The 101,334-nt window shown below is 32.7% G+C and overlaps 15 protein-coding genes, 1 long non-coding RNA gene and 2 other non-coding genes across 19 annotated transcripts; 9 read left to right on the top strand and 9 right to left on the bottom strand.

Annotated features, from left to right (window-relative positions):
• Positions 1-1,113: 1,113 nt before the first annotated feature.
• LOC111203919 lies at positions 1,114-1,879 on the bottom strand. Its single transcript, XR_002656330.2, has 3 exons — positions 1,645-1,879; positions 1,423-1,531; positions 1,114-1,328 (listed from the first exon to the last, which is right to left on the bottom strand). It is a non-coding gene; the product is annotated as an uncharacterized LOC111203919 (long non-coding RNA).
• Positions 1,880-9,340: 7,461 nt separating this feature from the next.
• Positions 9,341-10,134, top strand: LOC125584032 (S-protein homolog 21-like). Its single transcript, XM_048751785.1, has 2 exons — positions 9,341-9,583; positions 9,815-10,134. Exons 1-2 carry the CDS (start codon positions 9,341-9,343, stop codon positions 9,998-10,000), a joined length of 429 nt encoding a protein of 142 aa, XP_048607742.1. The 3' UTR covers positions 10,001-10,134.
• A 3,398-nt stretch (positions 10,135-13,532) lies between these two features.
• Positions 13,533-18,910, bottom strand: LOC111204220 (triacylglycerol lipase SDP1). The gene is made up of 6 exons (XM_048751694.1): positions 18,172-18,910; positions 16,547-17,998; positions 15,674-15,884; positions 15,263-15,342; positions 14,437-14,505; positions 13,533-14,394 (listed from the first exon to the last, which is right to left on the bottom strand). Exons 2-6 carry the CDS (start codon positions 17,990-17,992, stop codon positions 13,717-13,719), a joined length of 2,484 nt encoding a protein of 827 aa, XP_048607651.1. The 5' UTR covers positions 17,993-17,998; positions 18,172-18,910; the 3' UTR covers positions 13,533-13,716.
• LOC106442996 lies at positions 18,910-19,871 on the bottom strand. The gene has a single exon (XM_013884616.3). The coding sequence runs from the start codon at positions 19,505-19,507 to the stop codon at positions 18,965-18,967; it is 543 nt and encodes a 180-aa protein (XP_013740070.2). The 5' UTR covers positions 19,508-19,871; the 3' UTR covers positions 18,910-18,964.
• A 4,040-nt stretch (positions 19,872-23,911) lies between these two features.
• LOC111204219 lies at positions 23,912-26,572 on the top strand. The gene is made up of 12 exons (XM_022698459.2): positions 23,912-24,271; positions 24,338-24,402; positions 24,531-24,603; positions 24,741-24,759; positions 24,919-25,038; positions 25,349-25,418; positions 25,529-25,572; positions 25,664-25,705; positions 25,785-25,844; positions 25,927-25,994; positions 26,132-26,189; positions 26,289-26,572. The coding sequence occupies exons 1-12, from the start codon at positions 23,964-23,966 to the stop codon at positions 26,376-26,378; spliced, it is 1,017 nt and encodes a 338-aa protein (XP_022554180.1). The 5' UTR covers positions 23,912-23,963; the 3' UTR covers positions 26,379-26,572.
• A 796-nt stretch (positions 26,573-27,368) lies between these two features.
• LOC111204218 (uncharacterized protein At3g28850-like) lies at positions 27,369-29,123 on the top strand. The gene has a single exon (XM_022698458.2). It carries the CDS (start codon positions 27,818-27,820, stop codon positions 28,913-28,915), a length of 1,098 nt encoding a protein of 365 aa, XP_022554179.1. The 5' UTR covers positions 27,369-27,817; the 3' UTR covers positions 28,916-29,123.
• Positions 29,124-29,523: 400 nt separating this feature from the next.
• Positions 29,524-31,172, bottom strand: LOC106442998 (probable calcium-binding protein CML32). Its single transcript, XM_013884618.3, has one exon. The coding sequence runs from the start codon at positions 31,014-31,016 to the stop codon at positions 30,582-30,584; it is 435 nt and encodes a 144-aa protein (XP_013740072.2). The 5' UTR covers positions 31,017-31,172; the 3' UTR covers positions 29,524-30,581.
• Positions 31,173-31,731: 559 nt separating this feature from the next.
• LOC106428501 (40S ribosomal protein S28-1) lies at positions 31,732-32,085 on the top strand. Its single transcript, XM_022698457.2, has one exon. The coding sequence runs from the start codon at positions 31,733-31,735 to the stop codon at positions 31,925-31,927; it is 195 nt and encodes a 64-aa protein (XP_022554178.1). The 5' UTR covers position 31,732; the 3' UTR covers positions 31,928-32,085.
• Positions 32,086-35,623: 3,538 nt separating this feature from the next.
• LOC106368850 (protein TERMINAL FLOWER 1) lies at positions 35,624-36,922 on the top strand. Its single transcript, XM_013808913.3, has 4 exons — positions 35,624-35,926; positions 36,129-36,190; positions 36,429-36,469; positions 36,559-36,922. The coding sequence occupies exons 1-4, from the start codon at positions 35,726-35,728 to the stop codon at positions 36,777-36,779; spliced, it is 525 nt and encodes a 174-aa protein (XP_013664367.2). The 5' UTR covers positions 35,624-35,725; the 3' UTR covers positions 36,780-36,922.
• A 7,425-nt stretch (positions 36,923-44,347) lies between these two features.
• LOC106443001 (GDSL esterase/lipase At5g03810-like) lies at positions 44,348-46,358 on the top strand. The gene is made up of 5 exons (XM_013884620.3): positions 44,348-44,612; positions 44,970-45,103; positions 45,189-45,422; positions 45,527-45,785; positions 45,964-46,358. Exons 1-5 carry the CDS (start codon positions 44,378-44,380, stop codon positions 46,161-46,163), a joined length of 1,062 nt encoding a protein of 353 aa, XP_013740074.3. The 5' UTR covers positions 44,348-44,377; the 3' UTR covers positions 46,164-46,358.
• A 665-nt stretch (positions 46,359-47,023) lies between these two features.
• On the top strand, positions 47,024-50,230 carry LOC106428510 (probable glycosyltransferase At5g03795). The gene is made up of 4 exons (XM_013869276.3): positions 47,024-47,395; positions 47,788-48,029; positions 48,998-49,346; positions 49,433-50,230. The coding sequence occupies exons 1-4, from the start codon at positions 47,105-47,107 to the stop codon at positions 50,096-50,098; spliced, it is 1,548 nt and encodes a 515-aa protein (XP_013724730.2). The 5' UTR covers positions 47,024-47,104; the 3' UTR covers positions 50,099-50,230.
• A 404-nt stretch (positions 50,231-50,634) lies between these two features.
• On the bottom strand, positions 50,635-52,968 carry LOC111203954 (putative homeobox-leucine zipper protein ATHB-51). Its single transcript, XM_022698123.2, has 3 exons — positions 52,147-52,968; positions 51,093-51,451; positions 50,635-50,961 (listed from the first exon to the last, which is right to left on the bottom strand). Exons 1-3 carry the CDS (start codon positions 52,262-52,264, stop codon positions 50,782-50,784), a joined length of 657 nt encoding a protein of 218 aa, XP_022553844.1. The 5' UTR covers positions 52,265-52,968; the 3' UTR covers positions 50,635-50,781.
• A 6,255-nt stretch (positions 52,969-59,223) lies between these two features.
• TRNAR-UCU lies at positions 59,224-59,296 on the bottom strand. The gene has a single exon. It is a non-coding gene; the product is annotated as a tRNA-Arg (tRNA).
• Positions 59,297-64,659: 5,363 nt separating this feature from the next.
• On the top strand, positions 64,660-71,043 carry LOC111204217 (glucomannan 4-beta-mannosyltransferase 9). 2 transcript variants are annotated; one of them, XM_022698456.2, is made up of 9 exons: positions 64,661-65,434; positions 65,518-65,616; positions 65,693-65,945; positions 69,413-69,523; positions 69,610-69,746; positions 69,845-69,958; positions 70,110-70,309; positions 70,396-70,587; positions 70,682-71,043. In XM_022698456.2, exons 1-9 carry the CDS (start codon positions 65,105-65,107, stop codon positions 70,842-70,844), a joined length of 1,599 nt encoding a protein of 532 aa, XP_022554177.1. In that variant the 5' UTR covers positions 64,661-65,104; the 3' UTR covers positions 70,845-71,043. The 2 variants fall into 2 exon arrangements, with proteins under 2 accessions (XP_048607740.1, XP_022554177.1); XM_048751783.1 differs by lacking the exon at positions 69,845-69,958 and having other exon boundaries at positions 64,660-65,434.
• Positions 71,044-71,202: 159 nt separating this feature from the next.
• TRNAL-UAA lies at positions 71,203-71,285 on the bottom strand. The gene has a single exon. It is a non-coding gene; the product is annotated as a tRNA-Leu (tRNA).
• Positions 71,286-73,812: 2,527 nt separating this feature from the next.
• On the top strand, positions 73,813-79,144 carry LOC111204216 (serine/threonine-protein kinase CTR1). Its single transcript, XM_022698455.2, has 15 exons — positions 73,813-74,528; positions 74,951-75,252; positions 75,348-75,489; positions 75,729-75,832; positions 75,973-76,178; positions 76,521-76,784; positions 77,002-77,042; positions 77,197-77,265; positions 77,350-77,450; positions 77,541-77,625; positions 77,721-77,819; positions 78,024-78,092; positions 78,191-78,322; positions 78,414-78,508; positions 78,610-79,144. The coding sequence occupies exons 1-15, from the start codon at positions 73,950-73,952 to the stop codon at positions 78,704-78,706; spliced, it is 2,385 nt and encodes a 794-aa protein (XP_022554176.1). The 5' UTR covers positions 73,813-73,949; the 3' UTR covers positions 78,707-79,144.
• Positions 79,145-81,041: 1,897 nt separating this feature from the next.
• On the bottom strand, positions 81,042-85,157 carry LOC111204215 (trihelix transcription factor PTL). The gene is made up of 2 exons (XM_022698454.2): positions 83,607-85,157; positions 81,042-82,450 (listed from the first exon to the last, which is right to left on the bottom strand). The coding sequence occupies exons 1-2, from the start codon at positions 84,056-84,058 to the stop codon at positions 81,181-81,183; spliced, it is 1,722 nt and encodes a 573-aa protein (XP_022554175.1). The 5' UTR covers positions 84,059-85,157; the 3' UTR covers positions 81,042-81,180.
• A 12,844-nt stretch (positions 85,158-98,001) lies between these two features.
• LOC111204214 lies at positions 98,002-100,962 on the bottom strand. Its single transcript, XM_022698453.2, has 3 exons — positions 99,910-100,962; positions 99,166-99,340; positions 98,002-98,678 (listed from the first exon to the last, which is right to left on the bottom strand). Exons 1-3 carry the CDS (start codon positions 100,747-100,749, stop codon positions 98,185-98,187), a joined length of 1,509 nt encoding a protein of 502 aa, XP_022554174.1. The 5' UTR covers positions 100,750-100,962; the 3' UTR covers positions 98,002-98,184.
• Between the last annotated feature and the right edge of the window lie 372 nt (positions 100,963-101,334).

Raw genomic sequence — 101,334 nt, 5'->3', positions numbered from 1 at the left:
TCTTAGGTATTGATTGTTTAGATGATTTTTAGTTTTCTGTTTTTGGTTTCTAGTTTTTAGTTTTTGAATTTTCATTTTGGTGTAGATTTTAGTTTTTTGAAAAAATTGAATGGTAATTTTTGATTTTGGTTTTTAGTTTTCTTTTTGTTAACTAATAACATGAAATATTATCAAATCTAAAATAATTATTTTGGAAATAGTAAAACACAATATAATTTCATCAAAAATACTTAAACAATTTATAAAATTCAAAATAATTTAAATATTATAAAACAAATATTAATAGCTATATTTTAAAATACAGACAATAAATTACACACAAATAAATGTGTAATACTTATAATTAAAAATATAATGAACTTTCCTATAAGTTCTTAGTACAAATATAGTAGTGTAATAAATCATTATTTACCACTAATCTAGCTAAAATTATTAAAACGTACATCAATACAATTGTACATAATTTTTTGTATTGGCTAAATTTTTAAAATATATTTATTTTTATTAATCAGTTTTACTTTTTAATAAGTTATTTTGTAGTTTAATAAATTAAAAAAAAAATGTGTCCATCGGTTCATTATTAGATAAAATACTATTCAACTGTAATAGTTTTAGTAATATTAAGCTGTGTTATAAATATTATTCTTTTTAAATTTGATTGTAAGTTATTTTAACTAAAAATATCATAATTATTATTAACAAGGTTTAAATTTCTTTTACTAATACAGATTATTTTGTAGTTTTAGAATTTAAATTTAAATGATAGACAAAAAAATTTGTTGATTCTTAGTAATTTGGAATAGTTACTATATTATCACTAATCTCTTTTTATTTATCTATACTATATTAATGCATAAATATAGAAATATTAATATTTCAACAAAAAGAAAACGAAAAAAAAAAATCTAGTACATCGCTTAAGGAAACCAAGAAAATGTGGTTTTTAGTTTTTGCTAAGAAGTAGTTAGTTGTTTCAAAATCTGATTTCCCAAAATCTTATGACTTTTATGATACTGGATTTTCTTTGAATGTTGAGCCGGCTTTATTGGACAAGCATAAACCCAGTATCAATCTGGTTTGTTTGATTTTTGGCCGATCCTGCCTATTACCAACTTTGAAATTTTGATGATATTTACGTTAGTGGTATGGAAATAAATCTTCTTTTGAATACATACAAACACCACATATATAGTCCCCGCAATCTCTATCGTTGATAATATTAAAAGCCACTAATAGATACACAAGGAAGCTTGACACACTGTAGTAGTGTTCTTTTTTTTCCTTAGAAACACATTTCACAAATCCAGCAGCAGCATAGTGCAAAGAGACTGCATAGGAAGAAGCAAACACAAGAGTTAGTGCTAGAAAAAAACAGGAACAGAGTCTTTGATCTGTCTTCTTGTTCAGTTCTTGAAGTTTTACCATCCTTCAATGAAGCCTTTGTCTCCTCTCTGCTTTGTCTCGAGCTTCTTTTTCTTGTTCTTGTCTTGTTGTCCCCGCAGTTCAGGGACCTCTACTGCGGCTGGATATCCTGCCAAGAGAGGTAAGTACTACATATCTCTTACTTTGCTTCAGAAAAAATGTTTGATTCATTGTTATCTCTCAAAACATACAAAAAAAATAAAAACACAAAAAAATCCTGACCTGGTGGAAGATGATGTTGATCTTGTGCGATTCCCGTGTCCTTCTGCATCTTTTCTTACAGAAGACGCTCCTCTCTTTGTGTTAACTCGTTCAGTTTACAAGTGGAAACACACAAAAGGGAGTTGTGTTTGTGTGATTCGGGATTATGATTCTTATTTTGGTTTTGATATAAAACATTTTGTTGTGAGGATACCTCTTTTTATATAAGCTGTGATTTATAAAAAAAAAAAAGCTATAATAATGGCGCGCGGCAACGGCAGATGATAATATTCTTCTTTAGTTTTATTTTTTCTGACTTTCTGTTTATTCGATTATATCTTTATACCTTCCTTCACGAAGGGCTACTGCAGAATCTAAGTTTTAAACTGTGAAAAAGGAGACTTTTTTCTTTTTGAGGTTCTTTACAAATTGGTTCACACTTTTTTATATTTGTTTGGCTTTTACATCATACCTTTTTTTGGTACAAGTTTTACATCATACTTTTCGTCTCTTTTTGCTGATTGTCATCAAAACTTCTTCCATTCATAGATTTTACCCGTACATTTTCATTATGGTTCTAGACTAACGAGTTTCTTTAACCATAATAACAGAACAGTATTGATCTCTCCTTAACATGATACAAGCAAGGTATTAGCTTCTGTTTTTCATATTACTACGTTAAGAAGCATACTTAAATGCTGATTGATACAAGTGAGAACATACTTATGTGTGCAAATGTGTAATAACCGATTGGAGAAGAGAACCAACACTTTTGGACTTTGATGTCTGTTTGCAGTATTATACGTAAGATACTGCGTTACACATTAAATTGCTTCTTGTTGGCGATTAACAGAGTGATTTAACCTGGAACCGTGATCAGAGATAACTTGTGTGGATTGAGTTGTCCAACAAGTTGTTTGGAAAAGTAATTACTTTTAAATATCATCAAAATAAATTGTTATAGACAAAATCTAATGATATTAATTCGGGATTGGGATTCTTCCTATATGTTTAATGAAAATTTATGTTTAGAACAAAGATAAAAGTGAGTTTTTTTTTTGGACAACAGATGAAAGTGACTCTAAAAATTTAATTAAGGAAAATTTGCCCCTATAACCATAAAAAAAAACACAAACCTACTATATAACCAAAAAACTCTCTCTCTCCTTATTTATCTTCCTATTTCTCTCTAACTTCTTACTAAAAATCTAATTACTCTTTTTTTTGGTTATTTGACAAATAAGCCAAAAAGTTAATATGCGTAGTAAAATTGTTTTGTTTCTTTATCATCTCACAATTTGGCTATCGTGGCAAAAAAACTAGTTCACACTTCACAGTCGTAGTTGATTATATGATTATTACTCATACTAGCTTAAAACATGTTATATATAAAAATAGTTTTTATCTATTATTATTTATTTGTATTCATTTACGTATTATGTATATAAATAAATTAGAGTAGAAAAATAAATCAAAATAATACATCTTGTTTATTTACGATATTTTTTGGTAAATAAATCAAAACAATAATTTTAGTCATTTTATATGGTATATAACTAAATTTCAATGACATGGACATAGATATATAGTATATTTTAAAACAAATATTTCTTATTAATAATTCATACTCATATGATAAACACAAAATTTCTAATGTGCGATTTTTGAATTCAAATTTCAAAATTAAAATATTAATGTTTCAATACTTTTTTAATACAAATTTAGAAATTATCATATTTAAGTATTTTCTATGTTATATAGTTTAATTTTAAACTATATTAATATATGATATGAATGTCTAGTAAATGAGACTTCATATTCATACGATTTATGATCATTTGTATATTGTTATTACCAAAAAAAAGTTAAACCATTGATCACAAAATTTTAGTGTGAGGTATTTAATGTTTTTAGTAATTTATAGTCGTTTTAAAAATTCAAAATATAACATATGAAATTTTTATTATTATATGGTTAATGTGGTTGTTTAATATTTTTTAATAATATAAAATTAAAAAAAAGAGCTAAGATACAAAAAATATTATCAAAAAAATATTATCAAAAAAATATTATTTATAATCATTAATTTTCATATATACGTTAATCATATTAGGCAATCCGTAGCTTTTATTAGGAAAAATGCGAGAATATTTTTTTTGTATACTATTTATCAATTTAATAGTTAGTTTAATAAAAAATATAATGTAAGTTAAGATGGACCAACATATTTTTGAAGAATTCTGAATTTTATTTTCATGGTGACACGTGACTACAAAATAATATTGTAATATTTATGAATTAATATATAAGAGATGTATGCATGTATCCTTAAATAAACAAATTGATTCTTATAAGTTTATCTTACTTTTAGATTTCTCTTTTATTAGTTGGATTACTAAACATAATTTTCTAGATAATTAAAGACATACATCTAGAACTTTTCCAATCATTGGAGACAACTAAATCAACTTGGGACACAAGTGCAAACGTCAAATTGGCAGATAACGTGATTGTTTGGTGGACACCCATCAAGAATACAGTCACGAACTCCTAAACATTGATCGCCAATAACAGCACCATGGGCACAAGTACACTTGTTGTCTTTACATATTACATGTGTATATCCTCTGCAACCACGAGGATCACAGTCCTCGGCTTTGTTACATCGAAATTGGCCTTCACTCCTCATTATCATGTCTATGTAACAATAATTAAATTTAAGTCAAACCCAACCAGACCAGATGATTGTGTACTATTAAATTAAAGGACGGGAGGGGGGAGGTGGGAAAAAAATGTAACCAGTAATAATCATTTTCAATGTTCTTCTCTTAGTTTCCTGCTTAATTTAAATAAATTTCTTTTTTGTAAAAATGTTTCATATAAACTAGTTACAAATTTCATCATTTTCTCTAGTTGTTGTTTCTTGGAAAAAGAATATATTCGATCAATATAATATTGCAAGTAAAAGGCAAGTTTAGATTTGATTAAAATTTAAACATGTATTAATATTCACATATATAATGAATTATTTAACATCTGAAAAGAAATGACAGTTTTAGATTACTTACAAGAAGAAGTTAGGAGAACAATGACGAAAATGATTGTTGCTTTTTCCATTCTAATTTTTCTCCTTCAGTATTTTTCTTTCATTTTGAGGGTGATTAGAGACGTGTTTATATAAGTTTTCTTGGTCATCTTTGTAATGGTAATAACTCTAGCTAGATTTTTATCAAACACTTTCATGGCAATTATTGAAACGGATATTGGTCAGATCAATATATTTTTTGTAACTTAATTAACAGAGTAAATAATTTTCAACAGATTTATATCTTTGACCAAATAATAATTAATTTGACTCCACATATCTTACATCTCAGATTCAGAAAGTTGGATGTTGGGTGCGATTGGTAGTGGTTGTAGGTGTTGTCCACGACTTTATTTATTTATACATCACTAAATTCACAACAATCAAACTTTAATAAAAATTTCAAAATCACAATTCTTGAAATAACATACAGTTGTACAAGTGCTCTGTAAAGCCAAAAATTCAGAGCAAATTTTTGGTGTTTTCTATAAAATTCTAAAACATTAAAATCTAAATCCACAACAAAAAATCTACAGATTTTTTTCTACAGGAAAATTTTTAAAGCTACATCTATTACCAATCGGACCCAAATTATTGAATTTTCTTCCTAAATAAGGCGTGCATAATAAATAAATATAATCTACTCCATTAACCACATATGTTATTAGAAAAGATTGAATTATATAACTTCTATAACTAAAACATAGAACTATATTTCTAAAAGATAGATTTTTTTTGACAAAGAAACATAGAATTTTATTACTCACAAACATATTATATTTTATAAACAATTCTAATATATGAAGTCCTATATATATACATTTTTGAATATTCATTGAAATGTGATCTACAAAACATAATATTTCTATAATTATAAATAAATTTTAATTTTATTAATAAAATTATTATTATGTAAAGTATCCCTTTAAGATTAAACATTTGATGATTTTACTGCATATCATGCGGATCTTATTTAAATAAAAATGTGTATTTGTTATTCTTTTCTTAAAAATACTTATTACTTTTGTTTGAAAAAGACTAAAAACAACGAAGACACTGTAAACGCAAAAGAAAACTACTGTATTTTAGCACTGAAGTCCACAGATATTACATCTCACCTGCATTGATGAATTATATTGGACTTCTTCCTATATATATAGTTAAGACATTCATTTAAAACCATTCCAATCATTAAGTACCGGACAAATAAATCAATTTGGGATACAAAGGCAAGCGCCCTCATAAACACCAGCATAACGATTGCAGATAACGTGATTGTTTGGTGGGCATCCATTACGAACACAGTCACGGACTCCTGTACATATGTTTCCAATAAGAAGGTCACAAGTACACCTGCGGTTTTTACATACTGGATGTGTATATCCTCTGCAACCACGAGGATCACAGTCTTCAGGTTTGTTACACTGATATCGACCTTCACTCTTCATTATCATGCCTGTATGTATAAACCAGATCAGATTATACCAGATGATCGTCATTCCGTTCGGTTTGTCTTTATGAATAAGAAACCTGAACTACTGGGGCATATTTTTGCGACTTATACTTCATCAGAGGAAAGAGGACTGAAAAAGAGCAAAATATTCATTTTCTTTGTTTATGATTCATCTAAAATATACAGATTCATCTATTTTCTCTGGTCATGATTTGGAGCAATAGAATATTGCAACTAAAATTATGGAAACACACATTGATATTTATATATATATATAAATAACTAAATTACAAAATACACGTAAAGAAATGACAAAGTTTTGGAAAACTTACATGAAGAAATTAGAAGCAGAACAAAGAAAATTATTGTTAGTTTTTCCATTTTATAATTCTCTTCTGCTTCAATGATTTTCCTTTTGGAGGGATTCAAGATATGTTTATATGTTTTTGGTCATCTTTGTAACGGAAATAACTTTTAATGGTACTATTAACTTAAGGTATTGATCTGATTTTAAGGTAATTATGGAAACGGATATTCATCAAAGAAATCTATTTGGTACAAAGCTATTTAAGTACTGTAGAATATTTTATTCAAAGTAGTATATATCACTTCTCATAAGCGAAAATTATGTAAATAAAATGAACATGATTATTCAATATTCTTTTTTCGGAAATTTACAGATATTTCAACAAACGAAAATGTGAAACTTCACTCAAATGATCAAATCAATCAGTTTATAACACTACCAGACATCGGTTCTTGTAAACCGAAATCGTCTGAAGTAACAGTAACTGGAACCGAGCGGTTATGTTGATACTCTTCATCATCATCTTCTTGATCTACTTCATGTTCTGATTTAGAGCAATTATACATCTCCTTCTCAGGTATGTCGAGCTGTACACTCTCAGGTAGCTTTGTGTTATGGTTCCCTATAGACATTTCCAAATTCTCTCTTCTAAGAGCATCAGCATTAGTGAACCCCATCAAAGGGGTTCACAAAGTATTTTTTTTATTATTATTTTTTTTCTGTTTGATTTTTGTTTTTTAAAAAAAAATATTTTATTAATCGGACTAATCGCGGACCGTCACGTGTCGTGGGGCCCGCGCTACAGTGATGATCCGGGTTCAGTGCAGTGAACTCCCAAGAGACAGGTTCATTGCTTTTGTTTATTTTAATATTTTTTTTTTCGAAAACTGTGTGAACTCCCCATGGAGTTCCCTGATGCTGATGCTCTAACAACGTTCGACACTATACCATTGCTCGTTCTCTCAGGCTGTAGAAAATCACCTTCAGTAACTGTTATGCTTGAAGTGTTTGCAGCTGGAGAACTGGGGCTGCTACTAAATCCTCTAGTCAATGCAATGTCGACATCAAGACTCTGAACGAAATCAATGAACTTATTAGGAGAAGCTGTTCTCATCAAAGGTCCACCAGTTCTTGTCCAAGAACTCAACTCCACGCTCTCCGTTTCACTATCACTCAAGTTCCTGCCCGAAGACGCGTGCAGATTACTCTCAGCGACCAAGTCATCAAGAGAACCAGTCGAGTTCTCTCTGGAGATGACGTTCCAAGATGGGGTTCTTCTAGAAGCATTGAACCTTGTGGTTGAAGCCAAACCGTGATGAGACCAGGCTGCTCTCTCGGCGCTTCTCTTGAGCCTACGCATATGGTTGAGGACAGCTCCTCTCTTTGTGTTGAGTCGTTCAGTTTACAAGTGGAAACACACAAAACGGAGCTGTGTTCGGGATTATGATTCCTATTTTGGTTATGATATAAAACATTTTGTTGAGGAGACTTCTTTTTATATAAGCTCTGATATGATAAAAAGCTATAATAATGGCGGCAACGGCAGATGATAATATTCTTCTTTAGTTGTTTCTTTTTTCTGACTTTCGGTTTATTCGTTTATACCTTTATACCTTCCTTCACGAAGGGGCTACTGTAGAATCTAAGTTTTAAAATGTGAAAAGGAGTCTTTTGCTTGTCTTTTTGAAGTTCTTTTATATTTTCTTGGCTTGTTTGACAAATCATACTTTTCGTGTCTTTTTGCAGATTGTTTTTAAAACTTCTTCCATTCATACATTTCATCCCCTACATTTTTCTTTATTGTTCTAGACGTCCTCACGAGTTTCTTTAGCCCCAAGGTATTAGCTTCTGTCTTTCATATTACTACATACATTATTCAAGTCATGTGTACTAACCGACTGGAGAAGAGAACAAACACTTACTTTTGGGCTTTGATGTCTGTTTGAAGATTTGTTGGCCGTTTGTTCGGCTCTGATGTCTGTTTGCAGTATTATACGTAAGATACTGCGTAACACATTAACTTGCTTCTTGTTGGCGGTTAACAGTGATTTAACCTGGAACCGTGATTAGAAAAAACCTGTGTGGATTAAGTTGTCGAACAAAATTGTTTGGAAAAAGTAATTACTTTTATATTGTATCAAAAGATAGTAATGGTAGCCAAATAAATTATTAAGACATAATCTATTAATCTAATGATATTAGTATATTACTTTTAATTAATGTCCACAATTATGTAATATCATAAGATTGAAAGTCATACACTTCAAGTCATGGTCCAATAAATACAAAATGAAACTCTATCTATAGGATACAATTTAAATTAGGATTATTCTTTAGTAAAACTAGATATACAAGTTGATATATACATCATTATTTCGTAAGTAAAAAAGGTATAATAATAATTGATAACAACCAAAATAATGTTTAAAATATAGAAAATCTAGTAAAAATAATTGATAACATCCAAAATAATCTTTAAAATATAGAAAATAATCTAAATGTGATTACTGTTCTTTCAATTATTGACTGCATTCGTGATTATTTTTGAACAGACAGATTTGTAAAAGCAAACTTTTTTTTTTTTTTTTGATAATCCAGGGTTCCCCGCTTCGCGGGTCATTCCCTGGGCCCGGTCAGGCAGCGGGCCAGCTTCACCCGGGAGATTTTTCCCTGAGCCCGAAGGCCCAGTACCCACTTTAGTGACAGGGATGAGCAGTTCGCCTCCGGCTGGCGTCGAACCCGGAAGCATGACAATTGGCCCCCAAGGCTCTAACCAGTAGAGCTGACTCATCCCGTCAAAAAATTAAAACAATGTGGAGTTTATTTATGTATATATACATGTATTCATTCATATACGAAAGTTTATACAAATATGAGGGAAAATCTAGTATTTTTCCTGATCGTCTTCATCTCAATCCACAGAATAGACTCTATCCTACTCTTTAGGCATTTTAACATTGATATTCAAAATAAACTTGCAGCTAACCAAACACTAATGGTCTATTGTAGAGACAAAAATACATTATCCGAAGTTGGATTTCTTCGCTTCAAGACCGTACTGGAAGTTAAATTCATAATCTACCCAAAAACTTTGATATGGTGCAACTTATGGAAGGTATAATTTGCTATAATTTATATTTTTTGTTCATTAGATTTGTCTTTTTTTTTTAAAGCAAGACTTGTCTTTTTTTTCCATAATTACCTTAAAAAAAAAAAAAAAAGCAAGACTTGTCTATTTTCAATAATCCAAACTTATAATATTTAGACTATTTTATAACGCTATATATATATATATATATATATATTATGTTATTCCATATATACACACATATATATATTTATGCAGGGACCTGATTATGTGCATCATATACGATTTACTGCATTTATTGGGACTGAGGATTTCATACATGACTTATGTGGGGGTATGAAGCCTAATGTGTGTTTCTGGCAAGTGCAAGATGACGGAGTATGGTTACGTCATAATCCAAGCGGTACCCTTACGCTTATGCATGAATGGGGTGATAAAGTTTGACCTATGAATTTATTTTTTATTTTCTAATATGTTGTCATTATTTATCGAGATTTCTTATTACATTAACTATAATAAACGTAAAATATATTAAGGAAAATTTATGTTTAGATTAAAGATAAAAGTGAGTTTTTTTATCAACGGATAAAAGTGAGTCTAAAAATTAATATGTGTGTAGTAAAGTTGTTTTGTTTATTTATCATTTCACAATTGGCTATTGTTTTAGTTTATGAAAAGAAACCTGAACTATTGGGGCATGTTTTTGTAATTATATTTAGTCAAAGGAGGTGGGAGGTGAAGAGGAAGAAAAACAAAATGTAACTAGTAACACTCATTTTCTTTGTTATTGTCTTAATTTATTGCTTAATTTTCATAAGTTTCATCATTTTTATCTGGTCGTTGTGTCTACAAAAAAAGACTATCTTCGATCAAAAGAATATTTGCAAATAAACGCTAAATTAGGTCAAAGAAACATGTATTGATTAATATTTACATATATAATTAATTATTTAACGCCTAAAACGAAATGACAAATTTTTGGAAAACTTACATGAAGAAACTAGAAGAAGAATGAAGAAAATGATTGTTTTTTTTTTCCATACATTTTTATGGAAATTGTTGAAACGGATATTGGTCAAATCAGTATATTTAGTATCTATGACCAAATATGAATCCATATGTTCCATCTCAGATTCAGAAAAGGTTGGACCAATATTTAGCTACTAGGTTAAGAGTCGCGCCTTGCGTGGAATGAACATTATATATATAAATTATTTTATATATTTATGACATATTATGAAATAATAATTAAATTGGTGCGAACATATAAATAAATTTTATAAATCGAAAAAATATTTCTTCTATTTGATATAATATATAATTAAATTTAAATGATAGTAACTTATATATATGTGGTATATTTTAAGATTAATATTTATTAGATGATGCTTTTTGCTCATATTTTTTTATCATTTGTATCTGTTATAGTAAAAACTCTAAATCAGTGATAACAAAAATTTAATTGTGGGATTAATGGTTTTAAGTAATTTATAATATTTAAAAAAATTAGTTGTCAATATTTTTTCAAATTTTTTATCAAAAAAATGTTCAAATTAAATTTCAAAATTAAGATCTTTATGTATTTTTATATGCCATATAGTTTAATTTAAAATGATACATATATTTATATATCTTTTATTTTTGAGACTTATTAAATGAGACTTTCAACTTATATTATTTTTTAATTATTTGTATCATGTCATAACAAAAGTTTTAAATCATAGATCACAAAATTTGAATGTGAAACTTTTAACAGTTTTAGTAATTTACACTCGTTTTTAAAAATTCAAAATATAATATATAAATATTTTTTTTTAATTTTTATTATATAGTTATTATGATTGTTTAATTTATTTTAATAGCTTAAAATTAAACAAATATAATTATAATACACACTTATTTTTATCAAATCTTTATTATTCAAAATCATTAATTGTCATATATACTTTAGCCACATTAGGCAATTCCGTAATCTTATTTAAGGAAATAATGAAGCACATTAATAATGTATTTATTGTGGTTTAATAAAAAACTTATTATATATTTAAATGGACCAACGTATTTTTCTAATGATTCTAAGAATCATTCTATAGATGACACGTGGTTACAAAAAAATGTTGCAATACTTCTCAAATAATATATAGGAGATTTACAAATAAATCTTAATTTTAATAATATGAATTATAATTATGTAAATTATCAATTTAAAATTAAATAATTTATGATTTTAATTTACTGCATATCATGCGGATCTTATTTAAAATACAATATGTATTTATTATTCGTTTTCTTTAAAAACACGTATTACTTTTTTTTTGAAAAAAACTAAGGTCCGAATTGAAACATGCGGAACGTGCAGTTGTAATAGTAAGAAAAATATTTAGCAGTATATGTAAATGTTTTTATTATTGTTAAGTATGGTACGGTGCGGGCTGTTGGAACATTCGGAGCCTAAAAACAATTACCCCTCTCTAAAGGCAAAAGAAAATTATTTTAACACTGACGTCCACAGATGTTACATCTCACATGCATTGATGGATTTTGAACTATGTTGGACTTCTTCCTATATAATTAATACATACATTTAAAACCATCGTATCATTAGATACCGGACAAATAAATCCTATTATATAGTTAATACATACATTTAAAACCATCGTATCATTAGGTTCCGGACAAATAAATCAATTTGGGAATTGGGATACAAAGGCAAACGCCCTCATAAACGCCAGCATGACGATTACAAATAACGTGATTGTTTGGTGGGCATCCATTACGAACACAGTCACGGACTCCTGTACATAAGTCGCCAATAAGAGCACCCTGGCCACAAGTACACTTGCGGTTTTTACATACTAGGTGACTATATACTCTGCAACCACGAGGATCACAGTCTTCAGGTTTGTTACATTGAAATCCACCTTCACTCTTCATTATGCCTGTGTTTTTAAACCAAAACCAATATCAAATTCAAATCAGATTAAACCAGATGATTGTCATCAGTTAAGTTTGTCATTATGAATAAGAGACCTGAACTACTGGGGCAAATTTTTTGGTGTACCTATGTTTTATTAAAGGAAGGTGGGCTGGAAAAGAAAAGAAAAATGTAACTAGTAATACTCATTTTCTTTGTTCTTCTCTTATTAGCTTCTTGCTCAATTTTCATAGATACCACATTTTGTTAAGTATAGTATACTATCTAAAATATTCACAATTTCGTCAATTTTCTCATGTCATGGTTTCTAAGAAGAAATACTATCTTGGATCAATAGAATATTGCAACTGAAATTATAGAAACAGACATTTATGTTATATGTGTATATATATATATATATATATAATTAAAGTATAAAACACCCGTAAAGAAATGACAGAGTTTTAGAAAACTTACACGAAGAAATTAGGAGAAGAACGACGAAAATGATTGTTATTTTTTCCATTCTATTTCTTCTTTTTTTTCTTCAAAGTTCTCTTTTATTTAATTCTGGAGTGGCGTGTTTATATAAGGTTTTGGTCATCTTTGTAAAGAAAGTTTTTCAATGATATTGATCAAATCTTAAGAAGGTATTGATCTGATTTTAAGATACTTATGGAAAGTTGGAAACAGATATTGATCAAATAAATATATTTGGTTATATATATTGAAACGGATATTGATCAAATTGTTCATATCCTACACTATAAGCTAACTTAATACGGATATTGATTAAATCAATATAATTGGTAACTTAATTGACGGAGTAACATAATTTCAACGGACTAATATCTTTGACCAAAAGATAATCAACACGTAAAATGAGAACTAAAAACTTATTTCGGTAGCAGAAATAAGATTTCTACCAAAACAAATATAATTTTATTACAAACATAGAATTCTATTACTCAAAGCCCACATATCAGTTCTCTGTAAACAAAAAGTTCTAATCATAAAACGCTAATTAAGTACTGTAGAATATTTTATATCACTCACTTCTCATAAGCTAAAATTATGTAAATAAATTGAACATGATTATTCAATATTCTTTTTTCCGGAAATCTACAGATATATTTCAACACAATAAATGAATAGGTGACACTCCATTCAAATACCAGACACCGGTTCTTGTAAACCTGAATCGTCTGAAGATACAGTAACCGACCCGTTATGTTGGTATTCTTCATCATTCATCCACTTCATGTTCTGATTCAGAGCAATTATCCATCTCCTTCTCAGGTATGTCAAGCTGCACACTCTCCGGCAGCTCAGTGTTCTGGTTCTCGACAGACATTCCCAAGTCTTCTCTTCTAACAACGTTCAACACAATACCGTTACTCGTTCTCTCAGGCTGTAGAAAATCACCTTCAGTAACCGTTATGCTTGAAGTGTTTGCCGCGGGAGAACTGGGGCTGCTACTAAACCCTCTGGCCAATGCAATGTCGACATCAAGACTCTGAACAAAATCAATGAACTTATTAGCAGAAGCTGTTCTCATCAAAGGCCCACCAGTTCTTGTCCAGGAACTCAACTCCACGCTCTCCGTTTCACTATCACTCAAGTTCCTGAGATTACAGTCGGCGACTAGTTCATCAAGAGAACCAGTAGAGTTCTCTCTTGCAATAACGTTCCAAGAAGGGATTCTTTTAGAAGCATTGAACCTAGTGGTTGAAGCCAAACCGTGATGAGACGAAGCGGCTCTCTCGGCACTTCTCTTGAGCCTACGCATATGGTTAAGGACAGCTACACACTCATCAAGCGCAAGCTCGATCCCGCAGTTTGCTTTAATGGCTGAAAGCTTCTCCCCATGCACCTCTTCCTTTAGCCGCTTTCTGAAGCTCTCTAAGTGTATAATCTTTGAATACTGAGCAAAGTGCACATTACAACTGTTACATCACATTCCCACTCTTGACAAAGAGCTTTGCGAGTCCCAGTGGAAAGGCAAGCCCACTGTGTGGTTAATCTCAAAACCTTGCTGCAGATGCAATCAAGAAAGACAAATAACGGTTATAACAAAGTGCACAGCTAGGAAGTCATACCAAGCAATTTAAAGCAAAATCACAATTTCATAAACACCATCAGCAATTTCAAAATCACAAACCAAACTTCCGAAAAAAATGCAATTCAAATTATATACATAAAACAAACAAGTCCAATGCATAAATCTAGTGAAATAACAAAAACACCACAAAGTGTCTGAGATGCACAAAAATCTCTCCCAAGTAAAACAACAATTCAATCACAATTGAACAAGGAATTATCAATGTAATCAACAAATATCAAAAACAAACCACACAAAAATGGACAAAAATTTGTCAAAACAGAAGGAAGACAAACAAATCACAGTTCAAGGCAAACAGAAAGCTCAAATTACCAAATGCACCGTCCAACCAAATGCTTCAAAAATGCCAAACAAATGCAAATGTAGTGACAATGCAAAAACCAAAACAACAAAACTGCAGCAACAAGCACTAAAATGCAACAACGGACCAAGTGCATAAAAAATGTAATGCAACAAATGCTAAAAGTGCGTGCAAAATCCAAGTTGCACTTGCAAAAAACCATTGCAAACATGCATTCATCACAAAACTGGCAACAAACATATGCATCAACGGCACCAAACCGCAAAGTTCAAACAAAACAGCCACGCAAACCATTGAAGAACAACAAATGCAAAATGCAGATGCCAAATGCAAGAAGCAATGAAGCCAATTCAAAGTCATTCACATCACCAAAGCACAGGCATCAATGCTGCCATGTTCAATCGGGCAAAAACCGTAGCCAAGAATGACTGCTTTCAATGCAACAATCACTGCAAATGCATTTCCAATCATATTGTTTAAAAACACGTAAAGTGCGCATGCAAATTTCACAAATGCTTGAACCAACAAAAAAAAATGAAGTGCAACAAAAACGAATGCATGCAGCTCAAGCAATGCTTCAATCAAATAAATGGCTAGCTAATTGAAAGCCAAAAGTGAACAGTGCAAACAAAACAAATTTTAAGGCACACAGAACATGAACTAAAGCAAACACTCATAGGACAATTGGGCAAAGTTCGCAAGTTCTCACTCAACCAGCATGCTAAATCAGATCATGATTAAGCACTCTGCATGCAATGATGCCTCCCAAGCCAACAAAACCTCTTGATCCTTGTTTAGCCGCTTTCTGAAGCTCTACGTGAGTAGGGTTTTGTATAATCTTTGAGTATGAGCAAGAGTGGCATTCATTACAACTGTTACAAACCACCTCCCACTCTTGAGCAAAGAGCTTTGCGAGTCCACGGAGTGGAAAGCCAAGCTCTAGTATCTGGTTGCATCTATGTTTAACCTCCATCTCCACTAGATGCGCAAGCTACAAAGACAAGACAAGTATAACGGTTATAACTAAGCTTGGTCACATTTATCTGGAAGCTAGGAATGAACTATACCGAACAGAAATTTAAAGACCAAAATTGAACCGAATTTCATAAATAACCGAACCGATCATATATTATCTATAGAACCAAAAATCTAAAAACAAACCGAACCGATAACCTAATGGATACCAAAAAAATTGAAAATTCAAATTATATACATAAAAGTATTAACTATATTTAGTTTTTAAATAACCATATATCATAAAATACTATTTATAAACCGAATTACCCAAAAAAAATTGAGTTACCTGAATATTTATTTTGTCCGAAATATTAAAAATGAACTAACTTACCTAATATTTTTATTTGAACAACCGGAATTATCAGATGTCATTAACATATATTATGTGAAATTACCCACAAAAATGGAACCAGTTTTTTTTGTAAAAATATTAGTCGATTCCCGATATTACTATTCGGACTAAAAACCAAAATAGCTGAACAAAAGCCAAATCAAATTTTGTAAATACTCAAACGGTTCCTAATTTTCTAAAACCAAAAATACCCGAACCAAACTGAACCGAAAACCGAACGCCATGCCTAGTTAATTATAACAAAGATCGACCAAAACTGAGTAAAGTATGAGACATATACATACCTTGGCAGCGAATCTACCACCATAAGCTCGAACCAAATCCTTTATACGCAGCAACGGAGCAATGTGAGGATTAGCTTGGCTCACAATAAAATGATTAACATTAAACAGCTCCTTAAGCTGCATCATCGGCAAATCAACCTCCAAGCTACCATCTCTCCACCTGCGTGCAGACGGTTCAGTAGTACCTTCTTCAGGATCCAAATTAAAAGGTGGATGATACGGCACAATCTCTCCACTTCTATCTTTAGCCATCAGCTCCTGAGCCTCAAAGAGACCAGGAAAGGCGCAAGAAGCAGTCACCGCGCTCCATATAACAACATGAGGCGAAGTCAAATAGTTAAGACACCGTGGCGGCTCGTGCTTCCTCGGGGAGCAAACCGTTATCCCAAGTATCCTCCCCGTTAGATCATAAGCCTCTTGGAACGTGAGGTTGCACGTGAGGCTCCTAAGCATGCACTGCAGCTGTCTGATATCGTGTAACGCCCCTTGCGTCATGACACGTTTCACGATCGTGAAAACGCCTCCGAGCTGGTCAAAGAACTGTAAGGACTGCAGAGAGTTCTCGAAGAAGCCTTGCAGCTCGGGCCAGGACCTCGAGGCAACGACCGAGCAGATTATCGAGCCGACGCTAGAGCCAGCGATGATCCGAGGCAAGAGCTTGTGCTCGACAAGAGTCTTGACCACTCCTACGTGAAACGCCCCGAGAGAGGCACCGCCGCTTAGAAGCAGAGCCGTTCTACCAAAGGCGTGGCGCGTCTCGTGCATAAAAGAAAGCTTCTCATCTAAAGAAAGATCCTCTGAGGAGTCAGAGTTGTTACAAACCATTCTCAGCTGAGTAGAGACCTCGTCTATATACTCTTTGATAAGCCTAGGAACCTGGAGCCTTCCTTTGTGAAGCTCAGAGTTACACATGTTACCGAGGTTCCTCACGAGATCGGCTCTCATGCAGAACATGATGTCTCTGAGGGAACCTTCTTGGCGACGGTGGAGAAGCTCGTTGAGCTTGTTCTTAACCAGCTCTTCGTCGTAAAGATCAGACTCGTTTAACGTCTTCGAAGTTGTTGTTGTCTCCTTCTCCAGCATCTTAGCGGCGTGAGACCATTCCTCGTAAGTCAGAGCCGCGCGCATCATGTTCCTCCAGAACTTTCTTCGGTAAGCCATCTCTGACTTTATCTTCACGTTCGTGTAACGTTTTAGCGCGAAGGCGATGACTGTGACGACGGCTAAGATCCCTTGCGGGTTTTGCCGGGGGTGGAACCACGACACGAAGGGTGTAATAACCAGCTTTAATGTACGGAACCAATGGAGGAAGAAGCGAAAGAGATCGCGTCTGAGCTGTGTTATTGACTTGCAGAACAAGACTCTGAAGGCGATGGTTCGACCAATGATGGATGTTGGTCCGATTGAGAAGGGATCTACATTGGCTTCGTTGCTTATACGATCCATTAGAAACTGCAAATGTAACAAAAGTCAGAAACTTGACGATGAAGAGAAACAGAGTGTCGACAGAAACAGAGTATTATTGGAATCTTAAATCAAGTCTGAAACTTTTTTGTTTACCCAGATTTTGAATATCAATGAATCTATGAAGACGAGATCATGAACCCAGAAAATAACGAAATTACCTGAATCGAGAAGCAAGAGGAAACGTAAAACAGAGGACTTTACTTGGGAACAGAGAAGCAATCAGAAACAGAGGAGGGAAAGAGAGAGAAAGAATAATTAAATCATGGATTGCATAAGGAATCGCGACGAGATAAGAGAGAGAGATAATGGTGACGCTGACGCAAGCTCGGACACTGCCGAGATATGGCAGATCACGAGTCACGACAGCTTCTTTTTTTTTTTTTTTGTTCTGTTCTGTTCTTTTTTTTTGTTTGTTCTGTTCTTTTTTTTTGTTTGTTCTGTTCTTCAGCACTTTTTTGGATCAACGTGAGAGAGAGACGACAAGAAAAATAAGATTTACGCGAGAAAACAGCATAGTGTTGTCGTTTGAATAGGCCAAACAACATGTAGTTTAAGAAAACTGACAGATTCTTTTATATGGACGCCGAGTTTTTTTTTTTGTTTTCTTCTCTAAACGCTGCGTTTTACAACAAATTACTAATGTGGGATCAAGCAAACGCTGATTGGGAAATATTCGTGTCATTTCTAATTATAGACATTCCATTACTGTTTTAAAATTAGGATGAACAAACGATTTGTTAAGTTATTGAACGTGTAATGCAAGAGCATACGGTAACAGCAAATATCCCAGCTCTTATCTTCTAAACAAATATTAAAGTTTTATCATCAAGGGCTAGTTTATAACATAGCGTTAAAGTTTATATACAACCAAAACCCAAACCATTTTGTCCTTTGAACAAACTCAAGACTTTTCTTGTATAATATATCTATGATCTATCTGTTATATTCTTCTTAGTATTCAGATTCAGGTATGCTATCTAACACAGGTCTCCACCCTCCATTACATTCAAGATTATCATCATCATCATCATCAGTATGCAAAACTTGTTTCTCAAGAGTCTGGTACATCATCTCATGGACCGACCCTCCTTGAAGCAGCTTCTCCAACTCTTGCTTACGCACAACGATCTTCATTCTCACAACACTCACGCTTTTGTTGTCATCTCTGTTGCTCTTGCTTTCATCAGTATCACCATGATGTTGTTCATCTTCTTCACTTGGTAATCTTTCTTCTTGTTTCACCTCAGGATCAGCAAACGTCACTTTCTTGGTCTTTTTCTTGTTTATTGTTGTTGGTAGGAGGTAGTAGAGACGACCAGAGAGAAGCATAGCATCAGGCGGAAGATGACAACTAGTATTGTTGTCGAAGACAGAATGGCCAGAGAACTGAGTAAGGATGTGATGAACACAAATGGGTTTTCTATATTCAAGTACCTTCCCATCATTTCTCACTATCTTTATCAATTTCTTCTCCATTACTAAACAGTTTCCCATCTTCTTCTTCTTTCTTTGCACTTTTTTATTTTGTGTTTGTTGTTGTTTGCTTGGAGATTTGTGTTTGTATATTTATAAGAGTTTTGGAGTTTTCGTTTAGTGCCCCCGGTTGGCGGTTAGTGCCATATCAGGTAGACCCCGGTTTGATTCTTCCATCTTTTCCTTTTTGTTACTTTTATGGTGGGTGGGGTGGTGTGGTCGGGGTGGTGCATTTTGTTCATTGTTCTATGTATCCTCTATGTGATTTTTCCTTCTTTATGAAAACATATTTCGGTTGGTGGTCCACAAATACAAGATTATGGTATCGCAGCTAATGTATATGTTTAGCAATGTGATCCCAAGTTGTACTGTATTTGATAAAATGTTCGGGTGTTAATTTTCTTTTTCATCATGACCTCATGTGTAACAAAAGATGTCAGCCAAAAATAAGACTATAACGATGATGAACACACTTGGACACTGAATCTACATGTTACAATTTCAACCATTGAACCATAATTAATTTATACATAATTATGTTTGTCTATATATTGTTGCATGTCCGTATTTAATTTTACCCTCTAAATTCGTAGTAATCTAACTATCGTATCGAATTAAGGATATCAATTGATATTTGTGTGTCTTGGTATTTTTTTATTATCGAAAAACATGAAATAATATTCCAACTTTCGTATCGAATTAAGGATATCAATTGATATTTGTGTCTTGTATTTTTTTTTAGAACATGATATAATATTCGTCTCTCAGAAATACGGTAGAAATGAGTAGAGGTAAAACTAGAGGATGAGAAGTAAATTTGTGGTCAACGCAAACCATTTAAATGGTATATACGTGATGGGTGGGTGTGGGTCAGTGGGTACTGGGAGTATAAGAACTATCAAATGTTTGTGCCAAAGTGGATTCACTTTCATCTTATGTATTACTAGTAATGTTCAAGGTCAACTGTCGATTAGCAATAAACGCACACAGTAAAATAATGCGGTATTGACATGATAATGTATGTTCTAGCATATTGTAGGGCTTTCTCATAATGACGGATATACAAATTTGTTGTATATAAGGAATTAGAAACCAAAAAACTATACGTTTTCCACAATAAAAAAATTTCATCTAATAAATTATATGAGTCATAGGGAGTTAGTTCTACCTAAAGATCACATTCCAAACCAGCTCTCTTGTTGAACTTATCTAGTTAAGAAATTATTTTGGAATATAGAATGGTAAAATGTTATGTTACATGAAAACAAAAAATTATCATTCAAAGTATAGACATCAAACGCTTATAATTAGTGTGACAATTAACCATAGCTTAACGTTATAAACTTGATAAAATAAGCATGCCATTGAATTTTGCTCAAGGCATCGAGTACGTTTCCTGTGTTATAGTGGTGGTGGCAGAAAAAAATTGTTTACGGTATCTCAATGGCTGGAATTATTTTTGGAAAACTTTAACCAAAAGCGCTAAACATAAACATGTCACTAAAGAATCAGAGATTCTTTTTTCATTCTCTTTGGAAAAATACAAAGAGCCCTTTCGTGATCCCAAGTGACGAAGGAAAAAGGAATTTAGATTTCTCAGTCTTGAGTTCCCATGCTTTTGGTCGGCTCACGTGCTACCCTCCACCAAATCTACTTACGTCACGTGAGTAGCCCTCTGTTGTTGGTACTTGGTAGGCGCCGTCCAAAGACCTCTTTTTCGTTAGAGACGATCTCAGAAGGCGTGAACACAAATATAGGCCCATTAATAGTTCGAAGCCTATATCTTAATGAAGATATACAACATTTTTATTGGGACTGGGAGTTTCATACATGACATGTGTGGGAGTAGAAAGCCTAAATGTGTGTTTATGCCAAGTGCAAGACGGCGGAGTATGGCTGTATGCGTCATAATCCAACCAGTGCCCTTAGGTTTGTGTATAAATGGGGCCATAAAGTCTGACCCATATATTTATTTTTTCTTTACTAAAAATGTTGTCATTATTTACCAAGAGATGTTATTACATAAAAATCTATAATAAAATTAAGTTATTTTAATGAGAACTTATGTTTAAAATCAAGATTAATTGTAAGTCTAAAAATTAGTTTATGTAGTAAAGTTGTTTCATTTTTTTCAAAAACTATAACAATTTGGCTATCGCAACCAAAACACTAGTTCGTACCTTCACACACGTAGTTGATTATACGATTATGCCAATGCCTGCATGAATCATTAAATAAACAAATTGATTCTTATAATTTTATCTCATCTTTAGATTTCTTTTTTTTATTAGTTGGATTACTACAATTTTTTGTAGATAATTAAAGACATACATCTAGAACTATTCCAGTCATTGTAGACCACTAAATCAACTTTGGGACACAAGTGCAGTGGCCAATCTTGCATTTTACTTGATTCTTTGGTGGACACCCATCAGGAATACAGTCACCATCTCCTTTACAATTACCGCCAATAAAAGAACCATGGTCACAAGTACACATGTGGTTTTGACATATTACACCTGAATATACTCTGCTGCCCTTGCAACCACGAGGATCACAGTCCTCAACTTTGTTACATCGAGATTGACCTTCACTCCTCATTATCATGCCTTTGTACCAAGAATTAAATTTAAGTCAAACCAAACCAGATGATTGTGTACCTCTATTAAGTTAAAGGAGAGGGAGGTGAAGAAGAAAAACAAATTGTAACTAGTAATAATCATTTCAATGTTCTTCCCTTAATTTCTTGCTTAATTTTCATAATTCACTTTTTGATGTAGTATAAAAATTGCACCTAAAACAGTTACAAATTTCATCATTTTTCTCTGGTAGTTGTTCGATTAATATAATATTGCAACTAAAAGGCAAATCTAGATTAAATAAACATGTACAAATTTTCACATATATATTTAATTATTTAACGCCTGAAAAGAAATGACAAAGTTGTGGAATACTTACATGAAGAGATTAGGAGAAGAACAACGAAAATGATTGTAATTTTCTCCATTTCTAAGCTTTCTTTCATTGTGAGGGTGATTAGAAACGTATTTATATACGATTTTGGTCACTTTTGTAATGGAAATAACTTTAATTTATATCTTTGACCAAATTTAAAAAAAATTACTTCTTTTTTTACTTCACATACTTCAGAAAAGTTGGATTTTATATAATTTTCTTCCGAAATAAGACTATACATAATAGATACATAATCTCCTGTACATTAAAAGAGATGCACTTCTAAAAAGAAACCTTTTTAAAAAAATTGTATTCACAAGTTTGCTACTGTGAAGTGTCATGTGAAGTGGCATCATGGAGATTTTTTTTTTCAAAAAAAGAACCTAACGTGTCATAAGGAGAATGCTTCTCAAATATTAATCGTACAACATAATGTATTCACGTAATAATTTTCTTAATCAGTTCATTTTTAGTTCATGCATCTTAACATTTGTATTAGTGAATTGAAGTTTTTTTTTTACAGCGTGAATTGAAGTTATTTATGTGTTGAATAATATCATTCTTGAAAGAAAGAAATAACAAAATCATTAAAATTCACATCAGTTAAAATGCTGGAATGAAAAAGTTTTTAGAAATCGAAAGTTCCGTACCTTTCCGAACTTGGTCATGATTGAGGCTTATGTACACGAATACAACAAATAATTGTGATTATTTATGAATTAAGAAAACTGAGGTGAAAAATACCACACAGATCTCTAATTTAGCCAAATATTGATTTTATTTACAGAATTTTCATATTATACCAAGAATTAGAAACATAATTAGATTGCTGAAAAAAATAAGAAATCAAAAAAGCTTTAAGAGAAAAAAGAAAATTTGCGAAATCGATTAAAAACAGATTTTTCACTCGATTGTATCGTGTTTTTATTATATTTACCAAGATTTTTTTAAATAAAAAAGTACACGCTATTAGTTATATATCACGTAAATTTTACAATATGTTCAACAATATTGACACGATGTCCAACCATTTTGATTAATATTTTTAAAATATGGTCAGATAATTATGTATGTGAAATAACCTCAGAATATTTGTTATACATTTTATTTTATTTTGCTTTATATTAATGGAAGAAAGTATATATAGGTAAAATATTTGGATCCGAAGAACCGAACGAACCGAACATGATTTGAAAGTAATATTAAACACAAACTAAAACCGATTAAGACTCAGATGTATCTACAATTTTAATATTCAAATAACCAGATCTGAATCCAATTCATTTACGTCTAAATCACAATTATATATTTAAATATATTAGTTATTTCAAATTTTATACTTATCTATCAGATATTAATAAATAAATATGAAGATATCTAAAGATAGGCCCATTAATTGTTAGGGACGATCTCAGTAGGCTTAAGGCCCAAAGATAGGCCCATTAATTGTTAAGATCAGAACTCGCAGCAGTAACGACATCACATCCCTCAAGTTCATCAGCGAGAAGAGAGAATCGAATCGATGGCGGGGATGCTTGCGAACAGTGTCCTCCTCCCTCAACCTTCGATTTTCCTTCCCGTTTCTTCTTCTCGAAGCAGCAGATCAATCCGAAAAACCCCCCTAGTCATGGTCAAAGCCTCCTCCAAACCTTCCGACTCTGTCTCAGCGTCCACCAAATCCAAATCCAGCGACGCTGTGTTCACTGCTCCTCCCGGTTTCAAGCCTCCCGAGCCGAAACGCTTCGCCGTTAAACCGGGAAAGCTCTTAGATGTACTGGGTGCTGCAATCGGAGTGCTTCTCCGACTCGGCACTGGCGTTTTCGTTTCTGGGTAAAGAAGTTGTTTCCTTTTCTCTCTTGAAATGAGTGATGGTTTCAGATGATTTGATCTGAGCAGGTACTCTGCTTCTTTCGTGTCTAAGGATGCGATTCCAGCTGATCAGTATGCGTTGCGAATTGGGGGTAATCGTGATCAAAGTTCCAACCTTTCTATCACTCTCTGTTTCTCTTCTTCTAGTTAAAGCTGTGGACTTTTTTATTCAGATGGGCTTGTGATGGTTATCTTAAATGTTGGTTGATGCTATGTGTAGGGATCACGGTGAAGGAAACCTCAAAGCTTGGGCCTCGTCCTGAGAAACCCATTGAGATATATGAGTTTGAAGGGTATGTATGTATATGCTCTATTGATGATTGTATGTGTTGTGTTTAGTTTATTCATTTAGACTGTTTTGGCTTCTATTATCTCTTGGTTATTGAATGAATATTTTATTTTTCATCTGTTTCCGGTATTCGAATTAAAGCTGTCCCTTTTGCCGTAAGGTAACAGTGACACTATCTTCTTCTACTTAATCGGTGTTATTAGCCTAAAATTCTGAAGATTTGGTTTTACTTAAAACTTTTGCTTGGTACCATGAATCATTATATTCTTGATGTATTGCAACAACTTAGGGTAAGTCTACTAATGTTGAGAGGTTGCAGGTTAGGGAAATGGTTACAGTGTTGGATCTTGATATTCTCTACTTTCCTTGCCCAAGAGGGAGTCCCAATTTCCGCCCTATGGTTAACCAGATGGGTGGCAAACAACAGTTTCCTTACATGGTTTGCCTTCTTTATCCTAAGATTTTTTTCATTTTCCCACCAAAGCCATCATTGAAAGTAGTTGTCTTTGCCCTGTTATGTCCTTCTTTGCTTTGAGTTGAATTCATGATGTGGTTCAAGAATACATTTATGAAAACATAAGTCTCTTTTTTGCTTATGAACTCTTGAAAAATCTTAGAATTCATTTTCACTGTTTAAACTTATGGCATAAACAGAAACTTATATGTGTTGTCTTGACACCACTTTACTCAGTAAAAGTGATTTTTTAATGTTCAGTGTTTAATTATACGATGTTCTCTTTTAATTATAGGTTGATCCAAATACGGGAGTGTCCATGTATGAATCAGATGGAATCATCAAATATCTGTCCGAGAAATATGGTTGGTTTCTGCTTCCCAATGGCTTTTTGACAATATTATCATCTTTTCATTATTATTACTATTCAAGTACTAATGTTTTTTTTCTCTAATGTTTGGTTAAACTTTTTCAGGAGATGGAACAGTTCCTTTAAGTCTGTCACTTGGTCCTTTAACGGTTAGTTTCTTTGCACAATTTGCCGATTATTTTCCTATTGCTTCGAAATTCAAGAGTAATATTAGTATCATCAACCACGTCGATGTTGTAGGCTATAACAGCTGCCTTTGCAACGCTTGGTCGTCTAGGAAAGGTAACAAGAATCTCTATTTGCATTATCTGGCATATATTCTCAAAGACACCAGCAAAATGCGTGAGTTTTTACCATGCAGGGTAACTTGTACACACCAGCAAAACTACCACCTAAGCCACTTGTATTCTGGGCATACGAGGTTTTGGCCTTATCAGTTTTCTTCGATCTTCAAAAAACAAAATCTTATTTAACAAACAATCTCTTTTTGAATTGCTCTGAAGGGTTCTCCGTTTTGCAAGCTTGTACGCGAAGTTCTTGTGGAACTGGAGTTACCACACATTCAACGCAGGTATATCAACAACAACAACATAAAAACTCTTAGAACAGCCACCATCTACTGCTTTATTTTATTTGTTTTAAAGAATCAAAACCAAAGGAACAATAGTCTTTTGTTGATATTAGCTGTCTTTTGTTAATCTTTACCAGTTGTGCTCGTGGTAGCCCCAAACGGCAGGAATTGCTTATGAAAGCTGGTCACTTTCAGGTGGGCTAGAGACATACATATGTGTCTATACAATATAATATACATAGAGAAAGTTGTCAAATGTGAAGAAATCTGTTTGTTTTTCTATGTAAAAAACAGGTGCCTTGCCTGGAAGATCCAAACACTGGAGTAAATATGTTTGAGAGTGCAGAAATCATAGAGTATCTGAAGCAAACTTACGCTGCTTAAAAGTGGATCTTCTTCACTTAAAGTGAATGCGTGAATGGGTAAGCAAACTTATGTTGTTTGGTTCAGGTACTTCCGGTTAATCAACTCAACTCAGTTATATGTAAGTGTAGGGTTTAATGATCAAGAAATGTACCTATACATAAACCAAATGTACTGTGACATGATTATCCAAGGGTTGATATTCTTTTATACAATTTTCAATCAGTTAATATAAATTTTAAAAAACTCATGTGATGGAGAAGGAACTAGAGAGAGTAGCATCATGTGATGTCCGAGTATATGATTACACCCACTAACACATTTGTGGTCCGTTTGTTTAAACTTTAGTTTTGCATGGCTATTTTTGTTTCTTTTCATGTGTCCTTTTGTATATAGATTTTGACAAAATTAGTTAATTAATCATCCATAAATTCGAATCTGAAGTTTCAAAATGTTTTCCCTGTAATTGTTTGTTTAGTTGTTAGTGGTTGTATTGTCGGCTTTTGCACTTTAGTTGCTTGTTGTGGACGGATAATGTTAGTTAATTACTTGTTATGATTACTACTTTTTATCAATATCGCACGTTAAATCAATCATCTTTATATATAAATGGAGCGAAAATAGTTTATATGTTTTATTTTTTTAGTATTCTTGTCCTCAATAGAGTGTTTCTCTTGCTCTCAATAGAGTAATATACATTAGAAAAAGGCCAAGGACGGGTCCTTTCTGTATGATGGCATTATGAATTAGATATGCAATTGATTTTATATATTATCATGATATCATTTCAGTCTTTTTTTAATTTAAAGAGCAATCTATGTCTAGATTTCTATTATTTTAATTTTAAAATAGAATAACCTCCTTTACCCTTAATATAATGTCTCTCAAATATTGTTCCACATAATTTTTTTTGCTTCAACAGTATAAATTTAATTAGGTTATTAGATTAATGTTTAGATATTTATTATTAAGTGGCTATAGTCCCAAGTTCCCAACCAAAGTATAGATAAACAAAAGGGTGGTCAACTATTATAATCTCAATATATAAATTCATATGCACATTGGCACATTGCTAAAAACAATTGGAAAGCGTTAACGGTCGCTTAACGTACAATAATAGACCGTTGCAGTCTGCAATTCCAGGAATCTAGGCAAAGAGAAAAGGTATAAAAAGCTTTACAGGTAAAATTCGAAGACAAAAATATTTTTAGGAGGCAAAATGAAATAAGATAGGAGTTTAATGAGGGCTAGCTAGTAACTTGAAAAGGTTATACGGTAAAAACTAGATAAAACATAAAGATCAGGGTCTTCCGACAAAAGTCTATCGATCCACTTAAAACACTTCCACAATGTCCGTTCGAAAAAATATGACCGTTTGAAAGTAAATAAATTCAGAAATAATAACTCCCTTCCTCTACTTCAATCTCTGTTTCTTCCCTCAGTAAAAAATCGAGAGAGAGATGGGTTGTGTTTCTTCTAAGCTAGTAAAGAAGAAACTAGTAAGAGAGATTCGAGTCAACAATGGCGGCGATCACATTGTCTCTCTTACTTCCACTACTTACGGTCATCTCGATCTCGACCAACGAGCAGAGACGACTTCTCCTAAGTTACAGGAACTCACTAAAGGCGAAGCCTTTGAACCAAGGAGATCTAATGCACAGAGAGATGATCCAGAGATAATCAACACATGGGAGCTTATGAAAGATCTCGAAGATCCGACGAAGATCAGCCCCAAATCTCGCGGAATGTTCGGGAGATCGTGGAAGACTCCGGCGAAGTCGAGCCTGGAGTCTCCGAAGAGGAACGGTAGTAGTAAGAGATTCAGAGGAAAAGAAAACAGAGGAGAGAAACAGAGTCCGAACCAGGTTCCGAAGAGAGGCGTGATGCGTTTGAGTTTCCCTCTCAAATCAGAAGAGCCTTTAGCGGTTACTACGCAGAGGAGGAAGAGTTTCAGTCCAACGTTCGATCCGGAGCTCGTAGCTTCTTACGAGAGAGAGCTCTCTCAGGAGAAGGAGCAGATCAAGATGGTGATAAAAACAGAGGAAAAAAACAGAGGATCGGAGAGGATCCTCGAGAGTTTCCCGGAGAAATGCCCGCCGGGAGGAGAAGACTCGGTGGTGGTCTACACAACGACGTTACGAGGGATAAGGAAGACGTTCGAGGATTGCAATAAGGTGAGATCGGTGCTGGAGTCGCACGAGGTTAGATTCTCGGAGAGAGACGTGTCGATGCACTCTGTTTTCAAGGAGGAGATCAGGGGCATTTCGGGAACGAGGCAGGTGAAAATACCGGCGGTGTTCGTGAAGGGGAGGATGATAGGAAGCGCTGAGGAAGTGATGAGGTTGGAGGAGGAGGGTAGATTGGGAATTTTGCTTGAGTGTATGCCTAAACAGAGGATGGGAGGTGGTTGCTGCTGTGGGTGCGGTGGGATGAGGTTTGTGATGTGTGATGTTTGTAATGGAAGCTGCAAGGTTAGGGATGTTGAGAAGAAGAATAATACTGTTAAGTGTTTGGTGTGTAATGAGAATGGTTTGGTTCTTTGTCCACTTTGCTCTTAGAAGAGCTTTTATTCTTCAATTTTTTTCTAATTTTTATGGTGAAATTGGGGGAAGCTGGAAGAGGATTGACTTGGTTTTGGTTTGTAATGATTTGATTACAGAGTTTTCAAAGTTGGGTTAAGGGTTCTTGGTGTGTGAACAAGTGATGTAATCTATTTTAAGTGTTTGTAAAAGTTCTTTTAATCAAGTATTCAATTTATTTTGTTTAGACCCTTTTAAATACCACCTCAATGGCCTAGTTAGTATTTGACAGACCACATACTTATTCGATTGATTTTTTTTTTGGTATTGCTCCTTGGTTTAATTTGCACTACAAAACTTGAATTACAATTTAAATAATACAAACGAATTATATTAATGAATAAAACGAACAAAAGAAAATTAAGAGATACAATTTAGTTTTGATTATTCTTTGCTTTGCTTACACTAAGTTGAAAATATATTCTTTGGAAATATGCAAAATAGGTTTTTCTTTTATTTATAAGTATTGGTAGGATTGGCAAAAGAACAAAAAAAAAACTCGATGTTACATTATGAATTAAGTACATGTTGGTGTATCGGTGCGACAGATGACTTCAAAGTTTGGAAAGCTAGATAAGAAAGAGAAAGAGAAAAAGATTCATTGTTCAAAGATCATCAAAGACTTTGAAGAAACACATATAAACACAAAAGCTCTATTTGTTTCTTTTGTATCTTAGCCTAGAACAAAAGTGAGATTTTGATTGTTTTATCTTACAAAGAGATTTCGTGTAACCCAAAGTTTGGAATAGGATCGAAATACTTTTTAAAAAAAACACGGTGATTCAATCATTATCCAAGTATATCATTCACGATTTTACGGGTTACAACCCTTAATAACCAACACTTATTCTTTCCAAGACGCTTCAACACAACATGAAGCTCACCCGGTGAAATCTTACCATCACCATCAATGTCAAACAGATCAAAAGCGCCTTTCAGATCAGCTTCTTCCTCCTCCTTATCTTTGCTAGCAAAGCACTTGGCATATTCTGTGATGTCGATTTGAGCGTCACCATCAGCATCAAGCTCTTTGAACATCTCATCGATTTCTTTTAGACGTCATCAAAGGAGAGAAAACACGGATCCATTTACCATCTTTGTTTTTGTCGATACGTTCAAAAACCTTGACGTTTATAATCATATTGTAGCTCAATACCCAACCAATGTCTCTAGGCTCTAAACGATGGAAGGGAAGAGAGAGTTTGAGATATGAGTTTGTGCTTTTGTTTTGTTTTTGCTTCTCAGATGTTTTATGTTGGTATGTGTTATAGTAAGCAAAACAGATATGAGTTTGTGCTTTTGTTTTGTGTTTGCTTCTCAGATGTTTTATGTTGGTATGTTGTATGTAGTAAGCAAAACGTGTTCTTTTTATTTTCAATATTAAATAAATGTTCGTCTCATTATAGCTTTAAACTTTAGAGATTAGATCAAGGTTTAATTTGATAATGTATATTTTCCTTTTAATTTAATCAAATCTTAATTCATATTGGAATAAAACTAAATATTGAAAACCTTTTTTTAGGTTAGAAAGAGATAGATTCAAATCCAAACTAAATCATTCATGTGCACGATAACTTTGAAGTTAATAAAACTACATTCATAAAAGAGAAAGCAAAAGCATAAACTAAAGAAAATATAGGTAAAATCATAGTAACTTCTTGTCAGAATTCATCATAGTCTTGAATTCTTCAAAGCTAACATGACCATCTTGGTCTGCATCAACGGCACCAACCATGCTAGCACATTCCTCCATTGACTTATTCCTTCCAAGACGCTTCAACACAACATGAAGCTCACCCGGTGAAATCTTCCCATCACGATTAATATCATACAGATCAAAAGCTTCTTTCAGAACAGCTTCTTCTTCTTCTTCTTCTTTTTCGCCAACCACATAGCACTTGGCGAATTCTACAATATCTATTTGACGGTCACCATCAGCATCAAGCTCTGTGAACATCTCATCGATTTCTTCAGACGTCATCAAAGGAGAGAAAGCACGGATCCATTGAGAGAACTCGTCCCATGAAATTTTACCATCTTTGTTTTTGTCGATGCTTTCAAAAACCTTAACGTAAGACATTGTTGGTTGCTAATGAAAACTATATGAATGATGATGTAAAGAAGTTTATGAAATAAGTTGTGCGAGGAGATCTATATTTATAGCGAAAATCTGTATGGAGATTTCCTTTTTAAAGAATCCTAATCCTTAATGGTTTCCGTATTATCCTTTTATTAAATTAAAAACACGCGTTGAATTAAACCGGCTAGAATCACTGAACCAAGCGAGACAACTATAAAGCCCAGCCCATATAACTTTCACTGGGCTTTATATGGGCCGATCGGATCAGCACCCCTTATAAAATCTCACGACAACAACTCTCCTTCTCGCTTCTCTAGAAATTAGGGTTTTTGCATCGCCGCTAAGCTCTCTCACCTCCGCCTCTCCCTGAGCCTTCGTCTTCAGGTATCTTCAACCTTCTGATTCTCATCTTATATTTGATTATCGCAATCTTGTAGAGATTTGTCGTCTTCTTTTTCATTTCTCTCGGAACTGTAGTTAGATAACTCTGCTCTGCTTGTAAGATAATGCTTCAGACAGCGATTAGAAACAAGGATTGTTAGTTTGTGCTGTCTTAATTCCTAATTAGAAATCAATAATCACGTGCTATGATCTTACTATTATGTAACTGTTCCATGAATAATTATAATCGAAGCAGATTGAATATATCCTAGCAAATGTATTAATAAATGTGAAATTCTGAGAAAACTTTCATATTTGTTGTTTATTGAATCAGAATGGATTCTCAGATTAAGCACGCCGTGGTGGTGAAAGTGATGGGTCGTACTGGATCCAGGGGTCAGGTGACCCAGGTACGAGTGAAGTTCACAGACTCTGATCGTTACATTATGAGGAACGTTAAGGGACCAGTGAGAGAAGGTGACATCCTCACCTTGCTCGAGTCTGAGAGAGAAGCTAGGAGACTTCGTTGATTCGCCTTGTTCTTTGTTCCTTCTCCACTAGTAGAAACAAGAAGACAGAACTATGTCTTGCTTTATCTCTCTTTTTTCTGTATTCTGTGTCTGGACTAGTGATTATGCTTTCGAATTGAATTTTGATTTTGCTATAAGACATTTCATGGATTGATTTATGTTCTGGTCTTATCATATTTTTGTTTTAAACTCCATATTATCAGTACATCATACTCGTCCCGTAACCAGGCCGTGCGTAGCTTAGTCTTAACCCTCTAAATCTCTCTGATATTAATTCATCAACGGAAATGATGTAGAAAGCTCTAAGCCTTTTTAGATTCTATGATCACTTATATTAATTTTCTCCAAGCTATTCTCTAATGTTTTAATTTTCAAATTTTTGCTTCAAAGTAGCCTTTTGGCTTGATCCATTTCAAGCCTGACCATGGTTTTATCCACTGGGTGGAGTTCGTCCAGACCATAGGCGCTTAGACATGAAACGGTTCAGTTTGGACTTTTCCAAACGTGTTCAAGTGTTTTTTTGGCTTACCGTAATATCGTTACTTGACATGGATGAACCCCACGCTTTGTGTGTTTTATTTTGTGGCTCTTTATCATCAGATGCGAGGATTCCAAAAAGATCGTTTGTTCATTTTCAGATGACCGTCGAAGATGCAACAGCAAAAACTCTCATGAGATTGAGAAGATTCAGTTAGTAGCTTTTGGGTTATAACGCATTCTCTGTTTCTTGCTACATCTTTTGGTTTAAATCTTCATCAAGCTAATTGATACGTTGGCCACTAGTCTAGTTGATGTTCTATTGTTCTTCTTTGAAATATATGTTTTGTTAAATTTATGATTAAATTCTCAATCAAATTTAGCTTCTACAGGGCTGGGATTGGTGACCACTAGATGAATGGCAAAAATGAACAAAATAATGAATCAAAGTTCATGTGAGGAATTGAAAAAAATAAGAAAATAGGATTTTTTTTTTTCATTTTGTTCCTCACCAGAATTGAGAGGAAAATTTTTCTTTATAATTTCATTTATCTATCAAGAATTTAGATTATCTTCAATGGCGTTTCATTTTTCACTTTTTGCTTCAATGATGCTTCATTTCTTGCTTCAAAATGAAGCAATGAACAATATGGCTTCAAATTTGAAGCAATATTGTTCATTGCTTCATTTTTTAAGCTGAACTTTCTAAATTATAAATTGGTCATTAACTTTTGTTTGTTTCTATCTTTTACTGAAATAAATTATATATGTCAATATTATTCAATCAATTTTAAAATTTTGACAATTCTATTCATGTAATTAGATATTTATATTGAAAAACATGAGAATATTCATTTTAAGAACTTTAATTCGTTTAAAAATAATGAAAGATAAATAATATCACATTTTACTTATAAATACTTTTATTAATCATTTAAAGAAAAAATATATAAAATATGTCTTTTTTACAAAATATGGTGTTCTGTGTTTGTTTATTTATGTTATGTAATAATATTTTAATATGATAATGTTTGATTTATATTAAATAATAATTATGTTAGATCTTATATATTAAAACAGAAGTCACAATCTTGATTCATGTGTGATTTTTTAAAAAATAGACCTAATAGACCTATTCCTAGAAAGATGTTATATTTAATCTATAATCTTATCAGTTAATTTTGGGTCTACCTGAATTTTTTATTGGGCTATCAATAATTGGATTTAAACACTAGATGATACACTGGATTTATAGATATTATAAATTAAATAAATATAATTTAATGTTGTAATATTATACCTCTTATTTAAATATTTGTCGATGTTAACTTTTAAAATTATAAAGATTTTTTTTTTAAATAGCAAAAATCATATTATCTAACAATGATTAATCTTTACTACCTTAAACTAATGAAAACAAATTTTAAAATGTATAGTTTATTATAAAAATTAAACAAAAACTAAATGTTTAATTATTTACTCGATAATATAAATCTATGAAGCGAAAAGTTTAATTTTTAAAAAACTTTCTAAATTTGTAAAATGTTACAATATTTTTGAATATGACAATAAAACAATATTTTATTAATCTTTATATATATAGTTACGATTTTAATAATAAAATAATAATCCGAAAATATATATATAGAAGAAGATACAGATACATGTGAAAGTTTGAAACAATCTATTCAATGAAAAAATATACCGTAAACTTATTATGTTTTAAAAATTGATAAACACATATATATTATAATATATACCAATTTAGAATTGAAAAAAAAAATGTTTATATAAAAATAAATGAAAGCAAAACTCTGTGCGGTTGCGCGGATCGAGATCTAGTTATTGTTAAAACAAAACACTTGGGTAAAATTACTAAATATGAAAAAGTTAAGATGTTATTAATAATTAATGATAAAGTGGACATAGAATATACGTAGAATATTTCTTTTACAAGAAAGAAATGAAGCAAATCATTGCATGAGATGTACTTCATTTTTTGCTTTATTTTGAATAAAGTGCATTTATGAAGGTGAAAATGAAGTCAACCATTAAAAATGCCCTATTAGAAAAAAAGAATAGGACCCGCACGTCAATAATTTGACAAAAAATTCAACACAACTGGTACAAAATCGAAAGAACAAAAAAATCACCATAATTTTTTTCATTCGATCTGGTCACCACTTAGATATATAAACTCTTATTTGGAGTTTCCACTAAAATAGTACAATTGTATTTTTATACGGCTTTTCTGTTGATTCCATAAGACTTGTTACTTCGCTGTATGATTTTCTAACGATTTTTGTTGTTGTTTTGTTGGAACTCTTATTAAGGTTTTACAAAATTACATTATACATGTACAAATCATTCAGTGCAATCTCCATTTAAGAATCGTTTCTTCAAGTAAACTCTTGGTTATAATGATAATGTTTTTATAACTAGTGTTCTTTTGAAGATCCAATGCGTTGTCGTTCCAGTAGTGGGGAAGTAAAAGTCCCCAGTAGTGGGGAAGTCCCCAAATTCTGCGATTGGTATATTACTTTTTAATTAATATTCATTTGCCATACGTCTACATCTTATTAAAATATGCCTTTATATGATCTATAATTACTGGTATTATATAAATTCATAATAGTTATCATCTGTTTTTAATTAGGTTTATTCTTAATACATATTCATAATATGCCTAATAAAAAATCCCACCATGTTGATCCCGCGTAGGACCTATTATTTTTTAAGAAACCGGTTACCAAAACTATCAAATAGTAGTCGGTCCTTAAGGGTTTCTTACACTGTTCGCAACTCTCACTGACACGTGGCGGTCCGCGATTGGTTCGTTTTATTTTATTTTTTTCTAAATTTGAAAAAGTGAAAAAAAAAATTAAGAAAAAAAATTAAGAAATCTGGGATAATGATGGTCTTAGTATAGAAATTTCTTAATCATGGACGAATGAAAAGAGCTCCTGAGTTCATTTTTTCAGAGAGATATCTAGCTAGGATTTTTTTGGTCGAACTTTGAATGGTTTTTGTTCTTGATGCCGCTAAAGATTATATGATTCTGTAAATTAATGGACTCAGTTATTGATTAGTTTAAGACACTAGTAACATAAACCATATTAGTTATAAATGTCTTAAGACAACACGAGAGAGAGCGCTTGCCCCTAAAGTGTCTCTCTCTCTCCCAAGTTGGAAAACCCCTATAAATAGATGTCTTGGTCATCTTTGTTAACCCACACCACTACAAATCTCTCCCGTAGCTCACTTTAAATCCCACAATTAGTTAGAAGCAGAAAGAAACTTAATAAGTTAAAAACGGAGAATATGGGAGAAAGAGTGATAGAGCCATTGATAATGGGAAGAGTGGTAGGAGATGTTCTCGATTTCTTCACTCCAACAATTAAAATGAATGTGAGCTACAACATGAAGCAAGTCTCCAACAGCCATGAGCTTTTTCCTTCCTCTGTCTCCTCCAAGCCTAGGGTTGAGATCCATGGTGGTGATCTCAGATCCTTCTTCACCTTGGTATATGCATATATTAAGATTATTCTGAAATCATCCCTAATGTTGGAACGCTGATTGTTTATGGTCAAAACATATAAAAGTCTCTTTCTTTTTATCTTAAATTTTTTACATGTTTTGTAAATAACATGATGCTGTTATTTAAATTTTATCATTATTACTTTAAATTTTTTATTGATGGTAAACACAACTTAATCGAAAACAGGTGATGATAGACCCTGATGTTCCAGGTCCTAGTGACCCCTTTCTAAAAGAGCACCTGCATTGGTACGATCATTTTCGTTTGTCGTTTCATTTTGGGCCAATATTCAATATGTATTTCATTAGAATTTTCAACCCTAATGATGTTTTTGTTTTTTGTCTCTCGACTGATTTTATATGAACTTGAGTTATTTTGGTCAAAATCTCTTCCATCACAACACGGGGATTTCCCTAAACTTTTTAGTAGAAAGATAAAGAAATTAATTCTTGTAAATGTTTTTTTTTCTTGTAAATGTTTAAACAGGATAGTAACAAACATCCCCGGTACAACCGATGCTACATTTGGTACGGACTTGTCATGAATTTTGCGATACATAATACTTTAGTAAAATATTTTCACATATTCATTAAAGACATTTGAATTGAAATAATAGGAAAAGAGGTGGTGAGCTATGAGTTGCCAAGGCCTAGCATAGGGATACACAGGTTCGTGTTTGTTCTGTTCAAGCAGAAGCAAAGACGTGTTATCTTCCCAAACATTCCTTCGAGAGATAACTTCAACACTCGAAAATTTGCGATCGAGTATGATCTTGGTCTTCCTGTCGCTGCTGTCTTCTTTAACGCCCAGAGAGAAACTGCAGCTCGAAGACGTTAATCACGTTTATGCCTATCAAATGCCAAAACCAAAAATTAATAAAATGTTTATTTCTGTTCTAAATAATTAGCCATGTTTGTTTTTATGTTCTGAATTTCTGTACTTTGAATAAAGACTGAGAAAAATGAGTTGAATCCGAAAAAGTATAATCTTTATTAGAACATGATTTATTGTATACACAGTATACAGTAAACCCATAATTATGGTTTAATAGGTCACGTCGAGTTGATTTAGCTTGTTCTTATATGATATATGATAAACGTGGAAACAGAAGAAAAAATTATAAAAGGACAAATAACTTTTAGTTCTTTGGTCAAATTGACAAGAGTTTGATGACCGCCTAAAATTGGACGCTTCTTCTCTCTCGGCGAACGTGATATTATCATCAGTTCATTTTTTTTTTTTAATGACTGTTAAATTTATTCAGATCAGAAATTTTTTTTACAATTTGTGTAACTTGGTTTTGCGAAAAATAATAACTCAAAACTACTGAAACTTCTTCCAAATATCTATCGTGAAGCAAACCATATCTATTCATATCATATATATGTTCAGTGTTTGATATTGTGAAAATGTATATACAAATATATACGTTGATAAAGCAAAAAAAAAAATATATATATATATATATATACGTTGATAAAAAAATATATATATATATACGTTGATGCTACTGCAAACTTGTGTATATTTTGAAAATGGGTATATGTAGTGAATTTATCCAAGGTCCTAGTACAATAGTTTTCTTTCAATATCGTATTTTCTTAGTTTTATTGGGTATTATGTCACTATTATGCCTAAGTAGCGTGCATGGTATAAGGGACGTATAATTTCAACTGATCAAATCAAGTAGCGGTTATTTTGCAAAGAAAAAAAAATCAAGTAGCGGTGACAACGCAATTACAAAATTAGAATCATAAAATGCTTTAAAAAAAAATTAATTATGGTTTTATATATATATATATATATATATATGTAAAGTTTCTACTAATTCCACGTAAAGATTAATTTACATCTACATCCAGTGTTCAAATAAAGAAAAGAACTATTAAAATGGATTGGCCATTTTGGGTCATTGGGTGCATAGTAGTACTGCGGCATGGATATGATTGCCTCACGTTGAGGAGATGCAAGTGGGAGAAATTACTTTCAAGTTTCAACGGTACACTCAAGAAAGACAACGTGTTGTTAAATGAGTGGTTTGCAACTAAGTACTGTTACACTTATCCTCAACCCATAGCAACTACTTCTCTACAATTATATTCGCTATCATATCAACAAATCTAGCAAACTATTACTACTACTTGTTTGGACTTTGTTAGATTACTATATAGTTTGGATTCTTGTTTAAGAATAAAATACTAAATAGTATATCATCTTCGTTCACCAGATGATTAAGGGTGATGATACGAAGTAGATTTTAATTCAGTTTTGGACCTTTTGGTTTGAAAAAAAATATACTGGTTTTGTTTGCAATTTTGCATGTGTAAGTTAGTGTTAAACATTTTATATAGCTTTTTGTAAAAAATAGTTTTTAATCGGCTTTTCAGCCAAAGTCCTTTCTCAAAAAAAAAATCTGTCTTTTTATCTAATGAATCACTTTTATAAATAAAATAAAGATGTTTAATACTCTTTCAGTTTTATAAAGATAGATTTTTTAATATTTTTATATATGTTAAGAAAACACATTAAACTACCATAATAAATATATCGTTTTCTGTAATTTTTAATTTTCAATAATTTTCAACAAATAGTAATTCAATAAAATCAATTAATTTTTTCGAAATTTATATTTTTTCATAGAAAACACAAAAATACATATTTGTGAAACAAACTTAAAAAATATATATATATATATTTTAATGTAACGGAGGGAGTATATAATATGTTATAAAATGTCTATTTCTTAAGAAATTAATTATCATAAGTATATATAGTTTAAGAGCTAGAATGGATAAGGATACCTACACATGTGTCGTAACAGATCTCATGCATGCAATTATTGTTTTCAAGACTTTAGAAACTAAGGGCATGATTAACCCGGGATTCTTACGATAGAGTTCCTATCGAAAGTTAAAAAATTGTTTCTTAACTTTTAACTAAAAAAACTAAGAATCGGTTCTTCCCATTAGAGTTTTTAAACTAACACCACCTCCAACGAGGGATTTTAAGAGCTTTTGCATATGAGGTTCCACACAAATGGTGGATCCCACAAATACTTATACCTATGTAATATATATATATATATATATATATATATATATAATACATATTTTAAGAACTCCAATGGGAAGAACCCCCATTGGAAGTGCTCTAAGAACATGATTAACTCCGGTCTCTTAATTGAGGTTTTTAGCTTCAGATAAGAGACGGTTCTTAGTTTTTCTTAGATTTTAACTAAGAAAAGCTAAGAACCGTTCCTTAAATAAGAGATATAAGAGCCGTTTCTTAGCCGAAAAATGTAAAAAAATAATAATAATAATGTCAAATCATGAGTTAAGAACTCTTTCTGTTCCCGAGAGAAAAATTTTCTAGAGTATTCACGCATATTAAGAAAACAATTAACTTTTTACAATTGAATTTATTATTTATTTTACTATATTTTTTTCAATAAATATCAACCAATAGTATTAAACCAATTCAAATATTTTTAATTAATGTTTCTTAAAAGTATACAATTTTTTAACATTAACTACTAAAAATGCCTTAAAATTTTAGAAAATCTATCATTTTGGAACAAAAAATAAATCTATAAAATCCTACTTTCAGAAACAGATATAGTGTTTAAGAGACAGTTATTAGTTTTTCTTATATTTTAGCTAAGAACCGTCTTTTACCCGAAACTAAAAACCCCAGTTGATATGTTCCTTTAAAAAAATATTTTTAAAAGGATTTACACAGTACACCTACGTCGGTAAATGATTCACTATCAAATCAAGGGGATGCAGAGACTTTAGTATTTGCCTGAAAAAGAGACTGAACTATACGTTACATAGAGTGTTAGGGTATCGGTAAGAGTGGAAGACACAGTGTGCCTCTGCTGTGTTTAGCCACTTATGGTTATTTTCATAGCTAGATCTTTTTCAAGATAAAACATCTTTCAATAGTATGTTTATTTGTATAAGGACCGGCCCTCTTTTGTTGTTCAAATCAACACGTGCTCTGTTCCATCCCTGGTTTTACTGAACATTTGCTTCATCTAAATTTATTTGTCATTTGCCAAAAATTGTACCAGTGTTCAGTGTTTGGATATGAATCGTTTTGAACTTCGCTTATACATGGGTCGGGTCATAGACCTAAAAATGTTAGCTAACGTTTTTCCCTAAGACATGTGAATTCGGTACACATAAATCACATCATTCAAATCGCACATTGATTAAGAAAAATATATCTACCGGTACATAGATCTACAAGTACACTGCGAAATATTCAATTTCACCGGTACGAAACCGCAAACCTTGTGATTAACCAGCAGTGCAAATAACTAGCCGCCAACTTCGGTTTAGGACGAATCTCAAGGACAAACCAACATGCAATAACCTTGCGATTAAAAGAGACGACCTGCCATGTTTCATGTAATAACAAAGAAAAAAGAAGAAGCAAGGGACATACTATCCCTTGGACCAAGTCCACTGATCCGTATCAACACAAACATTATATACTTTTAGGGGTTTGTAATATATAAACGCTGTCTAAATTTGATTGGTTTACGTGTCGTAGAATCGTACCAGGCCCCTCTCAAGAATTATGTGAAGGTTTAACATATCCTCCTATTGTTTTGGAATTGGCGAGTTTTGAATGTGCTTCAGATATATTATACACTCACAATAAGTAAACAACATATATAAAGCGAAGAGTAAATACATTTACCCATGATGCATCCTACCTCTATATTCTCATTGTTAATATCAATCCAGTGTTAAGAGAATAAATAATACCTTTACGCATACATCTAGCATATAAGTAAATTCAATGAAATTAAGATGTACATCATTTTAGTGATTAATGCAATGCATGACATTGAATTGTTACAACAAACGCTAGGGATGTTCGATTATACTCGTTTTGGTTTTTACGTTTGGTGTTTTTTCCGTCTCAAATAAAGCAAGCGTTTTGTAACAAATTAAAAGGTAAAATATGTCTGCGTGAGTTTAATATTATTTTCATACTCATGCAGGGACTTAGGAAAATCGTATAATATTTTATAAATTAATACAGTCGTTACTCAATTTTCACAACTAATCAACTAAGATGATTTATACATGAAAACGTGATTATAGATGTAAACATAACGATTTTCATCAAATAAACATAAATATTTGTATAAAACAAAAAAAAAAAATCAAACAATATCTGCTTTTGTAAAAATATCTTCAAATTATAGGAGCTTCTTCTGCGATGCTTTTGTACTGGAAAAAGCTGCAGAACAACATGTGTCTCCTTTCTCTTTATTTATTTTATCCGAAATTACTTTGTTATGCAAACTGCGAAGTAGGGGTGGGCGTTTCGGGTACCCATTCGGGTCCGGTTCGGATCTATTCGGGTTTTCGGATTAAAAGATTTCAATCCCATTCGGATATTTTTAAATTTCGGTTCGGGTTCGGTTTGGATCTTTGCGGGTTCAGTTCGGGTTCGGATAACCCATTTAAATTATTTTTAAAATTTTAATATTCATTATATGCTTAAAATTTCTCAAAATCTATAAAACAAAATAATATATTACATATATATTTGTATAATATAGGTTAAAATACCTAAAATTAACATATAAATTGGTTTGATTTGAATATTTGGATAGAAAATCAATAGATATTTCAAGTATTTTGGTGTTTTGAATATATTTTAGCTATTTTACACATTTACTTTTGACTATTTATGTATATTTTCAAGTATTTTAGACAACTTAAAAGTATCTTATATATTTTGTATGTTTTTAATATATATTAAATCTAAAAATAAGTAATATATGTAGGTATATAAATCTATTTCGGTTACATTCGGGTACCCGAGATATTTCGGTTTGGGTCGGGTTCGGTTTCGGTTCTTTAGATACCAAAATTTTGAACCCGTTCGGATATTTAATTAATTTCGATTCGAATTCGGTATTACTTTTTTGGATCGGGTTCGGTTCGGTTTTTCGGATCCGGATTTTTTGCCCAGCGCTACTGCTAAGACTTTCTTTTGGAAGCGTCTATTTGCGACCAAAAATAATAATCACAAGAAAATTGTCTTTTAGAAGAGTCCAAAGGTAAAGGAAGAGACTAGAGAACAGCAGCCACACCTCCTCTGTTCACAATCTTGGTTCTGATTTGCAAAATCTAGCACGAAAGTTTGGTTAATAATACAGCTTTGGGATCATTCGTATACACCAAGTGGCCAAGTATATTGTTCATTCCCAATTAACCACTGTATTTCCAACTCGGTGTGAATGTGATCCACAGATTCATACTTGAGTGTATATTTGTTTGGTCAACATTACTGTTTCTTGTCCACAGATCCAAGAACCCTATACCATGTGAACTTAGAAATAATTAGTCCGTACCGAAATTATTTTCTTATCTACGTATCGGGTCGGTTTGGGCATATATTAGAACATCTTTATCCAAGGATACTAGAGGGGTTCTTAGCGTGTGGGCTCCGCGTAGGATCCATTTTTTTTTAAGAAACTGGTTACCAAAACTACCAAATAGTAGTCGGTCCTTAAAGGTTTCTTACACTGTTCGCGGACTCCACTGACACGTGGCGGTCCGCGATTGATTCATTTTTAATTTTTTTTTCTAAATTCGAAAAAGTAAAAAAAAAAAAAAAAAAAAACAAATTAAGACTAAAACCTTTTGACAAGCTAGAAATTCCGTAGATTTGGGGTTTCTAGGATAACGATGGTCTAATATTCCATCCAAAAGCCCAATCTCTGTTCCCTCTCGACTCTTCTTGTTTCTTGATAGTTAGGCCTTGTTCTGCAAAAGAACGCTAAAACCTTTTGACAAGCTAGAAATTCTGAAAATAGTGAGACCAAGCAAGTAGATGGCTACTTGTTAAACAACCTTTCCAATATGTTAAGTGTAATTTATCATCCAAGATTGCTGTGGACCAAACTGGAAACTGACCCCGTAGAAGCCAGGACCTGAAGGAGAACATGTTAAAAGGTGCACGTGAAATAATAAGAACAACAGTAAACGTGTTAAGGTTTGGTGTAGTGTTTTGCGATAATGACAGCTTTAAGATGTCGGTGTGTGCGTCTTTAGTATTCAAAGTTACTGTAAACATTCACATGGTTAAAACTATTTTGCACAGAGCGCATACCTTGAATAATATAGCTCTCATCAACTGGTTCAAGATACGATGACTAGATATCGATCTTACTGGTGTATTCTTGATCCCAAATAAATGCACTCGATTACCCAAGAAAAAATAGAAATTCTGAAAATATTCTATCTATTTTATAGTTGTGACGTGACAGAACAAAAAACCAGCTTATCAGGTTATAAGTTTTGGTTTCATTCGGTTTAGTAAGACACTTGTTGGAAAAGGGAACCGAAATGAGGTATGAGACTCAAGGAAGAAAACAAAAAGGTTTGTTAAGAAGAAATTTGGGAGGTACGAGTTTAGTTAAAGTTAGTTTCATTCAAATGATAAAACATGCATGTGATCTCTTCGTAGATCTTTTGACCGATTAAGTCCCTGAATATTAATATTTTTGTTTATGATAATTGCATGAAAAATGTGAGAGGTATCATATGCAGTATATGCCCACGGGTTACACTGATTACACATTCTTCTGGATGCATTGCATGTCTCTTATCCCAATAGAACGTTAGTACCAGGACTGTGCCTCAGAATTTTAGACCCTAAAGCCCAATTATTAATTTGTTCCTCCCAAAACTATGAGAATTTAAAATGTTACGGAGAAGAATCGAACTGAATACCTTATATACTTCTAATAAGTACATTACCAACCTAGTCACTTAGTTATTTCTGTTAGAATTTGATCCTTAATATTTATATAATTTCTCAAGACCCCAAACATATGCTTGATTGGCTTTTACTCAGGCACGGCCCTGGTTAGTACTATATCAAATCTACCAAAAAGTTAAACTAGAAGATATTGTTTTTTTCTTCTTTTAGTATGTACAATCTGTTAACTTTCACATAATCATACTATAATTAAGATGTTCTAACAAAAATACATCAAAATTAGCAAGAATGATGGTTGAAAGATTTTTTTTATGCATCCTTTTCTACTCGATCCACGGATTTAACTCTATCCACGAATTCAGAGCCTAACCATTTTGAGTGATCAATTAGTCCTTGGAATGTGGAAATGATCTAACTACTAAACATAATAATAATATGAACGTTATTAACTGGTTTGAAATCCAATGAAAATGTAACAGAAAATTCAGATTGGTCCATGCAGCTTCGAACAAATTGTTTATCCTTTTTTGGTCTAAAAATGGTAGTTTGTTTGGTTTGTTTCTTTATCCTTTTTCAAACAATTTCGCTACTTTCTCGTCCTTTAAAACCCGTAACCATTCACCACCTCTTCGTTCACTCATCTCTTTATCTTTTTATATCGTATATTCAAAGAGAAAAGGAAAATGTTTACAAGGCTGATCAGCTTCTTGGTTCTTACCGGTTTCTACGCCGGCTTTGGGACCGGTCAACCTCTTGTACCGGCTCTAATCATAATGGGAGATTCTGTTGTAGATGCCGGTAACAACAATCTTCGCCTTACCCTCGTCAAGGCCAACTTTCCTCCCTACGGACGCGACTTCTTAGCCCACACTGCCACCGGTCGTTTCTCTAACGGAAAACTCGCCATCGACTTTACCGGTTTGAACCAGCCTAAAATTATTTACATATATAATGGCTCATAGATGCCACAAATGCAATCGCATAATTTGTGAAAATATGTTTAGTCATTCCAGTGAAACTATGTTTAGTCATACTTTATGTTACTTGAAGACTTAATTTTTTTAATGATTCCGTCATTCCATTTTTTATTAATCCTATTTTTCTTTTTGAGAAAGGGCTTACTGATTTTTTATTAGTTATTTTGTTTTTTAGTTCTTTTGTTTTGTTTTTTAATTAATTAATTGATTTATATTATTTTGTAATTATTCATTTTATCAATTTTGGATCCATAATGTCTTACTCATCAATTCATATATCTTGTTTTTTTTTGAGCAGCTGAGAATTTAGGGTTCACTTCTTACCCGGTGGCGTACCTTAGCCAAGATGCAGCAAATGAGACTAATTTGTTAACCGGAGCCAATTTCGCTTCTGGTGCTTCCGGTTATCACGACGGAACTTCCTTATTATACGTAATTAACTCTTTATTCTAAACTCGGTTAATAATTAGCTAACCCGAATGCTTTAACATTTTATGGTGTATCGTATGTTTTGTAGAACGCAATCAGCTTGACCCAACAAGTGGAAAACTACAAAGAGTACCAAAGCAAGGTGACAAGCATTGTAGGGAAAGACAAAGCCAACGAGATATTCAAAGGCGCGATTCATCTTCTTAGCACCGGATCCAGCGATTTTCTTCAAAGCTATTACATTAATCCTATCCTTAATGTGATAGTCACGCCTGATCGATTCTCAGATCGTCTCATGAGATTTTATTCAACCGTTATCCAAGTAACTAAAAACATTACCATAGTTTTTAATTATCCTAACGTAACGGTTTACTATGTATTCACCTTATACCAATATTTAAAAAATGTGCTTTATCTTTTTTGCAGAATATGTATGATTTAGGTGCTAGAAGAATTGGAGTAACGTCGTTACCACCCTTGGGTTGTTTGCCAGCAGCGATAACGATGTTTGGTGGTATTGGGAGCAATACGTGCGTCGAAAGACTAAACCGGGACGCGGTCTCCTTCAATACCAAACTCAACAACACGTCTGTGAACCTAGCCAACAAGCTTCCTGGTCTAAAATTGGTCGTTTTTGACATTTATAATCCTCTATTGAACATGGTCATGAAGCCTGAAGAGAATGGTACGGTATTTTTGACATTCCTTTTGTGAAACCATACGATTTTTTTCAAGAAATATCATAACTCTTCTCCTGATTTTATGAAATCCAACATTAGACTTTAGACGACCAACAGTAACATTCTTTTTCCATTATTTTTGTTCTTACTAAATATTTTCAAATATTTGTTTTTTGAATGTAGGGTTTTTTGAATCAAGAAGGGCGTGTTGTGGGACCGGAACAGTGGAAACTTCGTTTCTATGCAATGCATTATCGGTGGGTACATGTTCAAATGCTACCAGTTACGTGTTTTGGGACGGTTTTCATCCATCAGAAGCAGCCAATCGTGTTCTAGCCGACAATCTTCTTGGCCAAGGATTCTCTCTCATTTCCCAAACCTAAATTAAAAGATTCAAACAATTAAGATGACGTGACCAAAATGTATTATAGACTAATTAGCCTAAACAATGCTTGCCTGCTTGTTTTCTTTTAGTCATTCGCATTCAATGTATTTACCATCTCATGTAAGAAAAATTCAAAATATAGTGATCCACCAAATTATGCTTCCATAATCACTGCAAAATGTTTGTTTGACAAGCATTTTTGGTCAGATATATAGTAAATGTCAATATTTGTAAGCTTTCAACAATTTAGTCACCTGAAGTGAATTTCTCCATTACAATATCAAAATAGTTGGACAAAGAAGGTTTATCCATGGGCGCTCATTCATTCATGTCCACCGTTGGAGAGGTTTCTATGGGAGAAATATTCTAGCTCTTGAACCTTATTGATACAAAATGGAATTAGCTCTATGGAGCTTTTGTTATGCATAAATGTTAAGAGAAGGAAAAGCTTTTAGTAGTCTTCAATAAGCTAAGGGATTTGATATATATTTCCTAGATGGGAATGTGTATAAACTCCTCACCGCAGCCTTGGTTACAAGAGGTGAAAGATAACACATTTGTATAATATGAAATCACTTGGAAAGAAATATGACATAATATTGGGCTACTTAACAATGGGTTGGGCATGTGGTTAATAATTTGTTGGGACGGGGTGGAAAGAGATAGAATTAAAAGGTTTGGGGTACACACAGGAAATAGAGAAAAGTTTGCATGTGAGAAGTAAAGAGAGAGTGGAAAGACGACGCTTGGCACGAGGAAGCAACCACTTATTACCAAATGTTATTCTACAATTCACCATCTTAAATTTCTCTTGATCTGCTGATAAAACCGAAAGCATAAAGGTAAATTAATTATATAAAAAACTTCTTTAATTTGATTCTTCGTCTTTTCTTCATTCTTTATCATCTTTCTCATAAAAAAATTGAGAGAGAAAGAGAGATGGGAGATGAAGATGTTGATGGGAAGTGTAGAATGTCAGCATGTTCCTCGGCCAAACTCTTTCTCTTCATGGTTCCTCTTGTTCTCGTTTCTGGTTTCGCCTTTGTAAATATTGGTCCTAAATGTCCAACACCTTTCTTAACCTCTTTGTCCACCACTCATATTTCTCCTCCTCTTCTTCTTTCTTCTCCATCTCTGCCTCCGGCCCCGGCACTGGCACCATCTCCACAGGCGGCGAAGGAAGTGTCCTTGCCAACATCAGCTTTATCGACTAAAGTGGAATCTGTTCAGGTTTGGGAAATTACTCAGGAATATCAAATTATTCTTTTCTTGTTTCTCCATCTTTGCATGTCTTTCTTCTTTTTTTTTATTCTGTGGCTTCTGCCTTTTTGTCTTTATCTATTTATTTTCTAATTGTACATTATACCAACAAATATTTTTTTTAAAGATTAGTATGTTTCAAATTACATGGTCAAACCACAGTCATCTGTTTAAAACCGCAAACTAATGAAACAAAAAGATAATAGAGAAATGTTCTATGATATGTGTGCGGTTGGGTGGTCTTAGATTTAAGTAATTAATCAATAACACATGTCAAATTTTAATTGTATTAAATTCCAAAAAAAAATTGTATTTCTTCCATGTGCATAATCATCTAAAGAAAAAACTGATGTTGTTAACAGGGTGATAAAAATCGGACAATTCAATTGAACCCGATCAACATTACTTTGGTAAGTAATAACGTCACTTCTACGGCATCGTCGGAACTAATGAAGAAAAGAGTTACTAAAAAAATAGACAAAATCGAATTCGAACTACAAAAGGCTCGAGTCGCCATTAAAGCCGCTTCGATGGACGATCCCGTGGACGACCCGGACTATGTACCTATTGGTCCGATGTATTGGAATGCCAAGGTCTTTCATCGGTAAGTAGTAGTAGTATAATATTCTTTTTGCGCATGTTTTCAATTATAATTACTTTCTTTTAAGTAGTACTAATTTTAATAATGATGTTTGAAGTTACAAAACATTAGGTTCGCTTAGCGTTTATTGAACTAAAGTAAAGGCTAACGGCTTAGAAATATGAATTTATTCGTTTTCTAAGAGTTTATTTTAATTTAATTTTAAGTTAAACGGGTCGGAGCTTTGAATCGTAATTAATGCTGGAGAATATGGAGTTATTATTGTTCTTTACCAAAAGTGATGTTGGAAATATGGCATGGAGACTTCTAGTATTAAATTTGAATATCACGTCTTAAATTTCTATCTTGATATATAATTGTTGATTTTATTCGGAACATTTATGAGAATAGTACAGTAGTAGATGATTTGCTCCATATCATTTCATGATTGTATGTCTAGATCATTTCACTTTAAAGAACTTTTTATCCTACCACAGAATTCATCGGAAAACCTACATTTGAAAAAAATACTAAAATTGAACATTATGACGACTAGATGTATGCAGTATGTATTAATACATATGAACCTTGGTGATGAAATTATTACCTACCTTATATAATTTGTTACTATTCTATTTTTTGCGGTCCCATATTAAATGCTTAAGAAAAGTATCACATACCTTGATTTTTTCTTGGGACTAAACTAGTAAATTCAAGAGATTCAATATTGGCCCATCTTGTATGGTTTAGCAGAATAAGGTAACGTTTTTTTCTAAGAAATGATGTTGAAACTATTGACGTAGACTGCACCAGACAGTTGATACGAGACGACTGTCGGTTTGCGTACTATAGATGTTGATAAATACGATTTTGTATATACAGATTCTTGCTGAAGTAGATAATGGCAGTGTCTTTTTGGCATGACTATTTCTCCTAACATGACCACGATGTGCTAATGTTTTTTATCGTCTTATTTGTATTGAATTGCTTAGGAGCTACTTGGAGATGGAGAAACAATTCAAGATATTTGTGTACAGAGAAGGTGACCCACCGTTATTCCACGATGGTCCATGCAAAAGCATATACTCTATGGAAGGAAACTTCATCTACGAGATGGAAAGGGATACCCACTTCCGTACCAATAATCCGGACAAGGCCCACGCCTTTTATTTACCTCTCAGTGTCGTAAAGATGGTAAGATATGTGTATCAACGCGACTCCCACGATTTTGGCCCCATCCGAAGAACCGTGAGGGATTACATCGATCTTGTTAGCGATAGGTATCCTTATTGGAACCGTAGCATCGGAGCTGACCATTTCATACTCTCTTGCCATGACTGGGTACACTAGCACGTGACTTTACTGAGTGTTGTATATATCATCTGGTTAGTTATTACCGTTATAATCTTGGACTTTTTTTGTTATAGGGTCCTGAGGCTAGCTTTTCTCATCCACATTTAGGACAAAACTCGATCCGAGCTCTATGCAATGCCAACACGTCTGAGAGATTCAAACCGAGAAAAGATGTCTCCATACCAGAGATCAACCTACGGACCGGTTCCTTAAAAGGATTAGTCGGTGGCCCATCACCTTCTGTACGTCCCATCCTTGCCTTCTTCGCGGGAGGTGTACACGGACCGGTAAGGCCGGTCTTGCTCCAACATTGGGAGAACAAAGACAATGACATTAGAGTGCACAAGTATCTCCCTAAAGGAACGTCTTATCCAGACATGATGCGGAGCAGCAAGTTCTGCTTATGTCCGAGCGGCTACGAGGTTGCGAGCCCTAGGATCGTCGAGGCGCTTTACTCGGGATGCGTTCCGGTTTTGATAAACTCAGGGTACGTCCCACCTTTCAGCGATGTGTTGAATTGGAGATCGTTCTCGGTGATCGTTTCCGTGGAGGACATACCAAAGTTGAAGACGATCTTGACGTCCATATCGCCTAGACAGTATCTAAAGATGTACCGGAGAGTGTTGAAGGTAAGGAGGCATTTTGAGGTGAATTCTCCGGCTAAGAGGTTTGATGTGTTTCATATGATTCTTCATTCAATATGGGTAAGGAGATTGAATGTGAGGATACGTGAGGTGTAAGTTATGGGTTGGTTTGTAGATTTTTGTTTGTTTGGGTTGTGAAATGAAAAGTCCGGGAAATTGGTCCTGTATAAATAATAACTTCTCTTCGCTAAATCTGTAATAAACAAATAATGCATCGTTTGTTTCGTATTTCTTATTTTATTTATCTAGAAATTAATCAAAGAATCAGTATGAAAATTTGTTGATTCATTGAAGAACCGTGACTATTGATCAGATAATTAGGTGGAATGTTGGTGTTTATTCTGTTAATTAATTAATTTAGAGTTTACATTACATATAGATGAAGTTTGGGCGTGGGCTCAACTAAACTGACCTTTAAATGGGCGAAAACCAGAAAGCACTAGTTTTTCTGTAAATCAATGAGAACTGGATGGATTCCTCATGGGCTTTCCTCAATGGGTTTAAGTTTCTTGCTTAAATTAGGGTTCCACTTGCATATAAAAAAAATGAAGCAAAGAAGCCAGAAGTTGCATGCAGCCAAAGCAAGAGAAAACACAAAGGCAAAAGCAACTTTCAAATAAAGATACCATGGAATGAATATATTGATCAGCGTGAGACACAAGAACGTTACATTTATGTTTTAAGATCGTACAATGAGCAAAAGCTTGTCTCTTAGCAACACCACTTGAAAGTACCATGACTAGTCTAAAGCTCTCTGTCTCTAAGATCAGCAGCAGCTATCACGGGTAAGACGGCCAGCAAGAGGAAGCGACAACCATCTGATTGTTGTATTGATCAGTACCGTACACTTTGGTGGTCACCACAGATGGAATCTCAGTCGTGTCTTCCCCACTGGTCACATTGGAGATCTGCTTCTTGATTAGCCCATGGTCTCTTAGTATAGCTCTAAGCTTCTTCACCTGCGTTACAAATCAATTTTTTTGGAGGGAGTTTCTCTGATTGAATCAAGAACTAAAGTATAAAACAAAAATAACGGATAGTATTTAATTAGACCCTATAATTTTAAATGAGTGCAATATTGTACACAGACCTCCTCATGTAGCATCTGCTTCTCTCTAGAGACCACGTCGTACTCTTGCCTAAGCGAATCGTACAGCTGCTCGAGCTGTTTTGCCTTCCAGCGTGCACGGCGGTTCTGGAACCAAACCGCTATCTGACGTGGCTGCAAACCAAGCTCTCTTGACAGCTTTAGCTTCCTGGCTGAATCAAGTTTGATCTCATCTTGAAAACTCCGTTCAAGTGAAGCTAATTGTCCACTCGTTAGTCTCTTCTTTTTTGTTATCTCGTTGTTGTTGCTTGGTAATCGGTACGCATTAATGATCTTGTCTGGTTCAGGTACAGAGATAACCGGTCCGGTTTGCGTATCGGCAGGCGTGTATGAATTTCCTGCTGTAACACTAACAGTATTATTTTTTAGCAAACGCCTAGCTAGAAAAAGTTCGGAATAAACATTGATAAAAAAAGTTTCCGTGTTTTTTTTTATAAAAGTGAACATAAACGAGTCTCAACTTTTCAGAAGTGACGTTTTAGCTTCATAGAATTTGGATCCCGAGGAAAAGTTTGGATCCCAAGAAAAGGGAAAAAAAAACCCGTAAAATCTTTTTTTTTTGTAGAGTGAAGATAAGAACATCTCAACTTCTCATCTCAGTTGTTAGAAAAAAACTTATCATCTCAGAAGAGTAACGTTTTTAGGTGGCATATCTCAAGGCTTTGGAATGATGCCTGCGAACACGTTCTCAAATAATTCGTAGGAATAGTGCTTAAGATTACTTGAAAAACACTTGAAAGTGTGAGAAAATCAAGTTTTTTCTACTTACATGGATTTGTTGTGACAAAACAAAGTTAATGGATCCGACCAAAAAATCAAAGTTAATGCATGGATTTGTCAAACGCGAGACTAAACTAGCACTTACAATACAGACCTACGTCTTGGTAAATATACAAGGATTTAAAACCTTACCCCAATAGAACAACGCCACAAAGAGATAAGACCATGAATATAATCAAGTTAAAACTGTATAGAATCGAAAGCATATAAATATACAGTTTGAAATGTATATATATTTGTACATCAGTATATATACCTGCATAAGGATCATAGTTGAAGCTATGTAGTGAGTTAAAGGAGCTCGACTCCGGCCATGTCGGCGGCATAAAAGCAACTCTCATGTTTTCTAAGTTGTTTGTCGTTGACCATTCCATTTCTTTTATTTTCTTATTCGTTCTTGTGAATCTTCATGTATATAAGAGGATATGAGAGATAAGTAAAAAGTATGAAAGTTGTAGGATCTAATATAGTGGAGAAACTGACGAAAAGAAAATTAGGGTTTATTGGACCACAAGACAAGAGTAAGAGAGGCGTGACAAGAAGGTTCTCTTCTATACACTTTGTCTTTTGGAGGTGCAACAAAGTTTGAGAGCATGCAGCGTTCAAAGCAAGATATTTATAATTGGGATATGCATCTAGAGGGATATATAGAGATAGTGATGGAAAGAGAGCGAGAGGTATGTGTACTATTCTGTGAGGATTTTCATCTAATAAGGGAGCAACCCAATAGTGCTTTTTTTTGGAATTTAAAGATGGAAAAGGAAAGTGTGATATAATTTTGTCTTACTTGCACATCATCAGTCATCATCCATCATCTCTCTAACATTAATATAGGTTGACATATTTTGTTGTATCCCAGGAATTTTAAATATTTCGTCCAGCTATTTTTTGTCGTCTGAATTGCATATTTTCTTTATATTAAGAAATTATAAACATATAAATATCATCGTTTACAAGTATTGTTACAAGCTTAAACACAATGTGAACCAACCAACACAGTTTGGAATTTTTGAGGTCATGTGCGAGATATTTAAGAGAATTTTTATTTTACTTAAAAAGGATAAGAGGTTCTCTTAATATAATTCATAAAAATATCTTATATATTAAAACAGAAGTCACAACATTGATTCATGTGTGATTTTTTTTAAATAGATATTCTTATAAAGTCATGTTACATTTAGTATCTAATCTTATCATTTAAATTTTGGGCCTACCAGAAATTTTTATTCGGCTATTCATAATTAGATTTAAACAATAGATGATCCATTAGATTTATAAATAGTATAAATTAATATAATTTAATGTTGTAATACTATATCTCCATATGTTAAATATTTAAATATTTATCGATGTAAACTTTTAAAATTATAAAGTTTTTTTTTTAAATGACAAAAATCATATTATCTAACAATGATTAATCTTTACTACCTTAAACCAATGAAAATAAATTTAAACTATATATTTTATTTTAAAAATTAAAAAAAAAAACTAAATGGTTAATTATTTATTCGATAATATAAATCTACGAAGCGAAAAATTAGTTTTTTTAGAACTTTCTAAATTTGTGAAATGTTACAATATCTTTGAATATGACAATAAAATAATATTTTACTAATCTTTATATATATAGTTACGATTTTAATAATGAAATAATAATCCGAAAATATATATATAGAAGATACAAATGCATGTGAAAGTTTGAAACAATCTATTCAGTGAAAAAAATATACCGTAAACTTATTATATTTTAAAAATTGATAGACATATATATATTATAATATATACCAATTTAGAATTGAAAACAAAATATTTATATAAAAATAAATGAAAACAAAAATCCGCGCGGTTGCGCGGATCAAAATCTAGTAGATATTTTTACAATCCTAACCGTGTGTCAGTGCACCAAAAAAGAGGATTGTATAAAACCAATAAATGGTAATTCACATTCCGTCTGGACTAAATATATATAACGGATTTTCTATAGTTTGAACTTTTTAACATTTACAAAACCCCAATTGTGAGCATTAACTAGGTAATGCATCAAAACCACCGTCTCATTGGACTGATTTTTATAGACGTGGAAAATAAATGATGTAGAAGAAAGGAAAAATGAATGAACATTTTTGAGCTTTTATATATTAAATCTATTGACATAGGTGGGGATGTTTATTTTTGTCAAAGTTAAGCTTGAAGTATGTGAAAGAGAAAGAGTGAACAGGGATAAATGGTCCCAAAAACTCCAGAAAACTGACAATGTAGTTCCCCTCCTTTGGCTATGCCTCCATTCTTGGTATATATATATATATGTGTGTGTGTGTATGTGCGAGCGCGCTTGTGCTTGAATTACTACATTAATATGCAAAAGTTGTCACTAGTGGCAAATTCATAATGACCATAACCATGTATATGTGCAGTAACCTGTATAGAGTATAGGGTGAGGCCAAAAGCTACCTTTGAAAGCTAAGAATCAACACAGAGAGCTAAGTAGATCATATATATATATATAAAGAGTGCGATATGACCAATAAAAGCCAAAACAAAGAACAAGTTAATTTGAAAACTAAGTCTCATTGTCTTCATCTACTGTGTACTCCTCTTTCTCTCTTTACCCCCACATTCTTTTATTAACTTGAAGTTATACACACAATCTCTCTCTCTCTCATATTCAATTGCCACTCAACAAATAGTTGATGTGTAACAGTGTAATAGAGAGAGCTAGAGGTGAAGAGGAAGGAATCTTTTTGTATGTTAAAAGCAGATAGGGCTGAACGAATTGATGATAAGTAATGAGTTTTAAAACTAACGACATTGTATAAGAGAAAGGGAAGCTTTTGAGCCTAAACTCTTGAAAGAGATGAGACATCACAGTTTTCAGAGTGTTTGATTTTGTTTTATTTTTTGAGAAATTTTAATGGATTTAGATGACTGCATTCATTGTAAAGGATTCTTTTGACAACTACTTACCATAGTCTCTTTTTCTTTATGAAATTCTACTATTTCAGCTAAAGACCCTTCATAAAAGTCTTCGATCTGGACTAAAAGTAAGATGTGTTTTCAAAACTCAAAATAATAATGTTCTTTGTGTGTTTATACTCATATATGGTGTCTTTTTAATATTATGTATGGATTGGAGAAACACAATCCACTTTGTTCTCAAAATAATCTAAATTCAGATCAATTTCTCGAAAAAAGACATCGGTATTTATCATTAAGCTGAAACTCCAAAGTTCCCCTACCCAAGTTAATCTAGTTACTCGTGAATTGTATGATATGATCGCCAATCCTTTCAACTTTTATGTATCATTATATATTCACCTATGAACATATAAAGATATTTTTATTTATTCAAGTATATCTTATATATTAAAACAGAAGTCACAACTTTGATTCATGTGTGATTTTTATAAAAATGGACCTAATGGACCCATTCCTATAAAGTCATGTTACATTTAATCTCTAATCTTATCATTTAAATTTTCGGTCTACCACAAATTTATATTGGGCTATTAATAATTGGATTTAAACAATATGATCCATTGGATTTATAGATAGTATAAATTAAATAGATATAATTAAATGTTGTAATACTATACATCCATATGTTAATTATTTAAATATTTGTCGATGTTAAATTTTAAAATTATGAAGATTTTTTTTTAAATAACAAAAATCATATTATCTAATAATGATTAATCCTTACTACCTTAAACCAATGATTTTTTTTTAAACTATAAGGGTTATTTTAAAAATTAAACAAAAACTAAATGTTTAATTATTTACTCGATAATATAAATCTGTGAAGCGAAAAGTTTAATTTCTTAAAAACTTTTTAAATTTGTGAAATGTTACAATATTTTTGAATATGACAATAGAACAATATTTTATTAATCTTTATATATATAGTTACGATTTTAATAATGAAATAATAATCCGAAAATATATATATGGAAGAAGATATAAATACATGTGAAAGTTTGAAACAATCTATTCAATGAAAAAATATACCGTAAACTTATTATGTTTTAAAAATTGATAGACACATATATATTATAATATATATCAATTTAGAATTGAAAACAAAACCCACGCGGTTGCGCGGATCGAGATCTAGTTTTAATTGAAACTAAAGACTAGCGGCTCTTAATTTTTCCATATAATAAATGATATATTATTTTTTTTTGTAAAATGTTAAATATTATTACCGGTTTTCAATTTTTGACAGAAGTTATAATAGATGACTAGTAGCAGAAAAAATAAACAACAACACCACACAAGACACACTACGGACAGCAACAAAGGATCAGACCGAACAACAACGCAGCGCAAGCGTTCAAACAGAGCAATAGCGAGACGAGGACAGACCTTACAACTCCAGAACTAGATAGAACATCGACTAGTTGCCGCGAGCTACCGAGAGAAGGACACCCTCAAACCCTAAATACTACAGTTCCTACAGTTTTCAACCGACAACCCAGAGCGAACTAAAGCGAAGAATCCAACCACGGACCCAGAGCAAGCTTGATAAAATAAACCACTGGTGGTACGAGGAAGAGTCGAAGACCGACGATGCCGTCGTTCAGTAGTTTGCGCCGGAGATTACCGCCTCCAATAAATGATACTCCCTCCGTTCCTAAAAGATCCATGTTTTAGAAAAAAAATTGTTTCAAAAAGATACATTTTTTACATTTTCAATACATTAATTAATGAAAAATTATACTTTTCAAAAAAATCAATTGTGTTTAATAAAATATCATTGGTTAAAAGTTATTGGGAATAGTTAATTAAGAAAAATAATGTATTGAAAAATACAATTTTATATGTTTTCTTAATAAGTGTGAAACAACTATAACATATAGGCCTGGGAATTTAAATCAAAGCCCGCGGGGCCCGCCCCATTTGACCCGCCGCGGGGCGTGTGCGGGTCGAGCGTTTTGAAAAAATCAAGTCGCGGGTGCGAGTGCGGGTTAAGACTATTTTTTGCGGGGCGGGTGCGGGTTGGTGGATTTTGATTTGCGGATATCCGCCAACCCGCAAAATAAAATAAAAAAAAAAAAAAAATCTTTTTTTGAAAAATTCGACTTTTTTAGAAAAATAATTAATTTTTAAAAAAATTAAATTTTTAAAAAATAATATAAAAAATTACTTATAAATATATTATTTTATAGAAAAACTAATTAAATAATTATTTTTTTAATTAAAAATATAATCCGCGGGTCCTGCGGGTTACCCGCAAAATAAAGCGGGGCGGATGCGGGTATTAGTTTATTTCTTTGCGGGTTGAGCGGGTCGAAATTTTAACTAAAAAAAAAGAAACGATCCGCGGGTTGGCAGGTCGTGCGGGGCGGGTTGACCCGCGAACCCAGGCCTAATAACATACGTAATAAGAACCAGAAGATAATCTATTGGGTTCATGATAACGGTTTCTTCATACAAAATTATATTACAGAAGAAGAACAAACACAGAATTCCTTTAACAAAAAAAAGAAAAAAAAAACACAGACAAAATAAAAATTTACTATATAAATATGGTCATGGAAATTAAATAATATCCGCGCAAAAACCTTTAACAGTCTCATGCATGCATTAGAAAAAGATAAGAAAAACAGCCAGACAGGCTTAAAAACTCAGATATTAAAAGGAGAACCCAACCCGTTCAGAGACGAACTAGTTTTTTGGGACTTTCCAGAAATACTTTTATTACTCTAAAATTATTTATTTTATTACGTAATACTCCCTCTGTATCAGTACAAATGGATTTTAAGATTTTTGCACATGGATTAAAAAAATACAAATTTCTATAAAATTTACATTGGTTACATAAAAATATCATTAAATAAAACTAGTTTAACCAATAAGCAAAAAAATAATATTTTGTAATTGGTCATAAAATTCAAATGCTATTAAATTTTATCTAGAATAGTGAGAACATTAATTATTTTGGAACAAATTTTTTTTTTTTAAATATCAGTTAAAGTGATACGGATGAAGTATTTTATTACCCATTAGTTACTACGATCGGTAATCAATAAAAAGGTCCCCACTCTTCTTGGAGCTAAACGTTACTTGTCACATGGATGCTTTATATAGGGTCAGAAGATCCTAGAGACTATATCTATAACACTGTTTGCTAAACTTTCTAACATTTTATACACTTGAAATTTCACAAATTATTTTTAACAACTAAAACTTAAACTGCTCATAAAATATAATACTTTTAGTTACTAGATTCAAGTGATTAGAATCTACTGGTTAATTTATACGTAAAGTATAAAAGAAATATAAGATTGATCATATTATCAATATATAAGCCATAAATTATATATAGAATATACTAATTTCTAATTTTAATTAGAAGATCCCTTAATATATACAAAGACATGTTTTTTCACGTACGTTGATCATGATAATTAATTTGTTTCTTACTACATGCACATGATCATTCACTAATTACTATACTCACAAGATATAAACTAATATCTTTTATACCTCCAATGAGTAACGATATGTGGAAAGGTACAGTATTATGAAGATTCTATAGATGAATATAATAGTGAACTTTGTAATAAATAAAACATGCATATATACAGCAGTGAACTTTGTAAGAAAAAATCAAAATAATTAACAGTGAAGCCGTGAAGGTTAAAGTTGGTACAGTACCTCCCTTTACTATTGGTTTCAATTCGTAATACGTAAGAATTGAATCCCGCCGTTAAAGTCAGACACTAAATAAGACTGTGCACAACTTAATTGTTCCTATACAAATTCATTGTGTGTAGAAAATTTACCAGACATATATAGTAAAAAAGGGGGGAACAAGTTCCATAAGACTAACCCACTTATACATTGAATATTTATTAACGAAGTCACAAATATATTAAACTATTCTTGTAATAAATTGATGGATAAAATTTTGGATCTAAATAATTATATGACAAAGCTATAGTAAAGCATTTAACATGCTAACATATATTGATGATGAATAATAGGTAAAGAAGTTATTCTTCCACGATAAAAGTTCTATATACATCTGAATTTAAAATTTAAAATATGTATCTCCACATATTGAAAGATCAAAACAGTAAACCCTCCAAAGTTAAAGTTTGAAACTCCATAACCCATATACCTTAACTACAGTTTAAAGATAGTTACAAACCAACAAAATGAACATTTTGGAAAGGCCATTTGAAGAATCAGAGTAAATAAATTTGCAGTAATTTACTTAGATAGCAAATTCGAAATCCATAGGATATGAAGACTGACAAAATGGTTTGTAGGAAGAAACACACAGATATCCAATTACATATAGAAAGAATAAAAATAAAAACGAGAATGACACGCCCGGTGGGACTCGAACCCACAATCGTTTGATTAGAAGTCAAACGCCTTATCCATTAGGCCACGGGCGCTTTGCTTGACGGTTGAAGCAAATAAAATATTATCTCATAATCTCTTTTGTTTATAGTGTCAATTATCCAACACTAGCAATTCAGTTCCCTCGTAAAGATATGGAGACTGAGAAGATTCCAAATGCTAGAGACAATGCAGCTCGATAGAGATTCATATGCCTCTTTAGAAGCTCTCTGATTCGCTTCCAAGATCTCAGGGTTACTCAGGAGCAAGTTAATTATCGCTTCTTTGAGCTCTAGTTTTGTTGATACCTGTGTGATCGATAAGGGATTCCCGTGCTGCATTGCCTTCGCCATATGAAAGAAATGTCCAGCGTAATAACCTATCAAAACATAACATAAATGTTGAGAGAAAAGAGGGAAAGAGTGGACTATATACTTTTTTTTTTTTTGAAACACTAGAGTGGACTATATACTATATATGCATCTTATCAATGAGCACTTGTAAGTTGTAACATACTTCGAGGTGAATGAACGGTGAGACGCTGTAGTTTAAAGCTCTGTATCATCTGTGCACAAGCACTCCAAGCTCCATCACGCCTCCGCACCACCCAGCGACGGCGCCGAAGTCACCGTAGATTACTGCCAAGACGTCGTATTGCTTTGAGTCCGTGTAAGGCCACTGTATTAGTAAATTATTTTCGAGCCAATAAGGCCCAACATTGGCCCAATTAGAATAACCGCTTCCAACGTATCTATACAGTAACAAACGCGAATGTGAGGTTCACATGGAATAAAGATTCTCCTTTTAGCGTTTACGTTTGCAAAATAATCGTAAGCGTTTCAAGAGTTTAGTGCAAGTGTCGGTCCATTATTTCATAAACTCGAGTATTATTCATTACTTATTCATTACTTGATTAAACGATCTTCCAAAGGTAACAACTAACATCATCAACTTAGATAGAAAGTTTAACTTCCCACGTGCCATGTTGCTTGCTGTTGAGCCTTTATCTGTCGTTTCAGATTAATCTGGAACTCACATTCGTCGTAACTGATATTAACTAGCATCGTAGTTTTGTTTCAGCCTACCTTAAGTCTAGTCAGCTTATGTACGTAAAATATTGTAAATGAAAAGATATTAGTATGATTGTTCGATTAATGAACGAAGAACTAATTAATAGAATATTAAAGATGGCTATGCTTTCGTCAAAAGAGGTAAAAGTAATTAATATATATGATAATCCACCTAAAAGTTATATATAAAAAAACTTGACCTATGAACTTTCCTGTTGTATATATAAATATTAAAAACAAAATTAGTATTGGAACATGGAAGTAGGTGAGAAATAGAGAGATGAAAACTGGTCTCGAAGACTGAGGTGTGGTGTCTCCTTCGCCTTCTAGGAGCAAAACTGTACACATTAAGTAAGTGGTTTAGAGCATTTCTAATCTCAAAAATGGAATGATGAACAAAAAAAATAAAAGCATTACCCTAAACCTTAACCAGATCCAGTGATAGCTTCTGGAAGTATTATGTAATGCAAGCACACCCAACATAAATAGGGTATTTTTAAAATTACTTTATAATTTTATATCATCGAAAAGAAAGAAAAAAAATCTTTATGGTTCTTGTTTATTGTAAAAATATATAAGGGCAATCTTTTAAAAAAGGATTAAATATATCATTAAAGATTTTCTTTTGTGACTTGTTTATTTCAAGTTTCATGCAACTACAACAATTATAATGAATGACATAATGATCGGGTTTTATGCTAATTAAGTATAGCCACTAAACATTTAATTAGGAGGCTCAACAACCCCCTCATAGCTTTTAAAGGGGATGAAGACTAAAAGAATCATTCTACAAAATCAACATATACATAATGTAATAATATAGACACATAATATATATGCCGACAATTAAAAGTTTTTTTTTTTTTTTTTTTTTGAAAAAGGACAATTAAAAGTTGAAATAACACCCTAAAATAAATAGAGAGAAGGAGAGTTTCAGTGGCAAAGTAGATAGGATATCAATTCTATATCCCATCGGTTGTTATTTTTTAGTTCCTTCGATATGTTTTCTACAAAACTTGATTGATTCTTTGAATATTTTCATAATTATTATAGCTTATTTAGTACAATATAGTTATCATAGCTAAAGTAACATATATACCCATTCTTTTTGAAAGACTAATTATAAAATAAATGTACAACCTTTTCCTTTGAAAATCAAACAAATATTCTAGCAACATTCTATTTGTAAATGTTTTGTTCATGGGGGTAGAGAGCAACAAGGTCGATCACATATTTTATGAGTAGGAACATTTACAAATAGATACATTCCTAACCTTCTTCGAGATATTTCAATCTTTTAAATTTTCAAAACCCAAAAACCAATAAAAATGTTTTATAAATTCATACAATCCAGTTGGTTTTATTTCCCTTTTACAGTTGAAATTCATAGAATCTATCTAGTTTTCTGTATAAAAATCGTATACATTTTTTTGTCTAATAAAGTGTATACATTATCATCAGTTTTCAGAATAGGATTATGTGTCTCTAGCTATTTACTGAGAATAGCTGTATGTTTGATTTAGTTCAATACACACGTAACTTATTGATATAAAAATTGAAGATTCAGAATTATTTAAAATGATGAAAGATGAAACGAATAGTGATAACTGTGAGTGAAAGAAGCAAAGTTCAATTGTAAGAACCCATGTGGTATTTGGTCCCTTTATATTATGTTTACTTGCATGGCACTGCATGTTACTTCCTTGCTGCATGCAACTACATATGTAGTGCTATTTTATTTCTCCAATTATTTATTTTATTCATTTATTTGTATTATCATTATTATACCTCAGACCACAATTTTTATTATTGTTTAAGTTACCATAATAATATAGAGATATAATCATACATACTTGTTTCACATTCCAAGAAATCAAAAGCCAACTATAATTTTTTTTATTTTAAGAATGGCATATATGCAATTCAAATTAACAAATTGCTAAAAAGCAATATATGAGTTATGTCACGTACAAAAGTTATATTCTAATAGTGAATATTTGTAAGAATATTGGTGAAGACATAAGAATTTATATGATTTTAATAATTATGTAACAATTAACTCAAGTTTGTTTAGATTATCACAAACTCATGTATATATTTTTTTTTTGAAACTAAAAAAATATATATACATGAGTTTGTGATTATATAAATAAACTCATGTATATATGCTGGATTATTATCTCGGTATGTGTTCTCACATGACATGCCAACTAAGTACAGACTTTAATTTGTCAATCTACTGACTTAATAACTGATTATAACACAAAGTACCCTATCAGAAGCACGAACCCAAAAAAGGTAAAAGCTTCTAAATTATTTGATTTTTTTAATATTCCATGATATTTTTAGATTTTTTTTCTTGTTTCACAAAGATAAATTTTATATATTGTTAAGATATTTTTTTATATTTTTGAAAAACATTAATTGAGAATATTTGAATTGATTAAATTTCATTGGTGGAAAGTTATTGAAAAGTGTATAATAAAATAAAAAATAAATTAAATTATAAATATTTATTAAATTTTTAATAATCGTGTATACTCTAGAAAATCTTACTTTCTGGAACAGAGAGAATATATGTTTTGGAACTGGACGGTCCGAAAATGAATCATTCCAAATAAAGTATCCTCGTGAAGTGAAATGTTTGTTGCCGTGATGACTAGGAAATACAAGTCTTTGATCCACAAACTATTTTGCATTCCATCGTAGATGTCAAGTTCACGTTTTCAAAAGTTTTGAATAAATACGTTTTTATTTATTGTGTTTTAAAATTTCATAACGACATAGAGTCTCGTAGTAAGAACTACATAGAGTAATGCAAGATAACTACAAAAAAAAAACTAATGCCCATCTACGTTCTAAATAGGTAACAGTCAACGTCGGTTATTGGGCAGTCCTTTCTTTCCAGCTGTGTGTTCCATCTTACTACCGTCTGAAAACAATCGAGATCCATCTACCTTTTTTTTTTAGAACGAGATCCATCTAGTAACATTAAGTTCATGTAGTAAAAATAATTGATAAACAAAGATGGAAACGTGCGTCGAAGTTTATGAAAGAATTGACTTTTTTGTTTACTAAAATGTTTAGTCAATGTTTTATTTGTTTATTTATGATAGCTATTAAAACTGATGATGTATGTATACAAACAAAATGGTACCGTCGGTGCTAGATGAAGCGGCATCATCGCCAATTAACAATAAAACAAATGTGCTTTGAGTATTCTTTATCAACTCTGGAGCTTTTGGTCAATTTTTATTGGTTAGCAACATATTTTCTTTTCAGTTTTGAATTGTTGTTCATTATTATCAGATATTTTCTAAAACAATAACTAACCTACTACAAGCTGTCCAAGAAAAAAAACTGACGTACTACAAAACCAATACTATCAATTATAGATCATAATCCAAATTAAAGTTGGCGAGCTCTTTCATAATTAACATTGTTTCTTTTTCTTATTGATTCGTTAAAAGAGTGTAAATGTATATACAATATTTGTTACTTATTCGACCAATACACATATAATATTGTTACATATAACAGCTTAGGACTTCACAGACAAAACTGGGACTCCTATATCTGTTCCTCTATATATGGACCACTGCATGATTTCAATACTTGTACTATAGAATTGATCATTCTACAATCGTGAGTTTTACGTTATACTTTAACGAGAGGAGGACAACAATACGAGATATTGTTTCCTCGAGAAAAGAATAAATACAATCACTTTCCTATTAGAATAAACTGGTTATACAAGTTATGTGATTTGTAGAACATTGGTGTGCACCATGCATTATTTCTTCATTTTGTATTGAACCTCACACAAAATGTTATTTGGCCTTTAATTGCTAGTTCTAAACTACTAAATTACCAACTATGACATCTACCGAACTCTTTTGACCTATGTATATAAACATCCAAAATGTTGTGTTTAATAACAGTATACAAACGAGGTCAAGAAAAAAAAACCGTTATTAGTCAATAACATTTTGGTAATGTCAACTGGAGAAAAAAATAAAAGTCGTATAAAAAGTTAAAAACTAACAATAAAGCACAAAAACAAAAATAATATTACAAATAACAATTCGATAAACTCCCATCCCGGGCATCATTTATGTTTTGTGATGTTTTAATTTTAACTTAAATAATGATTTTGATGTTCAACAATGTTAACTATTACTTATATAGATAAAGCAAGTTTATGGTTGATGGAGCAAAAAAATAATTTATATATAATAACAAATACATACTGTAAAATAAAATAAAGTAAAACCAAAAGAGAAAATGAAAATGATTATTCTAAAACAATACAAAGGCAGAGAGGCTTTATATAAAGACATTCACCTCTGTTTATTTCTCACACACACACACTCTTCTCTCTGTTTCCGTTTATAGATCTCTCTCCTCTCTTCTTTATTTCTTCCCAAGAATCATCTTCTCCTTCTCCACCTTTCGTTATTATTAACTTTCCTCTCTTACCAAACCATATAAACATTAAAAAACAAACCCAAAAAACAAAAGTTAAAAAGTTTAATTCTCTTTGTTCCCGACAATCTGAGTGTTTTCAGGCAGAGAAGACAGAGATTTTTCACCTTGCCGGAAAAAAACTTTGTCTCTCTGTTCCGTCCTCTTTGATTTCTTTACGCCAAAAGAAACTTCTTTAAAGAATCACATTGCACCTTCTTGCGTGTTTCACAAGGATCACATATATTCTAGGGTTCTTGCTTCCTCCTCTGTTTTTTCTTTTCAATTTCTCCTCTGTTTTTTTTCTTTCTGTCGTCGGAGTAAGAAGAAATGGAGCTGGGAGATTCGTCGGCGGTGATTCCGGACTCGTTCATGGGATACAGAGACGACATCACAATGCAAATGTCAATGATATTGGATCAGATTCGAGCTCCATTGATCGTCCCAGTCCTTAGGCTCGCAGTTTACATCTGCTTAACAATGTCGGTGATGCTTTTCGTCGAAAGGGTTTACATGGGAATAGTAATCTCTCTTGTTAAACTCTTTGGTCGGAAGCCAGAGAAACGTTTCAAATGGGAACCGATGAAAGACGACATCGAGCATGGTAACTCTGTTTATCCTATGGTTCTTGTCCAAATCCCAATGTACAACGAACGAGAGGTACCATCAACTAATCAAAACTCTGTTTTGTTTTTTAGAGTTTGGTATGTTGTAATTTAATTCTTTAAATGTTGTCAATGTAGGTTTATCAGCTGTCTATTGGAGCTGCTTGTGGGCTCTCATGGCCGTCTGATAGAATCGTTATTCAAGTTCTTGATGATTCCACTGATCCAGCGATCAAAGTAAGCTTCTTTTTTTCACAAAGATATAATTTTTCGAAGAGTTACAAGCTTATTCTTGTTCTTGATGTTTGGGCAGGATCTAGTGGAGAAGGAGTGTAGCAGATGGGCGAGTAAAGGAATAAACATAAAGTATGAGATCAGAGATAACAGAAACGGGTACAAAGCTGGAGCTTTGAAAGAAGGTATGAAGAAGAGTTACGTCAAAAGCTGTGATTACGTTGCAATCTTCGACGCTGATTTTCAGCCTGAACCGGATTATCTCTGGAGAACCGTACCGTTCCTCCTCCATAACCCTAAGCTTGCTTTAGTTCAAGCTCGCTGGAAATTCGGTAATTTTTTAAAAATTTCTGGTTATTATTTGAAAATGTTCTTTTATTTCGAGATACATAGTTTTGATTTTAGTTGTTTTAGGCCAATTAGTTTGTTTGTCACGTGATTGATAAGGGCTAATAATCACTGATCACTGCTCAGTTAGAAAGTTAGAGACCGGTTTGATATATATATATTTTTTTTTAATCTCAATTACTACTCCCTTTTTAGGCTAAGTACTTTAAATTGTACAACCTTTTGCAATTATACTCAAATCGGATAGTAATAATAATTACAAAATCATGTGATCAATGCACATTAGTTAATTTAGATATACTTATGTTATACTATGTGTGTCGATAATGTTCTTCCTTTTTGTTTATTGTGAATTGATGACATTTTCAATGGAAGACTATTGTGGAGACGGTTCGAATTAAACTAATACCTATAGTTAGATTTAAATATAAGTGAAACCTTGTCAGAACTTAGGTACGTGCCATAAAACACCATAAAACAATAACACATGATATGATTATGAGGTTTAAATTATTTAATAAATAAAATTATGTTCGCATAAAGAAAGTTTTAGTTACACTAACAGAAGTGTCGGTGGGTGTTTTATTGCTAGGTCCCAATTATAGACCTACATAGCGGATCTTGATGTTGAGATATCGATTATGTTCGTCATTACTTTGTGCTTTAGCTTTAAAATGTGGAACCACTTTCTTCAACTAGAAATTACAAATACTTTTATTAGCTATTATTCATACTTTAAATGATCTAGGAAGCATATAATAAGGGAAAATCACTTTCTAACTACTGCCATATTTAATGTTTTTTGTCCTTTGTATTTGGTATGTCTGCGAGAGTTAGTAAAAATAGATTTTCCAAAAAGCTGCCACACATATAGTATTTAACACAGTTTTTGAACAAGAAGCTGATTTTCTTCGTTAATTTCTTAATTTTTGCAGCAACCAAACATTAGTTGACAACTCGACATATTAAAATTCAGAAAACCAACAACAATAAATATGTTTTATGATCAAATTAGAGAGTAGATTTAGTGGTGTTGCTTCACTGGCCTCGTCGTCGTGTCCCATAATGAGTGCAGAGAACATAAGAGAATTTTTATCCTCGGATACTAAAGGGATTCTTAGCGTCTGGGTTCCGCGTAAGATTCATTTTTTTTTAAGAAACCGGTTATCAAAACTACCAAATAGTAGTCAGTATTTAAATGTTTTTTACACTGTTCGCGGATCCCACTGACACGTGACGATCCGCGATTAGTTCGTTTTAATTTTTTTTCTTTTCTAAATTCGAAAAAATAAATAAATTAAAAAATTAAAAAACCCCAAATAATGATGCTCTAATGGAAAGGGTAGGTCAATGGGGCTTGTTTTGTGATATAGTAAAATCTGATACGACCAATTATTGAAACCAGTTTTATTAGTCTCTCTCACTCTCATTCTCACCACTCACTTTTTTTTTAAGTAGACTTTGTTTTTTGGTATTTTCTTAATTGCAAATCTGATACGACCAATTATTGAAACCAGTTTTATTTTATTTGATTAGTTATACTTGTAGACAAGAACAAATACTATACTAAAATATAGTAGTATAGATCATGTGAGCTAAATTGACAAAATTAATGTTGAAATCTAATTGTAGTTCTGAGCCGTCTAAGGGGGTTATTGGAACATGAATTTCGGTAGAATTTTATGATTTTAATAGTTGAGAAGATTTTACAAGTTAACTAGATTTAACAAATTTTATCAAATACTTTTACATAGATTTCAATTACTTATGTATAGAATTATATTGATTTTTATTAACTTTTAAAGTAAGAAATTAATGGTGGTAGAAAAAAAAAGGAAAGAAAATCATTTCAATTAAGGCAATTCTTAAACAACTTTTAAAAAAGTTTTTGTCACAAAAAGATCTCAAAAAATAAAATGACCAAAATATATGTTTTAAATTTGAATTTTTGTAAAAAAAATTGAATTATTATTTTTGAAATGCTTTTTTTTTTAAATTCGAAAGTGCTTTTTAAAACTATTTTTAAAATTTTTATTTTAAATTTTTAATATTTTTTCTATTTTTTAAGTTGTGAATTGTATTATGTTAAAGTTGTGATTTGTATATTATTTCATTCTTCAATTTGAGTTTTTGTATGTGAGTGTATTTTATTACATTGATTTCAAAAATCTCATGGGTATAGATGATATTCTCAAAGTTGAGTACTAGGCCTGGGTATTCGGGGTCCCAATCGGGTTTCGGTTTTATCCAATCGGGTTTCGGTTTTTCGGGTTTATCAAAATCAGCCCCATTCGGATTATTTGAAAGTTCGGTTCGGGACCGGTTCGGGTTCTATCGGGTTCGGGTCGGGGTTAGTAAATCTTCAAAGAACCGGTACAACCCAATATACTTTTGAGTTCGGGTCCCAATCGGTTTTTCGGTTTAAAAGTACCTGATTTTTACTTATTTTATAACCAAAACATGAGTAAAACCGGTTCTTCAGTTTTAAAATACCTGATCTGTACCTATTTTGTAACCAAAACTTAAGTAAAATCGATTCAAAAATAAGGAACATCAACCGTGATCATTCAAAATCAAACGAAAAGTAAACATATTTACTGATAAAAAGAAAACCCAATAAATAAAAGCATAAAACGAAAACCAAGTTCTCATGAAATGAGAAACATTGTTTAACGAAAACAAAATCAAAATCTAAATACTTCAAGATTCAACGGCCATCTTCAACCATCAACCTTCATGTAATAGAACCACCAACCTTCATGTAATAGAACCACCAACCTTCGTGTAATAGATAAGTATTTTAGATGTTCAATATTTCTTAGTGTATTTTGGATATATATTAGGAATTGAGATCATGTTTGGTACAAGATCTTTTAGAGATTTTGAATGTTTCGGGTTCTATCGGATATCCATTTAGATTCGGGTTCGGTTCGGATAATACCCATAACCCGAAATACCACAAAACAAGATCCATTCGGTATTTACATCGGGTTCGGATCGGTTCGGATTCATTTTTATCGGATCGGATTCGGTTCGGGTTTTCGGATTCGGTTTATTTGCCCAGCCCTATTGAGTACTATGAGTAAAAACAAAGAAAATTTACATCCCAATAACAATAGATTTTAATAGAATCTTAAAATCAATGAAAACTAAACTTTTCCAATAACAAAGGATTTTGAGTGGAATTTAAAAATCATCACCCCAATAACAATGGATTCTATTTAGATTTTAAAAGTTCACAAAACAATAACAATGGAATTTCAAAATTTAATAATTCTTCTAGAATTCTTTAACCAATAACCCCCCTAAGATTTGATCATTGAAAACATTGATTTTAATGTCACTAACTTGTTTTTAATGTCTTCATCAATGCCACATTAATTTATGTTTGCTATGCATATACTTATTTATTAAAATTACATTATTCAACTCTAATTTTCTAATATTGCAGTGAATTCGGATGAATGTTTGATGACAAGGATGCAAGAAATGTCTTTGGATTATCATTTTACGGTCGAACAAGAAGTTGGTTCTTCTACTTACGCCTTCTTCGGTTTCAACGGTAGTTTATTTTACCTTCATTAATTTTTTTGTATGTCTTTAACTTATTACAATTTCATATATAATATTTGGTTATAACAATTTTAGGAACTGCGGGAATATGGAGAATATCGGCATTAAGCGAAGCTGGTGGTTGGAAAGATAGAACGACCGTGGAAGATATGGATTTGGCCGTTCGAGCTAGTCTCAAGGGTTGGAAATTTTTGTACCTTGGCTCCTTGAAGGTATATATATATATATTACTATCTAACAATGTGTATATGTGTCAGTTAGTGGCTGAGTAAGCAGTTTAATTGATATATATGGTTTTAAAAAAAATTAGGTTAAAAACGAGTTGCCAAGTACATTCAAGGCTTATAGGTATCAACAACATAGGTGGTCATGTGGTCCAGCAAATCTTTTCAGGAAAATGGCATTCGAAATCATGACCAACAAGGTTTTTTTAACTCTTTATGTATCCCTCCACACTAAATCGAACCGGTTATTTAACCGGAACTTACATGGTTAATAAGGTTCAAACTACTAATTAAACATATAAAGCCTTCTCATGTTCCCTGAGCTAAAAACTTCGGTCTTCTTATTGGCAGAACGTGACATTATGGAAGAAAGTTCATGTCATATATAGCTTCTTCGTGGTGAGAAAGATCGTGGCACACATTGTTACCTTCATCTTTTATTGTGTGATCTTACCGGCTACGGTTTTTGTACCGGAAGTAACCGTACCGAAATGGGGAGCGGTTTACATTCCTTCCATCATTACTCTACTAAACGCTGTCGGTACACCAAGGTAAAAATAATATTCCAAGAGTTTCTTGCTGCTCAAGTGACGTCTCATTTGGCCTCTTATTGTTGCTTACATATGTCTTTTTATAGGTCATTGCATCTTATGGTGTTTTGGATTCTGTTCGAGAATGTGATGTCTCTTCACAGAACAAAAGCTACCTTCATTGGTTTACTCGAAGGTGGTAGAGTCAACGAGTGGATTGTTACTGAGAAGCTAGGAGATCTTAAGGCTAAATCCGCAACCAAGACTTCAAAGAAGCTTCGTTTTAGATTCGGAGATAGGTAAAAAATTCTCCCATTTAAAATCAAACCGAATACTTAAATTTATTGCAGTTTTGTTTCATTCTAATATTGTTTTCTTGGTGTCTTTTGGCAGGATTCATGTGTTGGAACTCGGCGTAGGAATGTATTTGTTCTTTGTGGGATGCTATGACGTGTTCTTTGGGAAGAATCATTATTACCTATACCTTTTCGCGCAAGCAATCGCTTTCTTCATTGCGGGATTAGGGCAAATTGGGACGATTGTGCCTAACTCTTGAAGGGAAAATGAGTTTTCTCGAGAATAAGAGGATGATTTACTCCTTTTTTTTTTCATTTGGCTTCTCTTTTTTAAAATTCTTGTTGGTGTGAATAGAGAGAATTGATGATGGTGTGTAGTGTTGAAGATAAGAATACTTTCAGATTTCTCAAAAGCAATAGAGTATTGGCTTATGGCAAGGCAGAAAATATTTGGTTCCATTTTCTTTGTATTGAAATCATCATACTGTATGAATATGGACGCGGTAGACCTAGTTTTGATACAAAGGTTTCAACCGGAGGATCAGAGCAAACCAATCTGTAGACAAATGATCTTTGCACTCTCTTTTTCATTGGACATGTACACTAACAAAAAAAAGATGCAGGCTGTGGGGTTCGAACCCACGCGCACTTATGTGCAGAAGAACTTAAGTCTTCCCCCTTAACCACTCGGGCAAACCTGCTTGTTGATACCGTTATTCTTATAGTTAGTATTAATATTTTGTGAACAAAATAATTATACCATGCCCTTTCTCCGAGCCCATAGGGCTACATTTGATTGATCGCTTTTGGGCTACTACTATCTTAAAATCTCAGAAGGCATGTTTTCATGAGAAAGGCCTCGAGAAGACTTAGTAATTTAGTATTATGTATATATCCATATTGGGAAAAACTCCAAATAAATCCTCGACTTTCAAAACTAGACCAATAAAAACCTCAACTAATTAGTAGTCCTTTTAAATCTCATGATTTTGAAATTTTCCCATTTAAATCCTGAATTTACTTTGACCAAACCATTTAAAGCATCTTAAAAGTCAACTGTTAAAAATATATTATCATCGTTAAACATTGAGATTACATCGTTTTAGCCTAATGAAACTCTCTTAAATCCCCAATTCTCAAGCCCTGATTCCCAAAATTAAAAATTTTCTTTTTTTCCCAAATCATAATTCTTCTCATCAGTGCCAAACTTATGTTTTGATAAGAGAACGAAAGTCTTTTTGATTACTTGCGTGTTCGTGAAGTTCTGAAACAGAAGCCTTTTTGGCTATTCTTTTGAATATGGATTCGTGATCTTTTATTGTTTGCGTTTCTGATCATTTTTCTCTTCGTGTTGAAATATGTTAAACTGTAGTTAAACATTGCGTAAGTGTTGCTAAAAAAAACATTACAGTTTACACTCTTTTAACTCACATTCAAATTCAAAGACAATGTAGCTACATTAACTTCTGTTGTGTTGTGTTAGATCACTAGAACATCGCGGTGAGGTCCCACCTGATTGTGATGATGTTGTATATATGTTCCTCTTTTGCCTTGGCTTGAAAGCTGGTTGTGTTCTCGTTCATAATATCCAACTAAGTAAGGTTATTTGCAATTATTTTTTTAAAGAAATTTATGTTTAGTTCAACGTAGTTTTAATATCTAACGGTGTTAATATGTTTTTAATAGTTGACTTTTAAAGTGTGTTAAATGGCTTCGTCAACAGAAACTTGGAACTTAAATGGGAAAGTTTTTAAAATATGGGATTTAAAAGGCTTGCTAATTAGTTGAGATTTTTATTGGCCTAATTTTGAAAGTTGGGGATTTATTTGAAAGTTTTCCCTATCTATATTAGTACTACTTAGGTATATTTTTTTTTTCCTTATATACAGTTGCATTCCACCAAGAAAATCAATACCAAATTAATTGTTTGAGTAGAATATTACTTTTGGTCAAAAAGTATAGAATATTACGTTCTCTTTGTTTGAAACAAAGATCACGTACAGTAAAATAAATTTAAGCAAAGAATATAATTTACAGACAATTAAAAAGTATTATACTCCATTTACATAACTTCTCAAACTAACCCTGGTCGGTTGAAAAAAAAACAAATTGGTAAACCAAATTCATTATTTCTCTGGACAAAAAAAATCATATAGATATTTGAAGAAAATCGTAGAAAAAATCTTAGAAATATGTTATTTTCAATTTTTTTGGTTAGCACTTTTAACCTTCAAAATAACGTTTGTATTATAAAAAACTTTCATCATTTTTTAATAATTATTTAATAAATAAAATAAATAAAAATTAGAAATTAAATAAAAATCAGAAAAGTAAACAAAAATTTCAGTAAATTAAATAAAAATTTAGAATCTAAATAAAAAAATCAGAAAATTAAATTAAATTAAATTAGGTTAAAATACATAAAATTTAAAATAATTAATTAAAAAACCAGAAATTTCACAAAAGAGAAGTACATAAGAGGAATATCAACAAATAGGCATGGGCGTTCGGGTATCCGTTGGCATTCGGGTCGGGTTTTTTGGGTTTTCGGATTTTCGGGTTTACGCTTCTAGGTCCAATACTAAAATTTTATTAGTATGGGTCGGGTTCGGATAATAACACTTCGGGTTCGGTTCAAAATTGTATTGCATCATAAAACCCATAAAGTAATCATATATCGTACGGATTCGGGTTATATCGGTTTGGTTCGGATATAACCAAAGTAAAAAACAATTTTTTTGAAGTAAAACATAAAGAAAAACATCTAAATTAAATAAAAATTAATCTATCACATATAAAATTGATAAAATAACAATAAAATGTTAAATCAAACATGAAAACAAACATCATTTGTAAACAATATGTATTGCCTTATAGAAAGTAGACTTTTTATTTCAATGAGCAAATTATAAAATACTTATTTATAACTAATTGTGTACTTAAAACATTTATTAGAATTTTAATATTTATTATTATTTATAATATTAGCACAAATATTGAATTTAATAATTGGAATACTTATATATATTTCAAAATATTTATATTGACTATTAATTTCGGATTTTTCGGATTACCCGTTCGGGTTCGGTTAATAACATTTTGGGTTCGGATATTTTTTGTACCATCCTACAAGACCCGTTCGGATATTTTTACGTTTCGGATCGGATAACGGGTCGGATTTTTCGGTTACGGATTTTATCAACAAACTATCAACAGAAGCGCAACCAAAAGTTTCCTCAACTGAAAGAGAATTTTAAAAAGGTTGAAAAAATGAAAAACTAGAGAGAGAGAAACAAGTGGCTAGCTAGCTCTCGCCCAACAATGGCGGTTTCCTAGGGTTCTGAGATCTCATCTTTAGATCGCGAATGGAAATGCCCGGTAGAAGATCCAACTACACCCTCCTCAGCCAATTCCCCGACGATCAGGTCTCCGTCTCCGTCACCGGAGCTCCTCCCCCTCACTATGACTCCTTCTCCAGCGAGAACCGGAGCGGCGGCGGGAGCAACGGGAAAACTAAAGGCGGATTCGATTGGGATCCGAATCGCGGGGCTGGGAACACGTACGCTTCCCCTCTCGGGCTGCAGAGGCAGTCGAGCGGGAGCAGCTTCGGCGAGAGCTCGTTATCCGGGGATTACTACGTGCCTGCTGCGGCGGGGAGTAGCGAGATCGAATCTGCGGGGTTTCCTCTAGATGTGGGGTTCGGCGGCTGCGGCGGAGGAGATTTGAGGATTCAGATGGCGGCGGGGGAGGCTGGGGGTTCGGCTTCTGGTAAGAGCTGGGCGCAGCAGACGGAGGAGAGTTATCAGCTGCAGCTTGCTTTGGCGTTGCGGCTTTCCTCTGAGGCTACTTGCGCTGACGATCCCAACTTTCTGGATCCTGTGCCTGATGAATCTGCTTTAAGGACTTCGCCTAGTTCTGCTGAAACCGTTTCGCATCGTTTCTGGGTACTCGTTTAATTGCATCTTGGTTTACAAAATTGTTCAATCTTGGTTTATTAAGGCCCTGGTCGTTTATGTGTCGACACAACCTGCGACTAATATACATATCGCCCGGCCTGCGATCTGCAACTAAAAAATCATCTTCGTTCATACCTGCAACCTGCTACTAGTCACAAGACGAATAACAATCTGCGACTAGTCGCAAGACGAATAACAACCACGAATAACAACCTTCGACTAGACTAGTCGCAAGACAAATAACAACCTGCGACTGGTCACATATCGCAGATCGCACGATTGCTAAACGAACATGGCCGCTTTGAACAGTTCCTGAGTTGGCTGATAGTGAAAAAAAAAAGATTAGTAAGAGATGGGATATAATGTTTTAGACGCATTGCATAGTATAACTGTTTTGTGTACTGCATCAGGTCAATGGATGCTTATCGTACTATGATAAAGTTCCTGATGGGTTTTATATGATTGATGGTCTGGATCCGTATATTTGGACCTTATGCATTGATCTACATGAAAGTGGCCGCATTCCTTCGATTGGATCATTGAGAGCTGTTGACTCCGGTGTTGACTCTTCGCTCGAAGCTATCTTAGTCGATCGGCGAAGTGATCCAGCCTTCAAGGAACTTCACAATAGAGTCCACGACATATCTTGTAGCTGCATAACCACAAAAGAGGTTGTTGATCAGCTGGCAAAACTTATCTGCAACCGTATGGGGTTTGTACTCGCACAATCCTTTTGAAGTAATAGTTTTATTTCTTCCTCTTGACTTATTATGTTGTCGGTTAATCTGTAATTGTCACCTCCTTCAGAGGTCCAGTTATCATGGGGGAAGATGAGTTGGTTCCCATGTGGAAGGAGTGCATTAATGGTCTAAAAGAATGCTTTAAAGTGGTGGTTCCTATAGGTAGCCTCTCTGTTGGACTATGCAGACATCGAGCTTTACTCTTCAAAGTGAGATCCCAACTCGATGATATCTATGGCCATGTCACTTTAGACATATCTTTTGGAATGATCATATTAATTATCCTGTTTCATCAATTTGTTTGTATAGTAACACTTGTGAATAATTTTTCTTGAACAAAGATTATTAAAGATTTCGTTTTTAAAGTGGTTTGATTTATTTCGCTTTGTTATTTTATCCCATTTTGTAGCTCTTTTTAAGTGTTAATCTCTGCATTTGGTGCATGCAGGTGCTGGCTGACATAATTGATTTACCCTGTCGAATTGCTAAAGGGTGCAAGTATTGTGATAGAGACGATGCTGCATCTTGCCTTGTCAGGTTTGGGCTTGATAGGTACGTGTCCAAGTGATTTCTCTTGTGCCTTTTTTACGTTTTTACCTTTTTGCTTATGCTTTTTGTTTCTGTTAGAACAGTTATGGCATCAAACGTTTCTCATTAGGTTCTAATGTGGAAAAATATTGTTTTGGTTTCAGGGAGTATCTGGTTGATTTAGTCGGAAAGCCAGGTCACTTGTGGGAGCCCGATTCCTTGCTAAATGGTCCCTCAACTATCTCAATTTCGTCACCTCTGCGGTTTCCGCGACCCAGGCCAGTTGAACCCGCTGTCGATTATAGGTCACTAGCCAAACAATACTTCACCGACAGTCAATCTCTGAATCTTGTTTTCGATCCTGCATCAGGTTAGAAAAATAAACATGAACAGTATTTTTACCATTTGCATGCTTACATCTCATTTTGTGTTTCCCTATAAGTGGATTCTCTCTTCATTTAGGGTATTTCTTGATTACGTCTTTTGATATCTGAAGGTACCAATCTTAGAATGATTCCATAGTTTGTTTTCTTGTCTCGTTTGTTTGTAATGAGTTTGGTTGTATTGGTGAGTGCTTTGCTTTGGAATTAGATCTTGTAGTGGAGTTTAAACTCTTTAGAGTGCTGTTAGCATATAATTTCTGATGCATTTTTGTGAATAATTTGTCTTCTGGACTCTGATTTCTTATATCTATTTGTTTGAATTTTTGTAGATGATATGGGATTCTCAATGTTTCATAGGGGTGGAGAAAATGACGTTATGGCAGAAAATGGGGGTGGGTCTTTTCCTCCCAGTGCTAATATGCCTCCACAGAACATGATGCGTGCGTCAAGTCAACTCCAAGAAGCAGTACCTATAAGTGCCCCACCAACCAATCAGCCGTTTCCGAACAGGGCAAATAGGGAACTTGGACTTGATGGTGATGATATGGACATCCCATGGTGTGATCTTAATATAAAAGAGAGGATTGGAGCAGGTATTATTTTTATCCCCAAAAGCAGTGATTTAGTTAATGAACGAAAAGTTCTTCGGTAAGTGGATTTGCTTTGGGATCCGTTCGCAAACAAAATAAGAAAAGTGCTTCCCGTTTAGAGATTACTTTTTTCTCCGAGAGTTCAAGATTATCTTAATCCCTCCACTTATACTTGATTATCTTAATCCCTCCACCTATACTTGAGCTAATGTTCTCTCAGGTTCCTTCGGTACTGTTCACCGTGCTGAGTGGCATGGCTCGGTAAACACTTTTTCTCTGAATTTTGTATGACTGATTTTTCTTGGCTGTTAAAGTGTGTATATCATAAAGATATCTTCCTCTCTGGATTTTCCAATACTATCACGAGAAGAATTCTTATTTTGATTATTGCATAATTGTTCTCCACCACTTTCAGGATGTTGCTGTGAAAATTCTCATGGAGCAGGACTTCCATGCTGAGCGTGTCAATGAGTTCTTGAGAGAGGTGCACAACTTTAATTTTTATCGTTTTTTTTATGGTAACGAACTTGGTGTACTGATGCCTTTCATGCTCTTGATTCACTGTCAGGTTGCAATAATGAAACGCCTTCGCCACCCTAATATAGTTCTCTTCATGGGAGCGGTCACTCAACCTCCAAATTTGTCAATAGTGACAGAATATTTGTCAAGGTACCATTCACCTGGATTTTGAAGGTTGTGTGCGCGGAGTGTAGAGTTTTAGCCTAGTCTATTGCTAATACATTTCTCTCTTTGAAACAGAGGAAGTTTATACAGACTTTTGCATAAAAGTGGAGCAAGGGAGCAATTGGATGAGAGACGCCGCTTGAGTATGGCATATGATGTGGTATATTTGACCTCCTTTCTTTATAATTGAGTTGATTACCTTGTGATTATGGTGTGTATCCCTCCTCGAACGTTCTTGTCATATCTCTCTTGCAGGCCAAAGGGATGAATTATCTTCATAATCGCAATCCTCCGATTGTACATAGAGATCTAAAATCTCCGAACTTGTTGGTCGACAAAAAATACACAGTCAAGGTTTGATTAAGAATTATTTATTTTGTCCATTGTCTTGATTTTTGGTATATATCATTCTTGTTGCGAGTTCAGCATAAAATGTTATATGTTAAATCATTTTGGGGACATTTTGAAAAGGCAGTAATCTACTGTAACCTAGGGAAGCATTAGTCCCAAGCTATTTTCTTAATATCTCGTTTACAACATTATTGTCTTAAATTTCAGGTTTGTGATTTTGGTCTCTCGAGGTTAAAGGCCAGCACGTTTCTTTCGTCAAAAACGGCAGCTGGAACCGTAAGTCCAGTTTGTTGACGCTAAAAACAAGCTGAACAACTTAACTCTATTTTTGCTCAGTAGAAGAATAAATAAACTGATTGGCTTTGATATATCAGCCCGAGTGGATGGCACCAGAGGTCCTGCGCGATGAGCAATCTAATGAGAAATCAGACGTGTATAGCTTCGGGGTCATCTTGTGGGAGCTTGCGACGTTGCAGCAACCATGGGGTAATTTGAATCCAGCTCAGGTACTTTCCACTCCAAAAGATATCTTGCATTTTTGAAAGTCACTCAGTCACAAGTTTTCAGAAGTCATTAATCAAAAAAATGGCTCCATAGGTTGTAGCTGCGGTTGGTTTCAAGAATAAGCGGCTTGAGATCCCACGGAATCTGAACCCTCAAGTTGCAGCCATAATCGAGACTTGTTGGACTAAGTACGTTACAAAATATCTTTCTTTTTTTTCTTCTGAAAATTCGTTTATTGATTCCTCCCATGAATCGTTTATGCATATTATTACTTTTTTATCATTGCCAGTGAGCCGTGGAAGCGTCCATCATTTGCAACAATAATGGACTTGCTAAGACCATTGATTAAATCAGCGGTTCCTCCACCTAATCGCTTGGATATGTGAAGTCCAAACAGATCATAATCATTGATGATGTGCACATATACTCTCAGCATTCTTTTGCTTCCCAGGAGGGGGACTAGTTAAGATAGCTGTAAGGTACATGCCTTGTGAGCTATCGATCTTATCCTATACAAACTCTTGTATGACTATTGTCACAGGGAGGAAACAAAAAAAAAAGTAATTGAAAAGTAGTAATGGAAACAGTGAGGGATATTATGTTATCTACCTCCTCCCAGGGGCAAGCAAGCAAGGTTTTGTTGTAGTATTTTGTTTGATCCCACATGTAATGTCTGTTTCTTTACTTACATTGTTGTACATCAAAACTGCTAAACTAGTAGTTAAGACTCTTTAAGAGTGTCCCAACAAAAAAAAGTTGTGTAGCTGCTGTCAAGAGTTTTGAAACTCAATATGATTCATTGGATATACATTTATTTATTCTCATGAGATTGTTCTAAACTTTAAACCAGTGCCAAAGGAAAAAAGACCTTCAATGTGTGAACGTTCGTTTTCCCCAACCAAGTTGTGAATATCAATTTTTCATGCAGTCAGTACTGTAAAACAGAAGGTTGATATGGCCGAGTCGGTCTAAGGCGTCAGGTTCTGGTCCGAAAGGGCGTGGGTTCAAACCCACTGTCATCATTTACTTTTTGAAATTCTTCATCATATATGGGTTAGTTTCGGTCCTTTGATTACATATTGTTGTCACATGTAAGAGGATTTAGCGAGCCATATTATAAGGACTAACAGTGAACTTCTCAACAACTCAGCCGAAGTTCCTATACCACCACACCACGAGGTCCGGTTTTAAAAAAATGTTTTTTTCCCTTCAAAACATGTTTATGAGCATTTCAGAACGGATTAATAATTTGTAAATACTCTCTAGTTTATATTTATGGTTTTACCTTCTGTCTATTTTATATTACTAGTTTACCCTTTGACTGTTTCATGTCTGCCGCCCTCGGTTTGTTTCATAATTATGATTTTGCTATTTGGTTGTTCCATATTTATGGTTTCACCCTCTTATTGCTCTTCTTTTGCATATTTAACCTCGGAATGTTTCTTAATTATGGTTTTACCTTCGTTTAACATATGTTTTCAAAAAAAAAAAAACATATGTTTTCATAGCTCCTCGTTCTATAGATACATGTATGAAGATTACTTTCGCAAATTATAACGTTTTTCTCTTTTTCTTTTTAGTATACCCCTTGTATATTCTTAACCAGAAAAGTATATACGTTTGTACTAATTAAAGAAAGACAAAATATGAAACGTCTAATAAGTTGAATTTTTTGTGTTAAATTAATGAGTGAAACATAAAAAAAGTTCATATAATGAGGGGATGATGTGTCTAGTCGTAGGGTAGACACAATAGAGAGACAATGGCAGAGCAGACTGACTGAACGTAAAATAGGGTCATGAGAACAGTTATAATTGTTTAGTGATGGATAATGAATGTTACGAGAAGTCTTACTCCTTCGTCTTATTAACTTCAGGTCTACAATCCCCCTTTTTTGTTACTTTCCGTATTTTAGACCAAAACTTTTAAAGACTATACCAACACTACACTTTTATTTCCTTTAAATTTTTACATTTAGCATGATTTTTAAGTGGTTGTAATCTATGGGTTGTTTTGAAGAATTAGTACACATTGAACTTCTGAACACGATTGCGTGACGTATTCTCTACATTGCCACAAGATATATGACACATGCAGCATTAATGGCACAAAATAACTACGATGCTTTCCTTATTCAAGTGTCAACATATCTATATCCAAATTAAACATTTAATAAAGTTTGACAAGAAGAATTATCAAATCTAGTAGTAGGAATGGTCTTGTGTGGAACCCATAAACTGAACAAGCATTTAAATGAGAATAGAGACAATTCAGAATTAATCAACATTGTCAATAATGTGTACGTACCAAGGATTGTATTGACTCGTGCTCGTGTCTCACTGTCCTCTATAGGGAATAGGGCCAAAAGGATAAGAGTGAGATCATGGAGAGAGATAAAGGCAAATGGTTACTTTCTCTCTGACCATCAACACACTGAATCGACCAGAGCTTACTTCACCACTCTTCCTCCCTGCTGTCTCCATCTTCATAACTGATCTATCTCTCTCTCTCTCTCTAGGGTTACCCCAAACGTACATCTCTACCTTCAAATTATGTTTTTTTTTTGATAAGTCCTTCAAAGTATGTTTTCTTTTCTCAATTTATGTACGTACATTAATTAGATTAAGTACGCTAGACCAAAGTTCAACCAAGTTACAACGATCAGTTAAATGATATGAACCAGACCATAGCAGCAAAGTTGGTCCAACCCCGGATAGAAAAGGGATAAACAAGTTTGATTTTTTTCTTCTAAATATCCTTGCTAGTCTTGAAGAGCAACCAAACTAAACTAAAAAGAAAAGGCATCATAAATCCTTCTGCCCTAATATTATTTTTTAACATAATTCCATCGAAAATACACTCACTGATTCTCTCCTTTACTTAGCCTCAAACTATAACTCTCCCACAAATTCTGATCTCCATCTCCCATGACGAACGGGAAGCAGTTTGTACTAGCAGCCATTGCGCCTCTCAAATCTCCAGCAGCTGCGTTTGATGTTGAAGAACCTACATTGCCTTGTTCAATCATCTGATGATGCTTATCATTATCATTACATCCACTTTCTTGAATGATGTAGATCGAATTTTCCTCGGTTTTTGGGTAGTACACGCCGCAGCTCGACGAATTCTCCTTCCTTCTCTTGTTTATTTGCTTCTTTTCTTTCCTCATTCCATTGCTTATACATTCCCACTTTTCCTTGCACAATAAGGCACTTTTGTGATCAAACCCTAACTGAATCAATTTCGCTGAGACTTCCTCCCATAGAAATTCATCGGAGCATTCTCCCAATATCTCTTGAAACACCGTGTCCATGCTAGTTCTTATCTCCATAAGCTTTATGATCTCTTGCTCATTCCAGCAGCTACCACTTCCTTCAACAGACACATTCTCACTATTGTTTTGGATCTCATTATTACCATTAATCCTCTCTTCCGGGGACGAACATGACGGTTTTATCAACGTCTTTCCGGCCAAGTACTGCAATGCCTCAAGAACCGCCACATCCCTAGCTTCCATCCTCTCCCTCTCTTTAGCCCAAAACAAATGCACTTGCTCAACCCTCGCAGCTTCACTCTTTCTCCATTCCTCTTCTTTCATCATCCTTTGTTCCTCTTTGTCTTCAATAACCTTTGTCAGCTTCTCGAGCCAAATATCTTGTCTCTCTATCAACCTCTTCATGTTCACATCAATGAACTCCTTGATTTTAGCTTTCCAACTCTTCTTTTTCCTTCTACTATCAGAATCATTCCCGTCAGAAGACGAAGTCATCAGTTCCAGCTCCGAGGAATTGTTGTTGTTAGAAATACTTAGGCTTTGATGATGTAAGAAACCATGAACACTACTATCTACCTCATGAATGTTAGACGTTGTTGTAGGAATGTTCATAGCGTTTTGAGTGTGGAAACCATGAAGAGCACTGCTCATGAACTGTGTGTTATGATTGGGAAATGAAACCAAGTTGTTGGAATCACCGTAGAGCGCCTCAAGCTGCCGGAAAAATCTATAGTGTTTACCGTCTTGTCTTCCGGCTTTGCCTTCTTTAGTCTTCTTATAGTATTTGTAAAGATTCTCAAACTTCTCTCTGCATTTCTTCCCACTCCTTTGGTATCCATATTCCTCAGACATAATCCTGAATGTTAATACAAAATGAATGAGAAAGAAGACAATATTTCAGACTTGGATTGAAATTCGAAGCAGTGCCCTAATTATCTTGATGCTAGATTTGAATCATTGACTATTCATAAGATATTCATTTTTCATGCATAAATATATATACATATCAGTGTATGGTATATTTACGTAAGACATTATATGGTATATTTACGTAAGATTAGATAGTGACCTTGACCTACATAAACGGTTCTACATAAACGTTTTTTTTTTCATTACATACACTGCCTATATCTTTTGGACCAAGAATATTGTTCCAGACTTACTAGTGGACTAATAGTTTAACCCAAGAACATGTTTCTATGCATAGTTACACAAAAGAAGAGGGTACAAATCTTCAGAAGCCAAGAAAGCTGAATCAGAAGTTATCAGTAGAAAAGGAGAAACAACTAAATTAAAAGTCAGAATGATATTAATTTTTTTTTGTTTTACTCTTGTTTACGTTGTACCCTTTTGGGGTTTTAAAGCACCTGATAGCGTCTTAACTGAAACTGCCAAGGTCTGGTCATTCTCTTTGACCAAAACAAAACGACTCCTAAAGAAAATTGTTTGAAACTGACCACTCTGTAGATACACCTCAATATGTGTGTGTGTGTATATACGTGGGAATGTATTTATATATGTGTTCCTATATTGATCAGCTTAAAAAGTAGTATGCTGAAATTGAGGAGCCCAAGGGAAGTGTTGAGGTCACATTCTTTTTAGTTATTGATTTTTTTTTTTTTTTTTTGTAAACTTCTTTTTAGTTATTGATGCAGAAATAATATAAAGATTCAACTTGTATTCGGGATTTTCAATGAAAGGTTTATTAACAAGAAAGCGTATGAAATGTCAAATCTGAAAAACCCCATAAAACAAAATAATCAAATTTAAAAATGAAAAAATAAAATAAAACGAATGTCATTAATTTCCTCAATTGGAAGCTAATTTTCTCCTAGTTGACTAACTTTAAAAAAGGAGGTACTGTTGATGAATAAACGAATCTCTTGTGGTATGAATTTGTTTGAGAAAATATGCATAAAGTTTCTTTTAAAATGTATTTATCAAAAAAAAAACGAAAAATGGAAGAGAGAGAGAGATTAGGGTAAAGCCAAGAGAGGATGAGTGAAGCAAACCTAGAAACTTCATCCCAGAAAGGTCCCTTTTGATTAGCTTCTTTGAACTTATGATCAAGACGAGATCTAATCTCCAGCAGAGTTAGGGTTTCTTGTCTCGGCCACCGTCCCGTTCCTCCACTTCCGCCGAGACCTCCTCCGTCGAGAAAACCACTAAATCTAACTCCCCCACCACTAGTGCTTATGTTTAAGTTACTGTTATTTCCAGCGGTCGAAGAACCCCCACCCAACCCGTGTATGCCGTGTGGCAAGAAACACATCTCCGGGTCAGTATTGAACTGATGTACACGGTGGTGTTGCGGCGGCGGCGGCGCAGCCGGGGCGAGGTTGAAGCCCAAAAAATCAGAAGGAAAATGAGAAGTGGAGGGTGATGCCGTCGTAGTCGTCCTCCCTTCGCCTTTCATGAGCTGCCGGAGTTCCGGTATACCGTACTGAGTATGGTGGTCTTCCATTTTTAGATTTATATTTAGCTGAAAGACAAGATCGATCGACAGTGAGGGGAGAAGAAAAAGTAAAGGTTCAACCCTTTAATTCATAAAAGAGAGAAAATATTGAAGTATTTTTATAGAGAGACAGACAGAGCGATGTATTGTATGGATGTCTCAGTTTTTTTTTTTTTAGTCGGATGTCTCAGTTTTCATTATCTCTATCAAATAATTTAATACATGCGTGCATTGATGTGTATAAATTCTTATCAATGTAAGGTTTCTTGTCTCACTTAGAGACAATAATATAGATCGAGGCATTCTTTTAAATATTGGTTGTAGATATTTGTTTTTAAATAAATATCTGTAGAAACTTGTTTTTAGCTCTATATAGAATTTGCTAAGTTTCATTTGAAAATTAGATTTTATATGCGGATAGTTGTTCACCAATTCGCGCATGTGACTCCATAATTGACACAATCTTTTTGGAAAACAAGGGTTGCCTATAAAATTATTCCCTTGATATATTATGTAACATCATAATTTGGCTTCGGATTATGATTTTTTCACACATTAAAGTATGATTTACTTTGTGAGCTCCTGAATACATTAAGTTGATACATTTCTACATTCCTGCTTCTAAGAGCAAAAGGATTACTCTATAACTTTTATGATTATACAACTGGATGTATTTACATGTGTAGTATATAATATATAGTACATAAACAAAAAATATGTAAATGCGTAAATCTATAAGTTATATCGTAAAAATCAAATAGTTTCTTTTAAACAGTAGACTCCATTTCTTTGGCATGTTTTATTAGATTCACTTACCTTTTGTTTTTCTTTAAACTACGTTATTCAAGTTTGAAAGCTTCGTATTTCATAAAAATGTTTAGTCTGCATTAAAAACTAAAGAAAGTTTTCTAGAGACGTGTGTGAATTGAAATTATTTTTTCTCAAAAAAAAAAATTACAAGAAAATTAAATTATCTAGCCGCAATAAGAGGGGGTCCTCTAAAAATAATCAAATTATTGGCTTTTCATTGCTCACCAACATTTCAACCTGTCTTATCCCTAACCATCGATACTATTAAAAAAAAATAGTCCTAAAATATCTACCTATAAAAATTGTTTGGATCCTTTTATTTTTTAGTCCAGCCTATAATATAAAACCAAAAATCATAACATGCTTTTATTATAGCAACAACTTAAAATTGATTACATTTTAATAAATAACCACGATTTCTAACAATTATTATAACGACAATTGTTATCCTTTTACATTTTAGCAACTCACATTATTTCAATCACACGAACGTACAAGATATCTTGACTTTTATAACATTTAATTTAAACTCTTGATTTTTGAAAATTTGATTTAAAATATATAAGATGTTTCGTATGTTAATTTAGTTATACCAACATCCTTTAATATTTCTACATTTATATCAAATGAGATAAAATGTTTCGAAACATAGGGTTCATGTTTGGATATGCGGGTCTGGGTTCTTCGGATCCTAAACGTTTGGCATAACTAAATATTTTAAAATCTATAGTTTAAGTTAGGGTCGGTTCTTTTTGGTTCCGGATTGGTTCGGGCTCATAATTCAAATATATGTAAAATATATTTAATTTTGAATACATAACAGGTTCGGATTGGTTTGGGTATTAGAATCCAAAAAAACACGAAGTACCCAAAACACAAAGAAAAGAGATTTGAAACAATAAATACCCGAAATCCAAACAAATACCTAAAAAATATTCATATACTCAAAAGATCCAAAATTTTACCCGTAAACCTAACCTGGATAACCCAAAACGGCCAAAATTTTACCAACCCAAAATATATTTTTCTAAAATTGAAATTTTACCCATAACCCCAAACTATAACCGAAAAAACCGAACCAGAAACTTAAAAATATTTGTAATGCCGAAAACATATATGAAATACCCAAACATACCTAATATACACAAATCATTCCAGGTACTTTGGGTACCCGATCGAGTTTCGAATAGGACCCAAACTGGAACAGAGATTCTCGGTCCAAAAGATATTGATTATATACTTGCCCATGACTCAGACCCGAACTGGACCTATATTTTTGGGTTGGTTTCGGATTTAGTTTTTCATGTCCGACAAACTGTAGAATCGTATGAAAAAGTTAGATAAAAATGTACAGATAAAATCTGAAATAATAATGTATAACAATCTCAAAACATTAATTCATATAAAACTTTTTTATAATAAAAAAAATTGCGCTTTTAAGCGCGGATCAAAATCTAGTTTGGCTTTATTGTTCCTTTTCGCACTTTTATTGCTTCAATCCTAATGTTCACTGAGTTTTTTAATCCCTTATCAATAATTCTGTCTAAAATCATTTCATAGCTGTTGACAAAAAAAAAATCATTTCATAGCTGGAAAACACCAAATTGGATCCTAGCTTGCTTCAAAGATAAAGAGTAAAAAATATGGATCCATAAACATTAGATGCATGATAAATTCGCTTAGCCTACGAGATTAAAATGTAAATATGTATAAAACAATTACTTTAATTTACTATCAAATTTAGACTATCTGCACTAGATATCATTTATATTATATTTCTTTTATATTTTATTTACAATATTTATGTGATATCATACAAACAAATATCAACATTAAACTATCTATCTGATTAATTTTTGTATTCATATTTGCTTCATATAATATGTGGACACTTATGCTACGGTTAAATATATGTAATCGAAGTAACATCATCTCGTACCTAGTCTTACTCATCTCGTAAGTTTTATTCAGATATTTCATTAAATTATTAATTTAGTTTTTAATAAAATGATTATTTATGTTATGTTAGATTCAGGTATTGGAATTCTTAATTTTCTAAACTTCACAGTAGTTTCTTTACATGTCAATTAACCAACGAATCATAATTTATTCTAAAAATTACTGGACTAGTGAAAGAAGAAAAAAAACAAGAATTTTAAAATAGGAGTATATTTTTACTGGTGAGCTGAATAGGCGTGTCGCATTTGTAGCCCTTTATTTTAGGACCCCTAAAAAGTTAACCTTTTATTGACTTGAGATGGGAGACTTTCAACAATTCCTCAGATGGCACGTTCAAAACGATGCCGTTTATTTCTCTATAGCTTTTTTTTTTTTTTTTTTGTCAACTTTCTCTATAGCTTTCTTTTGTTTATTTCCTCTTCTCAGTTTAATTAATGTTTTAAAACAGGAAATAAATGTTTGCCCAAAAAAAAAGTTTGCCCAAAAAAAAAAAAACAGGAAATAAATAAATTTCTTCCATGGCTTGGGGGGCAAATAGACAAGTAGAGTTTGCATTTGTCACCTACCTATTTATTGTTTCATCACCGCCAAATTAGTTGACCCCTTATTAACTTTTTTTTTTTTTGAGAAACTTCTTCTTTTCAATCTCCTTTTGATTTAGATTTTGATCTATTTCTTTTGGGTACAAATTTGATTTTGATCTTTGTTTAGACTACAATATACAAACATCAAAACGATATTTTAAATATGTTTTTCTATTCATTTTAATTTAATAACCAATGATATATATATATGTAAATAAAACCATCTCTTGTGAATGTTTGTAATGCAAAAATTAATTTATCATAGAATCATTTATTGTAGTCGTCTATATATTGAAGATATGTTTTATTGATATATCATTGTTTACAAAAAGAAACTTTTGTTGATTATATAACAGAAAAACTAACAGGATTTCATTATTCTAACTATTGTCATTCATATATTACTTAATTTGAACTAGTGTGGACTCAAATAAACTTCTCTTTCCAACGAAAAAATAAATGATTTAACTATATCATTCTTGTAAAAGTGAAAATCTAATAATCTCTTTCCTTGGTTTTAAAATGCTTATTTTCAAAGTATCATATATTTTATACATTTAAATAAATTTTAAATTAAGGAAATTATGTATCCAATTGTATTTTACCATTTTTATATTTCCCTAAATTAGTTTTATTGATATTTTTAGAATTGTTAGTCTTTGTACTTATTTAATTTTTTTGTCAAAATACTTATTTTATATTTAAAACGTATACATACATCAAAAAAATTAAACAATATCTTTGCTAATAGATGCCCTAGAGGCTGGATGTGGCTACAATTTCCACATCGGCTAGAAGCGAGTAGCATGCTTTTGCGTGAAAGTGAAACTACAATCTGAACTCTAATTATACTACTAAGATGGGTTGATGTTATGTCCACATGCATACCATAATTTTCAAAATATAACAAAAATAATACTCTGTAGGGCCTTTATTCATTCGTACATTACATAGTATTCCTACGTTGATTATAAGCTCGTAATTTTTGATAAATAAATATATAACTCACTAGATTAAGACCCGCACCTTGCGCGGGATAAAAGTTATATATATAAATTATTTTATGTATTATATGTTCTTACATATTATGAAATAATAAATATATATTAAATAATTAAAAGTCAGTAACTATTACATATATAATAAAATTGGTGCGAACGTATAAATCAATTTTATTAATACAAACAATTTTTTTAAAAAATTTGATAGGATATGTAATTAAATTTAAATGATATTAACATACATAGTATATTTTTAATATTAATGTTTATTTTTTTTTAATGGTGTTTTCTACTCATATGTTTTTTTTTATCATGTGTATCTTTAATAGCAAAAACTTTAAATTACTGATAACAAAATTTTCATTGTGGGACTAATAATTTTAGTAATTGATAATTTAAAAAAAATTATCAATGTTAGTTCAAAACTTTTATCAAAAAAATTATTCAAAGTAAATTTTGAAACTAAAATATTTATTTATTCAATATGGTTTATAGTTTAATTTAGAATGATATATATATATATATATATATATATATATATTAAATCTTAATGATTAATTAAATTAGACTTTTACTTATATGATTTTGTAATCATTTGTATTTTGTCATAACAAAAATTTTAAACCATGGATCGCAAAATTTGAATGTGAGACTTTTAATAATTTTAGTAATTTATAGTCATTTTTTAAAATTCAAAATATAAAATATACAGAAAAATCTAAATTTTTATAATATGGTTATTTTGTTTTTTTAAAGTTATTTTAATAGTTTTAAATTAAACAAATTTGATAGAAGATACATTTTTTTTATCAGATTTTTTTTATTCAAAATCATTAATTGTCATATATACTTTACCCACATTAGGCAATTCCGTAATCTTTATTTAAGGAAATAATAATTGACATTAATAATGAATTTATGGTTAGTTTAATAAAAAAGTTTATTATATAATTTGATGGACCAACCTATTTCTCTAGTAATTCTAAGAATCATCCTAGTGATGACATGTGGCTACAAAAAGAAGTTGTAATGTTTCAGAAATAATATATAGGGGATAAGAGTGCATAATTAACTAGCAAATTACTTAACATGAGCTTCATGAGTGAGATGACACCCAAAATACGGCGTACTTACGATCAAATTTAATTCGCTTGTACACTGAGTTACTACTTCCTATATTTATAACATTTACAATCGAGATTTTATTATATTCGATCCCTTTTTATATGAAAATGTCATGATTCTCTTTATAAAGCAACCTTTTGTTTTTATTGAAAAGGAGAAAGTTGCATCAACCATGATATGTTTCATTAATATAATATGTTTCTGTATTCGTCTAAGTTGATTAGATTTTTAATTTAAATTATCAATTAATCAAAAAAAATCTTCTTCTTTCTTTAATTTTTGCAAGATATATCTTTCCATTGTTGTGCATGAATCAGTATATAATTTCCTGAGCAATCATATTGTAAAAAACTCGCTCGTTCTCACAAATTAAGTTGTGGACCACGGTACCAAAAATCAAGAATATACAGGGGTTTTATTTTCAAACTATCAATAGCTAAGATATCTAGATACAGAGAAATTCATAATGATCACCTTGGATTTATTTTAAATAAATTGTAAGTGGGGGTGTAATTATTTCATAGAAAGTAGTCAAGGACAATCAAAAGGAACATATATATTATTATTTTTGAGCAAAAGCAACATATATATAAAGTTCAAAAAAGCAAAAAAAAAGCAACGTATATATATATATATATAAACAGTTATCTTCATCTTTTTCTGCTGCTAGAAGATTATGGGTGTGATTGAATAACACAAGTAGCGTTAATATTATAGCTGAAAAATATTTACTCAATTTTCAGCTGCGATTCTTTCAATCGGGTGAAACAAAATATAATATTTTTTTAATAGTATTACACCGGTTACTATTTAACAGAAGGTAAATGAGTTGTACACTACAAGAAAACAGCGGCATACTGAGGGAAAAAATCGTCGGTATATCGTCGGAATAACGCTATTCCGACGACATACCGACGAAAAAAATCCTCGGAAATAACTCCTCGGAAATTCATCTTTCCTCGGAAATCCCTCGGAAATTTCCGACGGAATTCCGAGGAAACCATATTTCCTCGGAATTTCCGAGGACCACAAGTTCGTCGGAAATTCCTCGGAATATTCCGAGAAAGATGTTGTCGGAATATTCCGAGGGATAAACTTCCTCGGAATATTTCCAAAATTAAAAAAAAAATTATAAATTTATTTTTTTAAATTGAAATTCGAAAATATAAAATTAAAATTGAAATAGAAAACATATTTAAAATACAAAAAATAATAAAATAGTTTTTATAAATAAAAAAAATGTTTTATAAATACAAAAATAGTTTTAATAAATATGAAATCATCTTTTTATAAATACAAAATAGTTTTTATAAATACAAAAAATAATAAAATAGTGTTTATAAATCAAAAAATGTTTTATAAATACAAAATTAGTTTTATAAATATAAATATTTTTATAGATATGAAATCATCTTTTTATAAATACAAAATAGTTTTTATAAATACAAAAAATAATAAAATAGTGTTTATAAATCAAAAAATATTTTATAAATACAAAATTAGTTTTATAAATATAAATATTTTTATAGATATGAAATCATCTTTTTATAAATACAAAAAATAATAAAATAGTGTTTATAAATCAAAAAATGTTTTATTAATACAAAATTAGTTTTATAAATATAAATATTTTTATAGATATGAAATCATCTTTTTATAAATACAAAAAATAATAAAATAGTGTTTATAAATCAAAAAATGTTTTATAAATACAAAATTAATTTTAAAATATGAAATCATCTTTTATAAATCTAAAAATCGAATTTATATGCAAAGAACGTTTTGTATATTTAAAAATAGTTTTTATAAATACAAAAATAAAAAAATAGTGTTTATAAATCAAAAAAATGTTTTATAAATACAAAATTAGTTTTAATAAATTTAAATATTTTTATAAATATGAAATCATCTTTAGTAAATCCAAAAATCGAATTTATATACAAAATTTTTTTGTAAAATCGAATTTATATAGAAAAAACGTTTTGTAAATACAAAAATAATAAACAATTTATAAAAAAAGTTCTAAATCAATTCAACACAACCAAATCACAATTCTAAACCTATTACACAACAAATCACAATCCTACCCAATCACCCTAACAAAAATCTATAAAAAAACTTCTAAAATCATCAAATCTACTTAAAAACCTAACAAATAGGACCTAAGAGAGTGAGATAAGGTCCTTACATGATTTGTAAGGGAATGGAAAGGATTCGCCGGAGAGATCGTCGCGAGAGAATGTGGAGAACGCCGGAAGGAGAGAGAGATCGCCGGAGAGGAAGAAGAGAGAAATGGGGAAGAAGATGCGGTTTGAGTTTATAAAACCTTGGGTCTAACGGATATTTTCCGTCGGAATTCCCTCAGTATTTTCAATTTCAATTTTCGCGAAATATTTGGCGGCTTGTTTGCCCAGTTAAATGAAAATATTCCGAGGAAATTCCGACGGCCACTTAAATATCCGTCGGAATTTCCTCGGAATATTTTCATTAATTCGAGGAAAAAGAATATCCTGTGCATGTATTTATATTAATTTATATTGTTCCTCGGAATTTCCTCGGAATATTCCGAGGAAATACCGAGGAACTAGTGTTTGGGGTTTCAAAACATCAATTTTTTTGCCGTATTTCATTTCTTATACAATTGTAATGCATACCATTGAGGATTCTTTGTATAGATGAGCATAAACCATGAAATAACAAATTTCAAAACGAATTGTAAGTATTCCCTTTACCGTTCATTAAAGTGTATAAGTGTTTTTCTTATGTTGTGGGGATTTCGTTCATACAATCGGAAAAGTGTTTATTATAGGGTAAGGAACAAATTTTTGAATTCATAATGAACGTAAGACACTTAATAAGGGTTATATAGGTGTTATTCAAACCGCAAAACGTTGTTTCCGGTTTAAAAACCCTATTTCCTCGGAATTTCCTCGGAATATTCTGAGGGAATTCCGAGGAAACCCTTTTCTTCCTCGGAATTCCGTCGAAATATTCCGAGGAAATTCCGAGGAACTGGTGTTTGGGGTTTCAAAACGTCAATTTTTTTTTAAACAGATCGATCGATGGATATATGTCCAAAAACGCATCGATCGATCACTAAGATGGACCAAAGCGTAACAATGTGATCGATCGATGAGATTATCCCATCGATCGATCGAGGATATCAAGTGTTCCTCGGAATTTCCTCGGAATATTCCGAGGAAATTCCGAGGAACTAGTGTTTGGGGTTTCAAAATCTCGAATGTTTTTTTATAAACGGATCGATCGATGGATTTATGCCAAAAACGCATCGATCGATCACTACGATGGACCAAAGCGTAACAATGTGATCGATCGATGAGATTATCCCATCGATCGATCGAGGATATCAAGTGTTCCTCGGAATTTCCTCGGAATATTCCGAGGAAATTCCGAGGAACTAGTGTTTGGGGTTTCAAAATCTCGAATGTTTTTTTTATAAACGGATCGATCGATGGATTTATGTCCAAAAACGCATCGATCGATCACTAAGATGGACCAAAGCGTAACAATGTGATCGATCGATGGGTATATGTCCAAAAACGCATCGATCGATCACTAGTTCGTCGGAATTTCCTCGGAATTTTGTAAAATCCCTATAATATTTCCTCGGAATTCATCGGTTTTTTCCGAGGAACACATTTTTCCTCGGAATTTCCTCGGAATATTCCGACGGATTGATATTTCCTCGGAATTCCGTCGGTATATTCCGAGGAAATTTCGAGGAAACCCAAATTCCTCGGGAAATTCCGAGGATTTCATTTTCCGTCGGAATGTCCGTCAGAATACCGCTGTTTTCTTGTAGTGGTATTTTTCTCTCATGGTTTTGGAAAAGTAACATTGATTTCCACTTTTCATTTTTTTTTATTATTTGTTTTACTTTTCTCTTTTCCACTCAGTTACTCCACTTTAATTTCATTCATTAACGCTGCTAATTACCAATCAAACCCTATATATAACGAAGTGTTAACTGGTGTGGAAAGAGAAATGCGCAATCAATTCTTTTTCAAATAACAATATAAAGGATTTAATTGAAAGCAGAGTACATAGAGTATGATGAAATCATGTACAGTGTATGGTAACTGTAAGGAGTGAAGAGAATTCTTAATAAAGGGAAACATGCTGAACAGAAGAATCTCAGTCTTCCTCACTAAGTCTCTGTCTTAATCCCGACGAATAAAACGAATACATTTTAAAAAACTCAATAATAGTTGAAAAATCAGTCTTAGAGTGTATTTTAATTCTTAAAGAACCAACGAAAATATATTATTAAAGAGGAGCTATATTATTGAGAGTCTGAATCTCAGAGTGGTCAGACCTTGTCCTGATGAGTTGCTTTTCTCGCAGGTCGACGTTCGATCCATGCAACGTACTTACACACACCTATGTTCATATGTACAGACACAGTGTTTTGTAAAATCTACCATTATTGCTTGCTTTCTAACAGTTATTTTATTTACTTTAGACTGTTTAGAATAATTAAAAAGGTGAAGTTAAACAAATTCCATTTCCTTGTAAATAAGAAACAATTTGTACAACAATAAGATAAGTTGTTGGCTAAAACCAACTGGATTTTGTAGAACAAACTCATAAGAAAAATCGTCACTCTCTTAAGATAGAGAAAATGCTGGAATTGGTTTGAGTAGCTGAACCTAACTCAACTCAATCGAACTGGAAACCACAGTTTTTTTCTGTAAAAGAACTGGATACCACACTTTTAGGTACATTACTAGGAAAATATACTTTAACAGAGAAAAAAAAACTAGGAAACTATTATAAATATTTTTCTATAATAAAACTGATATGGCCTGGTCGTCTCTTGTTTCTTCGATGCAGATGAGGCAAATCATGGCACGATTATGATGGGCATTCCATAAATTCCACATGCTTTTATAACGCTCACGATCGGTATGTATTGTCTTCCGAAGAATGTTTGAGAGTCTTTTTCAAAAAAAAAAAAAACGTTTGAAAACTGTCTAATAGTTTAAAGTGTTTCATTTTCACACATATTAATAAAAAAAAATAGAATAATAAATAGAATTTTTAAATCATAGAATAGTTTTGAAAATTGCACAAGTATAACTGTATAACTAAAGTACTAAAGAATAATATTATGTAGGATTACATTTGAAATATACAATTCTTGTACTCGATCGAGAAACATCTCTGTAGATGCCTCCATCGTAATGAAGAGATGAGAGCATCTCATTTTTTTAAAGAAAGAAATTTGTATTGGCTTATAGTCGATGTTCGATAAGAGGGGACATTGATGGATGTCGATAAGAATGTGGGGTCACACCCACCAGCTGGATTTGATTTCAGTCTTGTTCTTAATTTTGTTCTTTTTCTAATATCGTTTTGGTAAAAAAGTTAAAATATATTACCAAATAATTTTTATTTTCACTAATTAGTAAAAATATGTACAATTGCGTGTTTATATATAATTATAAATGTGGCTTAAACCAGAGTTGAGATCAACGATATTTAAACTGATTCTGGGGGTGTATTGAATCTGAAATTTGAAGTGATTTGATTTTTGATGAGTTTTCAAATGATTGTAGAAAAATCTAAGAATTTGGTGTGATTTTTGTTAAATAACTCTAGAATCCCATATAAAACCATGAGATTTGAATTTTTATTTTTATAACTAAAGAACTTCTCTCAAACACTCTAGAAACACTTAAAGGACTTTAAAATCTCTAACTTAAATTTTGTTCAATAACAGTGGATTTCGGAGTGTATTATAAAATAACAAGTTCAATAACACTGGATTTCATAGTATTTTTTAAAAATTCATGTTTGAATAACATTTGATTTGTCATTTTAATACAAATCACCTCAAACTCCAAATTGAATACACCCCCCTTATAGTATTGGTAGTTTACAGATAATTTACAGTCTAATCATGTACATAAAGAAGAAAATATACAAACTAATAGAACGATAGGTGAATTTGCTGAATATTCATAAGAAGCAAAAGAATGAAAAATATGTCCATGCTATAGTAAAGCGGGACGGATGAGACAATTTGGGCACAAACGTGACCGAAATCTCCCTCCAGGCGCGTGCGCGTGATGTTGACACTCTAAAGATAAAACTGTCATACTATACTACATGCCATATAGTAGAGTCATACAAATGATTGAATTAGTTACGAGGTTGGATTTCATCCAATACATGACTATACTATACATGGTTACGACATAATATAGAATACTCGACACAAACACGTAAGCTTTTTATTTATATGTATGCTCACAAGGCTTTACCAATTGGGGGGGGGGGGGGGAAGGAGAGTCAAATTTAGTGTGACAACTTGGGAATGATAACGTATATAACAACCGTACTAGAAACTAAGTTTAGTTTTGTCCCAACGTTGCAGCCACGAAACAAAGATTACAAAATAGAGAGAAGCAGTATGTCGAAAAAATATAAAAAAAACATCATTGGTTAATACATAAGAGTGATGCAAGATGAAAGCAAACGACACAAAGGGGTTCATTGCGTGAGTAGGTCCGAACTGAAGCTGGAGAATGCTGCAACCGCACATGTATGTGCTGCGACGCCAAAGGAGGCCTCTCTAAGGGTGTCGCACCGATTAAGTTGCACTGCGCATTGACTTCCAGGAGAACAACCGTCACAACACACTAAATCTGAAAAAGTTCACAAGTAACACATGTAAGTGAAAGAAAAATACTATATTACATACCATATAGTATAGTCATACGAAGGAGTTAACTAGATACAAGGTTGAGTTTTATCTATTGCGTAGTTATACTTTTCAAAAATACACATATCTTGTACACTATTTTACTAAAAAATCCCATATAGTATAGTTAGAGAATTTACACCATGCAGGGACATGCATTCAACCACAAATGTATATCGATATATCTATACTAAATTATTGAAACTACACAGCAAAAGCACATCAATTGTGGTTGGAAAGGACAAAACGAATTGGTATACATATCATGTGGCTTAGTACATGGCTAATTGCAACAAAACACTATTATTTTGCTTACATTTACCTTGGCGTACACACGAACATGAACACATTTTATCACACCCATGCATGCTATACTATATTACAAACGATGTTCATGTAGTCTTAACTATACTACAAACGATGTCCATGTGGTCTTCACAGATCACACAAAGACACTGGCACAAAACCGATAGGCGGAGCACACGTCAAATATGCATACAATTCAATCATAACCTATACTTTTGCCACGAAAGTCATTGCCATTATTTTCCTATAATGGAGAACCATACTATGTTTGTGTCCCATATAGTATAGTATAATACTTCATCTTCTTCACCCTCCCCTGTAACATCCACTAACTATGTTCGACAAAAAATAATTAACAGTGACACAGTTTCGACATTTTGGTTTTCATGAGTAACATAGACGACAAGAAAATGAATTGCCATTCAAAATCAATTGTGGTTATCGTACTTTTTTTCCTCCTCGCCGGTACCTACTCTAACCGGATCTGTAAAATAAACGGCGTTTCGATTTGATAATGACAATGGCTTTGTCGTTATCTCTTCAATCGCTTCGCCGTAAAATTGGAACAAACACCGGAACCCTAACCACCATCTTTTTCTTCGAACACACGTGATTCACCATATAAACCTTTAACCTTCGTAGACTAAGACTCCCAACCGCTATATCCAACGCCACTGCTTCTGTCGCATTCAAATGGGGTAGTCGTAAAAATGATTTTTCGTTATTCAAGAGAAAGAAAATAACTCACTTTACGCGTAAGCAAAGATAATTTTATCACTTTTCATCATATTATATAACATATTATAGCCATTTTTTTGTTATGTGTATGAAGTTAATATTTTTTTCTACTATGTACATACCCCTAATTTCCATAGAAGGATTTGAAAAGAAGAGGGGAGCAAGGTTTACTGTGAAGGCCCATGTCGATGGAAGGTTTGAAACGACGGATGCATGCATTTGAGAACCCTGAAAATATATAATAACATACACAAACTGCTCTCACAAGTTAAATGATATATATTTTCACACCAGCATGGAGTTTTCAATCAATCGTTCTGGTGTTGGTAACTCAACGAACCTACTGTATTTAGCCATCTAAAATAGTATAAAGATATGTCGGAAATGTTACAAGTTCGAACACTAACCTTGTGAAAAAAACTAATTAACTCGATTTCTGTCTTTTATCATTATTACATTGAAAAAGAAAACTATCATTGCAATTCAATTTAATGAGATGACGCTTCACACCTTAATGTCGATACTCGGACAGAACTGTCGAGTCTTCATTTACCAAAAAAATCTGTCGAGTCTTTGAATGCTTAATCAGAAAACGTTAACATTAACAGATGTGACAAGGAGAGGAAAATAATAGTAGTGGAAATGTCTTTTTCAGAATGATTATGTAGTAATAAACATAAGACTGTAGTTAATTAAAGGCACTTTTTGACTAATTAATCAATTATATATTAAATTTCTCAGTTCTCACAAGGAATTACACAAATCTTAATACTCTCATCAAGCAAAACTTTTACATACATCATAAACCCACCATCTATTATAAAATATGCAGGTTAGTTGTCATTCCTTGTGATAGAAGCTACCTGAATGTAAAAGAACTGATCATCAATTTCCACCAATGTCTTGTGATAGTTCTTCAACCAAACCCTCAAAAATCTCAAACTCGATCTCCACAACCGCCTCTGCCACTTGTGCATCGTTCTTTGATCTCCATGATCCCAACCTCTCTGTTCTGAAATCATGCTCTACCATCATATCGATAGTGTTTGACTCCACATCTCTCCAAGATCTCAGTCTCTCGCATACCCTTTTGGATACTTGAGCTTCACCGTCTTGCAACATGCTGTTGTTTTGTAATTCCTCTGCTACAAGGTCTGAGATCAATGCTTCTATGCCTTCGGGAACTTTTGCCATGTCTTCAAAATACGTTTTGAGAACTGTCTGAGTTATTATCTCACGCTGATAATGATTTATCATCTCTTCTTCTTCGCTATCCTCCTCGGTCACTTGGTCATACATTGTTTCCTCGAGTTCCAAGGGATCCAAACCCGCGAGTTGCTCAAATCTACAAAGCTTCTGTAGAAGCAGATGCTTTGCTTCTGTAAAAAAAGATTTAAACGCTAAAAACATAAGTCTAAATGATCCACCTTGTGAGAAATGAAAGGCCTGTAAAATGTTTTTATTCATATAAAGTCATGAATAAAAATCTAAATATTTTGTTAAAAAATATACACAAAATGAAAAATGTTAACTTTCCTGAATCTAATAGGAAATATATCTATTTAACAAAGGGAAAATAATACACAAAATGTTTTAAAAACCAAATCTAAAAGAACTAGCCACAAGATTTTTTAACCAAAATGTAAGTGGGCGACTCTAACAAACACTATGCGTGGTAAATGCAACTGAAACATATTAACACAAACATGCTGCTAGTGTTCTGCTTCGAAAACATAGCTTCAGTACAACAGATCCAACAGTTTTAGAAACCATGTAATAAGAAACAATAAATGAGTAGGGTAAACTATAAGATCTGAAAAGATCGAATTAAATGAAAATTTAAGACAAAAGGTTCGAAAAACGTACTTTGTACAGATCTGAAGCTGGAAGTGATGTTATTGTCATCCATGTGAATGTCTTCGTCATCGTCCTCAAATGGAGGGTCCAAAACTGAAACTGGGCTGCTCTGTTCCTTATCTTCTTCTTCCTCCTCTACTTCTTGTTTCTTTAGCTTCTCTACTTCATAACTATCTTTCTTCATCTATTTGATTTAAATAAAACTTAGTACTTTAGATCGAATAATTACTTTGGATTAGATTATGCTAATTTGAGTGATTTTATCTTAAGATTATTGGTAAATGCACAACCAGAGACAAAAGTTTTCAGACAAAAACCGAGAAGCAAAAACATGAGAGATAGATTTGCATGTCAGAGACAAAGATCGTCTTTGTTTTCAGCATCACAAAAGGCTGTGTTCATTTTCGAAAAGACGAAAATGCTTTTGTCTTAAACTGTTACTTCATCTTCGAAAATAGCCACAAGCGATATGCTTTCTCGGGGTAGTTTTGTCATTTCATGTAATCATTCTTACTTTACCGCTAATTTAAATGGGTCAAAACAGAGTCAAACTAGTTCATTAATTAGACTTCCTATGCCAATTTTGAAATATCAAAATCTAAATAAAACAGTAGTAACACGTTACTATAAATGATTAGTAAATTACTACCATGCACATCAATTATTTTAAGTCGTTCTAATTCTAACTAACGAATATGATCAATAATGTAATCATTATTTTAAAAATATTAATGGAGAGAGAGAGAGACAAACCTCTGGACAATCGTGGCGTGGAGAAGCCGCAGGCGACGTGAAATTCGGCGTTCTGAAACCGCCGGGAGAAGGCATTGTTGTTTGGAGAACAAAATGAAACGGGCTTTCACAAAAGCGTTTATCCTCCGACAAATCTGAACCGTTCATCAACCCACACGCTAACTCATCTAAACCGTCAGATCCGCTGCTTGAGCTAATCGATGGTTCGAAATCGCACTCCCAAGATCTCTCTCCGTTTGTAACACTCTCTGACCAAACACCACTACTACTAGACCTACGTGAAAACTGCTTCTCAGACGCGTTTTTCTGCGTTTGGCAGCAGTTTTCTTCTTCTCCTTTGCGTTTAGTGACTATTTTACGAACAGCTGGAGATTCCCATCTCAACATATCCTTAACCGAAGAAACTCCACCGCCGCTGATTTCGCGTTTCTTCCGGTGCGTTAGCTTCTTTAACACTGACCCAAATATCCCAAACGCGTTTCCTACGTTCCGCGTCTTCGTTTTTGACCCCTCAGACGATTGTTTCTGTATCCTAACCGCAGCTTCTAGTAGCATAGAAGCGGTTCTCGCCGGTATGTTGACAAAAATAGCGTTTTGGCTCCGGTTAGGCGACTTGGGTTCGAAGAGTGGAGACTTCTTCGGGTCAGGCGATTCACGTTGGGAGAAAAAACAAGCGTTGCGGCAGAAACGTGAAGGAAGTCCAGCGTTTTGAGAGACTGGTCTGCTTTTCTTGACCTGTAAATGCGTTATTTGGCGACGTCGGTCGGAAATGTAACTCTGAAGTTGAAACGGTTCTTGATCTTCTTCAAGAAGATCCTTTAAGTGTTTCTGTGACGCCATTTTTATCAAAACTCTTAACAACAAGAAAAACAGAGTCGAAGAATAAAGAAAACTTTCCGTGAGTATATTCAAAAGTTTCAATCTGTAATTAAAGAGGAACTTTTTTGTGTTTTTGAACTCTGGTAGAGAGAGATAGATGATGATGGTGATTCAAAAGTTGTGGATGGTTTAGAAGATCGAGGCAAGGGCTAAGTAAATACTTGTCGGTAGGAACGTCTATGAAGAAACAAAAACAACTATTATAAAAAAAAATTTATTTTAGTATAGTTTTTGTTTCTTGAGTATTGGTGATTTAATAAGACACAAACAAAAACAAAATTATTTTCCAATATTATTACCAACCTTTTCCAAAGGGACAAACAAAATATTTATTTAATCGAATTGGTCCCCTTGATATTTATTTCTTCTTCGCTACTCCCTCCGTTTCTAAATAGACGATGTTTTAGGAAGTCTTTAATGTTTCAAAATAGATGATATTTTCATATACCAATGTACTTTTTAACTTTATCAAAAACTGTGTAGTCAATGATATTTTGTAGTCTGCTTTGTGATTAGTTGAATAACTTTTATATTATATTTTAATGA

Source organism: Brassica napus, chromosome C3 (genome assembly GCF_020379485.1).
Source record: "Brassica napus cultivar Da-Ae chromosome C3, Da-Ae, whole genome shotgun sequence".
NCBI classification, from domain to species: Eukaryota; Viridiplantae; Streptophyta; class Magnoliopsida; order Brassicales; family Brassicaceae; genus Brassica; species Brassica napus.
Note: the sequence above shows the minus strand (reverse complement) of the source record. Positions and strands in the feature narration are given on the sequence as shown.

Bases quoted from the DNA above. Each gene is read 5' to 3' on its own strand.
- LOC125584032 (XM_048751785.1), top strand. From the start codon at position 9,341: ATGAGGGAAAATCTAGTATTTTTCCTGATCGTCTTCATCTCAATCCAC. The intron at 9,584-9,814 runs GTATAATTTGCT...ATATTTATGCAG, and splicing joins TATGGTGCAACTTATGGAAG to GGACCTGATTATGTGCATCA.
- LOC111204220 (XM_048751694.1), bottom strand. From the start codon at position 17,992: ATGGATCGTATAAGCAACGAAGCCAATGTAGATCCCTTCTCAATCGGA. The intron at 15,343-15,673 runs GTTTTGTTGGCT...ATGCATTTGCAG, and splicing joins GGCTAAACAAGGATCAAGAG to TGATTGTTGCATTGAAAGCA. The intron at 14,395-14,436 runs GTGGGAATGTGA...CACTTTGCTCAG, and splicing joins CGCAAAGCTCTTTGTCAAGA to TATTCAAAGATTATACACTT.
- LOC106442996 (XM_013884616.3), bottom strand. From the start codon at position 19,507: ATGGGAAACTGTTTAGTAATGGAGAAGAAATTGATAAAGATAGTGAGA.
- LOC111204219 (XM_022698459.2), top strand. From the start codon at position 23,964: ATGGCGGGGATGCTTGCGAACAGTGTCCTCCTCCCTCAACCTTCGATT. The intron at 24,403-24,530 runs GTAATCGTGATC...TGCTATGTGTAG, and splicing joins GTATGCGTTGCGAATTGGGG to GGATCACGGTGAAGGAAACC. The intron at 25,706-25,784 runs GTAACAAGAATC...TTTACCATGCAG, and splicing joins CGCTTGGTCGTCTAGGAAAG to GGTAACTTGTACACACCAGC.
- LOC111204218 (XM_022698458.2), top strand. From the start codon at position 27,818: ATGGGTTGTGTTTCTTCTAAGCTAGTAAAGAAGAAACTAGTAAGAGAG.
- LOC106442998 (XM_013884618.3), bottom strand. From the start codon at position 31,016: ATGTCTTACGTTAAGGTTTTTGAAAGCATCGACAAAAACAAAGATGGT.
- LOC106428501 (XM_022698457.2), top strand. From the start codon at position 31,733: ATGGATTCTCAGATTAAGCACGCCGTGGTGGTGAAAGTGATGGGTCGT.
- LOC106368850 (XM_013808913.3), top strand. From the start codon at position 35,726: ATGGGAGAAAGAGTGATAGAGCCATTGATAATGGGAAGAGTGGTAGGA. The intron at 35,927-36,128 runs GTATATGCATAT...AATCGAAAACAG, and splicing joins TCAGATCCTTCTTCACCTTG to GTGATGATAGACCCTGATGT. The intron at 36,470-36,558 runs GTACGGACTTGT...TTGAAATAATAG, and splicing joins TACAACCGATGCTACATTTG to GAAAAGAGGTGGTGAGCTAT.
- LOC106443001 (XM_013884620.3), top strand. From the start codon at position 44,378: ATGTTTACAAGGCTGATCAGCTTCTTGGTTCTTACCGGTTTCTACGCC. The intron at 44,613-44,969 runs GTTTGAACCAGC...TTTTTTGAGCAG, and splicing joins ACTCGCCATCGACTTTACCG to CTGAGAATTTAGGGTTCACT. The intron at 45,786-45,963 runs GTACGGTATTTT...TTTTGAATGTAG, and splicing joins CATGAAGCCTGAAGAGAATG to GGTTTTTTGAATCAAGAAGG.
- LOC106428510 (XM_013869276.3), top strand. From the start codon at position 47,105: ATGGGAGATGAAGATGTTGATGGGAAGTGTAGAATGTCAGCATGTTCC. The intron at 48,030-48,997 runs GTAAGTAGTAGT...TGAATTGCTTAG, and splicing joins AATGCCAAGGTCTTTCATCG to GAGCTACTTGGAGATGGAGA. The intron at 49,347-49,432 runs GTACACTAGCAC...TTTTTGTTATAG, and splicing joins TACTCTCTTGCCATGACTGG to GGTCCTGAGGCTAGCTTTTC.
- LOC111203954 (XM_022698123.2), bottom strand. From the start codon at position 52,264: ATGGAATGGTCAACGACAAACAACTTAGAAAACATGAGAGTTGCTTTT. The intron at 51,452-52,146 runs GTATATATACTG...TTAGTGTTACAG, and splicing joins CAACTATGATCCTTATGCAG to CAGGAAATTCATACACGCCT. The intron at 50,962-51,092 runs GTCTGTGTACAA...TTTGTAACGCAG, and splicing joins AGCAGATGCTACATGAGGAG to GTGAAGAAGCTTAGAGCTAT.
- LOC111204217 (XM_022698456.2), top strand. From the start codon at position 65,105: ATGGAGCTGGGAGATTCGTCGGCGGTGATTCCGGACTCGTTCATGGGA. The intron at 65,946-69,412 runs GTAATTTTTTAA...CTAATATTGCAG, and splicing joins TCAAGCTCGCTGGAAATTCG to TGAATTCGGATGAATGTTTG. The intron at 70,588-70,681 runs GTAAAAAATTCT...GTCTTTTGGCAG, and splicing joins CGTTTTAGATTCGGAGATAG to GATTCATGTGTTGGAACTCG.
- LOC111204216 (XM_022698455.2), top strand. From the start codon at position 73,950: ATGGAAATGCCCGGTAGAAGATCCAACTACACCCTCCTCAGCCAATTC. The intron at 77,820-78,023 runs GTTTGATTAAGA...CTTAAATTTCAG, and splicing joins ACAAAAAATACACAGTCAAG to GTTTGTGATTTTGGTCTCTC. The intron at 78,323-78,413 runs GTACTTTCCACT...ATGGCTCCATAG, and splicing joins GTAATTTGAATCCAGCTCAG to GTTGTAGCTGCGGTTGGTTT.
- LOC111204215 (XM_022698454.2), bottom strand. From the start codon at position 84,058: ATGGAAGACCACCATACTCAGTACGGTATACCGGAACTCCGGCAGCTC. The intron at 82,451-83,606 runs GTTTGCTTCACT...ATTAACATTCAG, and splicing joins TTCTGGGATGAAGTTTCTAG to GATTATGTCTGAGGAATATG.
- LOC111204214 (XM_022698453.2), bottom strand. From the start codon at position 100,749: ATGGCGTCACAGAAACACTTAAAGGATCTTCTTGAAGAAGATCAAGAA. The intron at 99,341-99,909 runs GTTTGTCTCTCT...TAAATCAAATAG, and splicing joins CACGCCACGATTGTCCAGAG to ATGAAGAAAGATAGTTATGA. The intron at 98,679-99,165 runs GTACGTTTTTCG...CTTTTTTTACAG, and splicing joins CAGCTTCAGATCTGTACAAA to AAGCAAAGCATCTGCTTCTA.